Source organism: Lepisma saccharinum, chromosome 8, assembly GCF_977018435.1.
Source record: "Lepisma saccharinum chromosome 8, izLepSacc3.1, whole genome shotgun sequence".
NCBI classification, from domain to species: Eukaryota; Metazoa; Arthropoda; class Insecta; order Zygentoma; family Lepismatidae; genus Lepisma; species Lepisma saccharinum.
Genome location: NC_139236.1, coordinates 60,313,934 through 60,431,291, shown reverse-complemented (window position 1 = coordinate 60,431,291; position 117,358 = coordinate 60,313,934). Strand labels below are relative to the sequence as shown.

Genomic DNA, 117,358 nt, shown 5'->3' with positions numbered 1-117,358 from the left:
TAAAAACTCTATGAAGTAGAAAATATAAAGAAATGTGTTAATATGAAAGAAACAGATGTGAAGAAGGAAGAGACAAGAAGTTGATAAGGAACGAGACGTCAACGTCCCGCAGGATCTTTTCGAGGTAGGGGCGATCAAGGTATTCTTTCCAGCAGGAGCGTACGTACATTCTAGTCTAGCTAGGCTACCTGCGAAGCCTGAAGTCTAGAGAATAAAATTCAGGAGAAAAATCGATCAGAAATTGTAAATATTATTATGCATATCAGTGACATGATGATGCTGATTCTCGAGTTGGCAACTTGATTTCTTATGAGTTGGTAACCTGATTTCTTAATAGTTGGCAACCCGATTTCTGATGAGTTGGCAACCTGATTTCTTAGGAGTTGGCAACCTGATTTCTTATGAGTTGGTAACCTGATTTCTTGTTATTTGGCAACCCGATTTCTGATGAGTTGGCAACCTGATTTCTCATGAGTTGGCAACCTGATTTCTTAGGAGTTGGTAAACTTATTTCTGTTCATAGCCTAGGACCACGTGACATAGTGAGATAGCCCAGATCTTGGACTCAGTATACGCCACTGCTTTCCAAGGAACAAACGAGTCATAGTCAGTAGCGTACGCAGGATTTCATCAAGGGGGGGGGGGTGTTATTTCTAAAACTTTTTTCCAAATTCACATTACCATTGTTTTATTATACTTTAATTAAATAATAATAATCACAATTAATTAATAATACTTATAATTAATTCATTAGCTAAATTAATACTAATAATAATACTAATACAACTACTACTACTATTAAGTAGTAGAGATCTACATAAATATAGTATTTATGAAAACAATAGGACGAAATTACTTTCTGGTCATTCGATTTTTAACAAATCCTGGGAGCATTTTTTTGTTTCTTTGTTACGAAATAATTGTCTGGTCAACGAGGTGAGACATTTCAAGGTTGAAGAAGATCCATAAATACAAGAAAATATATTAAAATAATCAAAGTATGGAACTCATTGAAGGAGCTGCGGTGATCTGGTCGGTAGAGCGTCTGACAAGTGACAATCACGCGGGAGATCAAGATTCGATTCCCAAAATTGGTTGGAATTTTTCAGACTTTTTCCCCGCATAAATGTCCCCAATAATTCACATCTGGATTATCTCGCTGTTCTTACCAACAAAACATTTTACAATAGTTAAGCTTATTGTCGTTTGAATAATTGTCTAGTCAACAAGGTGAGACATTTTAAAGAGATACATTCAAACGTGCTGCGGCAAATAATAAGACATTGGGAAGGCGAATTCGTAACTGTATTCTTGTCCGCCTAGCCTTTGTGTATACATTAGAATCTTACAACGAACCAATAACTTTATTTAGTTAATTCTCATTGTTCACACACAAAAAAATACATGTTCGTTGAATACTGGCGTACGTAGAGGGATGGCCGATGGTGTTCCAGCCCCTACCGAAATTTTGAGAAAATCAGAATTTTCAAATAAAAATCCGTCAAGAACTTTAAAAAATCAAAATGAGTAAATGCGAAACCTCTTTTAAAGTGAATCCCGATTACCATTTTTGTCTTTGAATACAATTTTAATAGACTGAAGAAAAGCTCCAAAAATACGAAATATTTTATTATGCATCCTGCCCTCCAAAACGAAGACATGTACTATCCACATTTACTATTCCAGCTCCTCCCGAAAAAAAATCCTGCGTACGCCAGTGTGTTAAACATTGTTGCAACTGAGATACAAAACAACTTTTTCCTCTTTTAAATCATAGTCACCCTAACCTAACCTCATAAACTCGGGTTTATTTTCAAGGCATCACTCTGAAAGACGCGTGTGTTTGGAATGGTGTGCTTTTCTCCATGCTGCATGAAAATAATAATTCAAATTATTATTATTATTGTTAGTAATAGTAGTAGAAGTAGTAATATTAATAGTAATATTATTGTCCCAGATCTTTGACTGGGAAAAATTGGCCATTTAATTTTTTTCCACAGCATTTTTCATTATATTTAACAAGCTCAAGGGGGGGTTAAACCCCGTAACCCCCCTTGCGTACGCCACTGGTCATAGTAGCCCCATAATAGCGTTGCTCCTCTAAAAAAACTCTATCAGTTTGAAGTTATCATGTTACTGCAATGTCCTTATGATAACTAACATAATTACTGTGACTGAAATGAAATTATGTGTGTGAATCATTTTTGGTTGACATTATCCCTCCCGTCCGGATGTCTATGAAACGAGAGATATAATGAGAATGAACGATAGAAAAAATGAACTATGATGAAGGAAATGAGTTTGGTGCAGGAAAGGGACAAAGGCTGTGAAAGAAGATAGAGGAAAGGGAAAACAGAGAGGGTAAAATAAAGATGGATACAAATAAAGTAACAATATGAGGGAAAATATAAATAAAATGCAGACAATGAAAATAGAAGAATGAAATTTATGTAATATTTCAGGAGTAATGTGAGGAGAGTGCAATTTTACATTTATCAAGTAACCATCTTGATCCTCCTTATGGGCATATACGAGGGGGTGCTGATAAGTTCATGGCTTTTCTCTCTTTCCATCGTTTCCCGTTCGCGATTCATATCTCATTTGAAAGCGTGTAATATGAGTATGTTATGGTGCAAAAATAATATTCCTCCCGTAATAGCTTCTTTCTATTTTTCGGGTTTGAAGTAGTCATGGCGGAGGCAAAAATCAGTTTCACGACGCCGGAGGTTCGGGGTATGCTCAAGTTTCTGTTCCTCCAAGGAAAGTCTGAGAACGACATTCACGGTGAGATGTCACAAACACTGGGAGATAAATGTCCTTCATACAGCATCATAAAAACCTGGAGAGCTCGATTCACGACTGGACATTTCAGCGTCGAAGACGAGGTCCGCAGTGGGAGTCCTTCATCAGTGACGGATCCCGCAACATGTGATGCTGTGCATGACAGGATTCTTATGGATCGGCGAATATCAGCCAAAGAGATTGCCGAGATAATGAACATCTCCCGGGAACATGTACGATTCATCATACATGATGTACTGGACATGAGGAAACTTTCTGCCCAATGGGTTCCGAAATGCTTGAACAGTAAACAGAAACGGCAGAGAGTGAAGTCATCGGAGGCCATTTTGGCTCGGTTTCGTGCTGAAGAGGATTTTTTGGGCAGATTAGTGACTGATGCTGAGACGTGGCTACATATTTATGATCCCGAGACCAAGGATCAGTCCATGGAATGACGCCACAAGGAGTCACCCGTCCGAAGAAGTTTTGTGCACAAAAGTCATCCCAGAAGGTATTGACGTCAATGTTTTGGGACAGGGATGGGATTTTGATGCTGGACTACCTCCAAATTGGTTCTACGATAACTGGTGAATACTACGCAACCCTTCTTCAATTAATGGAGGTTATCAAGAAGAAACGCCGAGGGAAATTGACGAAAGGCATCTTGTTTTTACAGGACACAAGGCCAACATTGTGATGAACAAATTCCATTCCCGGGATTTTGAATTGGTTGAACACCCACCCTATTCACCTGATTTAGCCCCCTCTGATTATAACCTGTTCCCACACATGAAAATAATCTAAAGGACATCGATTTAGTAACATTTCTGACGTGATTCAAGCCACAGAGAGCTGGTTTCAGGAGCAATAAAAGAACTTTCATTTACAGGGGCTACAGAAGTTGCAGAACAGATGTACTAAATGTGTTAGGCTTAGGGGGGAATATGTTGAATAAATATGTAGTACCACCACTCTATCTCAATTTTTTCTGGGTAAAGCCAGGAACGTTGCAGCACACCCTCGTATAGCCTTCATTTATTAAAATGAAGTCAGCTTTGATAATTTTCATCCCAAGCTATTGATTACGTATAAATTCTACAATGGCAGTCAGTTGATGAAACAATTTTCTTAGTTGGTCAAGAAAAACAACAAAACTTCTACTAACCTTGAAGATGATCATACTTTTATATGTTTCCTATTTTTGAGTATTAAAATAATGTGTTATTATCATTGGTACAATAATATTTGTTTTATAATGTTTATTCTTATGGTACAAATTTTCTTGTGTAACGACTTTGAAAACTTCATTCATATTTGATGTACAGGGTGGCTCAATAAGTCACTTAACACCCTCAGTACAAGGCCACTGCGGCATGGAATTTGAAATTGGCGATGACCAATCATTGCCTGGCCAAGGGGGAACCACATTGACGCCACCCACACGGTCGGCGGCCATCTTGATGTCCGCCATCTTGAATTCAACTTCAGAATTTTAAATGGGAAGGGGGTCGTGCGACATATCAAATGGGCTAGAATTTCACGAGAAATGCAATGGTGAAGGTTGTTTCGACGTATCTTTAACCAGTAAAAAGTTATGACTGAATTATTGTACCAATTTGCTCCTTTTCGAGGTGTTAGAAAAATGCCTTAAAATTTGTTTAGCGCATCGGTAATGCATCGAGATCAAAGTGACGTCTAGGGAGTGAAGTTCGCATGCCATTGCACATTATTTTAATCGGATACATCCATGAAGAGCTGTGCAGTATGAATGGTTGTCGCGAACAATTTACAGTGTGACGCTTCCATTGAATTAAAAGTCCTTCACAGTGACAAGGCTAATGTTTATGTTCATAAGGAAGTTTAAAAACAGAATATGTGACCCTTGTCATCTGATAACTAACTTTGGACAAAGACTGGTTCATAATGTTCCCATAAGTGTTCTGGTGTTCCTCCCTATTGAAAAAACTCTGTAAAAAGTACCTTCTTCCATAAGCAAGGATGAAAAAAACTGTTTATTTAACAAATCCAAGTAGCCCTAAGCATTTAAGGTTCCGTTGATGGAAAATTGACTAACCAATCGTGTTCCACACAGCACGCCACACCATTAACTTACCAACACTAACCATTCAGCTTTGATCTGTCAAAAATGGGTTATCAGATAAAAATCATCGAATATTCTGTTTATAAACTTCCTTATGAACATAAACATTAGCCTTGTCACTGTGAAGGACTTTTTATTCAATGGAAGCGTCACACTGTAAATTGTTCGCGACAACCATTCATAATGCACAGCTCTTCATGGATGTATCCGATTAAAATAATGTGCAATGGCATGCGAACTTCTCTCCCTAGACGTCACTTTGATCTCGATGCATTACCGATGCGCTAAACAAATTTTAAGGCATTTTTCTACCACCTCGAAAAGGAGCAAATTGGTACAATAATTCAGTCATAACGTTTTACTGGTTAAAGATACGTCGAAACAACCTTCACCATTGCATCTCTTGTGAAATTCTAGCCCATTTGATATGTCGCACGACCCCCTTCCCATTTAAAATTCTGAAGTTGAATTCAAGATGGTGGACATCAAGATGGCCGCCGACCGTGTGGGTGGCGTCAATGTGGTTCCCCCTTGGCCAGGCAATGATTGGTCATCGCCAATTTCAAATTCCATGCCGCAGTGGCCTTGTACTGAGGGTGTTAAGTGACTTATTGAGCCACCCTGTAGTGATTTTCTTATTTGTTATGTGATTAATAATCTGCGTACGTGAACATTTTAATACACATAATTACGTCTATCTCTCTTCTTACCTTTCAAATCATTCTGAATTTCATCTAATGTCTTTCCTTTAGTTTCCGGAACTACCAAAAACACAAACACTGTTCCTAATATGCACATGAAACTAAATATCAAGAACGTCACACCAAAGCCAAACAGCTGAATGAAGTTCTGGAAAACTTTAGAAACAACAAAGATTAAGCACCATAAAGTTGCCATTGTGATTGCGCTGCCCAGGGCTCTGATTTGTGGAGGAAGGACTTCCCCCATCAGTACGAACGGTACCGGTGACGCTCCAAGAGATGCTGCTGTTATGTTGACAGTCAGAAAAAGTACCGGAAGCCACGCAACGGAAGTTATATCAGTTCCTTGCTCTTGGAGATAGAAGTACGTGCCAATGCCGCACATGCAAAGTGCCATCACGCTGTTTGAGAACAAGAGCAACGCTCTTCTACCTGCTCTGTCAATCAGGAACGAAGACGAGTATGTGGCTACCAGTTGGACAGATCCAATAACAATAGTTGCAGCTTCTGGTGAGAGGGAACTGTTTGCTTCGTTGAAGATCTGCACCGTGTAAAACAGGATAGCAGCAAGACCGCTGAATTGTTGAAAGAATACTGAACCAACAGGAATCATCAAAGCTTTCATGGAAGTTTTTGAGGACAGAAGATCCCTGAAGGAGCCTCGGCTACTGTTCGACTCCTCAAGCATAGCTTGTATTTCACTTATCTCCTTGTCGATTGGATACTCTTTGCCTCTGAGGAAATTCAGGGAACTCTTGGCTTGTTTGATTTTATTCTTCGCAACGAGATGAACCGGACTGTCTGGCATCCATACAAATGTTGACAAGAATATCATCGGCATAAAAGAACACGTCACACAGAACCAGAAGTAAGATGTCAGGGAGCCAACAACATAGTTGAACAGAATGCCACCATTCACCATGATCATTAGATAGGATCCCAAAGCTCCACGATTGCTGACCTCTGCGATTTCCGTGAGGTACATGGGTATTACCACAGAGGTCAAGCCAGATCCAAGACCTGCTATGAACCTAGCGGCGTATATAATCGGCACAGAGTTGGCAAGGATGACCATGATCCAACCAATAATGAAGGGCACAGCTGAAAGGCAGATGGTGGCTTTTCTTCCAAACACATCGGATAGGTAACCTGCCGGGAAGCAACCCACGAATCCTCCCATGGCCACAAGTCCACCAATCCATGAAGCTTCCTCATTGCCGACGACCATGGAACCGTTCTGAGCTTGGATTAGAGGAACAGCTAGGGCAGTCCAGGAAACCACGCTTCCTGAGGCAAAAGCGCATAGCGTCGCTGAAAGGACAGACAGAGATTAATGTAGGAAGCTGTAAGGTTTTATTATGATAATTACTACCTCAAAAGTATTACACACTAAAAAAGTATATGAAATTGGGTTCAAGAATGGATAGCACTAGGATATCAATGCAAAAAATTAAATTACCATTTTATGTAAGTATTCCAACTCATCATTTATACTCGTGCTGATTTTTCATACAAACAAACCCAAGTTTCTAGAACGCTACATGTTAAACCAACATTGTGAATTTACGTACGTACGTATAAGATGAATTCCATTTTACAGTGTATTAAATCGGTTATCATTTGTATTTGCATAGTGTCTAGAATGCGAAAGAACAAACATTTCCTTCAATTTCACTGGTCAACATGAAATTTGTTACAAGGAATGTGAATGGTGTTCTAAGGTTCTAAGATTGTGCTGAATTCGAAAATGAAATCAGTTTTTTCCTATCGGGCTCAGTTTTCTTGTTATACTCTAATCTGTACCTAATGCAATGCGTGAAAATTCACCCTATTGGGCTGTGGCTTAACCTATATTTATTCTACAGATATTGTTGAGTAACAATCGTTATATGACCATTGAATGGCCAGCACGTTCCTAAGGCCATGGACCTTCCTCCAGTTGCAACACACCAAATCGTGAATAAGAGAGAGCCGTGGCAACACTTGATTGAGTCTAGCTCGAACGCGTAGAATCGAAGTGTTGTTTGTTGTCACGTGCATCTCAGCATTGTGAATTCTGACGGAGTGGGAAGTGACTGTCTGTGATTAGGTTGTGATTCGAAGTTTCAGAAGTCTTGTGTAGTGTTAGAGCAGAAGAAAATGCCTCTTACATGCGTAAACAGCCCCAATTCGCTTTGTTGTATGTGGAAAGTTGACAATTAAATCACAAAACAACGAATTACCCCTCTTGTAAAGAAGTGCCACAAATTTTTATTTTGGTTGAAAAGTTGAGGACCAGGACAAAACATGGGTTCAACAAAATACGAGTAGCTGGAATCACGTCAAAAACAAGGAACACTGTGCAGTACCCAAATTTACTACTAGCCATGAGACCTGTATGTCACAATGAAGAATTGCTGGTACCAAAGCCTCCTGAGAATGTGACTGTAAGTGAAGATGATTGTGGTGACCAATACGGGGAAGAAAGTGCAAGAGCTGAAGGAACTGCCGACCCTACATTTAAATTGTCCAGTTCATCAATGGAGCCACACTTATCTGAACGACACAAAGGGATCTGAACGACCTTACGCGGGATTTAAATTTGTCTAAGCAACAGTCTGAACTTTTAGCTTCGCGACTGAAAGGTTGGAATCTCCTCGCTTGCGATACGAAAGTGTGTTTTTTCGTGACCGCCATACTATTTTCTCAGAATATTTCTCCCACGAAGGAGACATTTTTTTTGTAATGACATCTTATCCGTTATGGATTGTCTTGGCCATGAACACAGTTCACACGATTGGAGTATTTTCATCGATTCCAGCAAAGTTAGTATGAAAGCTCTACTTATTTATTTATTGAAATTTCCAATACAGCAGAAGCCATTTTAAACCAGAAAGAAACAACAGTAAAACAATAGACTAAGATTAAAAACACAAAAGTAAGCATAACATAAAATAAACAAAATTAAAACAAGCCAAAACAGTACCAAGATAAATAGATCAGTTTCACAAAAGCATTACTTATGTACTTCTCCACAATGGAAACAAATTCCCACCAGTAGCAATTGCTCATGCTGTTAACATGAAGGAGACGTATGAGAACTTCAAACAGCTTCTGACAAATATGAAATATGAGAAATACAAATGGAATATATGTAGAGATCTCAAGGTAATTGCAATTCAGCTTGGCATGCAGCTTGGGTACACAAAGCACTGCTGCTTTTTATGCGAGTGGGACAGCAGAGACAAAACAAATCGCCATTGTGGGGAAAAAATGGCCTCTTCGCAATGAATTAGTGCCTGGACAGAAGAATGTGGCGAACAGTCCTCTTGTCTCCCTCCTCTGCACATAAAATTGGGACTAATTAAAAACTCTGTGAAAGCCATGGACAGAACTTCACGTGGATTCATGTACAGAAATTCCCAAGAACCAGCGATGACAAAATTAAAGAAGGAATATTTTTAGGGCCTCAAATAAGGGAATTGATGATTGTGTTTTACAAGTGTATGTAAAACATTTCTAGGCAACCGTAAAACAGAGAACTATCGCGATATTGTGCATGGTCTAATTAGATCATACCAACGTATGGGATGCAACATGTCTCTAAAATTACATTTCTTGAATGATCACCAGGACTTCTTCCGAACTAATCTTGGTGCCGTTAGTGACGAACACGGTGAACAGATTCACCAAGACATTGCTCTAATGGAAAAGCGGTATCAAGGTAAATGGACCACTGCTGGACCTTACAAAACGATTTTCCTGAGGCAAAGTTTCGTAGGAAATCGGGAAGGAAACATTTTTAGGTATGTTTATACACTTTCATGTTACTCATTTTCTTCATTCCTTTGTATACTGAAACAGATGTATTACCTGTTACGTTTGTAGAACTTTTGTGAAAGCGAGTCCTTTCGACCAATACATATAGAACATAGGCTGAGGTAGGCAAATACAAAATAACATTTTTACAGGAAACCTGAGCCCGATGGAAGAATTATGAAATTAGATCTCCATTCAGGGGCTCATTAACATCTAGAAACAGCTTGCTTTGTTCTTGTAACATTCAACATTTCTTTTTTTGTAGACCAGTGTTTATATCCCTTGAGTTACTTTTCAGGTAGATTTTTTTACTACAATATCAAATCGAAATTCACTATAATATCTGTCGGGGTTCGAATCGCGGGCTGGGCATAGGTGTTCTTTGTGAGTGTCTCTTCATCAATTTCATCATATCATCACACATCCTCATCTTTGCAATTATCCAAAATCGGGAGAAGAGCGAAATAAAATAAAACAAATTAGTAATCTTTAATATCTTATTCTATTGAATTGATTGATTGTTTGAGTTGGTGTTTTAAGTCCACTTTATGCACAGTAAGGCTACTTGGGACTGGACCCACAGCTTGAAGTGGGATCCGAACACTATGTGCCTTCACCGGGTATCGAACCCGGGACCCCTTGATTACAAGGCAGTGACGATAGCACTACGCCATCGGGGAGGCCCACAATATCTGATTCGAAATTAGGTTAGTGAAATAAGATATTTTTATCAACTCAGTTGAGTCGATGACTTTTAACATTTGGCTTAGTTATTTTTGAGGGTATGTACTTCACTATTTTGAAATAATAACTCGAAACCAGCAGTTTCCGTAACTCACTAGAGGAACATAATTCAGTTTCATATTCACGGGCATTAATTGTACATAAATTTAGAGCTCTTCCCCGAGAGAATATTTTGTATATACATGTGGATGAGAAAGTTATGAAATTTGAATTTCGAGTGCATTCAAAATACATTTAATGTATTCAAATTTCGCAACTTGCTCATTCACACGTTAATTATATATTATATATATATATATATATATATATATATATATATAATTACCGTACCAGCACATTTTTATTGGTGAGCGAAAAACAAATGTATGTGCATGACTTCATGGTTGCACAATAATTTATTCAGCATACCACAATATTTAGAGTAATTCTTATGATAACACAATAACAGACCAATGTGCGGAGTACCGGAACCTTTCCCCCCAGAAGAGAAGCCCTGTAGCTATGTAATTTATATGTATAAACACACACAAACTCTTGACACATCCCAACACCTTGACTATAAACGTGCAATTAGAAATGGTTTTATTTAATTACAATGCTATTGGTTGTTGGGGTTGGCTTACTTTTTTTTTTTTTAAGTTCTACATATTTTTAAAACGCATAACTTCAATGAATTTAAACACACAAGATAAAACAAAGGTAAACAGGACAGGACACCATGCCATGAAGACATATGCGGGTGTGTGGAAGTAACCCCTCACCCCAGGCTCCCCAGACAGCAGGTGCCAGAGCCACTCTCTGCAGGGGCTTCGAGAAATTCCCACCTGAGAATCGTTTCTCAAAACACATGCAAGAAGAGATAGTGTCATATTAACTTACCTAGCACAGCTGCCAGAACCTGCAAAGATTTTCTTCCTTCTGGTCTTGTTTGTGACATAGCGTTGTCGGTAAACTCCAGTGAATTTAAGTGGAAATCACCCATGTTGGTTGTAAGAAATTATTGACCTTCGTTACCATGCAGAAATTATCTGAAATCATTGAGGAAGACTATGTGTAAATAATATATCGATACGTATTTATACTTTATGTAAAATCAGCTGTGTTCTCCATTGCCACTATGTTCGTAAACGGATCAAGAAGAAAGGATTTGATTTGATTTAATTTGATTTTTGTTATTTATCGTCGCCTCTGTGCCACATTTGGCTAATCGCGTCGATGAGGATGAGTGGTGATATAATGGATTTGATGAAGTGACACTTGCAAAGAACATCCGTTCTAGTGCAGGAATTTCAACCCAAGACCTCTGGCGTCGTAGCGTGCTGTGCTAAAAACTCCGCCACGTACAAAGAAAATAAAAAACAGAATATTTATGTGTTATCGGCGGTGAACTGCAGCAGGGAAGAAACAGATGGTTTTCGATTTTGAGACACACTGCTGTTTTTGCCATTAATGGGCTACATAAATTAATATATAACGAAATCTCTGCTCCTGTTTTATTTAATGAACTATAGGTTATCAGTTAGCTGTCTAATTTTTCATCTAACTGAAAATGTAATTGTTACCCACATCAAATCTCATCATTTGTTCATCCACAGTCAGTGGAGTAAGCAAGACCGTACATAGTGAGAAAGAAGGGGGGAGGGATCGAGTGGTCAGAGCGAAGCAGTACACGATGCTGAGGATGCTGGTAACTGCAGTCGCTTTCACCCCTCCACGCAATCCAGGCCCCTAGCCAGGAATTCTTAGTAGGGGGGCGAAGTCAATCCTAGAGGGGCAAATTTTTAATATATTGTGTTGCATTGGCAGATATAGCAGGATACAGAGAGGCACTTGCCCCCCTCCTCCAAAAGTGATACGTTCAGGAAAGGGATGATATCTAGAAACTCCAACAAACAAAAAAATTTCGATCAACATCAAATAACAATATTTCGATAATGACTTTTCGGACTACCAAAGAATACAAAGATAAAGTTTAACATAAATAGGCTAATCTGGACTTTATATTTACAGGTCAATAATGTTAATAGACGAATAATATGAACCAACAGCTTTTGGCTTCTCTGCAGAACTGATTAAGAAAGTCCTTTATAAATCGTGCTTCATAATGTTTGTCTTTAGTTTCCAGTATGCAAGATTTTTGCACTCAAAGGAATCTAATGATTATCCAACAACACCATTGTGTTACGTTATGCAAGAAAAATCGAATTAATTAGATAATAATGGTTACATATCAAGTTTTATAGAGGGAAATGTTATATCCTCTTTACATTATGAAAAATGCCTTCCTTAATGATGGTACGAAACCGAACAATATAAGAGGCCTCCTTCGCCTTACCCCATTTCCGCGGCACGAGGTCTCTGGACCGCTTATCGCCACTACCTTTTGAGCAGAAGCCTACAAACCCCAAATATCAATTTTTTTTACGCTGATACTGATTTCTGCCAGTTACAGAATGGCTTAAGATATATGAATAAAATTAGGAGAATCCACTCCATAGCAGAAGAGTTGCCATAATTATTTGTCAAAAAATTAGGTTGTGCCTGAGGTACTTTAACAATCAAACAACGTCTGCTACAGACAAAATGTAATATTATAAATTAAGACAATAAGTATAATATAATTTGAGAGATTTTCAATCGTATTTATCTCATTGCAGCTTTTTTCTACTTGTCATTTTCTTGAACCTATATTCATAGGGTGCCGCCTGATAACACCGACAACTTTCACAGTGTGTACAGGAGATCAAGGTAAGCAACTTTTCTCAGTCACTATTTGCTCGTCTTTCGATGTTACAAACAAATATGGCAACTTCTGTTCATAATGTATGCAATCTCATTGATAGCTTCTCTCTTGCAAATGTCATTTATATCTATACTGCCGTTTAAAATTCTGAGAGCAATATATAACATGTATGGAAACGATATCATGCAAACAGTCAGGGTTAAAACTTAACTTTTTCTTTATAAAATGGATATCATAACACACACCTATGTTGCTTATCATATTTGATGCGTTTGCATAGAGAAATGATTAATAAGATTTGAAATTGATATTTACACTCCATAAGATGCTTAGTGTAACCCGTATCAAACTACAAATTTTATCGCTTTCTAACCGAAATAATAAATGTGAAACACTATCACATTTTCATTGTGTTTGATAATAATTTGAGCCAGTAAGCTGTCCCACATCTTTCACTAGCCGACCTCCATGGTGAGATGGTTACATAACACACTACGAAGCCAGGGATTCCAGGTTCGAGCCTGGGCACGAGTGTTCTTTGTGAGCAGAGGCGAAACCACAAATTTTTATCTGTAGACGGGGGTCAAGTACCAGAACAAATATGCCAATAATAATAATAGTAATATAGTGCTGGTATGGTAGTAATAATAGTAAAAGGGGGCAGAAGTCGGTGCTAAAGCATTTGTGTTTGAATAAATGATTTGAAATATTTTTTCAACACGTCAATTTCATATTAGCTAATAATGGAAAATAAGCACACAAACTGTATTTTTGATAGACATAATATGCATGACGAACATTATTCTTTTTGTACATATGACACGTATAACTTTCATGTACAACATATATTTTACACATATGCAACATGGAGCGACGTAAAATAAGAAAATACATATGCAACATGTTAACGCTAAATTGTGTTTGTGTACGTATTCAAAGTTTCTTTAATATATATATATATATATTATTTAAATACATTACATGATCAATTTATCCGCCAAATTGTCTCTCAAATGTGTCCTATCCTTTTCCTCAAAATAATTGTTCATGCATTTAAGCAGCCACAATCTGAGGTATATATCTGGCCTTACTTCTCTCTCGGGTAATTTAGAATGCATTACAGAAAATAATCATATTGGGATCGAAGCGAGCAGGAAAATCTTTAGATCCAAATATTTGCAAACAGAAAACAATATTTATTTAATAGGACGCAAATAATTTCACGGGATGCCATGGCATTCTCTTTAACATTTTTTTTTTCATTTAGATCGTTTTGGCTCCCAGGGCTGACTCCCGCCGTCCCCTAGTCATGGCCCTGAACTTGGACTATAAGAATAGGAGATATAGCGTTTGCGAGCGAAGCGAGCAAAAAAATCTTACGAAGAGTACTTTTATTTGTATAAAATTTGAAATCGAGGGGGCAATTGCCCCCTGCAAGTGCCTTTAGCCGTCTGGAAGAAAAATGGAAGAAACACTTGAAAACTAATTCCATCTTGAGTATCCATTTGTCCTGCTATTCTTAGATTCTGCTAGTCATGTTTCTTTACTTTAATGTTTGCCCCCCCCCCCTGTGGTTGCAGCACTGTCTATGAGTGTGTCTTCATCAATTTCACGTCATCACTCATGTCACGATTAGCTAGATGTGGCAGAAAAGCAACGCTAACTAACAAAAATCAAATATCCATTCCCTCTCTCTACCACATGAATCACTATTACCAAAAGGTAGACTTGGGAAACAAAAAAAATATGCAGTTCAAACTTCATAGCAACACATCCAAATACATTAGGCACCTTTAATATAAGACTACTCAAAATGTCACAACTGTTCTAGATACTGAAAATTGCGAAATTGTTTCCCGAAGTCTTAATCTGGAAGGGAATTTGTTCCCCCCCCCCCAATCCTGATACATTATACGAAATCCCACACACCTTCATGAATCACAAAATCAATAAGTGTCTTTTTTATGTTGCTAGAGTAATAGAGGATATAATTGTAAAGATTAGTGAGAATTCCAGGTAGGAATGTGTTCTGCACTTTTCACAGGGGGGGGCAAAGGAGGCTCTTAGGGGGGCAGTTGCCCCCTACTGCCCCCCTCTAGCTACGGTCCTGACGCAATCCCGCAAATATAGGACTGACTAACCCCCCACCCCTCGCTCTTTCTCTCTAGATGTGCGAGAGGATGAACATTCATTTACTAGCCATGTTGAAAATGAAGTTTTTACTCATATGTTTATTGAACACTTATTGTAAGTTCTAGTCGTCACAAGGGGAGGAGGGTGATTTATTGGTCAACAAAATCCTAGCCCTAGTTGTAACATGCTGTATGTTAGCATACCATCTTGGTTGAATACTACTTATTGTCATTATTTTGAACTCTTTTTTCACCCTTTTCTTGTCTTCATGTAAATTACGTTTTTCTTTATTATGTGCTGGGTTCGAATCCAGAAAAATCGAATTACTAATCCGTGTATATAGATGCATTCAGGATTTTTATTTTAAAGAAGAAAGGTTCAATTGCTGAAAACAAACATGTATAGAGCAATGATGAATGGAAAAATGTAGTTTTGTTCATGAAAATGAAATTCAAAATAAGGTCGAGGAGGTATGCCTCTCCCACACTCCTGTTCGATGTGCACATGGAGAATACTTACACTTTGCTCGTTTTGTAACGATGTTGTGGAAATATTAACAAAATGTATTAAATTTTCAGGCCCCAATTGATTCGAAATCATGAAGAAAGCTTTGGAATTTGTAACTCTCAAGATTCTCAAAATGCTGCTATGAGAAAGGGCTTAGTTGTCTTATGAATTTACTTGGAGACGCTTGTAATGTTGATAATGCATTAAAATTGCTGTTTACTAAAAGTCAACGTGAAAGGAAAACACAGAGAAATATCGGAATGATATGGAGTGATTATGAATATGAATCGGAATAATATAAGGTATGCCCAAATGAAAAGGAGATATTTGCTGTAGCGGCGTTGTATCTAATCGAAGAAGGTAAATATGCTTGCCGATAGAAGTTTCTAATAGTCTGGAGGGGAGTAATGTTTGTGTATATATATCGCCCTGTTTTTGTACCTTGTTACATTTGTACTTGGTGCAGAGTCTGAAGAAGACCTTGCTAGAAGGTTGAAATGTTACGTTTAGTTTATGTTTTATAATAAAATAAATTACTGCCTTGGTCAGCATATTGAGTTTTTCGGAATAATATGGAATGCTAGTGCCATTCCATGTAAAAGAGTAGTTTAGTTAAATAATCGCATGCAATAAAATCTGTACAAATATAGAATTTTTACGAATACGATTATGATTTGTATTTGCTTATTTGGGTAGATACGTATGTAGGTTGTAGCTCGCTAGGGCTTCATTAACCTATAATTGCGATGAGAATATGGCATTTGCATGGAACACGTGCCAAGGAGCGAAGCCGTAACTACAGCTCTAACATTTATAATTCACAATTATAACGAGAAACAATGTACAAGGATATTACAGAATTTGTAAAAATGGTGTTACACTTACGTGTTCTGCAGTTGCGACTATAAACAACTGAATCTTGTCCAAGTCTCAATCTGGACACTCACTTGACGGATAAAAGTATGCAGAAATGGTCCAGGAACATGGCGGCGGTTTTTGCCATGAATAGAGGCCCCTTTGTGTCCTTCTTCTTCGTCCTTTTACCCTTTAGCAAGCAGTTCAAGGCAGCATCAGATGAACTTAATATACTATGCTCTCTTATCTTCTATCGACGCTCGAGTTTCTTGGAACCGCATCCTTTTTAGCCGGTTATGCATGGACTTCTCACACATGTCTCTCGTTCCTATGATATAAGTCAAGGTCACGTGTTGAAGGAAAAGGCCTAATGTTAAGGTCATATGTCAACAAGATTTGTGAAATGTAAGTCAATATGTAGAGAAAATATATTTAAACTATATGAGTGATTGACTCATTTGATGGAATGGAAAACGCAGATTTCAAATTTCTGCAAACCGAGAATATGATAAATACAACAATTGTAATTAAATAGCTGAAAAGTTTGCACAGAGATTTAATTTAGTATTATCGCGTGCTAAATTTAAACCCCACATAAGTAGAGAATTCAGTCTAATTCTTTGTAATTAGAAAAAATGTAGCAAAAAGTAGTTTTGAATTACCAGACATATTCAGAACGTAGAGCCTATTATGAATCGTGATGCGATGGTTTGTACATAGAATTTATAACTAATTAAATTAGCAACTGTGAACTTTATTTAAAACTTAACAGCAGAATCATCAAAGTATCAGGCTGGATCTTAGAGGTCCAAAGTTTGAATCCTGTTTCAGCCACGGATGTGTCACTGTGTGTGTGTCTGTGTGTGTGTGTGTGTGTCCCATCATCAATTTAATCAGTTGACCATTTATTCTTATCGTCGCAGTTAACCCGAGAGGTAGAAAAGCGACGCAGAATAACCAAAATACGACTAGATACTGATACTTGTATGATCTGTAACTGGCAATTGTACAGGCTCTGTCTCGATTAGCTTCTGTGTGTAAATTTGACTTATCTCTGAGTAAGTATATGTTGTTACTAGGTCTGACTTTTTTCCTCTTGTTACTTTTTATTTTTGTGTTAAAGTTAATCGAAATGATGGCATAGATTATGTTGATGATGATGATTTTGATAATATGCCGGTAAATGTAATCAGACACGTCGTTCGTTCGGCGAATGTGGGTATTCCCTCTTCAAATATGTTTATTTATTGAAGAAAATCTGGGTCAAAGGGAGGGGAGTGTAACCTTTGGATCTCAGCAACCAACCCCGCTCCCTCGCCCAATGAGGTTTTACAAGCTTGAATACCAGTCTAATTTCATTCCAGTCACAATAATGTGTATCAATTATAACGGACTGGTAATTACAAGCAAGACTGGTGCAAATCGTCTCAGGAACGATAACTACACATTTGAGTTTTGTTAGAGGGACCAGAACTCTGTCATTTTGCCCTTGCACCCTTGAAAAATATGCTCTCCTTGCCCATCCAGTCTAATAGTTAAAGGTAGACAGCAAGCCAGTTACTCAGCTACGAATACCTCCTGAAATTTTTCAATCTATTACATGTATACAAGTACTTCAAATATAGACAAGAGTAATGACGTTTCTAACATATTTTATTTTTGCATGTGGCAACCCATTTTGATGCTTCTATATTGAGCTCAATACACTCACCAAGTATTTATGAACAGCAGTACACAAATACATTACACATCCTTCTCATCTATATAACATCATCTTTCGTACAGCCGAGGAATAAACAGTCTTCACATTGTTTCACAATTAATCTTACAACGCATTTATTAAGATAGTTTTAGCGTTAGTCAAATGATAATTTGATTATAAAGCTATTGTTCTATTGTTTTGTATACTGCAATGATGTTGATGAAACGAGATATTTTTGTCAAGGCACATATAAAGCAATAGAGAATGAAAGTGTTTCCAATAACTAATAAAATATTGTCTAGCTATAAATGGAATTTACTTAAATGTTTATGCAGATAGTACAGATTTCATATCCATTCTATCAAATAGAGATCTTCATTAATTATTTGCAGTAGTGTTGCCGTCATTTTTATCAAATTAATTTTGTCCATACATAAACAATTTAATATACGTAGTTACGTCTTTCTTGTCTTCCGCCCGCCAGCTCATTCTGAATTTCATTCAGCGACTTTCCTTTGGTTTCTGGAACTACCAGAAACACAAACACTGTTCCTAATATGCACATGAAACTAAAGCTCAGAAAAGTCACCCCAAAGCCCAACAGCTGAATGAGATCCTGAAAAACTTTGGACACTACAAACACTAAGCACCATAATATCGCCATAGTGATGGCGCTGCCCAGTCCTCTAATTTTTGGAGGTAGAACCTCTCCCATCAATACGAACGGTATCGGCGTTGCTCCGATGGATGCCGCTGTTAGGTCGACAGTCAGGAAAAGTAAAGGAAGCCACGCAACAGAAGTTATATCAGTTCCTTGCTCTTTGAGATAGAAGTACGTGCCCATGCCGCACATGCAAAGTGCCATCACGATGTTTGAGAACAAGAGCAACGCTCTTCTACCTGCTCTGTCCACCAAGAACGAAGACGCGTAGGTGGCTACCAGTTGGACAGATCCAATAACAATAGTTGCAGCTTCTGGAGAGAGGGAGCTGTTTGCTTCGTTAAAGATCTGCACACTGTAGAAGACGATAGCGGCCAGACCACTGAACTGCACAAAGCATACTAAACCCACAGGAATCATCAAAGCTTTCATGGAAGTTCTTGAAGATAGAAGATCCCTGAAGGATCCTTTACTACTGTTAGACTCCTCAAGCATAGCTTGTATTTCACTTATCTCCTTGTCTATTGGGTACTCGTTGCCTCTGAGGAAATTCAGCGATCTTTTGGCTTCTTTGATTTTGTTCTTCGCAACTAAGTAAACCGGACTGTCTGGCATCCACACGTACGTGGATACGAATATCACTGGCAGGAAAGAACAAGTCACACAGAACCAAAAGTAGGATGTAACAGAACCAACAACATAGGTGAACAAAATGCCTCCATTCGCCAAAACCATAAGGTACAAACCTAAAGCACCACGATTACTGACCTCAGCGATCTCCGTGAGGTACATAGGTATTGCCACGGAGGTCAAGCCAGATCCAAGACCTGCTATGAATCTAGCGGCATATATAATCGGCACGGAGTTGGCAAGGATGATCATGATCCATCCAATTAGGAAAGGCACAGCCGATACGATGATGATGGCTTTCCTCCCAAAAATATCGGACAGGTGACCTGCTGGGAGGCATCCTACGAACCCTCCGATGGCCACCAGTCCTCCAATCCACGATGCCTCTTCGTTATCGACAGCAATGGAACCATTCTCGGCATTGATAAGAGGAACAGCTAGCGCAGTCCAGGAAACCACATTTCCTGAGGCAAATGCGCAGAGGCTCACTGAAAGACAGTCTTGAATTAATCTAGGAAATGTTACTATACTAATTAATATTCTTGTATACTCGTATATACTTGTATATATTAGCAACCTTTCGAAAGTATTACCAGCGGTTTGCTCTAGATTGTAAGTCTATACGACTAGATATGTTATCTTCACGTAATTCACTCTTACTTTACATTGGTTATTAGTTTACGATTGTTTGTTTGATTTGTTGTTATACGTCCATTTTATTCACAGATAGGCTAATCGGGACTGGACATGGAGTTTAATTTAGGATACGAATCAATGTGTCAGGTGAATCCACCGGGTATTGAACCCGGGATCATATGATTACAACTTGACGACGTTACCACTACGTCATCGGGAGGCCCTTTATAGTTTATGAAATCTTCATAGACAGTGCAAACAAAAAAAAAGCAATATACAATTTTACCTTGAAGAATTTAGCAATTCTCAGTGTCAGGTGAAAGCAATCTTTCTTACAACACAAAATCTCATCATACATGATTAAACGAATTTGTATGTGTGATAAGAGCTTGGACGTATACGTGTTTTGTGTAATTATTAATATATATTATTACATTGATTTATACAGGGTGTAATTTTAATGGCGCCCACGGACCACAGATTCGTATAGAGGACATAAAAACAAACAACTTTTCTCAGTAACATTTTTCTCGTTGGTGCGTCGATTCGACGCCACAGTCGTTCAAAAAAGACCGTTTTGCCGCCTGGATGCTGGCAACCCAACACAACATTTGATCGTAACTGTGACGTCATTTCCTATAGCGAAACAGCGCACGGCAGGGTTACAAGGAACACACAAATGTTGTGAAAATTGACAAACTACCAATCACATGATTAGATGTAGAACGAATCGAGAAATGCGTACAGTAGACCGATCATCATAGCCTACCAGCCAGAAGATCAGCAGTCATCTCAGGGGAAGGGGGAAGTGAACCAACGGTATGAGAAATGGTAAAAACGTATTCAAAATGAAGTGTCAATATCGGATTTAGTCTCAGCCTATATGTCAAATATCAACGAGAATACATTTTATTGAACTTACAGCTTACATGTGTCTGTTTACGCCCAGCTACATATTTGCAAATCTCGTTGCAAGGTTGATATCTACAGGTTTGTGTCCAGATGCCCTGTGGTACTTTTGTGCTGATAACGGATGTATCCGAGGTTCACGTTGTTACATTACGGCTAAAACACGTACATACAACCACAGTAACAATCTAATTATGAATCAGTAGCTAATATACTGCCCTGTTCACAGTTGCAAACTATTACATGTGTATCCGGTGAGTAGATAAACACAGTCGTCGGATAGCTTGTATTACTACTACTTATATCCCTGTATTTTCAACCATTTTTGTCACTTGCCTTATAATGTCCTGAATTATATTATGTGTTGCTTGCCTTTGGCATTTTGAGTTCTTTCATTTCTATTTTGTCATTTGTTCAGTGTGTCACAGACAACTAGTATCAGAAGGACGAAGTGGATAAACTAAATTGTAGATGCCAACTTGGTAACTAGATTTGCAAATATTTGACATGTAAGCTGAGACAAAATTCGATATGACCACTTCCACTTGAATTCTATTTTCTTTCTACCATTTTTCGTATCGTTTGTTTACTTCCTATTAGATTAAAGAACGTGTTTTCTCGTTTCCTTTATGGTACATAATGTGGCTGATTGTAGCTATGTCATTTTTCACAGAATATGAGTGTTCCTGGCAACCCTGGAACGCATCGCTCCACGACGGGATATGACGTCACAAATGCAATCAAATGTTGTGTGTGGTTGCCAGCATTCAGGCGGCAAAACGGTCTTTTTTGAACGACTGTAGCGCCGAAATGACGCACCAACGAGAAAAATGTTACTGAGAAATGTTGTTTGTTTTGATGTCCTCTATACGTTTCCGTGGTCCGTGGGCGCCATTAAAATGACACCCTGTATATTTATTAGATATACGTATATTTCTGACAAACAAATAGCCTTTCTTCGAATTTCATCAATCAGCCGAAATGAACGCTCTGGCGATCAGACAGCTCTAGGCCCATTCTTATGATTTTAATATAAAATTACAGAAATTTAGGTTGGTTCAATTACGATGCCGTAATCGAATATCTCCATTCAATTACAACACCTAAACGAGACAACTTTTTATTACCTTACCTAACACAGCTGCCAGAACCTGCAAAGATTTTCTTCCTTCTGGTCTTGTTTGTGACGCAGTGTTGTCAGAAATCTCCAACGCATTCGAGTGAAAATCATTCATGTTGAAATTTGAAAACAAGAAATTATTGAACTTTGTGACCATGCAGAGAAGTATCTGAAATAAATGAAGAAATATTACATCCGTACATAAAATCTCAAAACATATTTGTATTTTACATGAAGTAAACGGTATTTTCCAGCAACACTACCTAGTGAAGGTGTGTGTTTACATTCCACGAAAAGTGGTCCTACTCCATGTTAATAACAAAATGAATTAATATGGAAATTATTTTATTATTGTTTTTAATCGCATTAAGGTTTAGATGTTTGTGATTTCATATAATCTACACATTTCACCAATAAAAGTTACTAGCATCTGCAGCCTATATCCTTCACAGACAAATGAAGTCAAAATTTGCTACATTTTAAAAGTGCCACACACGTAACGTACTTTAGTTAATACTTTTCATGCATTCAACCTATGCCATCATACTCAATTTTTTTCATTTCTTAGCAGACACCAAAAAGTACTTCGTAATTCTATGAAATCAGTTCACGAAATCAGTTTACGATAAATATTTTAATCCAATCTCATGTCTAGAACCTTAAATTTAACGTGTAAAATGACACACACGTAACGCTGGAATGCTCTTTCATTGGATATGAATGATCCCTTCTCTTCCCCTCCACTTCCAGCAGTCTACAACCTTCGCTCTTGATGGACGAAATCTGATATTTTGGTGACAGTATTAAGGCTTCTATTGTAACTGTAAACAATACTACATTCCAAGTTTTAAGGTGCTACTCTGCAAAGGTGAAAAGAAATACTTACGTAAATTCGCAGTTACGTAATAACTGTACGTCGCTTCACATGACACTTTTTTTTATTTGAAAAGTGTGATTTCAGTTTTTTTTATTATTTTATATATTTTTCATACTTTTATAGTTTATATTCGAGTAAATACTGATGTATGATCCTGGCCTGGGCATGGATGTTTGTAAGTGTCAATTCATCAATTTCATCATATCATCACTTCACATCTTCGCAAATTAGCCAAAAGTGGCCCAAAAGGCAAAGTAAAATAAAGCAAATCAATCAATCAAATGAAAACGGGACTCTGTGACCTTGAACCATTAAGTAGCAGACGAGCTTCTATGCTCGATATCACACGCAAGTGTAATACAGTATTACACTTGTCTGTGACTATACCTTTACCCCTAATCAGCAGGGGCTGTAATCAGTGGCGAAGCGTCCTAAGAGGCCCGGAGGCCGGGCCTACCCTAATATATTTGTCTATTACGGATTATTTTATTACTTATAAATGTCATTAAACGACGCTTAATAAAAGAAAACTGAAATTCTAGGTCTTCGGATAATTACCGCAAGTTTGCAACCCTGCCTGGAACCACCGTATCTGCGCATTCAGCGAGGGGCCTCAGCTGGTCCCATAACAACCTATGTTATTCGTGCGGGAAAACATAATTTCAGGGGCGCGTTCGCCTGTAACGTAAAGTGAGAGGCCGGCCTCTTTTCTCTCTCACCCTCTCTCCCTGATTTCCGAAGAGTGCTGATCGTGTACGAGCGCGTGGCGAAGCAGGCAGTGGACGCACAGAGCTTGTTGAAGCAGCGTTTCCATGGAAGATTCGGAGCTATTCCGGGAGCGGAGCACACCCAGCTGCTAACATGTAGCGAGAATATGTTGCTGACACCTCTAATCCTGGCCTCCTAACCTATCAAAGTAGGCATTATTAGAATTCTAACTGCAAATAATGCATGCAAGTTGGTTACCAGTGTTAAGTTTGGTGCTTGCAGCTCTTTTGAGACACCGCTTTTCGAGAAGTGTTAGCTGCTGGATTTACCCCACACCAATCTCGATTCAGAGAGGAAAAGTATTTTATTTCTTTGAGGAAAGGGATATTAAGGCGAAATTTCCTTTCATGATTAGTGACATAACTGAAAACGCGCTACTTTTAAAATGGGGCAAAGTACAATGCAAACGTATAGAGAAAATCCATGTTACTGAGATTTTCTGGTCGGTGTGTTACACAGAAAGATGTCCGTGTTCTCATTTAGCATTTCATCATTTTCGAAATCATATTATAATTTTTTAAAAAAGTCGCGTGTTGAAGAAGAATTATATGCATAAAAGAGTTAAAAAGAAATAATTGATTGATAGATTTAGTTTATTTTACTTGGTTTTCTGCCATTTTTGTCTAACCGGGAAGATGAGGATGAGCGATGATATGATGACATTGACGAAGGGACACTCACAAAGAACACCTATGCCCAGGTGGGGATTTGAACCTGAGGCCCTTGTCGTAGCGCGGTGTTATAACCAATCCGCCGCGGAGGTCAGCATTAAAAATAAATAAACGCTAAGTGACGATCAAGTGATCCATTTCTTTAATGCGAGAAACATTTACAATACTGTTATTGAAGTAGCAAATACTTTTTACGAGCAGCTTTAACATAAGAAATGTAAGAGGGGTAGGGCCTCACAGAACGGCCTTTGCATTGGGTGATTTGCGTGGCCAGAACATCGAGTCCCATCGTCACTGTTTTCTGACCTTCGAGACAGAAGCGCCTTTATTCTCAGATATATAATCGAGACTAGATTAAAATAGAATCTGAACCAATGCCTCCAGGGGGAATCGAACCTTCTACTTCTTGATTATAAGGCGAGAGCGTTAATCACTACATTATCCTTTACAATCACTATCCCGACTTTTTCGAACAGCAGTAGATGAGATTCAGGTAATATGTTATCTTTTATTTTCTAGGGGCTATATTTTAACATACTAGTGTTAAAAAAAATTACATCTTCCCCTCCCCCCCACCAATCCATGCTCCGTCCTGTGCCTACCCTTCCAGAAACAGCACGCTTCGCCACTGGCTGTAATGCAATCTCTGTAACATCAGTAAGGTCTGCTGCTGTAGCTACCGCAGTGTTACAAAATGTACGGTTAAATATCTATGTTCAGGAATTTTTGTACCAATTCCATTGCCAGTGTTGAGGCACAGCAGCAAAGCGTTTTTTAAAATATATATAATTAAAAGCTGGGGAGCACAATAGAGTCGTGAAAACTATGATTGAAGAATAACATGCATGCGCGTGACCGTGCAGAGACGGAGATGGACTACTTTGCACCTTCAAATAGCCACTAATTAAGATCGTTCCGAAGGTAGAAATACCATATTCTTCTGGGGCTGCTTCCTGAAGGATAAATGTCACCGCACGCCACTGGACTTGGTATACCACTTCGGCAAATTTCTTCAATACGTTTCAAGATGGCGGGATTTTCCTTCTAAATTCAGTTTTAAAAATTGTAAACACTAGAAAGAGAACAGGGGGAAAGGTTCTCCAGTTAACTAGTTATCCTTCCCATTGAGCACGAAATGTCAACATGAAGGATTAACGTAATTCATAGTCAGTCACTACAAATTAATATTATGAAATGATAAAGTTATGTCCTGTGATAAGAAAGTTCAATTATATAATTAGTTGCAACAAAATGTGCTCCAACATAGATCATATTTTCTCACTCTGGCTACTATTTGCATTTAAATATTTTTGAGGACATGTCTAGATTGTTTTCTGTTGCCAGAGTTCCGAAATCCTATATTTTTTATGTAGCTTCCAGTGTACATTATGATGACACCAGTGCCAGGCATATTGATAAGTCCCCACGCCCAGTGGCATATTAATGACCTTCTCAAACAGGTGGCGAATGATTTTTTTCTGTCTTTTGTACGTATGAGTCCGTCGAATCATTTGGTTGCGGCTTTGCTGTGGATACTCGAAGTTCCAGTTACCCTTTACATAGTGTCTGTTCCACTTACAAAGCAGAACTGTATGCAATCTTAAGGCACTTGACTTTGCTGACCTACACGCTCTGAAGAAAATCCTTTTTTGCACTGATCGCTGATTTCCAGACATCCTGTAGTGCAGCGCATCCTTCGATGGCTCGTGTCATTATCTGCCAGAGCTGAAGTTTGCTTCTGGTGGGTCCCGAATCACGTGCGCATCAAGGAAAAACCGAGTAGCTGATGTAACGGCCAAGTCTGCTGATGCATACGGCAATGTTCTTGTTCACCTTCTGCCAATCACAGGCCTACTCAATGTGCTGCATATCAGCAGTTTGAAGAAGGGAACAAGCGCCAAAAAATCGAAATTCGTTTTTTTGCTCCAAACGTGTCTTAACATATACCCGCATCTAGGACGTTAGGAAAAGGGACCGAAAACCACACGCTTGATGGTGTAATTGCCCTTGAAAATATTCGTACGTTTGAAGAAGGGAATGAATCCAGGTTTTGTTCCCTTCTTCAAACTGATTCATCCGTTTCCCACTAGTGGCGCTAAGATCGCACTTGTTAACAGCTGTTACAAGTTGCGATGGTATGCAAGACCTTGTTGAACCTTGTGTATATTATTGTACATTTCTGTTGTGTTTACCAAGGTTAACCTGCAATTAGTATCTGAGTAACAATCTGCGATGGTGTAAACGAGTAATCTAAATGATTGTGAAGTGTTTGCAACTTATTGGAATGTGTGCTAGTTCATCGGACAGCGATGTTGTTCTTACGCTTAAAAAGAAGAGGAAAGGTGCTCGGCGCCCAGAAACGTATAGTTATGTAGTGCAGAAAAACAAAAGACTTCGAGGTGAAGAGTATGTAAGTATTAGAACTGGAAAGACAGTGCCTGCAAAGTCAAATAGAGATGGGGATTGCTCTTGTAAGAAGAAATGTAGTAAGAAATTCAGTGTAAATGACAAGGAACACTGTTTGAATACTTTGCAAGGGTTTCAAACGAAAAATGAGCAAGACACATTTTTAATGGGACTCATTGACCGTAAATCACCGGCACGTAGGCGTTCGAAAAGTGCAGTTCCACTTAAACGTGATAGCATTTTTGTTTACCACGTAATGAAAGGCACTGAACGTGTACCTGTGTGTAAAAAGGCATTTTCAATTTTGTACGGTATCACAAATAAAGCACTGTTTAGGTTAACTTCATTGATTACGTCAGGTAAACTGGCCGTTGATAATAGAGGGAAGCCGCAGTTCTACAAAAAAACAGCAAAGTCCCTTGAAAAGACCACATCATTTATGATATCTAAATACAGGCAAGTGGAATACTCCTTACCAAGAGGTTATTTGACCACATCTGAGTATATCGATGGCCTAGTGAAACACACTTTCCTGCTGCAAAAGCCAAACTCAGCAGTAGCCCAGATTCCAACTGATCTAGCGTATGATGGACACATCCCCATTTATCACAAGAAGATACAGGATGTAGCCAAGATAGTCACGTACATTCCCGATGAATACAAACCATTTTATGAAGAGGTGTTGACAAGGCCAACAACTGCGACAATGGAGGATGATGGTCTGAGTGAAGGGGAGCAATAGTTTTCTGTGCACGTTTGGACACTGTATTCAATAGTTCAAGATTCATCAATGTTGAAATCACAACATAATGTATGCTACTTAATATTTCTATGATATTTTGTGACAAATAAATATTTGGATTTTTTCAATCCAGCATTTATATGCATAATACGTAATGTGCATCTCATCAGTTTGAAGAAGGGAACGAATCCTTACTTTTATAATCCTCGTATTCCTTTTTATTAAAGTCCAATACCAAAAATACTACGCACTAGGATAGTAGGTATATGTAACGGATTTCTTATACGATTTTGATTCAGCCATAATGAACAGTAACGACAATAGGCAGTTTTTTTTAATTTCCCAACAATCAGCTTTTTGGATTTGTTCCCTTCTTCAAACTGCTGATTCAGCTCTCTTCTTGACACTTGGCAAGAAAATTGGGATGAAGTGATATCAAGCCTGCCATCAGTGCATGGCGTTCTTGGTACGACCCGTGGTTACATGCTGCAAGAACTGGCCACTCCAATCTGTGTGCCTCTAATGTTATTTTAAGTGTTCGGCATATTCTTATTGAATATGTCGATTTTACTGTCCTCAGACAAACTTTTAATCTTCCCAACTGTTTATCATCCATGTTGGAAGATGATGACAGTGTTTTAACAATTTCTTTTAGTCTTTTCAGAAGAGCGGGACGCGCTTTTTCTTTTTCCAGTCAACTTGTGAATGCGGGTTCATTTCTTGCTCTCTGATTGGCTGTTGGAAAGTTAAAGTGCTCTGATTGTGAGAATAGCTTATTTGCGCTGTACGTTAGGTTAGATTAGATTAGAAAGCAGCAAATTTGAGCTGAAAATAGGAAATAAGATATTCTCACAATCAGAGCACCGTAACTTTCCAACAGCCAATCAGAGAGCAAGAAATGAACCCGCATTAACAAGTTGACTGAAAAAAAATATTCGCGAGCGGGACTCTTGCACTGTTTCTGAGGAAACCTTACTTTCTTAATGTATTGTGTTTTTTCCGGTGCAGGTGGATCCCACTTAAACTGTAGGCCCAGTCCCAGTTAGCCTTACTGTGCACAAAGTGGACTTAAAACACCAAATCAATCAATCAATTTTCCGGTGCAGGTTTCTTCACAACATTTCACTTTTAACTTTTCGCAAGGGGCTCATTACACTCACTGTTTTCACATTAAACTAAGGGATTTAGAAAATGTTCGAATTAACGGGGGGGATGCCGGGGATTTCCCCAACACAACAGAATTTATCAACGGCAAAATAAAATTATTCTTATCCCTGCCAGGATCTTATATCCCACTCAAAGAAAATATAATTGAAAGCATACAGTAACCATTTGTTAACTATGTAACAAACACAATTGAAAAATCATTCGTGTCCATTGTTGGTCCAATCATCAAAGATTTCCATGCCGAAAAGTGCGCAGCGTTGTCGATTAAAGAAGGACACCATTCTGCAAATTGACCAACCTCCCCTAGCCGAGACTACATCAAGCTTTTTTCAACTTACGTTTTCATGGCATAGTGCTGATATTTTACATTTATTGAAGCGTTTTACAAGATACTTGTAGGTAGGTTAGATGGACGTTAAGTTTAGGTTAGATGGACGTTAAGTTTAGGTTAGATGGACGTTAAGTTTAGGTTAGATGGACGTGAAGTTTAGGTTAGATGGACGTGAAGTTTAGGTTAGATGGACGTTAAGGTTCAGGTTAGATGGACGTTAAGTTTAGGTTAGATGGACGTTAAGTTTGAACTTGCAATAGAAATTTGGTCAAGTTTTCGATAGTTCTTTTTGTGTTTGAGTGTGGGTTTTCTTAGAATGTAAATATACTGTTTCTAAATTACGTCCAAATGTTATCATAAAATTTAATGAACCAAGGTAGAGACAAGGTTCTAAGGTAGTTGGAACCGCAAGGCAAATTTTTAGTTCACTGACAAATACAAATTTGCATTTTAAAGTCTGGACTCAGTGTAATCCTCTGTGGGGCTCGTGTTGTTTCATGCCAATATATTTGTGATTGTCTCATAACACTGTCCAACAAAATTGAAGTTTTTGTCTGTTAAAAGAGAAGTTGGGGGTGATTCTAATTGAATTTGATGTGCTCATTTCAAATCTAATTACAGAACTTTTCCATCACCCATGCAATTTGAGTAACAGGGTACATACAAAATATCAGGCAGATACAAATCTTATATAGCCTTATAGTGATACGATGCAATATTATTTTCAGTGGCATATCTATAATGTCTTCAAACTTGATTCTCGGCTGTACTTTGCCTGAGGAACATATCTTTTTAGTGTCCAGCAATAATCTGCCAACATATTTGGAGTCCATTTTCCCTGGTAGCGCCTTTCCATTTCACCCATTTCCTGGTGGAAACGTTCTCCATGTTCGACGCTCATTGTCCCAAGGTTTTGTGCGAAGAAATCGAGGTGGGAGTCTAAAAAGTGTATCTTCAGAGACATATTACACCCCAGAGCATGATAGTTCTGAATCAAATTACTGACAAGATCTCTGTATTTTTCTTACTTGTAGTTACCGAGGAAATTTATGCAAACTTCCCTGAAAGAATGCCAAGCAGCCAATTCCAGCTCATTTTGGCTCTTTTCGAATTCATTATCTTTCATTAGTTTCCTGATTTGAGGACGAACAAATATTTCCTCTTTTAGTTTAGCCTCAGTAATTCGCGAAAACTTCTCTTTGAGGAACATAAATCCATTACCCTCATGGTCCATTCCTTTTACAAAATTCTTCATCAGACCAAGCTTTATGTGGAGAGAAGACAGTAAGATTTTGTCTGAACTTACAAGTGGTGGATGAACAACATTTTACTGTCCTGCGATGAGTAACACTCTCTTCGGCCAGTTCTTTTTATGTAATAATTTTTTCTATCTCTGCTGTTCCATTTACACGGAAACAGCAAAATTTAGTGTAACCTAGTTGCAAACCAAAGAGGATAGCAATAACTCTTAAATCTCCACATATCTGCCAAGAGTATTTACAGTACTGGATATTTGTTAAAACAGTTTCATGTTTTCATAACTTTCCTTCATGCTCCAGGAATATGCTACAGGAATGCTTGGATATTTATTTCCATTGTGCAGTAGCACTCCTTTCAAACTTGTTTTCGAAGAGTCTAAAAAAACGCCATTCTTCACTTTTATGGACAACACATAGTGACTCTAATAGACCATCGATGTTACAACAGAAAATATGGTCCTTATCTTAAAGTTAATTGTTGTCAATTTTTTCAGTTGGATTGTTTAACAAGTTTAATTGTCATTGATGCAGACATCAATTGCCTAAAGTTACTAGTGTATTGTTGGAGCAAAGACATAAAAATATTTTAAATATTGCCTACCAATTTGCTTATTTTGGCCTGCATGCTGCAATAATAATGCAGAATTATATTTTTATTGTTACAAAGAAATGGTGGGTGATTGACAATTTCTGACTTCTTTTTCGGAATCAGCAGGTGGCAAAACATAAAGAACAGTTGACATTTTACTTTTAACAAAATCATTGTTGGACAGTGTAATCAATCTCCTCTTATCAAAACTCTACCTCATCTTCGTGATTAGCCAAAAGTGGCAAAAAAGCAAAGTAAAATAGAAACAAGTCAATCTATCGCCCGATAGGTTCATTGAAGGTTTATCGTTAGTTTTAGAAGTCGTTCTCAAGAGTAATCGCTTGATTTTTATAAGTCAAGGTGAGGTGTCATATACTCTTTTGATAATTGTGGATTTATGCTTGCTTAAGTTTTAGGCGTCTCGATGGGTGATAGCTCAATTTTAGCCATCAAGAAATAGGCACTTGCTGTGTGGTCTTACTTTATTATACGATTCATTGTTAATAACTCTTGGGTTAGGTAAATGGCAGAGTTATAGCTAATTGCCCTGTATTTACCCACCTCCTCTCTCCTCTATTATCCACCTATGCCTACACCCTTGCTTTGCATTTTGTTTCAATTCTTGATGATCTCATTGAGTAAAACAAAAGCAATAAACATGATGATGGGCAATTTGCTTGATAATTCTTATGTCTTGATTGATTGTTGCTTTGAATCCACTGTATGCACAGATAGGCTAATCGTGTCTGGAGCTACAGTTTAAAGTGGGATCCGGACCACTATGCAATGTGCCTAAACCGGATATTGAACCAGGGACCCCTTGATTACAAGGCGACGACGTTACCACTACGCCATCGGGGAGGCATCCTACTGTACAGTCAATGGCAAATTGTCTATCGCTATTTTCATTCATTTTCATTCTTCATCCCGTGTTGTTCTTAAAGAATGGAATTCTGTTGATTCAGGCAGATGCTGTCCTCTGCACATTGTGAAAACAGACCTAACGAAAATAGTGATGAGCAATTCGTCTAAGATTACTTTTGCCGTTGGGTGTACATGCAGTTAAAACCTTTACAATTCACATCCAGATATGTTATAAGGGGTTTCTTGTGACTACAAGATATCTTTTTACACTTACATGTCCTGCAGTAGTGATTATAAACAACACAATCTTCACTTCTCCTTGTCGGAATCCAGACACTCACTTGTGAAAGAAAACTTTCCAGAGAAACATGACGGTGGTTTAGCCTGGAATAATGGTTCCTTGGTGTCCTTGCATGTCGCTTTACACTTTGGCATCAGTTCAAAAAATCATGAGATTAACTTAATATACGATTATCTCTTATCTGTTTTAAGCTCAAGTTTCTTGGAACCATGTCCTATTGAGTTAATTGCTATGGACTTGAAACTATCAAGAAAATACATTTAAATTACCACTGATATTAACTTCTCTGAGGGAAAAGAGAACAGGTTTCAAATTTCAACAAACCAAAAATGTGCTGTATACGAGAATTGTCTTTGAGCAACTTTAAAATTTTCTGCATCACCTTTTATAATGCTGCACTAAGATCTAATTTACTGTATTTAGTTCAACATTAGTTATGCCCCCTTAAACGTTCCTTACACGTAGTTCTAATTTTAAACAAATCTATAATTGCCTGAATTAAAAAAAAACAACAGCATTACAGCTGTTGACTTAGTAGAAACAGATTTTCACGGAAGACAATGTTAGATCCGTGGAAAATAATTTGTACATAAGAATTATAATTAATGACAGCTATGAATTCGTATTTGGCATTTAATAAGTCAACATGTTTTAATTAGAAGCTTAACTATGGCCACCTTTGGTTCGACCTACCTTATGTTCCTTTATAATTATTTATCATATGGCGATCACTCTTTGTAGACCATCATTTCCATGTCCCCTCAACAGTTCGAGGTCTGGACGAACATTTCATTGAATGTTTTTTGAACCAAACAGTTTTTAATAGTATTTCTTTTAGTTACGATACCGTATAATAACATTTACAAAAATATAAGGAGAAAGTGATTGCTACTCTCAGATTGCTTAATCTTTTATTTATGTACTACAAAAATTGTTTCAATAAATCTGAAATTCAGATTTTGTTACATTAACTTCTTGCTTGTCGAAACATTTGGGGAAAACTCCATGACATGTAAATATTAGATTTACCCTCCTGTCATTGCTACATTGTAATTGTCCACTTTAGTTCTCTCTTAATAAATACTACCTATCATAAACGTGCTATTTGAAATTTATGACTCAGTATGGTATTTTATGTAACCTCAAATATATCTTTTGTACGAAGAAGTTCTAGATTTCTTTAATAGGCTTAATAATTAGTTCATAACTGTTAGATTCTTTAATCCTCCTCCGTATTAACGTCGTTGGTGAATGTATTATGTTTTGTAAACATTGACATGAGTCTTTGTTGCACCCATCAGATCCCTTTGTATTTGTAACAGTGTTTTCCCTTTCGTTTCTGGCAGAAATTTCACAACGAACACAACACTCACTGCACAAAGGCAACTAAATATCCAGAAGGTCACAGCAGGCCCAAACAGATCGAGAAAGTTCTGGAAAAACTTTGACACAGCAAACACGAGGCACCACAAGAATCCAGTAATGATGGCGCTAGCAGCGGCTTTTACATTTGGTGGCAGAATTTCACCCAATACGACCCATGGGACTGAACCCGCGCCTAATTGAAAACCAGCCATAAATACATTGAGGGCCACCAAAGGAACCCATCCAAAAGAACTAACATCATGACCATGATCTTTGAGGTAGAAATAAGTACCGAGAACTGCCATGCAGATGCAACACACCGGTTTAGACACAAGCATCAGCTTCCTTCGTCCAACTCGGTCGATCAGAATGAAGGACAAGAATATGGCTCCAAGCTGCACAGCGCCAACCATTATAGTCGAGACATTTGGAGAGAGGGAACTTCCAGCATCCTGGAATATCTGAACGGTGTATATCAGAACCGCAGTGGCTCCAGTAAGTTGCTGGAACGCCATAAGTCCCATGCATATTAGGAATGCTCTTCTGATAACTGGAGTTCTAAAAATGTTAACGATGGAACCATTATTGCTTTTGGCTTCGTTAATCATTTCTGCGATTTCAGAAATCTCCCTTTCAATAGGATAGTTGTTGCCCCTGAAGAATCTCAGAGACTTCTCGGCTTCCATAGTCCGGTTCTTGGAAATGTAATAAACCGGAGTTTCCGGCATCCAGATAAACGTAAAGAAAAACACAACCGGAATTATAACGCAGGATATATTGAGCCACATGTAAGTTGCAAATGATCCAATAACATATACATACAGAAAACCAAAATTTAAAAGCAAAATAAAAATGGTAGACAATGCACCTCGTATTTTAACCTCAGCAATTTCTGCAGTGTACATCGGTGACATTACCGTTATAGCTCCACTACCAATTCCAGTAATTATTCTACCAATACATATAACTAACGTGGATCTCGCAAAGATAATGACAATGTACCCTATCACATATGGAATTGCTATTAGTAGTAATGTGTATTTCCTTCCTAAGGCATCTGCAGAATATCCAGAACATATTGACCCAAGAATGCATCCAATGGAAAGCGTGGCACCAATCCAAGAGCCATCCTCATTCGTTACAGATATTTCGCTCGAATTAGACTGTAGTACAGGGAGAGCTGGTGAAGTCCAGGCAGAGTTTATCCCGGTGGCGAAGGCTGCCAAATTAACTGAAAAAGAGAAGTATAATTATAAGACGTTCACAGTTTCAGTCGAAGTTGAATTTGTAACCAGAATTACGGAATTGAAATTAATTTAATCATGAACTCAATTGCCTTTAATACAGGCAATATCCCTTAGATGAATATTGCTGGAAATGAATGTTCTAGCCGTTTGCACCAAGAACAGGCGCAGGAACTCTTTCTGTTGTTGTTGTTGTTGTCGAGGGGTGTACCAGGAACCGGAATTCATCAAAATATAGGGAAAGTGATATACTGTGGCGAAATGTGTTCGAATGGATTTAGGGCTGGCATACATGCTATGTAAATGCTTCCAAAAATCTTATAGCAGATAGAACTTTACACGGAAGCATTTCATGTAACATTTCGGTTAGCTTTTACGATTACAATGTATAATATATACAGCACGAAAGGCACGTCCAGTTACACCATCTATGGTGAGTGCACGGCGTTTACAATTGAAGCAACTAATATATTATTCCATACGTGTACTTTATACGTTATGAAATATTATATTTACGCAGCGCCATTCCTTTGTACCTAAAACTTTTTTATAGGAAACGTTATTCCTCTCGGTTGAGTAGTTATCGACTTTTAACAATGTGAAGTAATACATTGTTTACATCTCACTCGGCCGCCATTACATCTGTGTTCGTGACCTAAGAAAAATGCTACGGAAATATAACAGATTCTTTGAGAATTGCCATGAAATATGCCACAACATCTGAAATACCATAAGATTTTTTACTTTACGCGGTAGCATTTGGGCCATCGCATAAACGTTAAAGAAAATGCTTTCGTCTAAAGCTGGCCTAAGACATTCAAGAACAGTCAGGCAAGAACAGGTGGCCCATTTACATCCTTCATTGACGACAACATTGATGCAAAGGCGCCGATTCCTTCAGCCATTTGGGGGGACCCAAAGATGAGCAAAGCGTAAAGACCGATTTATTTCCGTTTGCGGGGATGAAGGGGTGGGGGCGGCAAGGTTTATTTTTATTTTGTTAAAGAATCGGAAGAAAAGACCTAAGAATATAAACACTTGAGTTAACAACCCAAGTGTTAACATTCATTGCTCAAAACCTAATTTTGATATCAAATGCAACACAAACACAACGCCATTTTACGTTAAACCCTAAAGTCAAACTGTAAGAAAATTACATTAGCCAGATGAGTGCACGAGGTAAATGAGACTCACTGCAGGTTCTATTGGTAGATTTTGGATTGGATTCACAAGGTCTTTGAGTGGGATGGGAATGTTTGATTGATTTATTTGGTTTATTTTACTTCGCATTTCTGCCACTTTTAGCTAATGGCGAAGATGAGGATGAGTGATGATATGATGGGATTGATGGGCACTCACAAATAAAACCCATGCCCAAGCTGGGATTCGAAACTAGGACATCTGGCTTCATAGCGTGCTATGCTAACCCCTCCGCCACGGAGGCCGGAGAGGTGGGAATGTGTTTTGGGCTTTCTTTGTAGATGCGAAAATCTTGAACTGTGACACGCATGCTTTTACTTACATTAAAGTTTACCTTTTCACATAAACAAGAATTTGACATGTCACCCTAAAACACACGCATGTATATGCATTTAATACCACTCCATACGAATATAAACCTTGGCCGGCTATTCATCATATTGTCACCAAAGATTGAAAAAAACAACTTCTAAAAGGCATTGGATGTGGTACATATCTGCCATAAATTGTTTAAAGATATTTTTATGCGTAGCTATGGGACTTTAAAATTAGAATGAACTGATCTGAATTGGAACTCTATAAGTATGATAAATGGATTCAGTGGGTGGAAGATGATTATTCTTGGTTGGGGTGCCTCAAGATCCTCCTCACCCCCTTTAATCTCAATCTGCATTAAAATGAATATATGTATCTTTGTTCGCAATTTTCACATTTCGAACTCCTGATTTTCCGTTCCGTTAAATCCAAATCAGTCCAGAACAAGGTCCGGAGCTTTATATGTTTCAGAATTGTTATCAGGTTTTAAAATCTGTTTTTTAAGAAACAAAAATCAAAGAAAAAATATATTTATGCAAATTTTGCATTAAATAACAGGACATTCGTGTGTGCTGTTCTAAAATAGAATGTTTCCCATGGCTTCACATTATACCTAGGTACCAAAGACGTATTTGGGGAGGGGTTCAAGGGATCCGGACCCACTCCCCCGAAAGACTTACCAAGTAGTAAAAGTAAATAATCAAAATATAAATGTTTAGCATATGAATCGATGGTTATTTCCGCTGAACTTATTGGAAGGCAAAGAATTTGGCTCATACGGTTTTGAAGGGTTCCAAATATTTATGCACACAACTAATGATTATGTCCATAAAATATTGAACAGGAACTTTACTTTTCATTAATTGGATCTAACTCCTCTTTTGTTATTCAATAAATTCAATTCTTTTTCTATTTGACATTAAATTCCTTGCCAGGGCAGTTAGTTGTTTGTATGCAAATCTTGGCGATCTTAACTACACGAAAGTTAGATAATGAGTACGTGCTGTTATATATATATATTATTTTACTATCTTTTACCTATACATGTAATAATAACAATGCAATATTAATTAATTTACATATTTAATTAAATATAATTATTCTAATTATTATTATTATGTATTATTATTATTGCGACCTTTGGTTGGGCCCCCCGAAATGTATTTCTACATACTTGCCTGCTAGGTATAGGTGAAGTAGTAGGTGTCCGTATATGGGAGGCTGAATTTTGTGCTCCCCAAATGAAAAACGTTCCTGCGCCAAGAAACGTATCAGTGCTTGCTGTTCTTGTTTGGTGCAGATGGTCATAGTTTACCATTCAACAACAAGAAAAGAAAATGACTGATGAAGGCCAAGTATGCTAAAGCAACGACCAATGCACACAATACAGCACAATACAGCAACGAGCAACCTAAAGAAAAGTTCAGTAAAACTACGGGATAATTATTGACTAAACTCACGACCATGAAATTAGGCGGGTGACAGAAGTTCGCGCTGTTGTCGCTGCACAATAATTAGAACTTTGTCATATAATGATGGAACTTAAAAATGAACTCACCATTCAAAAAATTTTCAACGTATTTTTCTAAAAATTTGAACTTATTTTTTCAAAAATGTTCAACGTATTTTTCAAAACGAATTGACATCGTACAACTTATCGTACAACTTTTTTTTCAATTACTGCAAAGTTGTCCAGGAACCATTTTTTTCCAGCGTGAACAAATATTATTACTACAGAATTTTAGTGTCATGCTCAGGGATCCATACTTTTTTCATGTTCCATTGTTTAGTCTCAATCTTGAAATAAACTTGTCATTTTTCAAGCAACTGGTCTCAAATACAGGTAACTTGAAAAATGACAAATTTATTTTAATCTTGGAAAGTAGTTTCTTTTAATTTTGACTAAGTTCTACCTGAAGCTTGAGAAGCAATACTTATTCAATTTTGACCAAATTTAAATCAAAAATGAATAAACTACCTCAGCCTTGAGAAGCAGTAATTATTCAATTTTGACTAAATTTTAGTCAAAAAATGAATAAACTGACCTCAGCCTTGAGAAGCAGTAATTATTCAATTTTGACTAAATTTTAGTCAAAAAATGAATAAATCCACTTCAGCCTTGAGAAGCAGTAATTATTCCATTTTGACTAAATTTTGGTCAAAAAATGAATAAATTTACCTCAGTCTTGAGAAACAGTAATTAGTCAATTTTGACTAAATTTTAGTCAAAAAATGAATAAATCCACTTTAGCCTTGAGAAGCAGTAATTATTCAATTTTGACTAAATTTTAGTCAAAAAATGAATAACTTGATTTCTCACTTTTGACTATATAACACACTGAAATGAAATGACTAAATGCATGTAATCACTTTTGACGCAAATCGGGTCGGTGCTAGTTTCAGTACTGGATTTAGTCAAAAGTGACTAAATTTTGCTCGATTTTGACTAAGTTGTTTTTACAGTGTAGAAAGGAGCTATTCGTGCCAAATTTTTCAGTCAAGGTCATACTGACTCGCAGAAAAAGCAATCAAATGTATGATATACAACTCGAAGAAAGTTACAAAATATTTTTAAAATGTTCAAATCTCAATATTTTTCTCCTACTTGTACGAGATATACTTAAACAAAATCCATACTGACTCAAATAAAAGGAACCGAATGTTGTCACTTTTCAATATCGTTATTTTGACAACTTTAACATTTTTTTTATGGGTACTGAATGGTTTCTGCATACAAATAATTTTCATTCCTAACAACGTACTGTAATTTTATTCTTCTTATATCCACCAAATTCATGGCTTGCTATGATTTAAGGTAGGAAACGTTCCCGCGCGCGTGGGAACGTATGAAGCACTTCATTCATAGTATGAAGCAACTGAAAGAACGCGAGAAGAAAAGCGCGAACGCCTCTGTGTTTTCGTGGGAATACTGTAGATAAGTTATCTAGTGCTTTCCCGTACATTATTGCACTGGTAAGGAAAATAAATAAAAATTTTAAACGCCGCGCTGGTTACGGAGGGTTAAACTTGCCTATTATTACTGCCAGATATTGCATTGTTCTCCTTCCCTCAACAATCATCTTTGTTGTGGTTCCATGCTCTTGAAAATTCTTGTTCTCAGCCATTTTCAGAAAAAAATCTTCTTTTCAGGTTTCTCTAAAAAAATACAAATTGAATACTTGCAGCATTATTACAGTAGTTGAAGTTTGAGAGAAGTTTTGTTTCTCTAACCTAACCTAACCTTATAATACGTTTATTTGTGCTAACACCTACGCCATCATGGGTTCAGTTGTAGCCGTGATTGCGTTTGTTTCACTGTTTTCCTTTAGCATTTGTCTGCTTCTAATTAATTTCGTGCCTGCTGTAGCTGAGAAAAAATAAGTAGGCCTATACTTGGATTTTAAATAGCATTAAAGGGATTAGGTGCTTTATAGAGGTTATTTCTGACATTGGGACCTAACTTTAGGGGGGGGGGGAGAACCTAAAAATGTTTCCATCCCATAAAAATAGTGTCCAGAAATATTTGCTAAATAACTGCTAAATTTGTGAAATCGCAGTTATTACTCTTTATTACTTAGCTCTCGGGAGGTTCACAAAATCACCCTTAACGCATTAAACCTGAAAATTTTGGAGGGCAAGTGCCCTCTTGCCCCAACAAGGTTACGCCTATAATTCCTGACTAAAGAAACATCTAGGTAACAAGTGTCCTTCATTTACATTATAATTGTTATCCCTCGCTTTCTCCCCGTTTATTTTGCCTGAAAACCGGAAGTTATTATTAGTTATTTGTTATTATCTAGCCTCATCAAAACATTGAAATACGTAGCTGTGAAACAAGCAATCAACCCCGCCTTACTATATTCATTTTGTCTTCTTAGGAACAATTGGTTAAATGTGGCAGCATATTGCCTCCTAAAACGTTTCATCGTTCTTCAGAAACTGCAGAACTTATTGAAGTCAATGGCAATTAATGTCAATTGTGAACTTGTGTTACGTGGTTGCATATTCAGAATAATGTACAGGATGTTATACAGCACAAATTGTAATTGACACAAAGAAACATACTATGTCCCACTTGATTTGCCAACGCATGAAGTTTTATTGTGTATTAGTCTACTTGAACATGCGCACCTCTGGTGACGCGTACAACATCAACATCTAATCGAAATTGCAATTCTATCCATACCCTTTATAGCATATCCTTGTCAACTGCGGAAATGGCAGCTCTTACCCTGGCCTTCAAATCTCAAGATCAATGACAGGAGTTTTGTACACTTTGTCTTTGACATAGCTCCACAAAAAGAAGTCCAGGGGCGTAATGTCAGGGTATCTACTAAGGCCAGGCAATTGGACTATCGCTTCCAATCATGGGCGGAGTTTGAGCTTTTGCTTTGGGGGGGGGGCAGACTCTGGGAGAAGCATATGATGTACCTGAGGGTTGTTGAATATCCCCTAGCTTATAAGGGGTGTGGAGACCTTCCTCCGGAAATTAAAAAAAAACAATAACTTAAAAACACTGAGATCTAGGCCTTTTAGATTTGAAAATGTTAAATTTCCTCGCTTAAGTAAAAAAATAATAATTAGTATATTGGTTGTCAGTTTTAAAAGAAGCAAAACAGTACGATTATTGCATTTCATTAATTTTTTTATTGATACAATACTCGTATTACTTTTAAAAAAGTTATGGTACAATAGTAAGCTTCAGAAATTTTAGAAAAATTAAATTGAAAAGTTCTTGTGATGCCTCAGCAGTAACTGTTGACTCAACACAAAGTCATTTTAGGTTTTTCTTTCTTCAAACTGTACACATCAATCAAATCGTCTAAGACCCGCTATTGCGGCGCAATTACCGCACGGGCCTCCCCCATGGCGCAGAGGTAGCGTCATTGCCTTGTAATCAAGGGGTCCCGGGTTCGATCCCCGGTGGAGGCACAAGTGGTTTGGATCCCACTTTAAACTGTAGGTCCAGTCCTGATTAGCCTTACTGTGCATAAAGTGGACTTAAAACACCAACTCAAACCAAACCAAAGCAATTACCGCACATGCCATCATGCCAAACGTCAAGATTTGCGGTATGGCTTCATAACAAAAATGTAGTAACTGAACTTAATCATGTGTTATTTTTTTAGTCTTTAGCCTGGCCCCTCCAGAACTACGCCTATGCTTCCAATCCAACGTCCTGGAAATGTCCTGTCCAAGGCATATCTCACGTCTAAGGCCCAGTGTGGTGATGCACCATTTTATTCAATACCTAACAAACCGAGCTTTACGCGTTGGTGAATCACCTACAACAAAGTTTATTCCTCTGTCAATTACAAATTGTGACTTCGAAGTTGTAAAGTGCCTTTTGGGACACCGTGTATGTTAGTGTTTTTCGAGGGCTAGTGCCGCCGAAACGAAGTGTCAAACAAAAATTAACACTGTTAAGAAAAAAGTGTTCTCTTAATTATCTTCATACGCTATGGAAGAGAAACAAAGGAGAAGCCGGAAACTAGAATCAGGAGAAGGGAGAAAGAAAGAGAAAGAAGGAGAATGAAAGAAAGAACGGAGGAGGTGAGAATGGGAGATAGAATGAAAGAGGCAGAAAAATGGAGGAAGATAGAAATGAAAAACCAAGAAGAAAACAGAGGCACAGAAGAACAAGGAGAGATGTTAGAAAGAGAGAGACGGGGAAGAGAGAAAGAAACAGAAGTTGTAGAAGCAGAGTTAGAGAAAAGAGAGTAAAGGGAAGAGAAGTAGAAATCGCATGAAAATATTTTGTTCGCCAATGAGAACTGAAGAAATTCTATGGCGACGTCATTCCCCCAACTCCCTCCTAATTCTAGGCCTTTTTTATACGTCTTATAGAACAGAAACAGTTGCAGGGAGAGTCAAATGAAAAACCTTAAAAATCCAATAAAAATTGTAGGACAGACTGTATACAACTCAAATTTACATGAGGTATCAACTGTTAATAACTAAACGACCACAAGGCTGCATCACTAATCAAGGAAGTTTCAAAATCATTTTTGTCATTTTACACTTGCACCAGTGAAGAAGAGTGGTTTCTTGCCCTCTGTCAGCCTAAAACGTACAGAAATTTCTCGGCAAATGAATATTCAATATCTCTGTGCTAAAGTGCAGCAAACTTGTGCAACTTTTCATACAGAAATCTACTAGATAAAAAACTGATTCTCCCTCGTACAATGTTCTGGACTCTGCCTGTGCCATCTAATTATAGGTTTAACCATTAAATGTAAGAAACTTTCAGATAACGCGTTTAGACTTACCGTTTGAAAGTGAGCTAACTGTAGGCGTACTGGCAGCTGACTACTTATTAAGTAGCGGGGTGTTGCATGCGTTAGATGTATGGACGGAAACTCTCCTGTAACTCCGAGCAGCTTGTTATAATCTCATTATCTTGTATCTCATGCACATAAATTAACTTCCCCTTGCAATCCAGAGCGTTATATGCTACGATGCCTTTAGTTTTCTTGAGAATTTGAGTTGATACAGCAAATCGTGTGTTTCGCCAGAGTAGCGAAGGGTACGAACGAATGAAATAGGGTAACGACCCGCCCACAACACTACCATATGACGCAACAAGAGTAAGTTTCATTTTAGTTTGTAATGTCCCAGGGTAGGGAAGCGAGGGAATAATTTGGCTTGGGAACAATCGGTATCTTTCATACGCAGCATATTTAAAATTGAAGTGGTTGACGCAAGAAAGGCATATCCCGCATTTAAAGAAAAACTAACAGCAGTAAATGCCCTTCTTTTGTACGTCCTTAGAAATCAACTCTCCATCTTCCAACAATAATGGGGGAACCCCCGAATGTATCCTAACCTCCACCCGCATACATTCGAGGGTATGCGCATGTCCCAGTGCCTCTGATATAAACTGGGACGGCAGTTGCTCGTATTACGGTTCACCCATTATTGTTGCACACACTACCTTTATTTAAATTATCCTTTACTACAGTACACATATATATATATATAAAACAAATATAAGAAGAGAAAGAAAAAAATATATATATATATAAGACACATACATATACATGGTTCCCAATACAGTGATTTGATTATTATATGTAAATTACAAGTCACAAATTACACATTACAGTATTGTTAGTGGTCTTCACAGATACCAGCACATAGTTATATTTTAGTATAATTGTGTCATTTTTATTTAGTTATGTTTATTTTTTTTCTTTTCACATTCTTTTTCTTGTTTTATGTATGCACTGTGATCCGGATTCCGGACTCCCGGAATCTATAGTATGTTTAATCCATGCCGCAAGACGAACCGCCAAGGACAGATCGCAATAGGTTGAGGACCTTTAGTTATTTGAATTTATTGTTTGGGAGATTGCTCACCCCAGAGGCTAGGTGTTCTTATCCCTGTCGGTTCGTCCTACTCCTCCTATTTCAGTCCATGACTTATGTAGCTTGAGTTGCGTTTGAAATATTTTAAAGTTAATATTAATTGTACAAAAGAGTAAATAAGGTATGACAACAATAAAATAAAATAAAAAATAAAATAAAACAATATTGAAATGCTAAGTTGTCGATCAAAATGGGTACACTCTGATCTTCATTATATGACATACAGTGAATTAAGTTTTTTTTTTTTTTTTGATTGTTAGAATTTGAATAAAAATAATTTAAATGAATAATAATATAGTGCTTGTTTAATTTGATGTTAATTAGTTTGGGGTTTAGATTAGACATTGGAATGCCAATGTCACCGGGTGCTGGAATACCAGCATACCATATTTCTTTAAATTTTAATTTTTATTTTATTTAATTACTATATATTTTAACCTGGCTTCCGCCACTCTCAACAAATAATCTTTGTGCTTTTCCCCTAGTATCCGAACAGGACGAATTCTTCTTCTTTCTGCGGCTTCCCGTCTTCCAGTTGATACCACGTAGTGCCTTCTTCTTGATACAGTTGGTGGTGCCTCATTGTTCTTCATCATTCTCTTCCTCCTGCTCGAGGGCCGGGGTGATCCTTTGCCTTTGTATTCTCGCACTTCTCCTAGGTTCTTCCGGTGTTTGTTGGCTGTTTGTGGGGGCCGTGTTACGGTGTCGTGTGTTGAATTTCTTCTTTTCTTCTTTTGAGACTTCGTCAGCCAAGATCTTCAGATTTTGAATTTGCTGCTCGCATAGAAGTGTTCTAATATCAAACGTAGGAAGTTCTCTTCGCAAAGTTTTGATCCTGTCAGTTGTTTCCGGGCAGAAGAAGACTCTATGCTCGGGAGAATCCTCCGTAGCTCCGCAGTAGGTACATTTCGGTTCCAGGGCACTGCCAATTCGGTGAAGATATTTGCCATACGGTCCATGTCCTGTTAGAAGATGCAACAGGCCCCCTGTATGAAATATTTTTGTCTGTGTACTGCTTCGGACATCCGGGATAAAGGTATATGTCCGTCTCCCATTTTCGGCATTGTTCCATTCCTCTTGCCATCTGTCCAACAGGGATTTTCTCATTTCATGCAGGGTTGGGGTGAAGTTTCCTATACAGGAGATCATTTTGTCTTCATTTCCTTTCTTAAAAAAGTATCTACCCGCCCTCCATTTTACTTCTAAATCTAAAGGGAGATGTCCAGTCAGGGTTAGCAATGCTTCTGTGGAAGTTGTTCCAAACGCGCCTGTTGTTCTTAGCAATATTCTTCGTTGAGAAGCCCTGAGAACTCTGACGTTCTTTTTCAAAGCTAGACTATCAAACCAGGTAGAGGCTGCGTAAGTCACAATGGAGTAGTATATTGCTCGGATATATGCTTCGATTGTGCTTGGTTTCAGGCCAAACTGTTGGGATGCCACTCTGGTGAGTTTACCCATCGCCATTTCCGCCTTTGCTGTAATGTTTTTGATATGTTCTCCGAATTTTATACCCTCTCCCATGGTCACGCCGAGGTATTTAAAGTTGACCGATCTCTGTATAGCTGATCCCAGTATCCTAATGGATGGATTCCTGCTGGTGCTAAGATGGCCTTTAGCGATAAGATATTTAGTCTTCTCTGCCGACAGTTCTAGTTTAGCGTCTCTGCACCAGTCTCCCAAGGTTTTTAAAGCATTGTTTGCCTTGCGTTCCACCTTAGATCTATAGTCGTCAGCGCAGACCAGGACGATATCATCCGCGTAGGCTATAATTCTGACCACGTCCGGATTCTCACCCAGGGTACGAAGACAAGGTTCTAAGTTAATATTCCACAGGTGAGGACCCAACACTGAGCCCTGTGGGCATCCCTTCGTCGTGGTTTTTGTTAGTTTGTTATCGCCTATCCTCAGGGAGACCCTGCGTTTTCTAAAATAGTCCTCCAAAATTTGAAACAGTGTGCCTGGACAATTTATTTTCTTTAAAGTCTGAAACAGGTTAGGCCACCAGAGGTTGTCAAAGGCGCCGCTGATATCAGCGAAGATAGCTATAACTATTTTCTTGTTTGATCTTGTAACTTCCTCCTTCAGGGCGTTTATTGCATCTTCCGTCGATCGGCCCTTTGTGAAACCGAACTGGCTACCTGTGTTGCCACACATGGTTAGAAAGTCTTGCAATCTTTTGTTTAACATTTTCTCGAATAATTTCCCTATAGTATTGAGGAGGCAGATGGGCCTATACGACTTCAAACTTTTTTCGTCGTTCTTGGTTTCCTTTTTAATTACGGCAAGTTATCCCTCTTTCCATGATGCAGGGAATTCCTTGCGAATCAAACACAAATTAAACAGGGCCGTTATGAAGTTAATTGTTTCGGGGGCGGATAGTTTAAGAATTTCTGCAGGAATTCCGTCTGGCCCTGGTGCTTTACCATTTTTCATAGTTGCCAATTCTCCAATGACCTCCTCCGGCTCGAACGGTACAATGGGTATGAAATTTGGACATTGTCTGCAGCTTGTTCTAACCTCCTTGTTCTTTTCGTTGTCGGTTTCCTCCTCGTCATCCGGCAGCAATCCATGTAGTAGCAATTCTCCTGTCTCCTTCATGTCTCTTGTAAAAGAGCCATCCGGTTTTCTTAGTGTTGTAATACTTTCTTCTACTTTTATTTTATTTGTCATTATTTTATAGGGTAATCCCCACTTGTCCCGTTCCAGGTTGTTTTTTACGAACTTGCACCAGTTTTTGTATTTAATATCCTTCAGCTCCGCTGCGTAGCGGGCTTTATCCCTGCGATATGCCTCTAAATATACTCCTCTGTTGTGAATATTTGTTTTCTGGTATTGCCTTCTGGAGTTTCGCATTTTGGCTCTAAGCTTGGTGAGATTTGTAGACCAGGTTTTTTTCCGGGTATTGTGTAATCTTCTCGGTGTTGAAGCCGCTATTCCGACCTGAAGATTTTTTGTTAGAATTTTCGCCCATTCATCTGTACTCTTCCATGGTCCGGGATTTTTTGGTAAGTTGATGTTAGCGAGTAAGATCTCCTTATCGGTCTTATTCCAATTGTACGCCGGAGCTGGTTGGTCAATTTCTGCTTGTGGTGATTCTAATCTCACATTGAAGGAGATCACATTATGATCACTGGTTGTGATCATATCATGCACCATCCAATTTTCTATTAATTTGGACATTCTGTTATTTGTCAATGTTAAGTCAATATTGCTACTTGCTCCCGCTCGTCCTCTATATGTAGGTGGATTTCCCTGAATATTTTCTATTATTAAATTTAGTTCCGCTATTAAATTCATCATTTTTACTCCATTATTATCTATTTTCTTGCCAAACCATAGGGGAGAGGAAGCGTTGCTGTCCAGTGTTAAGAGCAGTTTTTGATTTGGATACGCTAGGCAGGCATTCCTGATTCGGGTAGTATACACTTCAATATTGTGGCTGTATTGGCAGTAGCAATTTACTATTATAAAATTTAGTTTGCCATGATTTACTTCTATACAATTTATATGCGTGTCGGAAAAGTGTGCAATTTTCAAAATGGTTGTAGCCTTGTTAAGTGACACTATTGCAGATTTTGTATTTTGGTCTTGATTGTATATTACCCTTGCTCCAATAGGGGCATGGATCATCTTCCCGTTTAGGAAATATGGCTCCTGGAGTAATAGCATGTCCACATTATTGTTTCTAGCGTATGTAAAGATTTCTTCAGTCGCTAACACCGCACCGTTCAGGTTTACCTGCAGCATCTTCAGTTTGTTTTCGTGTTCCTTAATTAATGACGTACTACCGAGGTCCATAAAGGCCATGGGTTCGCCGAATTCTGTACAACTCTTCCATGACTCCTAGCAAAATCTGCATATACTTCTTCCAAATTTAATTCTAGGTCTCGTCGTCCAAATGCTATTTTTAATAATTCATGCAGTTTATCAGGGTCCACCGGGATATTGCTGCATCTTAGGAGCATTTTGTCCACGACTTCCGGATGCGGGAAGGCAATCTGCTTTCCTCCATCTTGTTTCAGACGGACGAGCAGGCGGAGAGCGGTTATTAGATTTTCCTTTTCTTCAAGTCGACTTAATTGGAGATTTAGTTCGAACTTTTGATATATTCGGGTGGGATCAATCGGGGAAATTGGGAGATCCGGTGGGTCCGGGTTCTTTATTTCCATCATAATAGGCTTTGTGAAGTTTGGGTACCTTACTTTTGTATCTTCTTCGGGTTGAAGAGAATCTGGGTTATGTGACGTTCGAAGTTGGATATTGTCGGGTTTGTTTCCAGTTGGTGATTTAGATTTTGGACAGAAGGGAGTTGCTTCCGGGTTCATTGTTGAATTCGAATGGACTTCTAGTGTGTCTGGTGGGGAGGGGGGTTGAAGGAGGTGGATATGTGTCTCCATTTGAGAGTCTGTGGGGAAATGGACATAGCTATCTGGTGTGACTGGTGGGGAGGGGGGTTGGAGGGGGTGGATATGTGTCTCCATTTGGGAGTCTGTGGGGAAATTGTCATAGCTATCTGGCGTGTCTGGTGGGGAGGGGGGTTGAAGGGGGTGGATATGTGTCTCCATTTGGGAGTCTGTGGGGAAATGGTCATAGCTATCCGGGGATCCTAGACAAGTCATTGACGAGGCAATCGAGGGTGTTTCTGGAGGGGTGGGTGGTGGTGAGGGGAGAATTGACTCAGGGGGCGAGGCTGGATCGACTAGACACGTGGATCCCTTAAAGGGAGGTGGAACAACAAAAGCACATAATTTCAGACCAGGGATTTTTTCGCTCAATAAAGGTTGGTAATGAACAGTAGGAGAGCCCCGCATCATGGAGGTGGGAAAAAGAAGGAAGAAGTTAATGTATTGCTAGGTTGGGGGGGAGGATATTTCGCCTATTGGGTTTGAGTTAGACAGTTGAAGTGAGAGCGGGATTCTAAACGTATGATTTATTATATTCCTAAGTTCTTGTCTTATTCGGAGTTCGTAGGCCGCCGCTCTTGCCGCATTTCGACGCCGGCGGCTGGGGGTGTTTTTGCTTTTTCTTCTATTATTATCATTACGCTCCATAGTTCGTTTTTTCGATCAGCCTTTGTAAAAAGAACTTCATTGTCGGGCATCCCTTAGGATTTTCGTTGCAGTTTCTTTTTCTTTTAATGCAGGGTATGCATATCCTTTGCTGTCCCTCCCTCCTGCATTGTTCCCTGTCGTGTCCCACCTCACCACACCTGTCGCAGCACCTCTCCCCCCTGCAATGCCTTGCAACATGTCCATAGTCCCTGCACGTTGCGCAGGTTGGGACTACAAGGTAGTCCTTAATGGACAAGGACACGTATGCAAGGTGGATTTTGTCTAAGGTAAGTATTAATTTTCTGATTTTGGGGTCCTGTTCATACACCCTGTGCGAAACAGTCTTATTTCGTGGGCCGGTTTTGAATCTGAATTTGAATTTTTCTTGAAATTCCTGGTATGGCATCCCTAGTTTGCTTTCAATTTCATTGAGCACATAAAATTCTTCTGTGATGCTCGCTTCCTCCTTGCTTGTAGGAACGTCATACATAATCATCAAGGGATTACGTTTTTTAGGGAGTTCCGCGTTTAGGTGTTTGTTCTTAAGATTTGGGTTTTTTAAAATTTTTTCTACATCTTCCTTTGTGGATGTTTCAACAATTAGGGTTTTGGGGGTTGATCTCATGGCCTTTATCCTTACTCCCTCCCTGACTGGATCCACAGAGGCAGTAAAGTTGTCCCAGATTGCTCTGGTGTTTTGATTATCCGTGGCAGTAATAAATACTGTATGGCTTGCCTTATCAGTCACTTTCTGAATTTGGTTTACCTTAGCGCTTTGTTGTGCTGGTTTAGAAAGGGATTCGGCATAGGTAGGTTTGATCATTGTTGAATTAGGCTTTGCCTCCAGAATTTGGCATGCTGTTCTTAGGGATCGGCTATCTGCAACCTTTTCCATGTATAGCTGGTTTTGCTTGGCAAGTAGTTCCAAGAATTGGGCCCTTTTATCCGCTGATATACTTTTTTCTTTAAAAATCATTGTTGTTAGCTCTAATTGTATTTTCTGAAATGCTCCTAATTGTATTTCTGTCGAATCCGGCAGGATTTCCGCCATTCGACTTCCTGAGGGGGTGGGGGTGGGTAAGGGGTTTGGGTTGGGGTTGTCTTCATTGAGCCGCGAGGCTACAGCCAGTTCCTCATTACTGGATTGGTGTCTCCTCTTAGAGTGAGGGGGGTGGATTCGGGGGGTGAGTGGGCCAAACCACCCCTTCTGAAGGGGTCGAATGGTTGTTCGGGGGGTTGATCCGATTTGGATTTCCCTCTCTGTTCCTCGGGGTGGCTCCGGGAGGAGCCGGCATTCTTCTTATTTAACTATACGGCACTTGTAATGTCATTTATCGGCTCCAAAAAAGTTCCCGCGCGAAAGGAGACGCACGTGGTCCAACTGTCACTTCAAAGCAACAATAACAAATCCACGTGCTCAGCCACCATCTTCCAACAGCTGACTCAAAGATTATATCGGAATACACATTGTTGGACATTAGAGTGCTGCAGCGAGATGATTTCGCTCGAGCAGGCAAAACGAGCGGTATACACTAGGGATGGCCAGATCCGGATTCTGGCGGATCCGAATTCCGAATCCGGATTACGATCCGGATCCAAAAATTTTTCGGATCCGGATCCAGAACTTTGGGATACGTTTTGCCATCCCACATGCGCTTCTTTGGAAAGTAAGAATGTGTTTATAACATATTGTTACCTGCTAATATACATATATGTATATATATAATATACATACATACACGCGCGCGTGTAATTAATTAATACACTAACAAGGGAGGTCTAAGTCCCCCCCTCCGATTTCCATGAAACTTGGCAGGTGTATAGAGTGTATATATAAATCTGCCAAGTTTCATGGAAATCGGAGGGGGACACAGGGGTCAAATGCCCACTTAAATTTGTCTTCACATTGACATTTGAGGGGGGTTGCCCCCTAAAACAGTTTTTTAGCTGAAACAAAAAAAAAACACGCATTTCTTCCTTGGGGCCCCACTATACACCTGCCAAGTTTCATGGAAATCGGAAGGGGACACTTAGGTCAAATGCCCACTTAAATTTGTCCTCATATTGACATTTGAGGGGGGTTGCCCCTAAAACAGTTTTTTAGCCGAAACAAAAAAAACACGTATTTCTTCCTTTGGGCCCGTTTATACACACACCTGCCAAGTATCATGGAAATCGGAGGGGGACACAGGGGTCAGATCCTCACTTCAATTTGTCCTCATCTTGATATTTGAGGGGGTTTTGCCCCCTAAAACCGTTTTTTAGCTGAAACAAAAAACACGTATTTCTTCCATTGGGCCCCACTATACACCTGCCAAGTTTCATGGAAATCGGAGGGGGACACTTAGATAACCTCTCTTGTTAGTCTTACACTTTGTAATTATATAACACTGCATATATTATAATGTTTTATTTTAATTTGTAAAACTGTAACTGTAGAACAATTGTATAATTTTTGTATAACATTTCTATCTTGTTATATGTGTTAAAGGTTTCATCCTGGAATGGAATGTCTCACATTTATGTGTGTTTTCATTTCCAATACATTCGAATGAATACATATTCGTTTCAATGGCAAAATCACCTCTGACATTTTATGTTAAACAAGTAAGATTATTTTTGTGCACGAGTGTGTTAGGCGATGCGTAGAAAAGTATTTTAGGAACAACACTTGAATAAAATTCTTGTAGGACTAACTAATGGAAAATTTCTTTGTAATTAAAGATCATAATACATTTTAAGGTGTGGTAATATTATAATGGGATTGAGATACGAAACTCTCGGATCCGGATCCAGATCCGGAACTTTCGAACCCGGATCCGGATCCGAACGGATCCGGATTTTTCGGTCCGGATCAGTTTGGCCATACCTAGTATACACTCGAGCCCAGTAGTACGTACACATATAACCGTAATTTGTCTGTGGCAGTGGGCCCTTAAATATGAATCGTGAAGTGAGAGACACGGTGAAATTGAAACTTGAGTGAACATAGTCTTCACATCTATGTTAAAATCTAATTTAGTCTCTCTTACCCATACACAGTGATATATGAAAATGAATTAGCTGATTGTGGACTCAAACTACCAAGGAGGATATTTTGTGTCTACGATTATTGATCTATTATTAGGATTTCGACCAATTACAATAGTTTTGTAAAACAGTTTTCTCTATAAGATCAGTGAAAATTATTATAATAATAATAACTTACGATTTTTTCCTATGACACATTCAATTGTTTATAAGATGAAGAGAAATGTCAATAATTGTAGGTCGAAATGATGTTGGAATTAAATTAAACTTATTCATCTAAATTGGTTTATTTAAACCAAATAATAAAAGGGCGTGCACATTTTTTCTGATTAGCATTGCCACGAATTCTGATGGCGTATTCACCAAAATCAAACGTGAAAATAACTTGGAACGTTATCATGTTACAGAAATCAAGAGTCAAAAAATTTCCTTTTAATATTATTGTTTCCCAGTGCTTCTTGCTTCTTTAAAATATAATGTCTTTGTCTTTGACTTCAGTGCATTACACTGTCGCTTTTTCATAGTAAAATGCAGCTATATGAAGTTATCGTGGTCATAGAACAGTTCCGAGAGTTTGCAAAGTCTGATAAGAGTTTTGCACGATAATAAATTTTAATTTCAAGGTTGTGTGTAAAGTATACAGTTTGTTCCTTTAACAAATATCTTGCTTCAGGACAAGACAAAGTTGTAGGTTCAGAAACCAAAAGATGTAATTTTGCCATTCACAATCGAAGGTCAAGGTACAATAATGACGTAGGTGCACTCTCTTTCGGACTTTCTTCTTCTTCCGGAAAACCAATATTTACAATATTCAAGCTTCATGGTATTGGTATCAGCATCTCCAAATAACTGACTCCCACTCCATTTATGGCCAAGAGATGACAGGAGTGCCCTTCTAACAGACGCTCACAACTTTATCTTTTTTACATAGTGGGAGTTCTTGTGCACTGATAGCGACTGTGTACAAAACAAAATAGGTAAAAAGCGTAAATCTGCTTCCGAAATTTGGAAAATAAATATAGTGAAAGACAAAGGAAAGTGGTGTAACTTACCAATAATGGGGTAAAAATGTATCTGCCAACATGTTTAATTACGTAAGGGGAGCTATGTTGCAAGAAGAAAATCAGATTTAGTACTAGACTCGTCTGAATTAGAATAGTGAAAAATGACAAAGATCATGGTCTAAGCGTTTGTGTTCCACACAATCCTTGAATTAAGTTTTAAAGGAGGGATGGAGGTATAGCATTTGCAGAGGCGTATATTCTAGGCTATCTAAGCAACGTGCGAAGCCCAGGCTCAGAAGAGAAGAAAAATCAATCGGAAAATGTGCATAAAATTGTTCATTTCGATGAGAAGATGATGGCGTTTCAGGAGTTGGAACACTTATTTCTTACAAGTTATTAAACTTATTTCTTACAATTTGGCAATGTTGTCCGCTTTCTTTGAAATTCGCAAAAGCACGGAAGGGTCCCATGAGTTTAGCATATCGGTCATGTAACATGAATGTCGTCAATGTTGCGAACCCCTTGTTCCCAGCGTCTAATCTTCACAGGAACAGGGAATTTTGGGGCGAGGAAAGGGGAAGAGGGTTGCTTATGACAGGGAAATTTCCCTTCACGACCAAGAACAGCACTTGCAGACAATTAGGACAAAAGGGACAGGCCGATGACCTCTTCAAACAACCAAAGTAAATGCGGGGGTGAGGGGAAGTTGGGGAGTTCGTTGGCTGTCCGATTATGGTTTATGCTTATGACCGCATCTAAAAATAACCGAACAGACAATGGACATACAATGCCAGGTACTCTTCTTCTGAAGTTCGAGTGGAATTGCGTTGGGATCATTTCCTTGGGGCGCGGAACTTTTTTCTTTCAAGGCAGGTCGCTGTCTATTGTGGGGGAATGAGAGCGTGGATTATATTTTTGTGAATGAAATATGATGTGTGTTGTGTAGTGAACTATATGAATGACATAATTAACGAGCAATTTACTAAGCTTATGTGATCCGAACCACTATGTGCCTCCACCGGGTATTGAACCAGGGACCCCTTGATTACAAGGCGACGACATTGCCACTACGCCAACAAGGAGGCCCCAAACTTCAACTCGTGAAGATATGTAGGTCTCAGACACTCCAAAAGAAGTATACAAGGTAAGAAGTTTATTATATATTTTATTCTCGCCTCTAGGCCTACGTAAATATTTCACAATATCACATCACTTCAAAATCCCGAAAAATGAACAAGAACCCCCCCACCTCCCCACAATCAAGTTTAGGCTCTTTTGAAAATTTTGTTTTTAGTGTAACTTGTAAAATCCAGTGTCAATGAAACAATGTCAGTCTCAAGGTTAATTTATAAACTTGTTAATTTATTGCAAATAAATTTACGTAGTTACCAAAAATGTAAATTGCACGAATTATACACCTTCTCTGTGTTTCAAGCATGCTTCATGCACAAAATCAAATCAAAAGGACAACATAAATTCACGATCTAGAATTCAAATTGTTTTACATAATAAATAAGACTATAGAGCGTCTCAACCTTAAAAGTCAGTATGCAAGTAAATGGAGTACTTCCCTCTCTCTCTAATACATGAGTTTTGTCAATAGCTCTGCCCTTCTCTACCACCGCTGCGTTGCCAGATGTTACAAAATTTACAAAATGTAAAAGTAATAAATTTGAAACAGTGAAATCATTATCCTGTAGAGTTTTTTACGCTCTATTTAATGACTGCATTATATAACCTGTCATAAATTATGTGATCTGAAATGTCCATAATTATTCAATTTTGCAAAAAACTTTATTTTTTTGTAGTAAATACTTCAAAATACATAAATTTCATACCGCTTCAACAACTTCGCCATTTTTTTTCTATGGGATCTATGGCGTTTGTAGATATGATATTCTTCGCCTGAGTGAAATAATTTGCTTACGAGGAGAGTTTTATATATATACATACATACATACATACATACATACATACATTGGATATTTTGTATAAATCATCAGACCGTAACACGAAAAAGTTGGTTAGCGAGAAACATTTCGGTTTGTCGCGATACACGTGCAGATCAAGCGAGAAAAGTGTTGACCATTGTTTGAAGTTATTTTTAGAATACATTGTTACTCTACAGCACCTCTATTTATTGCACAATCGTAGTTTGTTTACGCGGGCTGTCTCGCGTATCAATTTCATTGCGCGCCACCGAGGTTACAATTCAGTTGCAGGCATGTGCCCCGGTTCGTAGGAAGTGCAGTGTGGTGTGTGATAATTGTGGATTGCATGTAAATTAGAGTGCCACACACGTAAATTTGCCGTTGCGTAGAAACAAATTTTCGTTTCGTCTCCCTCTCTCTTAGCATCATGTGTTCTACCCTGCTCGAAAACCTTCGCTATTGTTGCCACATTGTCATTCCATTCCTGGACACACTCGCGCAAACATCATTGAAAACAATTGAATAGCGCTCCAGCTCGCGGTTCCCCCCGTTCGGTAGGGACGCTAATGTGGCAATATAGCACGGCGTAGCGCTTGCTTCTTTTATGCAGTGCATGTTCATTGGCTAGCTAGTAACTAGTGTTGCCAACTGTAATAATGAAGCACTATTTCTGTCACGGAAGGGGAAAAGGCAGGTAAAGTGGCGGTGAGTTTTGTTGGATTGGAAGCACCATATTTTTAGTTTATACTAAGTATTTGACCGGTTTGACGTTGTGTGCGTGTATTGCGTGTGTGTATGTAAAAGTGTGTGTTTGCTAATGAACGTTAAATTCCATAATGCCTCCAGTTCTGTCGAAGTTGAAATCAAAAACCTTGCATAGCCAAGCTCGGGAAATTCTGAGCAACGTGCACGAGTTCATGAAGGAGGAAGCCAGTCATGGTGTTAGCATCCCAATAAAGCATTTTCGCAAGAGAGCAGCGAACAGCAGCAACAAATTGTTCATATTTCATAATTTTGGAATTATTCAAAATAAAAAAATTATGTGGCTCCAACATCATTTCAACTCTGGCTCCGGCACGTGTTCTTGTAGAAATTGCATAGAGGAGGCTGTCATTTTTGCTGCTTAATGCGATACATATTGTTTTCTGTGTTAAAATTGCCATGCTTTGATGGGTAACCAAGTTCATAGCAGGGCCGGCGGAAGGGGAGGGCGAACCGTCCCATCGCCCAGAGCGGCAAAATTTGAAGAGAAGAAAAAAATAAGCCTATTGAAAACTGTGATCGAGCGAGATATTCTTTTGCGCTGAATAGTATTGAAATAGCATAAGAAGTCTCATTATTTATTTTATATTTTGATGTTTTAGTTAGGAATATATTGATTTTCAATTTTCCGTTGCTGCGTAATGACCGGGGGGGGGGGGGGTTCGAAATAGAGCGGCATCTGCCGCCACCTCCCAGGGAGGCAAAATGACTAGCGCCTGCCCTGGTTCATAACAAAAGAAAAAGCCGCGCAGCTTATCGTCTAGTGGCAGTATATGTACTTGTTATTGTTGTGGAAGCCGGCATCCTTTGTAAATGTACAACAAAGGCAACCGACTGGCGCCGATCTCAGAGAGGAAATAATAATACTGCTTCAGGAGGAGTGTTATGGTGCAATTGTAGCGGTTTAACACGTTGGCATGTTATTATCTGCCGTTGCAGTTCCATACCAGTGTATACGGGTTTTGGGAGTGAAAAGTTAGAACGCCACCACTGCATTAATGCAATGAAAAATAATATATATATTTTTTTATTTTGTTTGAAATCACTCAAATAAGGAATCGTATGAAGAAGTCTTCTTTGCAGAATTTTTGGTAATTTTACTTATGAGTTAGTTCATATTTTGCAAATTTTTAGTCCATGTGTATGTAGCTACATACAAAGCCACTTGTTAGTACATATTAATCCTAGTCCTGGTATAATGCATTACGTTTAAAACTCAACGTTAGATAGACCTGAATTCTCTAATTTTATTGTTGTACGTAACAGCTGTGCATCGGCGCACTGCAGCGATTTTTCTATCTGCTCCATTAGCAACACTGCTTCTTTAGTTGTTTCGCGCATCGCACGGCAGAATTATCTGCGCTGGACTCTACATATTTCGTTTAATAATGGATAGAGAAGCTGAAAAAAGACGCAGTATTGGTAAACGTTGAGGTAAAGAACTCATAATAGTTATGCGCGTGCTAAATCACTTTTTAAAGTCAATGAATATCAGCAAGGCCGTTAAGACAACGGGTAATGTTATGGAGTTTTCTGAACGTCTTATATACATAATACGAAAGGAAGAAACCGGTCCTCTCAGAACACCGGCAAAAAAGAAGTCGAAAAGAATGGGGAAACAGAATAATGTCAGAACGAAAAAATACGATGGAACCGGGTCCATCAAGAGAAACAGAAGATTTTTTGGAGGATGTAACGTCATTACCAGACGAGGACAGTAAAGGTACGTGAGCTGAATACACTTTGTTATTACTTTATTTTCCGTAAAAAAGATATCTTAATGTTTGTTTTTGAATTTATTTAATTCAGTTTATATAAAGGATACAGCATTCAACGAAAAAAGTAACAATAGTTGCGTGTATTTCACATATAATGCAAAAGTAAAATAGTAAATAGTTACGTCGAAATATAAACATTTACATGAAAATCTTCAGATAACTATCGTTTTCCCCAAAATACATCTAATACATAGATTTTGAAGATTTCGTTGGAATCATTAGCGATTAACAGCGACTCGATGCGCCTCCGTTTGTTGATTTGGCAACGCCGCGCTTCATTTAACCCATACTGACTTTTAAGGTTGAGACGCTCTATAGTAAAAAATATTCCAAGAGTTGTGTGAAATTCAATGAAATGAAGACATTTATTCGCCACACATTTAAATTTTTAAATGCCAATACCTTAAAATACCAATTTTGCACATACAACTTGTTTTTTTCAATAAAGTCTTAAATTATTGTGGCACTTGCTTTATAGATTCTCTCCAAATTTCAGAGCAAGTATTACGCTGCATTCCAGTATTTCTTGTATGTACAGTCACCGGCAGAAAAATGGGACACATAGATCCTGAAATATACGCTTCCCTGCAAGGCGTTGTGTGTTGCATGGCAAATGTACAGTCACGGACACTGCCGGGTTGTAATAAATACATTGATTTTCAATGGAATCTTTACAACCCAGCAGTGTTCGTGACTGTACCACCGCCATAGAGTTAGGCGACACAAATAAAGCCTTGCAGGGATCCGAGAATTTCCAGATCTAGGTGTCTCATATTTATTGCCGTTGTCTACGAACTATTTTATAGATATACCTATGTACCAAAATCGTCATCACGACATTCGTGAATTTTCTTTTGTAGAATGTGAGGTTTACTAATTAATGAAGACTATTACCAAAATAGAAGAAAACATCACTAACATTAAGCATTCAAAAACATTCTGTAAAAACTATAAACTTGTAAATGAAAATTGGATTAAAATTGTGATTAGCTAATTTATTCCACGTACATTTGAACGTGACTCTACCGATATTATTTAACATGTATTTATGTATGTGAAATATGGTAATGGGTTAAATAAATTTGAAGTTTATATTATGTTATACATTAACATTTTCCTCTTTCCAATACTGTGAAAGAACTTGTGTGTCATGTCATTAAGAAATATAAATATTAGACATTTCATATCATTGATCGACTATGATTATTCACTTTAATGATCGTTTAATGTTAGTCATAAAAACGTTGGTGCAAAACACTCCTAACTCATACTTTATTTTAGATAGCACTAACAAATTGTCCATTGTTCAGTAATTAGTATTCAGCTGATCAATATACTTGAATCCTCTTGTGTTTTAATATCCTTAGGGAATGAATTTTAGTTTCGTAAACGTTCGTATGAGTTCATGTTGCACCCTTCATATCTCTTTGTATTTGTAACAGTGTTTTCCCTTTCGTTTCTGGCAGAAATTTCACAACAAACACAGTACCCACTGCACAAAGGCAGCTAAATATCCAGAAGGTCACAGCAGGCCCAAACACATCGAGAAAGTTCTGGAAAAACTTTGACACAACAAACACTAAGCACCACAAGAAACTAATAGTGATGGCGCTAGCAGCGCTTTTGACATTAGGTGGCATAACCTCGTTCAATACGACAAACGGGATAGAAGCGGCGCCTATTGCAAATCCAGCAATGAATACATTGAGGGCCACTAAAGGTATCCATCCCAGTGAGCTTACATCGTGACCTTGGCTTTTGAAGTAGAAGTAGGTGCCAAGGACTGCCATGCAAACGCACAACGTCACTTCAGAAACCAGCATGAGAATTCTTCGACCGGCACGGTCAACCAAAACGGAGGAAAGATACGTGGCTCCAAGCTGCACAGCGCCAACGATTATGGTCGAGACATTTGGAGAGAGGGAACTTCCAGCATCCTGGAATATCTGAACGGTGTATATGAGAACCGCCATGGCTCCAGAAAGTTGCTGGAACAACATGAGACCCATGCACGTTAAGAATGCTCTTCTGACAACTGGAATTCTTAAAATGTCCATGATGGTACCTTTATTCCTTTGGGCTTCGTTAACCATACCTGCGATTTCGGAAATCTCTTTCTCAATTGGGTAGTTGTTGCCCCTGAAGAATCTAAGAGACTTCTCGGCTTCTATAGTCCGGTTCTTGGAAATATAATAAACTGGAGTATCCGGCATCCAGATAAAAGAGAAGAAAAACACAATGGCGGGTATAATGCAGGAAATATTGTACCATGTATAAGTCGCAAAAGAACCAACGACATACACATACAGCATACCAAAATTTACAAAAACAACCAAGAAAGAAGACAATTCACCTCGTATTTTAATCTCTGCTATTTCTGATCCGTACATAGGAGACAATACGGCTGTAGCCCCACTCCCTATCCCAGTAATTATTCTACCAATACATATAACAAATACGGAACTAGAAAAGATAATGACTGCATATCCTATCACATACGGCACTGTTATTAGCAGAAGAGTGTATTTTCGCCCAATCGCATCTGCAAAATAGCCAGATGATAATGAACCAAGAATGCATCCAATGGAGACCGTAGCACCAATCCAAGAACCCTCCTCATTGGTCACAGATATGTCGCTTGAGTTGGATTGGAGTAGAGGCAGAGCTGATGAACTCCAAGCTAAGGCTGTTCCACCGGTTAAGCTAGCCAGATTAACTGAAAGAGAGAATTATCATTAATAGAGTGTCTCCATTGGAGGGGGAAAGAAACGAGACAATCAAACAAAAAGCAGATGCCTTCAAATTCAAATTTCAGAATAACTAATAATGTATTCATAGGTCATGTGAAGAGCTGGGAAGTAACTTAACGATTCATCGTTACATTTTACAGGTTATTATGCTATTTCCTTTACTTGTGTTTCATCCATGAATTGAGAACTGAAAAGTTTATTTGCCAGAGGACTAAACATAACAGCTACTGACAGTAATAACGGAGGAAGGCAAGAAAATTTTCTGGTGCTTCCCTTGCGTACACTTGCTCCAGTGTACTAGAAATCCGCCGCAACATTAGCGTTTGTAAAGTTGCTTAACGTTACTTCCACTATCATAATCACTCTACTTTCTGGTGCTTCTCTAGTTCTCGGTCCAAATTGTACAACTGGAGATGGTTTTCCCAAGTGCTGTAGCTTTAAATTAAAATAAGAATGGGCAATGTAGTGGCTACAACTGTAATTGTTCAAGGTATTATAGTGATCATACATACGTGTGTGTGTTTCCGTGACCATGAAACAATCTTTTAGGGATGATGGAGGGAAACAAAACCATCAACTTGAGAGAAGGAACCCCTATCCGGAAACGTCTCGTTCAGAAGTTTATAAACAAAACCATCGTGATGAAACACAAACATGTAGGGCAACCCCACAAAAAAGGAAAAGGGGAACTAACTTCCACAAAAGACTCTGGATAATGAATACTAGTTATCCAGACCTGCGGATAATGAAAATAAATTTCTGGCAAGAATCCTTGATGCCTGCAATGTCATCAGAGAGACTCCAGGATATTCGAGGGAATGCGACAGAACGTATTGCGACGTGTCATGCCTGCATCGAAGCTGTAAGACGCCATTTTGAACAACTGCTAAAACTGTATTCATCTTTGCTTGCTAAGTATGATGTAGTAATGGCAGCAGATGGTAGTTTACTTATTAAAGCTACAGACAGAGATCTTTCAGTTCGTTCTCACTTCCATAAGCATCCCAAACTTTGGTTAAACTTTGGTTTGTTAAGAGTTAAGACTATTTTTTGCCTAAGCGGAACTGGACCTACAGGTAAAATGAGACACTGTCCTTATTCGTATCCCAGAAGAAATCTCCTACGTTTTAAAAACTGCTTTGATTTATAACTCATGAATGGGGCGTTTCCGGACTGGTGTTCCTTAACTTATGTCCGTAAATAAACACCATATCTGCCAGTTTCTCATTGTCATGTCCTCTATCCTTTCGTGGGCTTGCCCTACATGCTTGTGTCGTCACAATAGTTTTGGATTATAACTTATGAACGAAGCGTTTTCCTACAGGGGTTCCTTATCTCAAGTTGATGCTGTTGTCCCTTCCCCCCCATTATCCCTGAAAGTTTGTTACATTGTCACGGAAACACCCTGTATATAATAGGTTGATAAATGGTTCTGCGCCACGACGTCAGGTTCGAATACCGGTCTGGGCATGAGTGTTTGTGAGTGTTCTTTCATCAATTCCACCATTTCATCACTCATCCTCATCTTCGCGATTAGCCAAAAGTGGCAGAAAAGCGAAGTCAAGGAAACCAAACCAATCAACTTCTGCTTAATTTCTGACAAGGGATCTAAGGGATGCCTTTCGGAAGGCATCCAAATGTCAACTTCTCTTCAACGCACTACACCCTGGACTGCTTCTTGCAGACTAGCGAGGCTGTGGCGCCTGAACCTGCAGGCAGGATAATCCCCTTTAGGAATTTTGTTCTGTCGTCCAAATGTGCTTCATCAATCTCATCATATCACCATTCATCGCGATTAGCAAAAGTAAAGTACAATAAACCAAATCAGTCAATGAAACACAGATATTTGTGTACATAAAGTTTAAGATTTCATGTGGTGAAAGATATTTAACGATTACAAGTTGATATTGTCCTTTATTGTTGAACTTACCTATCATTGCTGTCAAATATTGCATTGTTTTTCTTCCCTCTATATTGATTTTTTGTGTGGATTCGCGCTCTTGAAAAGCTTTGGTCTCTTCCATTTTGACAATAAAATCTTCTTAGGTAGTTTCTACAAAAAATATTTAGATACATTATGAAGATTTAAATAGTTTAGTTTGCTAATGTACTATTTGTAATTCATAAAAGCAATAGAATAATATACATTGTAGATTGTAACTTTGTTTTGGTGGAAATGTGCTTCCACCAAAAGGGAAAAAAACTATATACGAAAGTGGAAAGGTTATTTGAAGTTTTGTTGCTTGCATGTTTGTAATTTGGTTATTTAACAAGTGCTGGAACACAATAAAACGTTCATGCTTTAACATGAATTTCAACTTAGGACCTCTGACTTCGTAGCGGACTACGCTAATCACTCTGCCACGTTAGTTGGCTGTAGATTGACTAGAGAAATAGGCAATTGTAATTTTTGGTTGCTAGTAAACAAAAAAATAATCAAAAGAGGCATTGTTTAGAAAGGACATTACGAATTCCTTACATTAATATTATCTTACAAAAAGTAACAGGTCGAAATAGGCATCGGGATATATTTGTATTTTTAGTTTTGCCAAGAGTTACTTTCTCTATTTCACACCTTTCATCGCCATCGGTCTCTACTTTTCATGGGCGTAGGGAGAAAAAAAATTACTAAAATAATTACATATAATTATGTACGTATATAATTTTAAAAAAATAATTGCGTTTTACTGTTTTACTGGACTTGCACATAAAAAATAGTCCTACTGTTCGAAGTAAACAGAAATACACGAGATGAAAATGAATCTTCACTGGCATTTCTTACTTCTAAAGCTGGATCTTTCAACGAATTTTTCAAGTAGGGTTGCCCCAAAACCCCTACTCAAAATACTTATACTTATAATGGTATGTACGTACATGCCTTGTCACAACAGTCTATTTAGGTTTACTGTGCACTGAGCCAACTGTCGTGTCGTCTTCAAGAACTAGTAATTATCATCAGATGCGTTACATGCGGAATACATAAACGGTTTCTAACCTTACCCATTCCACACACGTACTCTCCAGTGTTTAATCTCAGTGACCTCCGGCAGATGGTTACCATCTCATTGTCTTGTATCTTATGCAAATAAAGCATCTTCTGCTTGCATCCTATAGCGTTATATATGACACTATAGCTTTAACTGCTCAAACCTTCTTTCTGTTGGATTTATGATCTGATGTAGCAATTGTTTCGACACAGTGGTGCCAGGTGTGAAACAACGAGTGTAAGAACCCTACACCCTCAACCACCACGACGTTACCTGTCACAAAGAGGAGGAGTAATTTTCATTTAGATAATATTATCTCAAGGTCAACATAAGAAAAACCAGTCTCGTTAATAACCTGTAGCTGGCGACCTTGATTTCCTGCAAACGAGATAACGCTGAAAAAAAAAGTTGATTATTTCAAGCAAGTGCTTGCATGCATGTGCGCAAATTTAGGCTATTTTCTTCGCAATTTTACAGCATTTTCTCTTGTCGATTCGAAATTCGAGACGAGAACGAGACCGAGAACGATTTGTACTTTTTAATTTTATGTATTTTTCTGACATTTTTGGTTAATCATGGTGATGAGGATGAATGATGAAATTTGAAGAAGGAACCCCGCAAAAAGAATGCACATACACAAGCAAGAACTCTAACCCGTAACATTCAGTGGTAGATCATGATTCATAAATAGACCGCTACGGAGGGGCTAAGAATGAGAAGAGACAAATATGTATAAAAACAATACGAGCCCGACATTCAGGGGGTATGAGGGGAATTTTCTCTTTCTAGTTACTACCAAGGCCCGTAGCCAGGCAGGGGCCGGGGGGGCTGACCCCCTGGCACTGCCGCCAGCCCCCTTGACACTATTTTGTATTTTAATTTGTTTAAGGTGAAGACTGTAAATGTACACAGCATACATTATTTTGTTCACAACTTCGTTCGTTCATCTTGTTTATGAGCAGAAGTCCAAGCAGCGGCAAGTGTTTAGAAGATTATCTAGACCTTAGAAAGTTCTTTCATAGGGGACCAGTAGTGTAAATTGATACCTTCTGCAACATCCCAAGTAGGTATCCTTTATTTTTATGGATTTAGCCTCAGTTGTATCATATTATGACGATTTTTTTGTGGATTTTATGGCGTTCGGCGACGTTCCAGTACAATTGTCACCGCAACTCGGTTTTCCCCATCTCATCCTTTGTAGGTAGTATGCCACGATCTTACGTGATATAACTTAACCTATTCACTTTTTTACGACCTTTTACGGGCTAAGTTAACCTACAAGGGTTGTTTTTGGTTACGTCCTTTTTTTCTTTCTCACGATCTTACGTGATATAACTTAACCTATATATTTTTTCTACGATCGTTCACGAGTTAGGTAACATACAGGTCGTTCTCTTTCACTCCAGTTGTAATCTCTCACGAGAACAATTTTTTACGACCTATTATGGACTAAACTAACCTACGTATGCATGTCTTTTCTAAATTGGTCAAATTTTTGACCAATTTGTGTAAACCTTTTACCTTTTCCGGCCGCCATTTTGAATGGGAGGACACCGAGACGATGCTAACGCAAAAAACCTCATGTCTCTACGATCACCCTTTGGAAAGTTACGAGCGATGAAAAAAAAATCGGCAATTGGTGTTTGGACCAACCCCCCTCCCCCTTGAAGTAGGATCCCCAAATTTTTACACGTACTCTACATCACCAAAATCGACAAGGTGGTACCTAACGGTACCCAAAGGGGAGATTTTTCTGTTTATTTTCGCGCTTTCTCTCACCGTTTTCGATTTATTCACAATTTTATGTTCTTTAACGCAGGACTTTGAAAAATTCCAGAGGGGGTTCCATGACGACCTACGCCATTTTGAATGTGCAGTCGGAGAGGACATGCTAACGCATGAAACCCCATGTCTCTTCGAAAGTTACAAAAATAAAATTTTTGGCAGTTGACCCACCCTTGATCTCAGGACCTCCAATTTTGCGTGCGTACTCTATGTTTCCGAAATCGACAGGGGTTATTTGGTGGGATTTTTCGAGTTATTTTCGCGATATCTCTCACCGTTTCCGAGATCCGGTCGCGATTTTTATGATTTTCGAATTTTGAAGAATTTTGATAGGCGACGACAGAGTTGGAAAAGTATTGCAACAAGTTATTATTACGTAATGCGATGACTCATATCTAACGCTCTTCGTTGTATTACCTATAAGGGAAAACTATTGCACAACAAGTCATTATTACGTAATGTGATGATGACTCATATCTAACGTGTTTTTTTTCAACATGTTATTACGTAATGTGGTGACTCATATCTAACGTGGAATTTTTCTTCCAACTTTTTTTCAGTACGTCAACATTTTTTTTAGTATCTTGAATTTTTGACAATTTTTGTGCGATTTTTTCCTACAAACGATATGAAAGAAACTTTTCTACTGGAGTTAGTTTTTAAAACTGTTCCGTGACCCTCTCGTTTTTGACATCTTGGACGAATGACTTTTCTGCCACCAGGATAATGCTGCACACGGTGTCGTCGGGTAGGGGATTGTGAAATTCGCACACTATTTTGATGTTTGTGCGATCGTTGACCATCACTTGTTTTCTTTTCGATGTGCTCATGACGAACATGAGTCTGTGTGGCTTGAATTCGCTTGGAGTGTAGTATACATCTATGTTTCCCTCGGTCACTCTTTTGTAAGCAGATTATGCTTCAGTAGTGTAATTTATACTACATCCAGGACAAGAAATGATGAACCCCCCTCAGGCAGATTTGCCTACACTTAAAACAAGCTCAACATGCCCATATGAGTTTTTTGCTCAAGTGTGGAACCCTGTCTAATCCAAGATTTTTGTAAAAATGCCCTCGGGAAGTTCCTGTGAAATGATGAGCCCCCTCAGATTGATTTGTCCACACTTACAAAAGGCACTTCTGTGAGATTGTTGTCCATAATCCTGTCAAAAATATGCCCCTCTTGATATTTTTTTGCCCACACCTAAAACTAAGCCCCCTCACCCACACCCACCCACATACACACATATTTACTTCCGGTCCACTTCCGGTTCACTTCCGGTCCACTTCCGGTCCACTTCCGGTCCACTTCCGGTTTGCCTACTTCCGGTCCACTTCCGGTTTGCCTACTTCCGGTCCACTTCCGGTTTAAGTTCAATTGGGCACCAGGCTCAACTTGTATATCTAGTATTAAGATAATGTAAATCTTCTAGAATTGCTCTGTGACTCTCTCATTTCTTACATCATAAACATATGGTTTTTCACCTATGAGAATAACACTACATATGGTGTCATCAGGGAGTGTATCGTGGAATTCACAGATAATTTTAACGTTTGTCCTGTCATTAACCACAACTTGTTTTCTTTTTGAAGTGTTTATGACAAACATGGGTCTCTGTGCTTTGAATTCATCTGGTGTGTAATACATGTCAGTATTGCCAGTAGTGACCCTTTTGTATGCTGTAAATGCTTCATATAATTTAAGGAAATCATCCTTGGACATGTCTAAATTATAATTTTCTCTCGGGAATACCTCATTTCTGCCATTTTTAAGATATATGTTCTTGATGTTGCAGTTATCAAATATACTTGAATTTTTTTCCTGATTATTGTGTCTTCCAGTCTGAAACAGTACCACCACAAAATCCGGCATGTCATATTGTATACTGGAGAATGAATTTGTAGCATCAAACTCATAATAAGTACCAGTGGCAGGCTTCTGTACACATTGATATGTATAAAATTGTAAAGGTACCTGTGGATATTTTATTATATCTGCTTTGTATTTAAGAGCATAACTGGCTTCATATTCAACAACTGGGATTCTTAGCTCCATAGTCTGAATAATGCATTTGCCTTCATCAGGTAGGGTATTGGGCAAAGCTTCCCCTGTAGAGTTTAATGTGCTGTACCTCATCAAAGCATTATTATCATTGGCAGCTCTTCTAAATGTGATTCTTAAACCACCCTTCCACATAATATCTTTGTAATCTGAGAAGAATCCTGGCAACAGGCGCATAGGGAACAGCACTGTGTGGCTCTTGGATAATATTTTATCACCAGCCTCAAATCCACCTATTTTGTAGTAAGAAGCCTCGGTTTTGGATAATTTTAGTGTGGCCAAAGCTGTGGAGGTAATGCCGGGATAATCCACTCTGTTTATAACAACACCATGCTTTCTGATCTCAATTTCAGAGAACAGATGCGGCACAAAATTATCTACCAATCTTATATTTGAATTTGCCGGATAATCTGTACCATCGAGCTTTACAACATCAAATTTGATGTATAGATCTGCTCTGTGGGGGTGTATAAAGCCATCCCCTACATCAAGATCAACCTCAATCTCTGTGTTGGGTTGATTTAAATTTGCAAATGTCCTCCTGTTTGGGGGGAATGATTGTAGCTCATAACTCTCAATATTTTCCATTTTTTTTGTATGTACTTTTATTTAAATATTAATCTCTATGATAGCAGTTGTAGTGGCTCCAGCAAAATCAACTAATTCTTCTTTTTCATTAGTGACCATCAATTCAATATTATCTATTCTATTATGGCACACAGGAAAATATAATGTTGGGGATGGAGTGTAGATGATTGGCTCCATAAATTCAGAATTAGGTTTAAATGTTGCAATGATGCCAGTTTGTTTGTGAGTGCCTATGCCATTTGATTTGGTGATCATACCCTCAGCCACATTACAGTGAATATTCAGAGTCTCTATGGCTAAGAATTTAGGTATATTAATAGCAGTGTGTTTGATGGCTGGTTCAAGTTTTGTGTTGTTCTCAAAGCCTAACAGCTCTCCTATAGTACCCAGATCCACTGTTTCTGTAGCAGATACAATCTCTACTCTGTGAGTGACAGAATTTTGAGTTAATACTATACCTCTGGGTAATTGAGCATTTAGAGTGGACAGATTATATTGCCCTGGAGTGATGACAATTTTTTGATCCCCTACTGCAATTTTGTTGTTGTGGTGTGTAATATTAGGGATCAAGTACATGCCATAAAATGCTCTGAGAGCTATTGTTTTGGGATACACTATATCATCATGCAATTTGAGTTTCAATATTGAATTTTGGCTGGTGAGATGGAATACCCCCAGGATGTTTTAAATACCACAAGGCCTTTTGAAAATCTTCAATTGATGGTTTATTTATTTGAGACAGATATCTGAGAACAGATAAACACAAATGTCCACAATTAACATCTTTGAAGTTTTGAACACGGGCATTATTGTAATAAAGATTAGCTGATTTTAGATATTTTACTAAATTTTCAGGTGGATCACCTCCAAATGAATCAAACACAAATGCCTCATTGTTTAAATATTTAAGATAACAGATCCAGTGAGTGCCCTGATTTTTGTACTTATCCAAATTAACAATGCCACACTCTTTGTTGAGTGGTTGTTCTGGTAAAGAATCAGACATGTACACACCTCTAAAATTTTTGATGCCCAGTGGCTTGATTAAAGCTTCAATATCTTGGTTTGTAAGCGGCTCTTGTTTTCTTTAAACTTATTCATGGCTCTCTTAACACCTTTGCCTTGTTTCTCCATGGCCAGGTTATGGCGCTTCAATTCATCTAATTCTGCCCTATTCTTCTTGGCATCTATTACTGTTTTTGCTATGGCAGCTGATCCCCCAGCCAAGGTCCCAACAGCCCCAAGTGCTGCTAAGATGGCCGGGATAGTAAATATGAAACCCCCCACATGTGATTTTTTCCTGGATTGTTGTAATATTTTTAAGGGGGGGTACTAAGCAACAATTTCATACCATGGCCCTTGGCAATACAAGAGCTTTTTTTCTTGCGCTGCTTTTTGGTTAAAAGGCTATCAATAGTTTTAAGAGATTTAAGACCTGCATAAGGTATTTGATACATAACACCCTTGGCCTTCATTCTAGGTTTATTATATACATATTCACAGCCCCCACCCCAGTTTTTGTTTGGTGTTCATAGCTATGGTGGTCCCCAATGCTGCTATTCTCTCACTCAAAGAAGCATCTTTGCTTACAAATCTACCAAATGCAGCCTCTTCTAATTTTTTGTCTGCAACATGTCTCTTGTCAAGATCAGAATGTGTGTTGTATGCTATGTCATGGTCTCTACAAGCAGCATCTAGGGGATTAACACCAGGATCACCTCTGTTTAATCTATGGTCCAATTTTGTACCGGGACCACAATACTGATAGCCTGGAATATGTAGTTCAAATGGCAGCTTGTTTATAATGTCATTAACCAACCCCCGACCCTCAGAAATATTCCAAAATTTAGGTGGTAGAGTATTAATAATTTTTATAAGATATCCAATCCCCTTAGTGTCATTCACTATAAAATTAGACAATTTTGTGCTTATCATGTCCATAATTCAAACCTTTTCATTGTAAAAATTGTGGTTGCCAGCATTTTCCTCCCCAGCTATCACCAATAACCTATCTACAAGTTTCCTAACATCATCAACCCAGACAAATTCTTTAGGCAGGGTGTTGTATTGTTTGATTCCACTGCCAGTCTTAATTTGTGACCATATGGGCTTGATTAAATTGTTGTATTTTGCTCCACTGCTAGACTTGACTCTTTTTTGTGTGGGATCATTGTTCTGGTATAGAGCATCTGATTTTATTAATATTTCTTTGCAGTGCTCATAGTCTTGATCTGTATAGCTGCCAGGCCTTTTCCTAGTCATCAGTTCCCACAACCCAGGTGTGCCGGGATATTTAACAAAACCACCTTTTTCTCCAAGATGAGATTCTGAATATACAATAAGATCATCTCCCATAAATGTTACTCTGAAATTGCCAATTCTATGTATGATGCTACCATCACGCTCTGTGTCAGCATATAAGCCAAAGACCTCATCTTTGTTGTCTTTAGGTGTGCTTAAATATTTTTGAGCAAGAAGACCCAATTCAATAGGATCCAGAGTAGCTTCAATTCTTCGAGGAGCAACAGGACTAGGTGTATGAATGAATACTGGAAAGTGGGGTGATTGGATAATCTAATATGTTCCTTGCAGCTACAGGTACAAGCTCTGTGATCAAATTTTGATTTTGCTCTGTAACAGTTTTGATATTTTTACCTAATTCACTAATAGCATCAATAATAGGCTGTTCTGTTTGTTTGTGTTGTTCATAAATTCCTCGGTTCTGTGATTTCCATCCCTTAAATCTTTTTACAAGATAATCTCTTAATTTAAGATCATCAATGATTGGGCTTTTCATGGTTATTTATATATGTTTCAATGTCTAGAAAATTGTTGATTTTATTTCTGTATTTGCCACTATTGGGTTTTCTTGTCATATCAATTGTGACAAACCCATAACTGTCCTGGTTCCAGCACCTACTGCAAAACTTGGAAAAATCATTGTAGCTCAAGTCCCCACCTACATATTCATCATGTATGTGTTTGAGGTTGGTATGATCTTGATGAAACACACATATAAAATTGCTGTTGTCTCGGATCAGCTGCTTCGGTATTTTAGAAAAAGTCTGTGCCAGGTAGAAGCAATCAATGTTTTTGTGTCGGCCCTGTGTAAAGAAATTTCTAACCTTGTTTTGATTATCCAGTATAATGTCATCAAACACAACAACAGAATTATCGAGACATTCATGAAGTGGCTTAACATCTGGTTCAAAAGTGGCTATATCCAATCCATCATATAGCTTCATCAGCTGCTGATATTTTAATTGTTCCAAGCTCTTAGAGAAAACATACAAGTGCCTGTTTTTCCAGTCTAACCAGTTGGGTGCCAATAAAAAATTATCAATCATTAGTGTAGTTTTACCACAAGCCGATGGCCCAACAATAAGACATCTAATATTTTCAGGCAGCAACTTGCCATTTCTCTTAATCTGCTGTTCAGGTTCTGGCAGCCTCTTTATAACATCCCAGGTGCTCATATTATCACTTTGCCTGCATCGATCCAGCTGTGTTCTGGAAGTCCTAGACATTTGACAAATAACTTGTTGCCTTTTCTGCGGATGATTTTTTCTATGAGATATGTGTCAGGCTGTTTAGTTTTGTTGAGTTCTTCTTCATAGAATCTGCCTTTGAGAATTTCTCCTCGGTGATTTTTATTATATATGTGTTAAGGGTCCCAGGTTTAACTTGAACCACTGTAAATAATTCAGTGCTCCAGTTTCTTGTAAAGCCTCTTTTGAATAAGTGCTTATATTTGCTGATTCTTACTTGATCACCCACCTTGTATTTGGCCTTTCTTGTTGTTGGCTGGTATCTAGGATAATAAACAGTCCTGATCAATTTTTGCTCATCAGATGAAGTTACTTCAGAGGGTTTCATGTTGATTGTGGAATGAACCGAGTTGTTATATTTATGTAGAAGTTCTGGAAGAATATTAATCCATTTATAATTACCTTGAAGTGTAAATTGTTTATACATAAGATTTTTTAGGGTTTTGTTGAATCTCTCTACAATTGAGGCTTTGAGATCACTGTAACTCGAATAATGTTGTATTGGCTGGATTTTAATAAATTGTTGGAACACAGAATTATAAAATTCTTTGCCATTATCTGTTTGCAAATAGCGCAGTGATCTTCCACTCTGATTGATGATTGTCCTGATGGCTTCTGTAACATATTTTCCAGTCTTGGATTTGAGTGGCACAGCCCAGGCAAATTTTGAAAATGTGTCTATTACAGTAAGTAGATACTTGTAGCCCTTGTTGATTTTGTCTAAGTTTTTCAGCTGTCCACTTGCCATCTCAATCAAGTCGCTCTGCCATAAATCATCTATGCCTTTTGTGACTACTGACAGTCTCTTATAATTATGTCTGGCTTGTCTGTGTAATTCATCAACAATAATTTGTCTAGACATAATATGAAAACAAGAATATTGCAACTATGGGGTGTTCAGCAGCTGATACTACAGGATTTTATAAATATAATTTGTCTCCTATTTGTATATGAAATTCCAGAGAGACATCATCTTCAGCATAAGATGTTTCTAATGTATTGGGATCTGTAAAATCTTCTAACTCTACACTGGTGATTTTTGGTTTGTTGTCAGCATTTGTTATTGATAAGGTGGGGTAGTGGTGTGCCTGTGGTTGAAGCCAATATTTGATCTTGATTGGTCTCAGTGTGCCCCCAACAAAAAACTGGTAATAAAATTGTGCAGGGGACAGCATATATATTTTGCCACCTGGTGTAAATGGTGAATCATATTCTTTGTTGGGGATGCTGTACAATTCAAGAATTACTGTATGTTTTGGATTCTCGATTATGCCTGTTATTTCTTTTTCTGCTGTAAGCAATCTGCTTGTTACAGATTCAAGGTGCTCATTGATGGTCCTAACAACATCATCATGGCCTGGCTTGATTTTTATGTCCACAACAAGTTTCTTGTATTGTTGCACAATCTCTTGAAGCTGGGTGGCAAAAACAGACAGGGCATTTGCTTGATTGGATTCCATGGTCCCTAGCTGTTGCTTGATATTAGCTACAATTTGTTGCAAATTTTCAATAACTGCCAATTTTGAATTTTGAGCAGTAAGATCATGGACCTGTCTTCTGATATCCTCAAACAGGGCATGCAGTTCATTAATATGTTGATTAGTTGGTAGAGTGGCCACTGTTTGAGTGAGCTGTTTGATCTCTGTCTGGATATTCTTGATATCTTCTGATTTCAATATGCGATTCACTGCCCTCTTTATATTTTTAAGTTCCTGTGATGTAGGCAGATTTGTTACAGTATTTTGCAAAGATTCAAGTGCCAATTTCACATTATTTAATTCAGAAGCATCAGCCACATTTTGCATAGCATTTTGGAGCAGGGCTATATCTGCCTGAGTGGGTGTTGATTGTTGTAAAATTTCAAGCTTTGTTTGGATATCATCGATCAGGTGATGAAAATGAGATAGCTCCGATTCAGTGTTGAGGTTTTCAAGCTTTGTGATCTGTTGCTGGACACTGACAAGTGTGTCTACAATACCAGGCAGGCGGGATTCTAGAGATTCTTGTACATTTGTCAAATCACTTTGCACTGCTGCTATTGTACCCTCAAGATTCAAGATAGGTTATGGTACTTTGAATTTTTCCAAAATCTTCATATGTTTCAAGTTGCAGCTTAATGTTAGCAACACTCCGAGTTATTGCACTCAAAGCATCAGAAGATGGCAAGTTGTTCATAAAATTTTCAAGTGTCTCAATTTTTTCTTTAACCTCGGCTATGGCATTGTTTAGAGGGTCCAGATTAGGTATCTGGAGTGATTGAATCTGTTCCTTTAGAGTGGAAATCACTAGATCTAAATCTTCTTGTGATTTTATGCTTTTGACAATTGTTTGGAGCTGTGTCTGGACATTATTTATCTGCTCTTCCAATTGCTGTTTCAATTGCTCAGAGTTGGTGGCCTGGGTCTTACATTTGGCTTGAAGAGCTGCTACAGCTTCTTCTAAACTTTGAAAATTATCCAATGTTGCCAGATCAGTATATTTCTGAAGCAATAATTTGAGTTCAGAATCAATTTTAAGAAGAGGGTCCATGCATTGTGATTGTAAATTTGTAATTTCTAATTGAAGACTGGCATTGAGTGTGGTTTGTAAAGCTTGTAAATCACTTCTTAATTTCTTGACTCTGACATCAAGCATCAAAATCTCATCACTGTGATCTTCATGCCTTGTATGGCCAAAAATATCATTAGGCATTTTGTTTTAGTGGTTATTTATTATTGAATATCTAATTCTTAATTCTATAAAAAAAGGTATAAGCTTGTCATATGATCCCGGGACCTCAATATATAAGCAGTCACCAGCAGAAACAGTATATACAGTGCCAGAAATCATGTTTGAGTGCTTAATTCTATAAATATTTCTCCCTATTGAAATCTTGACATTACCCTCAGGGGTTGTAATAAATTGCAATTGACCACCTACAGGTAATTGGTAATGATTTAAATTATTGTTAAATATGTACAATATTTTACCTGTTTCATCATCAACATCTGTAAGTATGCTGTTCAGATGAATAATTAACAAAGCACTTAGTTTAGATATCATATCAGAAGAGGGTTGTGGTGTTGGCAGGTCCATAATAGCCTGTTTTTTGAACCCAAATAAGTTCATAGGCATGTTTATTTATTTCAAATCATGCTCTGTAATTAGGCATTGTTTGCCACTTTTCAAATCACAATGACCCCATGGTAGAGTATGTATGCCACATGACAAAATGCATCTCTTATCATCATGTGGGTCCAGAGCCACTTTTCTTACAATATTGCTAGTCAACAAGTGATCCACACTCTGAATTCTGGATTCTGATGTTCTGATTGTGCTACATGATTTGAGGCAATTTTTGTAATCTTCAAATTCAAGCTCTTTGTCTACAGTCACTCTGCCAATGCCCTTGGCCTTTTTGGCAACAGCGCCACTACATGTTTCAAAACTGTACATCTTGGCCCTTAACCCAGCAAATGCCACAATAACATCACCAAGTGTCTCATCTTTTAACTTGCCAGGCACCTTTTTGTTGTGGTGTTGAATCTCTGTATGTTCACTGGTATCAAACTATTTAAACAATTCAGGCTGTGCTATATCTTGATAAACATCTTCTGTTTGAATATCAAGAACAAAACTATCTGTGTCCATGTACATCAGTTTTACACGATCCTTATAAAAAGGCTTCAACACATTATAATACAATTTTAACATGTGTAATTTGGCCAATTCCAATATCACAGCCCCTACATAAATAGGCTTATCAAACTTAATCTTTGTTTTTTTCATGTTGAAAAGTGCCATATTCTCATCATAAATTCTTCTGTAATTGAAGTTGGGCTTTGCAATCAATTTTTTGCTCCGGCTGGGGTCAGTAATTATTTTAACATCAATATGTTTTCTGACATTTTCAATTGTTTTTGCCATACACTGAATTGACCATCAATTTAAGCAAGGTCTTATCAAATTGGCTCAATGCAGATGTTCGAAGCTCTGTGTTTGTATCAATATATGGTTTCAACCATCTTGAGTGCCTGGACCTCAAAACTTTTCCAACTTTGGTCACTTGAACACCATGTTTCATCAGGAACTGGAGGTTTTTGTAATATATAACATAATTCTGTTTCGGCTCTAGAGTCATCATCAATTTCTTCTGTTTAGAGCCAGGTGAACACTTAACCTCGGGAATTGGGGGCAGATCAGAAAATGTGTTGTGTAAATCATCAGGAATTGTCAGATCAACCTCTAAGAACAGGCCATAGTTACTGTCATCAAAATTTTTAAGATCTTCAATATTAAAATCTTCAACCCACTCAAGCCCTGCATATGGCAGTTTTTTCATCATGGCATAACGATAGAGGCTGTTGGCATCTACATAAAGTATATAATTTGATGGCAGTGCTGGATCATAATCAGGAATATATTTGTTATTTGCTCTGGCATATCTCTGAGAACATTGCATTGCACCATGCCTCCTCTTATACATTGTTTGGTTTGGTTTGATCTGGTGTTTTAAGTCCACTTTATGCACAGTAAGGCTAATCGGGACTGGACCTACAGTTTAAAGTGGTATCCGAACCACTATGTGCCTCCACCGGGTATCGAACCCGGGACCCCTTGATTACAAGGCGACGACGCTACCACTGCGCCATCGGGGAGACCTCTTATACATTGTTCCATAAACAGATACATATCTTGATCTTGGATCAGATCCAATTGCATTTTAGTGTTTAAAAACATTGCAGACCATGCTAGGCCCGGAGCACTGTAAAAATACATTGGATCCAGCTTATAATTTTCCATGGAAGATTTTCTGAATGCCTGCAGTATATCAGCTAAGAGGGTCACATCAAGTTTTAAATAAGCCTTGTGATAATCACCAAATGTCTTGCATTTTAAATTGTTCCACATCAACTGGGCATGGTGAAAATCTTCATCAGTGATTCCAGATCCTCTGATTTTGCTGTAAAACTCTTGTTGTGGTGGCAGAGAACACTCATCAAATTTAGAAAAATCTGTAACATAATCATATGGATATACACCCTTCCGCCTAATTAATTTCAGCTCCTGATTTGGAAACAAAGCACATGTGATTTTGAATTGATCATCAGATAATTGAGTGGCCAGTGTAGCCAGGCTAGCCGATAAAATTCTGTATGAATCAAGAAATCTTAAGTGAATAGGAACACCATTAACTTTAATTATTTTGCTAATGGCAATATATTTTTCATTATTTTCAGCTAAAGTATTTAAATTCTGCTTGTCAAACCCCTCGTACCTGATCAAATGATGAAAATCATAATTGGATGCACCATGGCAAAATATGGGGACAAATTTTGGTCTCTGGATCTTAATATTACAGCTATTACACAGGGCCATTAAGAATTTACCATCTGTATGAGAATGGTGATGAACCTTGATATTTGTATCTGAAAATTCAGAATCACATACCAGGCATTTTTCTGCATTGTTGAAATCTTCAATCTGTTCCTCTGTTAAAGGCAACATAGGTTTTGATTTTAATAATACATTAGATGCTATGTCATGGCACTCATTTTCTATTGTAAGTGCAAATTTTTTGATGGCATCTGGTCCCATGTATAAATCTTCTTTACTAACAACACCATCCTGTACAATCACATAACAAGAACTAGAAGGTTCATGTAACTGGTATGATGTAATTGAAGGTCATCAGGATCTGGGCTACAGAATGCAAGAGGTTTGAGATTTGATTCAAAATCACAGACTATATATGCTGGGTGTTCCAACAGGGCTTCAAATTTTTTGAATTTGGCATTTTCACTTGGGTTAGGCATAAGCATATGAACAGGTTTATGGTTGCCACAGTATTTCAGATGCTCAATTAACTTGTTTTTAGCAATTTCTGTATTCACTTCCCGAACCCCATTCACCATTTTTCTACCATCAAATACAGTTAAACATATTCGGCACAACTTAAATGTTCTATTAAATTTGTCTAGTTGTGTTCTGACTAAAGCTTCAAGATTATGTATCAGAGTGTAATGATATGTGCCATCCTCTTCAATTAAGAGCAGATCAATCGGAACAGCAGAATCATCATCAAATGTACTGATTCTGAGAGGTGCTATCAAGCAATTGCCACGGCCAGTAGAACAAGTAAATACATTAATAGATAATTGTTTACCATTAATATCCCTGGCTTTTTTTTTTCAAATTTATCAATATTCTGAACAGACATTGGATATTCTAAACCCTCCATTGCTTCATCAAAATCATTTTCATGTTGTTTATAATAAGTTATTCTATCAGGATTCCTTGAAACTGGATACAAAGCAGCTAAAATAAACCACAAAAAGCATTTCTCATCATTATTTTTTATATTAACCACGGCTTGTTTGTTTTTAATATTTGCAGCTAATGGCAAATATGTAGATCCTTGTAATGGGCTGAATTCAGAAATGTTAACATATAACTTGTGTGGAGATCCGCATAGGCTCCATCCAGACTCTTTTGCTGCAAATTCAGAGTGTTTAATATTCAATTGATCTATCAAACTGCTTATTATTTTGTCTGAATTTGCATTTGAATATACCGGTACAGTTTCTGTTATGTGGGGCTGTGTAAATTTTGTGCCATTTGGCTTCTTATATTGTGTAAACAATTTGAGGGACAGCTTATAAGAGCCATATTGTGCATTTAGAATTGCCTGCACATCTGGATTTATACTGTTCAAAAAATTCTTAATATCACATCTTGGCTCTGATACAAAACGGTGATCCCTTAATTGGCCGTTAAAACTGCTATGGATGGGTTCATAGCGTGGCTGCTTTGCTGCTCTAGCATTAACAGGTGCTTCATGCTTTCTTTTCAGACCAGATGTAGATGGTTGTGGGGGCAATGTTGATGACTGTGCAGAGCAAGTACCTTTATGTTTATATGTGAAATATTCCAGATTATATTTTCTATGGCATTTAGGGCATATTTTTGTGGGAGTTCTGCATTTGTCTGGATTACAATTCCTTTGATGCCTGGCCCAATTGGGGCTGGTTATATTCTTATTGCATTGATTACAATATTTTTGATTTGGCATTTTTGTTGTTGTTTATTATATAAGATTTCCTGGGGTCCAAATCAAAATTCTATGCTTAATAAAAAATATCAGTTGGGTTCAGCAGTGTGATTTGTGTGTGTGTGTGTGTGTGTGTGTGTGTGTGTGTGTGTGTGTGTGTATGTGTTAATATTTTTTGGCTTTGGTATTTATATAAAATTTTTTGGGGTTCAAATCAAAACTCTATACTTAATAAACCTATGACAGGTTGTCAAAAATTCTGTCTATTAAATCAAATAGATTTGTAATTCAATTTATATAAATTTGCAATATTTTTGTGTTTAAAAAAATATGAGCAGCACTGCAACAACACACCCTTACTCTTCAACAACTCTCACAATACTGGCTGATATGCAATGCAAAATCTCTTTATATAGCCTAAGCACAGACCGCATTGAAAGCATCTGAAACAATAAGCCAATCAGAATATAACACATGTTTAATAATTTATTGCTTAATATTGGGTAATAATTTGTTGCAAAACATGATGCAATATAAATAAACCAGAAATAGGCCACAAGTGGACCGGAAGTAGGCAAACCGCAAGTGGACCGGAAGTGGACCGGAAGTGGACCGGAAGTAAATATGTGTGGGTCGGTGTGGGTGGGTGTGGGTGAGGGGGGCTTAGTTTTAGGTGTGGGCAAAAAAAATATCAAGAGGGGCATATTTTTGACAGGATTATGGACAACAATCTCACAGAAGTGCCTTTTGTAAGTGTGGACAAATCAATCTGAGGGGGCTCATCATTTCACAGGAACTTACCGAGGGCATTTTTACAAAAATCTTGGATTAGACAGGGTTCCACACTTGAGCAAAAAGCTCATATGGGCATGTTCAGCAAGTTTTAAGTGTAGGCAAATCTGCCTGAGGAGGGTTCATCATTTCTCGTCCTGGTTGTAGTATCAATTACACTACTTGCTTCTTATAAGTTAAGAAAATCATCTTGTGCTATTGAGGTATGCGTTCTTGATCTTGCAGTTGTCGAATTTGCTGGAATCCTTTTCCTGGCCGTTCTCCCTCCCGGTTTGGAAGAGTACTATTACGAAATCTGGCATGTCGAACTGTATGTTGTTGAACCGCGTCGTGACGTCGAATTCGTAATGATTACCGGAAGCGGGTTTCTGGACGCATTGGTAACTGTAAAATTGAATGGGTACCTGTGGATTTTTCAAAATATCCGCTTTGTACTTGAGGGCGTGGTTGGTTTCGTATTCTACAACTGGAATTCTCAATTCCATGGTTCGAATGATGCATTTTGCTGCTTCGGGCAGGGTGTTTGGAAGCTGAGTGATCCCGTCCGGACCCAAGTTACTGTATCGCATCAAAACATTGTTGTCGTTCGAGGATCTGCGAAAGGTGATTCTCAAACGTCCTTTCCACATGATCTCCTTGTAGTCTGAGAAGATGCTCGGAAGTAGACGCATGGGAAACAGTACGGTGTGAGTTTTCGTTGATATTTTTTTTCCCGCTTCGAATCCTCCTTCTTGGTAGTAAGTGGCATCTGTTTTCGAAAGTTTCAACGTTCCCACTACCGTGGAAGTGATTCCTGGATAATCGACTCTATCGATGACCGTTCCGTGTTTTCTGACTTCAACCTGCGAGAACAAGTAGGGTACGAAGTTGTGCACGAGTTTCAAATTTGCGTTGGTCGGGAGTGATTCTCTGTTTTCTTTTTTCACCACGTCGAATTTAACGTACAGGTCTGCTCTGTGAGGATGAACGAATCCAACCCCTACGTCCACATCGAACTCGATTTCCCGATTCGGTTCGTTGAGATTGTCGAACGTGCGACGGTTGGGAGGGAAAGATTGCAATTCGTAATTTATGATTTGCTCCATCATGGTTATTTATTATATGTTGATCTCCACGATAGCCGTTGACGTGGCTCCTGCAAATTCCACAACTTCTCCTTTTTCGCTGGTCACCACCAATTTAATCTGGTCGATTCTGTTGCGGCATATGGGGAAATAGTTTGGCGACAAGGGTGTGAAGATGATCGGCTCCATGAATTCCGAATTTGGTTTGAATGTCGCGATGATTCCCGTTTGTTTGTGACTGCCGATATTGTCTGCTTTTGTGATCATGCCTTCCGCCACGTTGCAGTAAATGTTCAGTCTCGATGACCTGAAATTTTGGAATGTTGGCGCCGAAGCGTTTTATGCCAGGTTCGAGTTTTGTGTTGTTCTCGAAACCCAAAAGTTCTCCGATCGTACCCAGGTCCACGGTTTCTCTTGCGGATACCAATTCCACTCTGTGAGTGACGGTGTTTTGAGAGAGAAGTACTCCTCTTGGTAATTCGGCTTGCAAAGTGGATAAATTGTACTGTCCCGGCATTATGCTGATTTTTCGTTTCCGACTTTGATGGTATTGTTGTGTTCGGTTACGTTAGGAATCAGGTACATGCTGTAGAATGTATGAAGAGCGATGAATTTAGGATAGACGATATCGTCGTGCAACGTGAGTTTCAAGACCGAAGTTTCGCTTGTGAGTTGGAACACTCCCATGATGATGTTTCAGGTTCCACAATGCTTTCTGGAAATCTCGAATTGATGGGTTATTTATTCGAAACAGAAAGGCGAGCATGGAAACGCAAAGATGACCGCAGTTCACTTCCTCGAAACCTTGGATTCTTTCGTCGTTGTAGTATAGGTTGGAAGCTTTGAGATATTTTACTATATCCGATGGTGGAACAGCTCCGAAAGAATTGAAAACGAAAGCGTTATTGTTTGAATTTTTGAGATAACATATCCAATGCGCGCCTGGATTTTCGTAATTGTCCAAGTTGACGACTCCACACTCTTTTTTCTTATGGAGGAAGGTAAAGAATCTGACATGAAAACTCCTCTGAAGTGTTTGATTCCCAACGGTTTGATCAGAGATTACTGAGTGTTTCTTCTTTTTTTAGAACTTGTTCAAAGCGTTCTTCTTGACGCCTTTTTTCTTCATTTCCAGGTTGTGACGTTTCTGTTCTTCCAATTCCGCCTTGTTCTTTTTTGAGTCGATTACGGTTTTTGCTATGGCTACGCTACCACCGGCTAAACTTCCCACGGCACTCAAAGCTGCTAGAATTGCTGGAATGATGATCATGAAACCTCCCGTGTGTGTTTTTTTTCCTCGAACGCTGCAATCTTTTCAATTGAGGAGCGCTGAGCAACAATTTCATTCCGTGACCTTTGGATAAGCAAGAACGTTTCTTTTCTCGTTGTTTCTTGGTGAGTAATCCATCGAGGGCACCCAGATTTTTTAGATTCGAGGACGGTACTTGGTAAACTACACCCTTGGGCTTCATGATGATGCTATGTTATTTTTATATATCTTCTGGGAAAACTTTTTTTGTCTCACTCAGCGCGATGATGTGATCGATAATATTATTAGTCTCTGTGTTCGATGTGATATTGCTAACTTCTCGTAATTTCTCGCTATGTCTATGACTTTTGTAAATAATTCACGTGATAAGTTTTTTTTTTATTTTTGACAATCTGTTATTTATATATAGTGGGAGTCGAAGAAAAGGTTCGTGCTTGGGACAACGCGATGAGCTGCACGATGATGCTAGCTCTTCCCATGTTGGACCTATTCCAATCGTCGGTGTATTGTCTGTCTTATTCCTTGTCTCGCCTTATGAAGCTCGTCCAATTCGAAATTCCGATGTTTGTTTGTTCAAGTCAATGTTCCCACCACCTTCATCGAACGTGATCGTAAATACGAGGGTCACTATTTATATTTTGAGCCTAACAATGAAAAAACAGGAATTTGGCATTGAAAACTGCTTTATTGTTTTTCGAAGTATTCTCCTTTATGGTCAATACACTTTTGCATTCGTTCGAACCATTTGTCAAAGCAGTTTTTCCAACCTTCTTGAGACACCTCCATAATATGGTTTTTGAACGCATCAACGACGTCTTCCGCCGACAAAAATCGTTGTCCACGCAATTTATTCTTGACATTCGGGAACAAGAAGAAGTAATTGGGTGCCAAATCAGGACTGTACGGCGGATGACCCATCAATTCGATTTTTTGACTGTTCATAAAGTCGGTTGTTAGACGAGATGTGTGACAGCTGGCATTGTCTTGATGAAGAATGATCCGACGGCGTTTGTTTGTTTTCCGTATTTGACCGAAGACCTCTGGCAAACATATTGTTGTGTACCATTCAGAGTTGACCGTTCTACGTTCCTCTAAAGGCACAGTTGCCACATGACCAGTTTTCCTGAAAAAACAGGCGACCATTTGTTTCGATGTGCTTCGAGCGCGAACAATTTTTGTTGGATTGGGTTCATCTTGAAACACCCATACAGTCGACTGCTGTTTACGTTCCGGCTCATATGCATATATCCATGATTCGTCACCTGTTACAATCTTATATACGTCTTTTGAAGCACCACGATTGTATTTATTGAGCATTTGTTTGCACCAATTGACGCGAGCGTCTTTTTGAGTTTTTGTCGTTGTGTGGGATCCAACGAGAACAGACCTTTCTCACAGCTAAATGATCATGTAATATTTTATATATGCTGGTGGAACTAATGCCTATGGTTGCCTCAATCTCACAGTATGTCACATGACGATCTTGCAGTATTAGGTTTTGCACAGAATCAATGTTTTCTTGAACAACAACTGATTTTGGACGACCTTCGCGAATCTCGTCGGTGAGCGAATGGCGGCCACGATTAAATTCATTATACCAGCGTTTCACAGTGGCAAAGGATGGGGCTTCATCGCCAAATGTGGAAGTAAGTTGATCGATGCACTCTTGTCTTGATAATCCACGTCGAAAATCGTAAAAAATCATAGAACGAAAATGTTCACGAGTTAATTCCATTTTATTGTAGTTGCGCAATCTCCAAGGCAACATAAACAACACAAATAAACTATTGACAAAACATTATAAGTACGTTATGGTCAATAATGCCAGACGATTCCGTGCAAACGTCAAATCGCGCCTAACTTCAATCAGTGTTGCCAAGGCTCAAAATATAAATAGTGACCCTCGTATGTTATGCAGCAATTATATAGGAAATTCTGTTATGTGAAGCTGCGTCATTTTTTTACGGGGTGTTATTTATAGACCCCACCCCAATTTTCGTCTTGTGTTCATGGCGATGGTCGTGTCCAAAGCTGCAACTCGTTCCCCCAGAGAAGCGTCCCTGCTGATGAATCTCCCGAATGCTGCATGTTCCAATTTTCTGTCTGCTTCGTGACGTGCATCTAGATTTGTTTGAGTGTTGTAAGCGATGTCTTGATCTTTGCATGCGGCGTTCAACGGATTCACTCGCCTGTCTCCTTTTTCCAATCTTTGTTCTAGTTTGGTACCCGGTCCACAGTACTGATAACCTGGGATGTGCTTTTCGAACAGTAATTTGTTTATGATGTCCTTCACGAGTCCCTTGCCTTCTGCCACGTTCCAAAATTTCGGTGGAAGAATGTTGATTATTTTGATAAGGTATCATATTCCTTTACTGTCGTTCACGATGAAGTTGGAGAGTTTGGTGCTGATAATATCCACGATCCCTACTTTCTCGTAAAAATTACGATTACCTGCATTTTCTTCGCCTGCTATGACAAGTAAACGATCCACGAGTTTCCTAACATCGTTCACCCATACGAATTCCTTCGGTAACGTGTTGTAGCGTTTGACTCCGCTTCCACTTTTTATATCGTTCCAAATAGGTTTGATGAGATTCCTGTATTTCTCTCCGCTGCTGGATTTGACACGATTCTGAGTGGCGTCGTTGTTTTGATACAGAGCATCTGACAATATTAAAATATCCGTGTAACTTTGAAAATCTTCATCCATGTAATCTTTAGGATATTTTTTGGTGATGAGTTCCCACAATCCCACGGTACCGGGATACCTGGCCCAACTATTTTTTTCACCTAAATTCCCTTTTACGTCGTCCCCTTCGAATGTGACTTTCGATTTTCCAATTTTCCAAATCACTCCTTCGTTAGTTTCCATACTCGGGTACAATCCGAACACCTCGTCCTTGTCGAATTTCCCGGTACTCAGGTGAAATCTCTTGCCAATGGACCCAACTCGATCTTATCCGAAGAAGATGAAATGCTTCCTATGGCTTGACGTTTCGACCGGAGTGTGAATGCTAGAGAGAGGCGTTGGAGGATAATGTTGATAATCTCGAGCGACAAGAGGTACGAGTTCCGTTCGAGCGGAGTGTGAATGTTAGAGAGAGGCCTTGGAGGATAATGTTGATAATCTCGAGCGACAAGAGGTACGAGTTCCGTGGTGAGATCCATGTTCTGTTCTGTAACATTTTTAATCTCTTTGCCGAGACCGCTTATGGCGACGATGATGGGTTGACCTTCGCGCTTGTTCTCTTCGTAGAATCCACGATTCTCGGATTTCCAACCTTTGAATCGTTTCGTAAGGTAATCGCGCAATTTCAAGTTGTCTTCGATTTTTCGTTGTGTCTTTATTTGATATGGGATTATTATAAACGTCGTGTGACGTTGCAACATTTACAAAGTCGTTGATTTTGTTTCTGTATTTTCCATCGCTGGGTTTTCAAGTCATGTCGATCGTTGCGAATCCGAAATCGTCACTGTGATATGATCCACATTTTCATTTGACGTCACCAGTAGAAGATATGTCACTAATGTATTTATTTTTGTAAAAGAAAGCGTAATTTCTTTGTTATTATATGTAATATTGCACCCTGTTTGTAATATATATCTTTTGTTTATTGTTTATTGTACTTTATGCTACATTATGGGTAATTTAATGTATCTTTGTTTGCAAGAGTGCACTATACGAATTTGTATTTCTAAAGATGTATAGATGTCAGTTTTGTTGATAGTATCCTTTTGTAGATAGTGAGTGATTCATCTGTACTTTAATCTGTGTTCTCGAAATTAGTATAAAAGCGAGGATGTCGTGTAAGAAATCATCACAGTTTTTCGCCACGGATCGACGAAGCTTTTAAACTTAAAATGAACTCCTCGGTGTTGTGCATACATCTTGGTATGGTAGTTCGGGGCGCAAGCTAGGCCTATGTGAACATAGGTACGCCGATAGCCATGCATTGATGATATGCACAATACTGCAACCATTCTACGTCAAATAATAAAGTTAGCCTAAAGATTAATTTGGAAATAAAAGGCTAAAGAGCAAATATTGGCTCAGTTATCATTGCATATCTCTTGGTGTGGTAGTTCGGGGCGCAAGCTAGGTCTATGTGATCATAGGCTTGCCGATAGCCACGCATTGAGTTTTATGCGTTTTAATTGAGTCAATTCATCGACAAAGCGAAATCCTCGCCTTCGTTTCAAGTATAGTTGCATTATAATTGCAATAAATAAAGAATAAAACTTTTCAGTTTATACATGCGGCAGTAATGTGGTTTTATTTCTCTGTGCTGTGAATATTGTCTTTGCCTAACACTATCCCTGTACCTGAGAGGAGTCTGTGTACTTCACCGAGTCTCATCGTTCACCGCTGAGTATTATTAAGTTAATATTAATAGTATAGTAATACGACGCGTGAAGTAATTGTGCCTTAGAACGTATCAAGTGGCAGCTCAACGTGTTGGCTCGATTTTGTAGTGTACAAGGGCAATTGTTTAAAGTTGAGATTCATTGTGCAAGAGCACTAAACTTTTATATTTGTAGAAAAGCACAGAACTACTTCGTTCGAAATGGAAAGAAAACATTTGCGTAGCGCAAATAAAAATCTTGCTTCAAATTCAGAGCTTAATGTTCCCGATTGTTGTCGGAACATTGATAAAGATAAAACCACATTTGTGTGCAAGAAATGTACAAAACTTCTACATTATGAATGTTGTGGCTTAGATGTTCGATCTGAAAGCCACGGAGCTACTGATTTCGTTTGTAAAGAATGTGAATCATTGTCTACAACTATTACATCTGATCCATTAAATATGTTTGAAGCTTTAAAAACCATGATTGAAGGAATTAGCAAGCAGCAAGTTGAAAGTATGGAAACATTACAGGCTGATATTAGCAAACAGTCTGAAGCACTGAAAGCTGATATCTGCAAACAGTCTGAAACACTGCAGGCTGATATTAAACAGCAAGCTGATTCCATTACCAGCTTGAAAGCTGATATCTGCAAACAGTCTGAAACATTGCAGGCTGATAGGTGTAAACAGTCTGAAGCACTGAAAGCTGATATCTGCAAACAGTCTGAAACATTGCAGGCTGATATGTGTAAACAGTCTGAAGCACTGAAGGCTGATATCTGTAGACAATCTGACATATTGAAGGAAGATATCCTCAGATAATGTGCGTTGCTAAAGGATGATATCGGTAAGCAGCACGATGAATCTATGAAAGCTTTAAGAGCTGAAATAGGCGAGATGGCCTGTGAAATACAGCAACTAAAGTCTGAGAACGAGAATACTAGGGCCCGATTCTCTGAAGAAATTCGGCAGGCTAGAAAGATGGACTTTGATGAGTTCCGGCGTAGCTTGGCAGCCGATGTTAATAAAGCCACGGAAAGTGTTCGCATCGATGTAGAGGATATTAATTCGAGATTCAATGAGGAGTGCAATAAGATTATTGAAAAACAGCTGACGATGGAACAGATATTGGCCGAGACCGAGACTGACAAAATACAGTTCCGGGCTGAGGTCCAAGAAAATATTAGTCAGATTTCAGTAATTGTGTCTCAAAGAAGCAAGGACGTTGAGGAAATAAAAACTCAAGTAGAACAACTTACGAATCAGTTAGAGACCATGCACGTTACCCGCCAAACGGAAACAGAAACTGGATCTCGAACAGCTGGTACCAGCTGCAGTTGCTGAGAGTGCAGCGTTGCCAACCATGAACATTGAACTAAATGAAGCGATGGACAGAGCCGGTGGAGAGAACTAGAGAAGACAAACAAGTCTGTCGCCCACGAGTTACTGCTGATTCAAGAGCTAATGAAGTGGCGTATGCTGTTCCACCTACCTTTAGTCTTTCGGGCGATGACAGAGGTTACAGAGAGCGTGAATCTCGCAGGGCCCGGCACAGTCTTTATGAAGAAAGGACAAAGAGGAAACGTCTAGAAAGAAAGAAAGATAGCAGTTCCTCCTCTTCCAGCACCAGCTCTGACTCTCAGTATCAAGCAAAAATCAGGAAGCGAACACGAAGACATGGAAATTCAAGGAGCGGGCCAGATGAGTCGCCGCCAAGAACTCAGCGATCAGCAATGACTGGAACTCCAAGGATGGCAGACCTTAATTCCTTGTCGAAGTTCAAGGGAGACCTGGAAGCCCAGAATGCTGAGCAATACTTAAAAGAACTTAATATCAATTTTGATTTAATGCAGATTCCATACGAATACCGATTGGAAATTATTCCTCGGCTTTTCAAGGGCCAGGCTGAGCATTGGTTTCGAGCAAACCAGTTAGAGTTCAAGTCCTATTCTGATTTCTGCCGTCGTTTTCGCAAACAATATGCTTCAGAAGAGGCCAAAGAGAGGCAGCTGACAGCAGTGAGATCTCGCCGATACTTAAAGCAGTCCGGTATGAGCATGGAGGAATATGCCTGGTCTATTTACTCAGCCTACCGCAATCTGTCTGCCCATTACATAGAACCTGAGATTGTGAATTTAATCATCTCCCAGCTTCCATATAGAGCTCGCAGTCTGAGTCTAGCTAATTCTCCTCAAACTGTACGGCAGCTAGCCGACTTTCTGAAAAGGTTCGAGGTGCTTGAAGAGCAGGACAGTTGGAAGCCTGTGTGGAATAGGGAAGGTGCAGGCCAGGGAAATGCTCCCAGACAAAATAGAATTGGAAACCAACAACCCAGAGTCAGACAAGTTATGCAGAACCAGAGGAATGGATATTCCAATTACAACAGACGACGTAATTCCCCTAGAAGGGATGGCAGGAACAACTACGCACGTGGGCCGCGTCGTTCCAGATCTGATCCAGAAGACCATTCCCGTGACTCTTCACGTAACGCCTCTGAACCCAGTAATTTCAGAGCGACGGCGTCTCCGTTTGAAACTTCTGCTTCAAGTTTGACGAACGAGCAACGTCAAAGCGTCGACATAACCAGAGACTTTTGTTGGGCACCATCGACTAGTGCTAATCCGAGTGGTATGCAGTCGGATTTAGCCAGTCGCCCAACGTGAATTCTTCGTTCCCCATCACGGTTGGGCTAAAATCTTGGACTTCTCTGGGAACCGATGACAGCGATATAAATAGTGAAGATAATCATCTTTTTGTTATGCTGACTCTCAATGAGGGAGAACAAAGTTTAGATAGAGCACTACAACAGGCAGTTAGAAAGGAAAATTTACCCAGGGCTCCGTTAATTAAAGCAACTGTAACCGGCGTCGATTTTATTTGTGTTCTGGATACTGGCAGCGAATGTAATCTCATGAGCTACGCCATTTGGAAGAAGATTAAAGAGAAGCTGCCATCATTGCAGGTACAAACATGTCCAGATGTTAGGCTGACTGATTTCACTGGGAGAAACAAAACTAGAGTTGCAGGATGTAGACAAGTATATCTGGAGATTGCTGGAAGAAATTTATTGGAGGACATGTTTGTCTTGAAGGGTCTCGAAGCTTACTTTATTTTTCATTTATTTTCCATTCCTCAGGAAATATGAAGCAGGAATTAACCTACAGCGCGAGAAATTATCCCTCACCGTAGACGGAGTTCCGGTAGAGCAGGACCTCGTGAATAATGGATCTTCGAAAGGGACGTATGTAAGAAATGTCCGTGAAGATTCCCATGTCGATCAGTGGACGGCTAGTCCTGACGACATTCTGCAGAAGGTCAATGCGAATGAGATTTTATGCGAAAGGGGTAGAAGCCAATTGAAAGAAGTCTTATTGAAGCATAGAGATGTATTTTCCGAGAGACCAGGTACTATTAAAAACTTCCAGTGTGAGATTGAACTCACCACCACAGAACCTGTGTATGGATCTCCATATCCCATACCTATAGCAAAAAGGAAACTCCTGGAGGAAGAATTAGAAAAGTGGAGACAATGGGGTGTTATAATGCCTTGTAATTCCCCTTACTTGAACCCTTTAATTGTAGTCGACAAGCCTGACGGAACAGTACGCCCATGCATTGACTTCAGAAATTTGAATAAAATTGTACGTGTTCCACGAAATTCAGTTGAGCCCATTTCGGATGCCTTACAAAAAATTTAAAGGTGCTCGTTATTTTACAAATCTGGATCTGGCTTCTGGATATTTACAGATCCCTGTAAAAACTGACTGCCAACCATGTACTGCCTTCTCCTATAAAGGACGTCAGTGGATGTTTGCTCGAATGCCTTTTGGTATCTCTAGTGCTGTGTCAATTTTCATAGCTGCCATGCATGCTGTATTTGGTCCTGAAACCGAAGAGTATCTAACTCAATATATGGATGACTTGCTGATTTTCGACAAAGAACTCTCCAAGCATCTCGAACATCTGGACGAAGTGTTGCAGCGACTCCAAGAAGTGGGGATGACTGTAAAGCTGCGAAAATGTGAATTTGTCAAAAAGGAAATTACCTACTTGGGTCACATTGTTTCTGGAGATGCTATCAAAATCCAACCAGACAAAAATTCAGCCGTTAAATTATTTCCTAAACCTAAAACTAGAAAGGATGTTCGGAAATTTCTTGGCCTCGCCAACTGGAGGCGGAAGTTCATTGAAAATTTTGCAGCTAAATCTGAACCGCTCACCAAGCTGTTAGGTAAAAATCAACGTTGGATTTGGCGAGACGAGGAAGAACAAAGTTTCCAGCTACTGAAGAATGAACTTGTAAGAGATGCTGAATTAGCACAGCCTGATTTTGAACAGGAATTCTGTATCCAATGCGATGCTTCTGGGAAAGGATTGAGTAGTATTCTTTTCCAAATGGATGGTGAAGAGAGGAAGGTCATTCAGTATGCAAGCCGAAAACTGAAGGAGAACCAACGCCATTACTCCATCCATGAGTTAGAATGTTTGGCCATAATCTTTGGAGTTGAGAAGTATGCTGTTTATCTGAAAGGTAGGCCTTTCACTATCTACAGTGATCATAAAGGGTTGGTATGGTTACAAGACGCCCGTAACTGGAACAGTCGTTTGACTCGCTGGTCTCTAAAACTCCAACAGTACCAGTATAAAATAGTATACGTCTCTGGTCGCCAAAACGATCTGGCAGATATTTTATCTCGGTATCCTGCTGATGATATACCCCAGATTCATCCTGAAAATAGCCAGCATACATTCAGAATAAACTACCTGTGGGCCGAAAGAGGAGAAATAGATGACGTCGACAAGTGGAGAGAGGCACAATCTGAAGATGAATTCTGCAAAAATTTACTCCAATCTCTAAATTCTCAGGAACCTAACCTCAGATTGCATCGTTCCTATCGCATTCAGGAAGGGATTTTATTTAAGAAAGGATCGGATAATCAGTTCCTTTGGAAATTGTGTGTTCCGGTGGTAATGAAGCAACCTCTCTTGAAAGTAATTCATGATGAAGCTGGACATTTTGGAGTATCCAAGACATTGAAGCGACTTGCAGTACGATACTTCTGGAAAGGCATGAAGGATGACGTGATACAGTACATCCGAGATTGTGAAATTTGTGCCCAGAGTAAACCAGACAAATTAGGGATACTCAAGGAGACCCTTCATATCAGTCCCAAGCAACCCCATGAGATGCTTTCTCTGGACTTGATTGGGAAGCTTCCTCGGTCTAATGGATACCAATACATCTTGAGCCTTATTGATGTGGGTACACGTTTTGTCTACGCATATGCTTTACGGACTGCCAGCACCACAGAAATTATAAACACGCTTGAGAGAGGATATTTTGCTCACTATCCAAACGTTACGTTTACCCTAAGCGATAGAGGAGCTCAATTTACCTCTAAGCAGTGGAAGGAATTTACCAAAAGCCGTGGAATCCATCATGTTTGCACAACAGCTTACAATCCAAAGGGGAACATGGTAGAACGAGCAAATCAAGAGATAGTCAGATTACTTCGTTTATTTTGTTATCGACAACATCAGACTTGGTCGCGATACATATCAAAAGTTGTTTGGTTAATTAATTATTCTATTTCTGAAACAACTGGACATTCACCTGCTGAACTATTCTTCAATCATCCTATACCCAGAGAGATCCTAACACATTTCAATTGGCCCGAACGGGAAGAAGCCCAACCGGATTGGAAGTCCAAATTATTCTTAGCCCAAGTCAGGGAGAAGAAGAAGCTGTCGAACGATTTAAAACAGAAGGGAAACGCCAAGACAGTGACAGTTGGAGACTTCGTGATGGTTAAAAACCATTCCTTAAGCTCGTCACTAGATAGGACCATTCAAAAGTTATTTATGTTGTGGATAGGACCTTATCTAGTGGACAAAGTGGAAAATAATGTTGTGACATTGCTAATTCCAAGGACTAAAGAATTATATGATAAGGTTCACTTGGATAACCTAAAACTGGTGCGTTTTTCGGAGGATGAAAAGAAAGAGTTTTTACTTTAAAACTAAGTTTCCTCCAGGTAGATAACTTCCTTCCTGAAACTTAGTTTCCGAAAGGAAGGGGCAGATGATATGATCCACATTTTTATGTGACGTCACCAGTAGAAGATATGTCACTAATGTATTTATTTTTGTAAAAGAAAGCGTAATTTCTTTGTTATTATATGTAATATTGCACCCTGTTTGTAATATATATATTTTGTTTATTGTTTATTGTTTATTGTACTTTATGCTACATTATGGGTAATTTAATGTATCTTTGTGTTGTGTAAGGTGCTGCCACCTAGGCAAACAAAGCTGCACTATGCCAGTGCCTGGGGCAATACGTCCTCCGAGCCTCACCGATATACCTCGCTTATCTCTTGCTCCGGCTAGCACGACTAACACTACATGGTGGCAGCGGTGGGATCCACATTCGGTCGAACGGAAGAATGGAATAGCGAACATGGGATCCAGATATCGTGGCTCTACTAGACTTTTTTGAGAACAGAAAACAAGGTACGTGAGTCTTAAACATGCCTAAGAATAGTGATTCGTCGGTAACCGGCAACGTTTTGCATTCGCTAGTGAATGTGAATCCTCCTGAACAATTTGACTTTGTTCGACCAGAACTGTGGCCATTATGGAGAAAAAGGTTTGAACGTTATCTAAGTGTTTCGGGCGTGGTTAACAAAACTGAGGACGAAAAAATCAACCTACTTCTATATGTAATGGGTTCACAAAGCGAGGAATATTTGTCGCGTTTCCCGGAACCACGTTCAGTGAGCGACTTGATGAACAAGTTCATTTCTGTGTTTCTGCCACATCGTAACATAAGTTTTGAACGATATAAGTTTAATACCAGAGTGCAAAATGTGGGGGAACCAGCTGACGTGTTTATCACGGATCTACATAGACTGGCTGAACATTGCGAGTTTGGTAATCTCAAGGACGACATGATTCGAGACAGGATCGTCGTCGGTGTAGCGGATAAACGTGTGTCCGACAAACTACAGATGCAGCGAGAATTGACGCTTGCGGAGGCAGTTAATTGGGTTAAGCAGTACGAACAACAACAGAAGAATTCACATGAAATTGCCGACCAAGGACAGGTACAACAAGTGACCAGACGACGCGAACAGACGACCGGGAAGGACTACGCTAGTAGAACCGGGACCGGAAGTGCAACGTACAGGGGAGGTAATTCTCGACCACCAGCTTCGAGTAAGTACAACACAAACTTAGAGAAACCTAAGTATTGTCCCTTCTGTGGAGGACCATTTCACCCGAAATTAAAGGATTGCCCAGCTAGAACAGTGGCGTGCAGGTACTGTAAAAAAGTAGGACACTTTTTTCGAGTTTGTAGGAAGAGACACACGAAAACAATCAATCATTTTGAATTTGGTAATGTGAATGAACAAAACACTAACGAAAAATCGAGTGTGGAAGATAATTTTGTAGGAAATATTAAAGGATCTACTTCTAATTCAGAATTCAGTTGGTATCGTTCAATTTTCATTAAGGAACTTGGCGATAATGTTAATTTTTTGATCGATACAGGTGCTGATTGTGTATGTGTACCTGATAAAGTGTTATTTCCAAACATGTTGAGTAATTTAAATGCAAAGCAATCTGGTCTTAAAGGACCCGATGGTACACAATTAAAGGTGTTAGGTACTACGAATTATACATTATGCTTTAAAGGGAAGGAATTTTGTACAAGGGTATATGTAGTAGAAGGGTTGCAAAAACCATTGCTTGGTCGAAATGCAGTCACTGCTCTGGAAATGCTAAATGTAAATAATCTGCAAAAAGACCTACGATCTTTCACAAAAGTTGATATTAATTCACCAGAATATTGTAAATTGTTTCAAAACATTGGAGAATTTAAGAAAACAGTTTCTATTACTATGAAACCTAATGCAAAACCATATGTACAGGTTGTACCAAGAGTAGTACCCATACCAATGTTGAAAAAACTAGAAGTAGAGATTAACCGTTTGAAAAATCTGAAAATAATTGAACCGGTAGAAGAAGTAACAGACTGGGTTAGTCCTATTGTGTGTGTGCCTAAAGGTAATGAGGTTAGGCTATGTTGTGATTATACAAAGTTAAATGAGTGGGTGTTAAGGCCACATTTCCCTATGCCAAAAGTAGAATCGACTCTTGCACAATTAAAGGGAGCAAGGTATTTCAGTAAAATTGATCTAAATACCTCGTTTTATCAAGTAAAATTAGATGAAAACAGTCAACTGTTAACTACCTTCATTTGTCCATTTGGAAGATTTAAATTTTTGCGTATGCCATTTGGGATTTCTTGTGCTTCGGAGTGTTTCACAACACAAATTTCCATGTTATTGCAAGGTGAAAAAAATGTAATTTTTCATGTAGATGACATATTGTGCTTTGGGAGTACTATAGAAGAACATGATGAAGCTCTTAAAAGAGTCTTAAATAAACTGAAAGCAGAAGGTATTACTATTAACAAAAGCAAAAGTATTTTTGGTGTAACTAAAGTTAAGTATTTGGGTCATATCCTGTCTGAGAAAGGTATTTCAATAGACCCGGAGAGGGTCAAATCTATTGTAAACATGGAAAGACCTACTTGCAAATCAGAGTTTCAAACATACTTGGGTATGGTTAACTATGCAGGAAAATTTATTCCAAATAAATCAGATATTTTAGCACCTTTAACTGGTTTGCTTAAAGATGGTGTAGAATTTAAGTGGGGTGCGGAACAAGAATGTAGTTACAAAATGCTACAGCAAGCTCTAACTACAACCCCAACCTTAGCATATTTTGATCCTAGTAAACAGTGCATTGTTAGTGCAGATTCATCTTCGTATGGCATAGGTGCTGTGTTATTTCAAATGAAAGGTGCAAAAAGAGAAATCGTTGCTTATGTTTCTAGAAAATTAACACCTACAGAACAAAGGTATGCACAGATTGAAAAGGAAGCTTTAGCTTTAACGTGGGCTATGGAAAAATTTTCGGAATATGTTTCAGGTCTAAAAGTGAATTTGGAAACTGATCATAAACCATTAATTCAGATTTTGGGTTCTAAGAACATTGATGAGTTAACTCCAAGATTGCAAAGATTTAGAATAAGGTTAATGAGGTATGACTATACAGTTAATTATGTACCAAGCCGTGAACTTATATTAGCAGATTTTCTGTCCAGAAATCCTATTGATGGCTGGGAGAGAGAGGAATTAGGTGAAGAAGTTCATGCTTTTGTAAATTTTGTTATTCAACACTGTCCTGTGAAAGATTATTACTTGGACAAAATTAAACAGTGTCAAGTAAATGATAACATATGCAAGAAACTTAGGTACTATACTTTGAATGGTTGGCCTGATAAAAGTAAAATTGCAGTTGAACTGTTACCTTACTATCAATATAGATTAGATTTCTCAATAATACATGATATATTGTTAAAAGGTTCTCGTATTGTAATACCAGGTTTGCTACAAAAGGAGGTTTTAAAATTCATACACCAAGGTCATCAGGGTATAACGAAATGTAGACGTCGAGCACAGATGTCAGTATGGTGGATAGGACTTAGTTCACAACTTGATGATTTAGTGAAAAACTGCTCTCAATGTATTGAAATGAGAGGTAACTGTAAAGAACCATTTTTAAGGGAAAGTTTACCTGATGGACCGTGGCAACAGGTTGGAGTAGATTTGTTTAAAAGTAAAGGTGTATGGTACCTTATTACCACAGATTACTACTCAAAGTTTTTTGAGATATTTCCGTTGAAACAAATGACAGAAGATGTGATAATCACAAAAATGAAGCAAATGTTTGCTAGATATGGTGTTTGTAATGTAATTAGATCTGATAATGGACCGCAGTTTCAGTACAAATTTCGCTGTTTTGCTAAGGAGTATAACTTTATTCATCAGACAGGTTGGCCATATCATAGTCAGTCTCAAGGACAAGTAGAAGCTACTGTTAAAATTGCTAAACATTTGTTAATGAAGAATGATGACATATATAAAGGTTTGCTTGCCTATAGAAATACTCCATTAGCGAATGGTTATTCTCCTGCAGAATTATTTCTGAACAGGAAATTAAGATCAGATTTACCGATGTTACCTGTAAAATTACTACCTAAAGTGTTGAATCGTAGCCAAATTTTGTACAAGAATAAGAATTTAAAAAACAAACAAGCTGACAATTACAACAAAAGGCACAGAGTTAGACATTTAAGAGACCTAAAGGTAGGTGAGAGGATCTGGGTCAAGGATTTAAAACAATATGGTACAGTTAAAACTAAATTGAAATATCCTAGATCATACTTAATACAAACGAATACAGGTACTTATCGTCGAAACAGATGGCTCCTCATCCCTGCTCCTCAGGTAATGAACAGGGATGATATTACATTTCCTGAAAGGGCTCCGCCCAGAGTAACTCCAACTACACCAGGACGAGATAATAATAAAGGTAATAAGTTAGAAGAAGCTGAAAGTTTGGTGTATATGCATCCTCGAAGGGAAAGAAACCCTCCAGGATTGATGAAGGATTACGTAGGTTAAGATATTATTTGTGTTTTTGTTAATAGGTATGGTGGTTATGGATAAAGTTGTTAAATGTGTCATTTTTATGTTTTGGTTAAAACATTACTGTTCGTCAATTTGAGTTAAGAGACAGAAACTTTGTTTAAAATGTTTTGTAATAAGATGTAAGATTTATGTGGAATATGTAAACAAACATAGCTTCAATAAAGAAGGGGGATGTTGTGTAAGGTGCTGCCACCTAGGCAAACAAAGCTGCACTATGCCAGTGCCTGGGGCAGTACGTCCTCCGAGCCTCACCGATATACCTCGCTTATCTCTTGCTCCGGCTAGCACGACTAACACTACACTTTGTTTGCAAGAGTGCACTATACGAATTTGTATTTCTAAAGATGTATAGATGTCAGTTTTGTTGATAGTATCCTTTTGTAGATAGTGAGTGATTCATCTGTACTTTAATCTGTGTTCTCGAAATTAGTATAAAAGCGAGGATGTCGTGTAAGAAATCATCACAGTTTTTCGCCACGGATCGACGAAGCTTTTAAACTTAAAATGAACTCCTCGGTGTTGTGCATACATCTTGGTATGGTAGTTCGGGGCGCAAGCTAGGCCTATGTGAACATAGGTACGCCGATAGCCATGCATTGATGATATGCACAATACTGCAACCATTCTACGTCAAATAATAAAGTTAGCCTAAAGATTAATTTGGAAATAAAAGGCTAAAGAGCAAATATTGGCTCAGTTATCATTGCATATCTCTTGGTGTGGTAGTTCGGGGCGCAAGCTAGGTCTATGTGATCATAGGCTTGCCGATAGCCACGCATTGAGTTTTATGCGTTTTAATTGAGTCAATTCATCGACAAAGCGAAATCCTCGCCTTCGTCTCAAGTATAGTTGCATTATAATTGCAATAAATAAAGAATAAAACTTTTCAGTTTATACATGCGGCAGTAATGTGGTTTTATTTCTCTGTGCTGTGAATATTGTCTTTGCCTAACACTACCCCTGTACCTGAGAGGAGTCTGTGTACTTCACCGAGTCTCATCGTGCACCGCTGAGTATTATTAAGTTAATATTAATAGTATAGTAATACGACGCGTGAAGTAATTGTGCCTTAGAACGTATCAACTGTTCCAACAAGAAGAGCAGAATTTCGAAAATTGATTGTAGTTTAAATATCCTCCTACGTAGTGATCGTAGACATGCTTGAGATTAGTGTGATCTTGACAAAACAAACAAATAAAATTAGCATTGTCGCGTAGTAACTGCTTTGGAATTTTGGAAAAAGTTTGAGCTAGGTAAAAGCAATCTATTCTCTTGTGACGACCTTGAGTGAAAAAGTTACGAATTTCGTTTTGATTTTCTAAAATTACATCGTCGAAGACCACGACAGAATTTTCGTGACAGCTGTCGAGTGGTTTTATTTCTGATTCGATAGTTGCTATGTCCAGTCCCTCGTACAAATTAATGAGTTGCTGGTATTTCGGTTGTTTTGTAGAACACGTACAGGTATCTGTTCTTCCAATTCGGTGCGAGGAGAAAATTGTCCACCAGTAACGTGGTTTTTCCACAATCGGAAGGACCTACGATTAGACAACGAATGTTATCGGGTAGCAACTCATCATTCTCTTTTTTAGTTTGACATTTTATATCTGGTAAACGCTTCACCACGTTCACCGTACTCAAAGAATCACTTCGTTTGCATTGATCCAACTCTTTTCCGGAAGTCCCAGCCATTTTACCAACAGTTTGTTATCTTTTCTTCACAATACTTTCTCGATGAGATACGTGTCGGTGTATTTAGTTATAGAGAGTTCCTCTTCGTAAAACCTTCCTTTCAAAATTTCATCGCGACTATCCTTTATTATGTACGTGTTACGGTTTCCGGGTAGAACTCGAACTACGGTGAAAAGTTCCGTGCTCCAATTTTTTGTGAATCCATTCTCGAACGTTTGTTTGAAATTGCTGATTCTCACCTGATTTCCTACTTCGTATTTAGCTTTCTTGGTCAAGGGACGGTACTTTGGACAATAAACCGTAGAAATTAAACGCCGCTCTTCAGATTTAGTAACGTCGACGGGTTTCATGCGTATCGTGCTGTGAACTGTGTGATTGTAATCGTTTACGAGTTAATGTAGGATGCCGATCCATTTGTAATTTTCCTGAAGCGTGGACCGTTTCCACGTGTGCGTTTTCAAGGTTCGGTTGAAACGTTCTACTAAGCTGGCTTTTATGTGACTAAAGGTCGAATAATGATGAATGTTTTGATAGTTAACAGATTTCTGGAAGACGGAGTTGTAAAATTATTTTCCGTTATCCGTTTGAAGGAATCGGGGTCGTCTGCTACTTTTATTGAAAATTGTTTTGAATGCTTCGACTACACATGTTCCCGTTTTGGCTTTTAAAGGTAAAGGCCATGCGAATTTTGAAAATGTATCTATGACGGTGAGGAGGTACTTGTTGCCCTTGTTGATTTTATGTAAATTCTTCAAATTACCACTGCTTATTTCGACGAGGTCATATTTCCACAAATCGTCGATGCCTTTTGTCACCACCGATAAACGTTTGTAATTGCGACGGGCTGGTTTGTGCAACTCGTCAACTATGGCCTTCCTAGACATTGAGTGGTACATTTCGTTTGAAGAGAATGACTAACCTGATTGGATGTTTCGAAGGCGGTACTTCACTAACCTGATTGGATGTTTCGAAGGCGGTACTTCACTGGTATTTTGAATAAAAAGTTTATCTCCAGCTACCACATCAAAAACCGTAAAATCTTCATTTTTACGTATTTCATATACAGAATGAGTTTAATCCCTGTACGCTAAAGGGATATTTCCTGTCTTCTGGACTCCGCGCTTACTTATTAATGTCATTGTAGGAATAGCGATCTGTTTTCCATGAGCCCAGTATGAAAATTCGTGTATTTGTATAGTACCGTTGATTAAAAATCTGTAATATGGCTTATGTGGGCTTAATCGTAAAACTTGTTGTCCTTAACGAACGTGGAAGATCTTTGCTGGTTCGGTATGCTATTGATTTCGATAGCTTGCAAGGAAAACAATTTGGCAATTTTAGTATCGTTAGTAACAAGATTACTGTGAACATGTCCCATTTTATTTTCTATGGGTAACAATTGCTCGACGATACAATCCGTTATAGACGAAAATTATTGTTTGATTTTTGTTTCAACATTCAACTGTTTGTAGTTTTCGTTCAGTTCTTGCAACTTAGATCCGAAAGCGGGTAGCGTCGATTCCTGAGAGGCAGCATTGGTTTCTAGAACACCAACCTGTTCTCTCACGCTGACGACAATTTGCTGTAGATTTTCCAATAGACGCAATTTGGAACTTTACACAGTAAGATCGTTTATTATGTTTCTCATCTCGGTAAACTGCGTATGGAGATCGGTCACACTCTGCGATGTTGGTAACGTAGACACCATGTCACGAAGCGAAGAAATTTCATCCCGAATCTGATCTGTTCCGTATTTGTCACTTCCGTTTATCTGTTTCAGTATGCGTGCAATATTATTTTTTAACGGCGCGAAGTTCTTGCGAGGTCGGAAGACCACTTATCGTGGTTTCGAGTGCTTTGATACTTTCCATGTCACTATATTCGGACAATGTCGACACCGCTGTTTTCAACTTTTGTAAATCTTCGTTCGACGGAACACTCGTCTGCAAAGTTTCGAGATCATGCTGTATGTTGTCCAAGACATGATGAAAATGGTTGAAATTAGATTCAACGTTCAAATTTTCTAAGTAATCAATCTTCTGCTGATCCGTAGTTAACGTGTCTTGAATACTGATCGTCTGATTTTGAAAGTTCTCTATGAGAGCATGGATATTTTTAATTTCGTCGTTAATCAACTCCAAAGACGCCTGAAGTGTAGAAATCGTTGTTTGAATGTTTTCAAAATCTTGGTACGCTTCTAACTGAAGCTTGATATTCGCTACGCTCTTACCGATAACTTGCAATTCGTTGGAGGAAGGTAAATTTGTAATGGTGTCTTCCAAAATCTGCAATTTACTCTTAATTTCTTCGAGAGTGCTATGAATTTCTTCCGTTTGAAGCTTTTCTTTGATAGAATCACTTTCGATCGTAGAAAAAATTCATCACGTAAGTTAAATATGGCGTTATGTAACTGTTCAACGTCTAAATCATCTTTAATGTCGCCTTTCAAGTTTTGAATTTCGGTCATTTTTTTTCTACATTGGAGGTTCGCTCTTCAAGTTCAAGTTTTCGTTTGAAGCTGTTGCAATTTGACCAAGTCGTTCTGAAGCAAACCAACGCTCAACTGTATATTTTGCACGTTGCACGGAACGTCGACGTAATATTTTAACAAATATTTCAGTTCAGAATCTATTTTGAGAATGGGGTCCAAGCATTGAGACTGATGACTTGCTATTTCCGACTATAAACTGGTGTCGAGTGTATTTTGCAAAGCTATCAGATCGCTCCTTAACTTTTTAACTCTTACATCCAGCATAATAATCTCGCTGGCATGATCCACGTTCTTACTGTGTCCAAAGATATAGTTAGGCATTATGGTTATTTATTTATTATCGGATACGTGATTCGTAATTCCACGAAGAGAGGAATGAGTTTGTCGTATTCTCCCAGAAGCTCGACGTACAGACAATCGTCTGTGGAAACGTCGTACATGGTGGCAGCGTCCATCTTATCGTGCTTGATTCGGTAAATGTTACTCCCTGAGGAAACCTTGATTTCGCCCGCGTTCTCCGGATTCACGATTATTTGAAGTTTCCCGCCGATCGGAATCTTGTAGAAATTGAGATTATTGTTGAAGACGTAAAACGTTTTACCAACTTCGTCATCGTATTTCGTCCAAATGCTGTTCAGGTGAATGATCAAGAGACCATTGAGTTTAGATAACATTGAAGGTAAGAGATCGAAACTTGGTGGTGCAGTTTCCATGATGGTTTGCTTTCTGAATCCGAACAAGATCATAGGCATGGTTATTTATTTATTTTTGCATGTAACAAAATTGAGATTGATGATAGATTTTACTTTAGCTTTTCTTTGTTTGTTTTTTGTATTATTTTGATTATGGACATTTGCTACATTTTTCCTTCTCCCGAACGGTTGTGTCCCCAAGGCAATGTGTGAATCCCACACTCGAGGATGCAACTTTTATCATCACAAGGATCCAAGGCTATTTTACGCACTTTGTTTGTGGTGATGATATGATCAACGCTTTGGATCCTCTTTTCGGCTCTCAGTATCGGCGACAATGCGTTAAGACACTCGACGTAATCCTGGAAGGTAAGTTTGTTCGCTACTGTATTTTTGCCCACTCTTTTTGCTTTCTTCGTGACTCTACTCTCTGTTCTTATCGAACACCTTTTTGAACGCAAGCCAGCAAACTCAACAATAATATCACCATTGCATTCATATTTTAATTTGCCGAGAACCTTCTTGTTGTGGGAAGAAATTCCAAATCTGTTCCAATACGAAGAAGTATCGAAATAATCAAATATGTCAGGGTGTTTCAGGTCTTCGTAGAGGTTCGGTGTTTGTATGAAATAAATAAAACTGTCTGTGTACAAAGGTGCGATATTATCATTGTAGAATGGTTTTATAACATCGTAATAAAATTCGAACATGTGAAATTTCGACAAGTCTAAAACCGTAGCTCCAACATAAATCGTTTTCTGAATTTTATTAATTTTATTTCGAGATTAAAAAGTGCTAGATTCTCGTAAATCTTTCGTGACTTGAATCTAGGATCGGCCACCCACATTCTACATTTATTTTTATCTTAAATCAATTTTATGTCTATATGCTTTCTAACATTCTCCATTGTTTTTCCATGTACCGCGTTATTCATCAGCTTGAATAAATCTTTGTCTAAATCTGAAGTGGTGGCGGTGCGATGTTTGGTGTTAACGTCGATATATGGACGTAACCATGGAGAATGTTTAAACTTGAGAACCCTTCGAATTTGCACTACATGATCATTAAAAATCTCATTAAAAATCTCAAATTTTTATACTGTATGACATATCTCTTTTTAGATTCAAGAGTCATCAGAAGCTTCTTTTCTTTTGAGTCGAGTGGACATTTGATTTCGGGAGTCAGAGGTAAATCCAAAAACATGTCGTGCAGATGGTCGGGGAATACGATGTCCACCTCTGCGAAGAAAACACATTCCCTATCGTCGAAATTTTGTATATCTATTGAAGCGGGATCAACCCATTGAAAACCACCGTAGGGAAGTTTTTGTATCATAGCGAATCCATATAGATTATTAACATCGGCGTAAAATATGTAATTGTATGGTTGATTTCGATCGTATTTATTCTCACACATATGAACGTTGTTTGCCTGTGCGTGTCTCTGCGAACATTGAACCATTCCACCCCGTATCTCCCTTTCTATGAAGAGAAGCATGCCAACATCCGATATCAATTCGAGTTTGATTTTTGTTTGGAACAACATAGCCGACCACGCCAAACCAGGAAGACTGTAAACATGTGCAGGGTCTAATTTATGAATATTCACTGCTGTTTTCCTGAATGCTCGAAAAACATCTGCGAGTATTGTTACGTCTAATTTCAAGTATGCGTTGTGATAATCCCCGAGAGTATTGCATTTCAATTCATTCCACATTAATTTCGCGTGCTCATATTCTTCATCCATAATATCTGAACCTTTGAGTCGACTCCGTGGAAACTGTAAAACTTTGACCTTGGCGGGAGAGTGTTGTCATTAAATTTAGATTCATCAGTTACATATTCATATGGATAAATGCCTTTACGTCTAGTAAGTTCTATATCTAAGTTGCGAAAACTAGCTCTAGTTATTTTGAAAGTTTACTCACTAGAGCGTCCAAGCTGGCAGAGAGAAATCTGTACGAATCTAGAAACCTCATCTCTATGGTTTGTTTTTTGTTCCTGGAATCTTAACTTTCTTACTTATAGAGATGAAACGTTCTTCATTTTCAGCAAGAATATCTATCTTTTGTGTATCATATCGAAGATTCCTAATTAAAGAATGGAAGTCGTAATTGGATCCATTGTGAAATAATATTGGGACAAACATTGGTCTTTGGATGTTAAGGTTGCATGTGTTACAGATTCCACAGATGAAACGACCGTCTGTATGTGAATGGTGAAATACTTTCCGGTTCTCGTCTGTTAGTGTTGATCACACACTGGACATACATCAGTGTTATTATAATTTTGAAGTTCATTAGTATATACCGGAAGCATTGGTTTCGATAGTTGCAAGAAGCTGCCAATTTTCTCAACCTCTTCGGACATCTTTTCCAGGAAACGTTCGATCGATTGCGTCTGGTCCGCGGTATATGTATGCTTCATCTATTCTATCCTGCCATACGACAACGCAATCGAAACTATTTGGTTCATGAAGCTGGTAAGGTGTGGTGGATGAAATTTCAGGATCTGGTTCGCAATAGGAGAGTGGTTTGAGGAAAGCCTCAACATCCGCTATGATTATAGCTGGATGCTCAAGCAAGGCCCTGTGCATCCTGAATGCTTCAGCCTCTTTCAGTTTTGGCATCAACATTCGCACAGGCTTGTTGTCACCGCAATAAATTTTATGTTCTGCAAGTTTTTCTACAGCAATTTGACGTCCGGTGTATTTTCGGTAGTTGCGTTGTTTTTATCATTGAATGTGGTTAAACACCTATGACAAATTTTGATTTCCCCGTTATATTTGGTTATTTGGCTTCTAACCAATCGGGAAAGTGAACGTATCAGGCAGTAGTGATGAACATCCTCGTTGGAAATAAGGAGGAGATTTATTACACGAGGATGGTCATCATCAACATTGCTTATTATGACGGGATGTACGACATGCTTAACTGATGTAAATGAATATAAATTGATAGCTAACTGATTGCCTTCACCGTCTCGCGCCCGGGTTTCAAACTTCGCTATATCAGAAATAACAACCGGGTATTTGATACTAGACATTGCACTTTCAAACTCGGTCTCGTACAGCTTGTAGTGTCCAACCCGCTGTGGATTATTTGACCGATGAATCGAATGCAGAGCCGCCAAGACGCACTAGAGAAAACATTTGTTGTCTGTGTTTTGAATATTCAACACAGCTTTCTTATTTTGAATGTCCGGTGGAAGGGGAGTGTAACTAGATGCCGAAAGGTGATCGAATTTATACAATTTCGTCTGTAATTCGTTCAACCAGAACCATTAGCCTCGAACTCTTCGTGCTTTTTAACCATTTCATCTATTAATTAGACGATCGTAAATAACGCTCAGATTACTAATATCGACATGAAATCTAATCGGACAGTTTTCGAGTTCGTTTTTCAGAAGGTTCACTACAGAAGATTTAATTTCACCCAAGTCGCTACTGATGTCAGAGCATGCTTCTGATCTGAAAATATGGCAGTCTTTGAGTTGTGCACCGAAAGCAGTTCGACGTAGTTTGACTTCAACCGGCAACTTCATACTCTGTTTTGACTTGGATGCATCAGTTACAGGATTGACAGTTTTTCTTTTCAGTACTGTTTGACTAGTCGTTGCTGCTTCGGGAATTGCAGAATTAGGTTGTTAATGCAAATTTTCTTTCCGCATTGAGGACAGGGCTTAGAAGGTAACATACAATTTATTCTTGAACCTGTTTCGCTACACCTTGCTCTGTGTACTGATATATTGTTTCTTGAGATTAGCTTCTCACAAGTAACGCATTTGGTTTTATCATTTTTACGAGTGAAACTGGTGGATGCCATTTTTTTTAATACGCTTTCACACAAATCAAAAGTTAAGTAAAAAAGATAGAATTTTCAGGTGTTGTTTATATAGAATTTCTCGGGAACAACAAGTAAAATCCGATCATGTAAAAAATTCAATGTGGTCGAAATCACTAGGAAATGCCTTTAAACTTGAAATAATTTGTTGAAAAACAAGTTATATGGTAGCTATTACGATAGAATTTTCAGGTATGTTATTTATAGAGAATTTCTTGGGGAGCATACAAAACACCAGTGGTAGTGGAAAATGAATTCCCTACAAAAAAGTCTAAACACCTTGGAAAAGACTCTTTAAACTTGAAATAATTGGATGAGTATGACTATTATTGTTAGGATTGAACAATGGTTACAAGAACGGTGAAATTTGCAAGTTATGTTATTTATAAAATATTTTCTTAGAGACGGCACAAAACACCAGAGACAGCAGATATTCGGTCAGTTGTAGGCAACACTAATTCACTATAAAACACCTAAACACGTTCGAAAGATGATTGAAAACAAGTTTATTGCACAATGGTAACAAGGAAGGAAGGTGCAGGTATGTTATTTATATAGAATTTCTTGGGGACAACACGTAACGTCCGATCAAGTCAAAATTTAATCTGGTTGAATTCACTATGGAAAACACATGAAACACCTTCAAATGACACTTTAAACTTGAAATAATTGGATGAGTATGACTATTAATATTAGGATTAAACAATGGTAGCAAATACGATAGAATTTTCAGGTGTGTTATTTATATAGAATTTCTCGGGGACAACACGTAAAATCCGATGAAGTCAAAATTCAATGTGGTCGAAAAAACTAGGAAAAACACATGAAACACCATAAAATGACACTTTAAACTTGAAGTAATTGTTCGAATGTAGCTTCAAAAACAAGTTATTGCACAATGGTAACAAGGAAGGTGAAATTTGCAGGTATGTTACTTATATAGAATTTCTCGGGAACAGCAAGTAAAATCCAATCAAGTCAAAATTCAATGTGGTTAAAAAAACTAGGAAAAACACATGAAACACCTTCAAAAGACTCTTTAAACTTGAAATAATTGTTCGAATGTAGCTTTAAAACAAGTTAAAGGACTATGGTCGCAAATACGATAGAATTTTCAGGTGTGTTATTTATATAGAATTTCTCAGGGACAACAAGTAAGGTCGAGACAATTCAATTTGTAACGTGTTTATATTTTTTTTAAAAAATGCGAAATACGCCTTAGAAATTTCAACCAACCAATTCTATTTAGATTGGAGAGACGTGTACCTATTGTCATTTTTTCCAACTTTTAAGCGCCATCTCCATTGTTATTTTTGGCTCAATTTTCAAATTGGCCATTACCAAATTTACCACAAGGAGATGGCGGTTCCTAAATGACAATAGTTAAAGACATATTTTAGTGAAATACGCCGGCATAACCTAAGTTTGTGTTGCTAGAAGGCCTTCATCTTTGCATGTCACCTAACCCTTTCACTAAGAAAAGGGCCCGACCCTGTGGCCGAGTGGTGTCGACCTCCGTAGCGGAGTGGTTAGCAGAGCGCGCTACAACGCAAGGGGTTCTGGGTTCGAGTCCCGGATAAGGCATGGGTATTTGTGTTCGTCCAGTTGATAAGAAACAAAGAAAAATGTAAGAATTGAAAAATGTAAAAGTGAGAAAAAGAGTGAATGGTGGGGATACCTCCGTGTAGGGGGTATTTCCTTTATATAAAAAAAAGTGGTTAGCACATCGCGCTGCGACGCCAAGGGTCCCGGGTTCGAATCCCGGTCGGGCTTGGTTGTTTGTGAATGTCCATTCATCAATTTCATCATTTCATCATTCATCCCCATCTTCGCAAATTAGCCAAGAGGCACAAAACGCGAAGTAAAATAAACTAAATCAACAAATCACTAAGAAAAGGAAAAAAATGTTGAAAATTCCAACATTCAAGAGTTTTAACGTTTTGCTCATAGATGGCTCTGTTGTCGCCTATAAAATATTCGAACCTTCTGATTTTTTTATTTTTTTTTTCAAAATTACAAAAATCGTAAAATGGCGACCGGATCTCGGAAACTGAGAGAGATATTGCGAAAATAACTCGAAAAATCCCCCCCAAACACCCCCTGTCGATTTCGACGATGTAGAGTACGCACGCAAAATTTGAAGGTCCTGAGGTCAAGGGTGGGTGAACTGCCGAAAAATTTATTTTTGTAACTTTCGAAAGGACGTGGGGTTTCTTGCGTTAGCATGTCCTCTCCGGCTGCAAATTCAAAATGGCGTAGTTCGTCATAGACCCCCTCTGAAAATATTTTCCAAGTCCTGCGTTAAAAAAACCTAAAATTGCGAATATCTCGAAAACGGTGAGAAAATAAATCGAAAAATCTCCCCGTTGGGTACCGTTAGGTACCCCTTGTCAATTTTGGTGATACAGAGGACGTGTAAAACTTTGGGGGTCCTAACTTCAAGGGGGAGGGGGGTCAGATGCCGATTTTTTTCATCGCTCGTAACTTTCGAAAGGATGATCGTAGAGACATGAGGTTTTTTGCGTTAGCATCGTCTCGGTGTCCTCCCATTCAAAATGGCGACCGGAAATGGAAAAACGGTTTACACAAATTGGTCAAAATTTTGACCAATTTAGAAAAGACATGCATACGTAGGTTAGTTTAGTCCGTAATAGGTAGTAAAAAATGTTCTCGTGACAGATTACAACTGGAGTGAAAGAGAACGACCTGTATGTTACCTAACTCGTGAACGATCGTAGAAAAAATATATAGGTTAAGTTATATCACGTAAGATCGTGAGAAAGAAAAAAAGGACGTAACCAAAAACAACCCTTGTAGGTTAACGTAGCCCGTAAAAGGTCGTAAAGAAGTGAATAGGTTAAGTTATATCACGTAAGATCGTGGCATACTACCTACAAAGGATGAGATGGGGAAAACCGAAAAGGATGGTTACGTCCTTTTTTTCTTTCTCACGATCTTACGTGATATAACTTAACCTATATATTTTTTCTACGATCGTTCACGAGTTAGGTAGACAATTGTACTGGAACGTCGCCGAACGCCATAAAATCCACAAAAAAATCGTCATAATATGATACAACTGAGGCTAAATCCATAAAAATAAAGGATACCTACTTTGGATGTTGCAGAAGGAATAAACATACACTACTGGGGGCCTTCTTTATCTGTACCTTCGCTGCCTCTGTAGCAGCCCTCGTATGACAGAAATCTGTGACTTTGACGTCATCATCCACATTGCTTCCACATCTGCGTCAAATGTCAACAGATCCAAAGTTTTGGGAACGAAGAAGAGTTTTATTGCTTCGGCAGGGGTACGGTAGTGCCTATGATTGAAGTAAATGTTGTACATTTTAACTTGTATGATATAAATATCTGTATCATCAAAAATAGTATGCAGTGTTTAGTAAGGGATGGTGTCAGTAGCAGTCATTAGAACTTCAGGAGATGTTTTAGAGAATATTGAAAAAACTGTAGTATTTGTATGATATTTCTAAATTTTATATTTGAAATTAACTTAATGACCCCCGACACACATAATCACCTTCATTTAATACTGTTAAACTTTTGAAAAATGGACTTGGTTTACAAAGCCCCCCCTGATAACACGTGAGCCCCCCCTGGAGATCATTTCTAGCTACGGGCCTGTTACTACCCCTCCCCCATGGCTACTATTTTTTTGGACTTGGGAAAATTATATACAGGATAATTCAAAAGTCCAGTCCCATAGGATAACTCCGTTATTAGTACACAAAGCGAAAACATGGAAAGAGGGGAAAGCTGTTGGAAGTATGTAGGTTTCAATCTATGAGCCTCAACGGTAGCCAAAAATGCCATGTTGCCATGTCTGAAACAACGTACAAAGTCACAATACTGTAACCCCTTGGCGCAACAGTCCATTGAAGACCCGGGCCTAGCTACCGACTGCTGGCCTCACTCCCACCTGACTCACTCACTCACTCACTCACTCATCCAAGGTGGGAGATCATCCAACCTACGGAGTCATGTGTGGTTAGAACGTCGAACCTGCAGTCGTTGCTGTAGGTTTCCATGAGCGGGTTACATACTCATTCGTAGCTCCCTAATTTCTTCACAATGGTGGGTGGCCACCTGTCCAATACACAGACCGAAATCTCAGAGAAAAGTTGTTATTCTTCCCCCAGGAGACTCGAACCTGCGCGCGTCCCTTAGCCGGACGGAACGTCACAATACTGTACTGTGTAAATTTATAATTGGTGATGATAATTACAGGCAAAGTAAAAAATATGAACATATGACATCTCCCCTCCCTCAGACCACTAGAAAAGGTTAAACATGCACAAAGTAAAATCTATCTACACAGCCGTTTACTGACATGCATTAATCGTAAAGAAAGACAGAGGGCGCCATGCAAACGTACATACCAAGTGGCATGCAGCACTCACCACCTTCTCTAGTGGTTTTGAGAGGGGGGTGCCTGTGTCACATGTTCACGTTTTTAAACTGTTTTACTTTGCCTGTAATTATCGTCATCAATTCTTAATTTACCCAGTACACTACCAGGGGCGTCCGTGACCTTTCGTGATAGGCAAGCGATTGGTTAATTTTCCGTTTCGGTTAATTCTAACAATTTCAAATATAATATAGGCCTACACACATCCCTACTTACAATAATGTCCATAATGGTGAAGTGTCGGGCTTGAGTGTGTGAAGTGCATACATCGGTTTCTTACTTGGCTAGAATTATGAATCATGACTTGTCTTCAGTTGGATGCAAGCGCAGATGTGATTCTGAGAACGTTCATGTATTTGCACTGCATTATAAAAATTGCTCAAGTCACTGTAGCCTGTATAGTTCCATGGTCCTAAATTTGTATTGAACAAAACACATGGCCAACAAAATAATTTATTAAGATCATTGCTGCCACATAACCACATAATCTTGTTGTACTGAGATGTTTTAAACTGCCTAATGAAAACTTTCCCATCTTTCTTAGTTGGTTTGGTTATGCACAGTTCAGGGCACGGTCGCTGATGATTCACAATCACAAGCTCCAACTTTACACAATATGTTCTCGAACTGAATGGTTTTGAAAGAAGGTCCCTAATCAAGGCCTTACCTGCAGCACTGCAAATCGATGGCTCTTCTGGTATGTCACCCATGGCGGAAATTTTCAATGTAGAATCATACTTTGACACCAGGTACAACAACACGACACAAAGAACAGAAATAAACCAGCACAATATCACAGTAAAAAACAACACATATCCGCAGCACCCACGCTTCTAAATTAACCTTCCTTTTCACCCTACCTGCAGTGTAACATATCCTCCATATTTCCGAGTAACTGACCACATGACGAATATGTTCAAGTACCGGCTGTGATTTCATTTCTTATAAATAGCATACGACTGGTGATCACTGGCTAACTTCATAATGTAATTTGTTGATTACTATGGAGTTTCAAACCTGAAAATCGTACCGCGTTAGGTGATACTACGGATGCACAGAAAATTCTGGAAGTTAGCAACACCTGTGGCCAGTGTCGACGAATTCTTTCCAACACCCTTCCCAAAGACAGATGCGGTTTGGTGTTGCTTGCCCTCGGACTTTTTTCTTCGTAAACAGGGATGGACAGTGTCCATGCAAGAACTGCATAAGTCACTCGAAAAGCGGGGGAAAAGGCGAGTAGTCCTCTTCTTCTAACGCGGTCAATCGTGCCGCATCGCCCAGCGTCGTCAAGGGTGTAGCCGGTTTATGTTTCAAGCCAAAAGAACAGAAAATAGAGGAAATGAAAATTCTGCAATGTAAACATCTTATAGTAAATAAATTCCATTCTAATGTGTATAAAGGCATTGAAAAACACGAACTTAAGATATCGAAAGTGTTTCAAAAAACAACGCAAGCGGCGCTTGCCCCGCCTTTCCTTACCGCACGCTTCTGTACACTACAGTCATCGAACGATGCTGTACAGTGGGATTCATGAGTATTACCGTGCAAATTGTCCATTACTATTTTCATTAATTTTTCTCTTACATCCTATGTGTTTTTGAGCGATGGATTTTTATGTATGCTGGTGAAGAAGGTGTCAACAGCTTGTTTTGAGTTTTCTTTTAATTCTTAAAGCTGTTATTGGGTCAAATAAAGTGCACGAACATGGTGATGGACAATTTGCAAGGTAATACTCATGGATCCAACTGTACATATTTTCATAAGATACAATTCAATCTACAAGTACAGCGCCTTGAATAACGCAGTGTGGAAAACGACCCAAGAAACTGGTTCCCCAGACGGATGAGAACATAGATGGCAGTGCGATCAGTGTCGGTGCTAATTTTCTTATGAAAGTAATGCGGCTTTGTTAGTTTTTGGAATATGTTATGTAGGTTTGTTTGTCTTGAAAGGTGGTATGTGAATTGATGGAAACAGTTATATTTGTGGAGTGATTTGCAGTCACGAAATGACATTAATTTGGAAAGGAAAGTAAAATAAAATGAATAAATAAATATCATGCGTGCGTAACACAAGAAGAAACATCGCAATGTGATTCCGGACGTCAGATCTTGGACTGTGTATTAGAGTTTATTTTTATATCTTATTAGAATATAAATAGTATCCTGAGAGATATTTTTTCATACCGAGGCGACAAACCACAAGTGTCGCTCGAAAGCGAGCAGTCTGTAATCAATGCATCCTTTCGAACCGTAGGGACATAAGCTCTGACTGCACAGTTTCCTCAAGGATATTTTAGACCAAAGCGACACGCGACAAACAATACGAGGATTTCACACCAAAGCGACACGGGTCCTTCGGTCCAAGGCAACTTTCATACCGAAGCGAGACGCGACACATGTTGTTTGAAAACGAGCCAATCAAGAGCAACATTTCACATTGTAAAGGCATGACGGGCAGCACAGGCCAGCGTTCGGTTCGTAAAATCCTCAAGCGATAAGTGTCGCGTGCCGCTTTGGTGCGCAATATCCCTAAACCAAGACACTCATTGCATCGCGCATGCGCGAAGAACAAAACACGGCAACACGTTGCAAGCTATTGAGGAAATGTCCCAGTCTGAGCGACTCACAAGCGACAAAGCGACACGTGTGGCTTATCGTGTCGCCTAGATTTGTTGTTCGCACAATCAGCAGCAAACGCTTGCTAATAGACTGAAGTGCCGCTTCAAGGCTGTCGCTTGTCACTTAGTTGGGAACTTCCCCTGTAGCGCGTCCCTTCGGTCTGAGCACCCTTCCTTTAAGGAGCTTTCCGACCGAAGAAACAAGTAGCATGCGAATACGACATATGAACCAAGGAATATAGAGATTAGGTAAAGCCATCCGAAGATTGCCGATCTTGCACGAACGCGTGACGTCACCGGAGAAGCAGTGAGCTCGGCTGAAGCAGACGGCCCCTAGCATATATATGGGAGATTCAGAGAGCGAAAGTATATTATTACTTTTAGGAGGGGGAAAGTAATAAATGTCATCCTCCAAGATGATATTGAGGCATCCCTTCAATGATTAGTAACATAATCGAAAACGCGCTACTTTTAAAAGGGGGCAAAGTACATGTGAAAAAATGTATTTTGAAAATCCATATTCCTGAAACTTTCTGACCGATGCGCTACAAAGAAAGTTACGTGTTCTTTTTTAGAATTTCGTCATTTTACAAATCGTAATATAATTTTAACAAAAACGTGGCATGCTAAAGAAGAATTAAAGAGTTTAAAAAAATAATTGATTAATAGACTTAGTTTATTTTACTTCGCTTATCTGTCACATATGGCTAATCGCAAAGATGAGGATGCGTGATGATATGATGAAATTGAAGAAAGGAAAGTAGACCCATGCCCGGGCGGGGATTCGAACCTGGGGGCCCTTGGCATCTTAAAGCGTTGTGCTAACCACTTCGCCACGGAGGTCAGTATTACAAAGAAATAAACAGAAAATGGCATCTATGTTTTAATATGCGAGAAACATTTGCGAGGAGGTTATTGAAGTAACAAATAATTATTACAAGACGTTGTGATGAAAATTATTAATATATCTGAAATATCGAGAGTTGACCTTGCAGTCTCTAAATGTATTTTTAGGGTTACCCAAAACCTTTACTCAAAATTGCTAGTGGAAATTTATAAGCTATTAAAATTTAAAACTTATTCCTGTTCGAATAAAGAAACTGCCAAGTCAAATTAATATTTCGTAGAAATACATATATTTTTCGTTCATGAGGCCAAGAGAGTATTTGGAGGGGACGGTGGCTTGGGAAGGCTATAGCCCCGGATCTCGATCTGCAAAGGGGTTTCCAGTGGGAAAACATTGCTATGAAATAGTCCAGAAGAAGGGGCGAAATCATTTTTATTAAATGGCTCAAGAATACAAAGATATAAGTGGACATTTGACAAGCTTAGTCTAAAACTTATAACTGAAATCGTACGTGTGTGTGTGTTTTGGGGGTGGGGGGTGGCTCTGTGAGGTAACACAGTGGAATATGATTCACAATACTAAAATTAAAATAAATATGTGGGAACAATAGAAATCAAAATATGTTGTAGCTAGTGACGGTGCAATAGTAAAGGTGGAGGGGTAAATCATATTTTCACGGGGCAATCATGTTTATTATTTCGTTACATACGACACAAAATGCATATTTTGGCTAAAAGAGCATTCATTCATGTATTTATTTTTGTCGTTTTACTGGGGGCAGATAAGATTGAGAGAGAGAGAGAGAGAAATTGTCGAACAAGAATAGGGGGGCGTTCCTGCCCCCTCACCTGTAGTGTGGTCACTGCCTATAGCTATGCTGGAGAAGAATGCACCAATTAATACGCTATTAAATAAAACAGATACTTTAAAACTTTTAATCAAATTATTTGTGAACTATGATTTACATTTAGAGAAAGCACATACCTATTTAATTTAATTTGGATGAGTTAACTTCTGAAGCCTGCCATTTCCGAGCCTTCTTCCGGTGTAACTGCACTGCTCTTTGAGCCCTAGCTGCTGCGTCCAGGTGGCGGAACGAGCAGAAAACTAATTAAAACAAATATGTGACAAATATATATATATATATATATATATATATATATATATATATATATATATATAAAACAACGTGTTGAAGCTATTGACGGCGCCAAAGAAAAGACAGAAGAGAAACGTGGAGAGTGCAGTGATATTTTACGGGAAGCAGTCACGTTTATTACACCCTTACATTTACATACAATATTAAAAAGTTTTGCTTTTAGATCTCGCACAATGCCTTTTTCACCAAAATGGGCAATCCCGCAATTTTTATATCAATCAAGCTGTGATTTCTTGCGTTAGTATTCTGATAATAGATTTCATAGCTTTCCATAGCAGTTAGGCATGATTTCAGTTTACAAGAACAAAATAATCTTATTTCAAAACATACAGCAAAAATAAATCCAACTCGCTTAAGTTAAAACTCCCTTACATTGGAAGTTTGGAGAGAACAAAACAGGGGTTCCTTCGTAACACGATTTTTTGAAAACCATTTTACACATTTGAATGAACTTTGTGATAAATTGATTAGAAAGGATGAATGTTAACACTAAAAGTTGTAACTTTTCCCCTTCTACTATATTTTAGAAGATATTCGTTATCAAATATATCATATCAATATTTGCATAAGGAACCAGCCTTTTCCGTGCCCAGAGTTTCGACGATGACGTAATGCATCCACGGACAACTGCGCATACTATCTGCGCCGGCGAACGAGCAGCCCCTGCATATGAACGTGTCGTTTGCTGTTTGGACCCTAATGCGCAATGAATGCTATTTTACAGTCTGGAAGTGTCTGTGTCACTAGTCACATCAGTGTAAACATCCCGTGTCGATTGTTCCATTGGTCTGCAATGGCGTAGCGTTATAGTACGCCGGTATGCCCGACGTTCCCAGATTTAAAATTTCAACAATGCGTAAATGCTGTGAATATAAAGTAAAACGTGACTAATTTCATATATGTTTGACCTTCGTGGCATTATAATAGCTGTTTTTTGCAATCCGCTTGCAACGCTCCACTAACAACGCTCGTTCTAGCATTTTTTCAATTCCTTTCCTGGCCGGACGCCGAGCAGGTTCGGCGTAAAGGACTCTATATTCCTTGCTGCCTTTCTGGAGGGAAAGCTTGGATCTCTCTACAGCACGCGCGTAAATGCTCTCTCGTACGCCAGTGTACGGAGCAGAGGTCTACCGTGATTGGTTCATGTGACCCTTCCTGACAAAGAGAATAGAATTTGCTTCCTGCCTTCTGAAGCAGGCGACAGCGGTAGAATTCCTAACCAGTTCTTCGCGCTCATGCCACTCGTGCTATGTGATGTTACAATACGCAATATTGACTGACGTACCAAACTCAAATATACCACTTCTTAATGGCCACTGCATTCTATAATTTATCGCACGAACAGCGATGTGCATTAAAAACTAAAAGATCAACACAGGTTTTGTCAAATAAGTTGGTGAAGTCCTCGTGGTAGAAGTTCATTCAGCCTGTGGCTGCTCCACCACTTAACCCGCAAAACTATTCTTTTATTATTATTATTATTATTATATCGTTAGTATCTACTGCTTAATATTGTGTCAATGGAAATGTTTAGCATTCATTGAAAACTCTTAACATCGAATGGTCTCTGGACAAAATGACTTAAAATGTTTATCAACATTCTCAAGATGTAATAAACAGTGGTCTGAATTAATAATCGGCACTGTTACGTCAGTTGAGTGTACGATAGTTGGATCATCCACCCACATCCGTGTCAGAATGTTTTGCACAGCGCGCCAAGACAACAGAGGCCCCTGACTCGAATCCCGGCGTGAGCACGGGTGTTCTTTGTGAGTGTCTCTTCTTCAATATCATCACTCATATTCGTATTCGCGATTAACCAAAAGTGGTAGAAAAGCGAAGTAAAATAAACCAAATCAATCAGTAGTTGGATCATCCACAACAATGACGTCTACTTTTGTGCAGAGGCGCTTGTGATTCAGGTAGGTTTTTAATGACTTGCGTCATGCAGAAAGGTATAAAAAAGGTATAAAACACCAGAGTTCAAAACATTTGTGGCATAGTGAGGCATCTAATTTTCTAGCTAAAACATGCATGAATGATGTTTTATTGAAAACCCAGCTGACTTCAGGCAAATAATCAATACCTGTGGCGACTAATACTATAAGTAAATTATTAAGCAAGAAAGGGCCGACCCTTCCTTCGGACTTGGCGTTCCCGCCCGAAATGTTCATGCTACGCCACTGTGTCTGAAAGTTTCCTTATACTCATGTCAATGGCACTCCCCTTGTCGTTTCATGCAATCATCATTATCATCATTGCCGCGATTAGTTTAAAGCTTAAGAAAATAGACAGTAAATATAAAAAAATATAAATGATTAAGTGTGCATATCTTTAAAAGAAATTATGATGATGATAATAATTATGAACCAGGCGCGGTTGGCTATATAACGCAAATGTGCAGTATACCAAATAAACAATAATTGAGATGTTCATAAGCGTAGAGTGCCAAATTATCTTAGTGAGAAGGAGAATCCGCGGGCCAGAGCCACTCAGCTCCCCTCTAGTTCCGTTTCGTGCAAAGTCTCCGCTGAACCTCCACAAGGCAACCCCTACCATGCTAAAAGCATAGGACGGCTAGCAGAAGCTCGACGCGTACATATGGCGAAAATACATGCAGTCGGATACTCCAGGAAGGTCGTCTCGTCAAAACGGACATGCGCAGTTCGTAGGATCACCAGCGAGCTGGAGTGAACCACGCTCTTCTCTCTTCCAGTGTTGCCCTATGTGTTTCAATTTGAATTCATTTGGCATTCTCTTTGTATTATTTATATTTTACAAGACTTATTAGATTAATGAAGAGGGTGTAATATAAATGTAGAGGTGACCCCAAACGAAAGCTAGAAGTAAAGATGATGAGACAAATAAGATAAATATGATAAAAAACAACTTGCCTACACATTCAGAGTTTTCTTCTTTAAGATGGAAACACTTCAGGTGGAAGGAGCCGAAAAGTCAAAAATAGGGCAAGGGGTCGCTTATCGGACAAGACTTAAACAACCTTTTGGTCTTCTTACGTCAGACTAAATGCTTTCGTTGACATGTTAGGCTTTTTAGGTTTAGTTGTGTTAGAATATATAGACTGCAATTTTCGGGACTTTACCGTGCTTGACCAAAAATGTACTCCCTCTGTCCCATAATTATAGTCCAGTATGCCAAAATGGTAACTTTTTATTTATGTTTTTTTGGATACTTGATCGGCTAATTTGTACTGATCCTTGAGTAATAACGTTGTATGACTCATTCCCGTGTTTCATTTTCTTCTTCTGTATACACAAATGTCACAGTTTGAATATCGGACAAGTATTTATGACAACAAACAAAAGTGTACCGGACAATAATTATGGGGCAGAGGGAGTAGTATTTACTATTTATTCAAGGCTAACCTAACAATGAAGGCATTTCGCACTTACGTCAGAAGACGACCAAAAAGTTGTTTGGGTTTCGTGCGATCAGTTATACTCTAGCGCGAGAGGGTGTTCGAGGGGACGCGCGCGATTGACTTTGTTACGTGTCATTGTCTCCATAATTGTTAGTTTGTTTTGAAGTGCGTGACTGGTGATTGAAATATATTTGGCGTGGTGATACGTTGAGTGGAGTGAGGTGGATTGTGTATTGGAAGAAGTGTAGTTGTTGCTGTGTGAGAAGTTAACATATTGCATAGAATAGAATCGAATCGCTTTGATTTAGCGATATACTTTCGAATAGTTATATAAGAATTATCTTGTAATCAAGGGGTCTTGGGTTCGATTA

At 38.6% G+C, this 117,358-nt stretch overlaps 4 protein-coding genes across 6 annotated transcripts; all 4 read right to left on the bottom strand.

Moving 5' to 3' along the window:
* Positions 1-5,477: 5,477 nt before the first annotated feature.
* LOC145991039 (facilitated trehalose transporter Tret1-like) lies at positions 5,478-16,645 on the bottom strand. Its single transcript, XM_083126730.1, has 3 exons — positions 16,394-16,645; positions 11,005-11,153; positions 5,478-6,894 (listed from the first exon to the last, which is right to left on the bottom strand). Exons 2-3 carry the CDS (start codon positions 11,105-11,107, stop codon positions 5,558-5,560), a joined length of 1,440 nt encoding a protein of 479 aa, XP_082982856.1. The 5' UTR covers positions 11,108-11,153; positions 16,394-16,645; the 3' UTR covers positions 5,478-5,557.
* A 1,362-nt stretch (positions 16,646-18,007) lies between these two features.
* LOC145991498 (facilitated trehalose transporter Tret1-like) lies at positions 18,008-32,109 on the bottom strand. The gene is made up of 3 exons (XM_083127515.1): positions 31,970-32,109; positions 22,034-22,190; positions 18,008-19,844 (listed from the first exon to the last, which is right to left on the bottom strand). Exons 2-3 carry the CDS (start codon positions 22,176-22,178, stop codon positions 18,508-18,510), a joined length of 1,482 nt encoding a protein of 493 aa, XP_082983641.1. The 5' UTR covers positions 22,179-22,190; positions 31,970-32,109; the 3' UTR covers positions 18,008-18,507.
* Positions 32,110-32,920: 811 nt separating this feature from the next.
* On the bottom strand, positions 32,921-42,456 carry LOC145991496 (facilitated trehalose transporter Tret1-like). Its single transcript, XM_083127514.1, has 3 exons — positions 42,390-42,456; positions 39,152-39,276; positions 32,921-34,592 (listed from the first exon to the last, which is right to left on the bottom strand). The coding sequence occupies exons 2-3, from the start codon at positions 39,243-39,245 to the stop codon at positions 33,253-33,255; spliced, it is 1,434 nt and encodes a 477-aa protein (XP_082983640.1). The 5' UTR covers positions 39,246-39,276; positions 42,390-42,456; the 3' UTR covers positions 32,921-33,252.
* Positions 42,457-57,081: 14,625 nt separating this feature from the next.
* Positions 57,082-62,943, bottom strand: LOC145991037 (facilitated trehalose transporter Tret1-like). Of its 3 annotated transcripts, none has more exons than XM_083126726.1 (3): positions 62,669-62,943; positions 61,725-61,847; positions 57,082-59,760 (listed from the first exon to the last, which is right to left on the bottom strand). In XM_083126726.1, the coding sequence occupies exons 2-3, from the start codon at positions 61,816-61,818 to the stop codon at positions 58,448-58,450; spliced, it is 1,407 nt and encodes a 468-aa protein (XP_082982852.1). In that variant the 5' UTR covers positions 61,819-61,847; positions 62,669-62,943; the 3' UTR covers positions 57,082-58,447. The 3 variants fall into 3 exon arrangements, with proteins under 3 accessions (XP_082982852.1, XP_082982853.1, XP_082982851.1); XM_083126727.1 differs by having other exon boundaries at positions 62,790-62,943; XM_083126725.1 differs by having other exon boundaries at positions 62,795-62,943.
* Between the last annotated feature and the right edge of the window lie 54,415 nt (positions 62,944-117,358).

What these genes read in the sequence shown, in the direction of transcription:
- LOC145991039 (XM_083126730.1), bottom strand. Translation starts at nt 11,107, where the DNA reads ATGGGTGATTTCCACTTAAATTCACTGGAGTTTACCGACAACGCTATG. An exon ending in GGTTCTGGCAGCTGTGCTAG is followed by an intron (nt 6,895 to 11,004) that starts GTAAGTTAATAT and finishes CTGTCCTTTCAG; the next exon opens with CGACGCTATGCGCTTTTGCC.
- LOC145991498 (XM_083127515.1), bottom strand. Translation starts at nt 22,178, where the DNA reads ATGGTCACAAAGTTCAATAATTTCTTGTTTTCAAATTTCAACATGAAT. An exon ending in GGTTCTGGCAGCTGTGTTAG is followed by an intron (nt 19,845 to 22,033) that starts GTAAGGTAATAA and finishes ACTGTCTTTCAG; the next exon opens with TGAGCCTCTGCGCATTTGCC.
- LOC145991496 (XM_083127514.1), bottom strand. Translation starts at nt 39,245, where the DNA reads ATGGCTGAGAACAAGAATTTTCAAGAGCATGGAACCACAACAAAGATG. An exon ending in ATATCTGGCAGTAATAATAG is followed by an intron (nt 34,593 to 39,151) that starts GCAAGTTTAACC and finishes TCTCTTTTTCAG; the next exon opens with TTAATTTGGCAGCCTTCGCC.
- LOC145991037 (XM_083126726.1), bottom strand. Translation starts at nt 61,818, where the DNA reads ATGGAAGAGACCAAAGCTTTTCAAGAGCGCGAATCCACACAAAAAATC. An exon ending in ATATTTGACAGCAATGATAG is followed by an intron (nt 59,761 to 61,724) that starts GTAAGTTCAACA and finishes TCTCTCTTTCAG; the next exon opens with TTAATCTGGCTAGCTTAACC.